The sequence below is a fragment of the Pinus tabuliformis genome, chromosome 9 (assembly GCF_031772625.1).
Source record: "Pinus tabuliformis cultivar Carrire ecotype Pingquan chromosome 9, CPIR1, whole genome shotgun sequence".
In the NCBI taxonomy this organism is placed as follows: Eukaryota; Viridiplantae; Streptophyta; class Pinopsida; order Pinales; family Pinaceae; genus Pinus; species Pinus tabuliformis.
The window spans coordinates 885,278,870-885,423,048 of record NC_142307.1 but is presented as its reverse complement, the minus strand read 5'-3'; positions in this window follow the sequence as shown (position 1 = coordinate 885,423,048).

Here is a 144,179-nt window from a genome sequence, read left to right as displayed (position 1 = left end):
AACATCATCACTATTGATAGCATTTAATGCAATGGCCTATAGTGATGATGTACATAAGAGATGATGTCGCCATCATACAAGGAAAATTCCCTCACGCAGGAGTGGCTCCACGAGATGTTCCGCTACAGGAACTCTCAGTCAAAAGGACTCTTATTAGTATGACACAAACTCATGCATGATGACATGAGCATCCCGCCAACATGGCATAAAATGGATCTCAATGCAAACATCCATGATGACAACATGAGTATCCCATCAACATACAACAAAGGGATCTCAAAACACAACATGACGAATCATGACAACAAGTACATCACACAGATGATTCTGCATCACATCAAGCAGGAATCATGAGAACGAGTAAGAAACAAGATCCCACATCAAGCATCAAACAGGGATCTGTGCAGCACGATGCGTAGAAAAAGAATTACATGAATAAACTGCATATACCTCACATCCAAGGGCCATCTGAAGAAGCGGATGTCAAACTGTTGAAGCTATTCGTGTCATCGGTCTCACGGCATCGAATCGCATGAAAATGGTTGCTCGCACATGAATGTTGACACCTCCTTGGGAAAATTTCAAGTATCATGGTTCTGCTCCCTGTTTCTACAGTAGTCATGGTTCCACCTGCATCGATTTTCATGTGCGCTCCTGGCCTCCTCCATTTGCCTCCCGCACTAAGAAAACTGGGTTCTTATAAAACCTTTTCGGCAGATTACCCAATGAAATGGTTGGGCGCAATGATTAAGTTAAGCGGTTTGTTGAGGAGGGGTAGGGTGGTCAAACCCTGCCCCTCCCATTTTAATGCATGGTTGATTTTTTTTAAAAACATGCAGTCGTTACTTATTACATATATTTATGGGGTCGCCCGCTTGGGGGCCGAGCAGGTTCGATCCCCGCTGGCACCCTTAACAAAATCCTTCCTCGATATTTTTTTTTGGGTTTCGATTTTGTTGTTTTTCGAGCGGTGGTTCCACCATGGCTAGCGGGTCCATCGAGGGTGGCCACACCCCTTAACATAGTGCATGGAGGTTGTGGGGGTGGGGGGCAGCAGGGTCATGGCCGCCAGCCTATTAATGTTATGAGGGTTGAGTATATAGATATGTATATATATATATGTATATATATATATGTATATATATATGTATCTATATATATATGTATCTATATATATATGTATATATATATATGTATATATATATATATATATATATATATATATATATATACATATATATGTATATATATATATATATATATATATATATAAAGATATTTTGTTTATAAGAAGCCTATGGGCCTTTTTTGAAAATTTGGAAAATGGACCAAAGGAGACAAATTAACCAGGCCGCAAATTCATTCGGAATCTGGCTCGGGTTTGCTGGAATCTGATGGCCGGATTTTGTCCAAATTGCGGCCTCCTTAAGCCTGGCCAATCACCAAAGTCAACCTAAACTTTGACTGTGCCTAAATTTCACATACATACTCGGTTTGACGAACTGTTCACACCACCGCGATCAAGACGACGAGATCTACGCTCTAGTCTTGGTTCGAAATCATTCTCATCACTTTGATTCTCAAACTTTCGTAACCCCTCTTTGTCCTATGTGTGTCCCTGGAGCCACCTAGATCAATACCCATATTTAGAGTTGTATCTATAGATAGAAAAATTCCCCATGAGAATGCCTTTGGTCGGTGGCCTTCCTTAAACCACTGCAAGTTGAGACCTGCATGGTATCCCTTTTAAGAACACTTCCTCTAACATAAGACTTTGGATTCTAGCCAGATTTGGAAGGTTCTAGGAATTGCATCAAGCGTTCGAGGTTGATACCTTAATGGTATCCCTTTTCCAATAATTTTGGAGCACTTCCTCTAGCAAAATACTTCATCTTCTATCCATATTTGGAACTATTCTAGGAATTGCACTAAGCGTACCAGTTTTGATGGTCATCCTTAAAACACCACATGTTGATACCTTGAGTTCTCCCACCTGTTAACGTTGATGGACCTGTCAACATTCATGGGATCTCCCTGATATGAAGTCCCAATTAGACCTCACACCTTTTGGTGTAGGAGTCTCATCTGGTATGACGGCTTCGTTGCCAAATACTTAAATATTTTCCTTGTCTCTAACTGTCAGCACAAGAGAGTGATGCAATGGTATCTTTGAAAAGCAAGAGGAGTGTGCCTGGTGAGTGGGCAATGCAACTATGTCAAGGTTATTCTACTGCAAAGGGAGAGAGAAAAAGTGAGCCTCTAGGTGAGAGGTAATAGTCCCACCCAAGAAGAGACACACATGAACCAGAAGGACCTTTCCAACATCCATCGGAATAGTTCAAAATGGATGCAACAATCATTACAATCAACAAACATGGGAAAATCCATCTATCATCCAGTAAAATAGTTCACAGGGGATGTGACAGCCATTATGCCCAAGAAACAAGGAAAGATATGTCTAGTATCCTGCGGAATAGTCCACAAGGATGAGACATGAATAACAACCATTACAGCACATTCTCAACAAGATAAGCACTAAAATAACCGAAATAGTTCAACTATCTTAGTACATGTGAAAGAAAACATGAAATATAAACTTCCACATAATAGTCTTACAAACATTCATATTTCATGCATGAAGAACATGCCCTGAAAAGGTTTTTGTTATTAAGAAAAAGTTCCAAGACGGATATTTACATTGTACATCACTAGCCCCAGTAGTGGCACATTAGAGCCACTCATTTATCCTCAAAGAACTAGTTGATCTCTCTAATGCCTTGTAGGAGAAGCCAAGGTGAAAATTCTTTTGCCCATACAATGAGGGGGTATATATAACCAAGGGGTGATGCTTACCCCTTGTGACTCTTTGACTACACTCATGATTATTATACTTCCTATGACTTTTCAACTTACCTGACTCTTCATATTCATGTGTGTCCATTGTACTTCCACTTTACAATACATTTTATTTACAATATACATGGCTAACAATAGTGATGTGGAATATGAAAAATCATGACATGACTTGACATGACACTAATGACATGGATTGGCTTGATGATGTGGCAATGTCAATTCGTTATTGTTGCTGAGTGCTAGATGTGTTCTTCGATATTATTTCTCTTCTCCTCCACATAGCTTGGTGATGTGGGGTCTTCAATTATTTTCAGTCTTGGAAGGTAGTTAAAAACTTGTGTCCCTTTGCTTTCTCTTGGTAGGTCCACTCATCCGTTCATCTACAAGTGAGTCTTTAGGCATGATTCCCTCCTTCTCCTTCTTAATCATCTTTCCATGACTTGATGGTGTACATGTTCTTGCAATTCACTCATGACAGGACGACATCAATCTGAAAACTCCATAGTCCAAGATGATGCACTATTATCCATGAACTAAGGCTGGGACAAGTGACAGCCTAAAAGAGAGGGCCCAGTAACTATGCATTGTGCAGTTCGAGGTGACAGCGAGATAGCTTGATCACTAAGACTACACAAATCGCAGCTTGGGCTTAATTAAGGAACTTTTCAACACAGTCCCCACTAAGGAGGAAAATTGTGTAGTAGTCACTGAGGATCAAGATTATGCAGTTCAAGCAAGTAGTGGCTGATGCGGGCTGAGGCCTTGAGAGGTCAGTTTTGTACAATTTTCATAGGAAATGGGGACTAGGCAGTGGAAAGGCCTTAAGGAAAAATATGTGTAATTATTAAGGGTAGTGAGCTCCGGCTAAAGTAAGGATACTAGAGGACACATTTTCACAATTCTAGAAGCCAAGGGAAGTTGGGCTCTTTACGCATTGTGGGGTTCCAGTAGGAAAGGAAAAATCTTGAGGACTAAAAGTCCACAGTTCAAGGCAGACTGGGAAGCACAACTACACAATTATAGGGGTCAAGGAAGGTTGTTGGGCTCTGGGATTGCACAGTACAATAGCCTTGGAGGATAGTGACTTCACACTGCATATTTCTAGGCAGTAAGGTCACATCATTGAGGGTTGAGACTGTGCAGTGCTCAGCTCAGTCGAGGCTCGGTGAAGCTGAGTTATCTGGTTGGGAATATTTTCTAAAAATTGTTAAGTGTGGGAGGAAGATAGACTCGTGATAGACTTGAACTATGATCACTCACATAGAATACTCCATTAACACGAAAACATAGACCACCAAAGCAATAAACAAAGCATTACCCTTTGTGTGATTGTATCATGACAAGAAGTGACAAGTGTGATACTTGAGATACACTTTAGGACAACCGTGAAGACACTTGTATGACAGCACTCAATACTTTTTGTATGAGTGCGATAGGTGTTTACATGGCTAAGAAAACTCATATACACAAATACCAATCTCTAAAACCACCAGAAAACATTCGCAAACATGACATAATAGTCAAATATGCAAAAAGAAGACAACTATTCCAACAATTGAAAGGGTTCAAAGAACTTGGGGAAATCTCGTCCAATGAGCTTAAGTGTTTGCAAAAATCAAGGGAAATACCAAGGAAGGCTCTAAAATTTGAGTGTAAGCCAAAAATTTAGAGGGTGTTGCAGTAGCTACAACACTTGGCAACACACTGGTTGAATTCTAGCTTCTCTGTCTTGGTTAGATTCCTTCAGGGAGTATTGATTCATCGTGCATATTATTTGGATTCCCCACTTACCCTATGGGCAGACATGGTTCCTTCTATACCTTCTCAATTGAACACAATAAAAGATTCATCATAATCACAATGTTTTGAGTTGGGAAGCGTAGTTTAACTTGCGAGCTTAAGATTTTATGAGTATAGTTTTTCATATCTAGTGTTTTTCCACTACCAGCAGGCCTGGACAGTACCCCGGCGAAGTCATGCAGGAACACAAACATTACTCTGCTGCCAACGAGCCTGGATAGTACCCCGGCATAGTTTCTTTTTTCACGTTTCTTGTCGGCATTATGATGCATGTGTTTTACTTGATGGCAACCCACTTGTAGCATAACAACTTACTTGTATATGGTAACTAGATGAATCTACAGAATAAATATCAGATGTGACAGAATGCATGACTGTATTATTTACAGATGTGATGAAATGCAGGGTAGTTTCAAGGAATCGGTTCAGAAGGCAACTCACTTAGATGAAAGATCACAGTACAACATGACAACAGCAAAGAATAACATTTCAGACTACAAAGAATGAATAAAAAGAGGTATACACAGGTTCACCTTGACCAAGCTGCGTATACACACAGGTTCACTGTATACAAGTCACGTATACATACACACACACTTTCATAGAAGAAAAAGCGCGTATACCTTGAAAAACTAAATTTTTGGTCCAAAGTATTTGGTCCATGGTATTGGTCCAAGGCATTTTATCTAAAGTATTGACCCTAAGTATTTGGTCCAGGGTATTGGTCCTAAGTGGTTTTGGTCCATGGTATTGAGAAAGGCCTAAAACTATATAGGGAGGAGAAGGTCATTATGCCAAGGTGTACAAGAATTTTGAATATCTGATGAAGTGTGAGATCCAGTATGCAGGTTATGGGTTTATGATGCTCTGCTTGATATGAACCAAGGAGGATCCTTAACAGTTAATGGAGGACAAGATCTAATAATGGATCGGGATCTTAGGGCTTGGGATCTGTATACTGATTCATGTGTTGTTTTGTAAATATTATGATCTGGTTATAACTGAAGTCTATAATAGCTAAAAAATTATGAATGAATATTTACAGATGTATATACTGGTTGACATTGGTAAAAACGCGTATACACGCAGGTTTGACACATCGAAGTAGCGTATACCTTGTGAGCTATGATTTTTGAAGTTGCAATTGGTTCTGGTTGTTGATGCAGAGATCTAGGTTTTGCTTTATGTTCTAGTGACTGCATTTTGGTAACAATGTTCAGATTGATTGATTGTGATTTGCTTCAGTAATGATGGATGAGATCTAATAATGGATCAGAATCATAATGACTTATCATTATGTGATCTGATGAGCTAGATCTGGTTGCTAACACATGTATTATCCTTTATATGTGATGATCTAGGTATGTCAGAATTTGGGAAGTGCAGCGAAGTTATAAGTAAGTATTTGCAAATCTATACACTGGTTCGCTTTGATGAAGTTGCGTATACACACTAGTTCGGCTCTTCCAAGTTGCGTATACACTCTGATGCATGGTTTTAAGATTACAACTGATTCTGAATGATAATGTAGATATCTAAACTCAGATCTGTGTACTGGTTACAGTGATCTATCTATTGCAGATGATTGGTTGAAGTTGATTAAAATAATGGATGATTCAGTTGGGTCAGTGATTGATTAATTTTGATTGATTCAGAAAGTGATGTTTGAGTTTCAGTGGTTGGTTGATGCAGATGTATTTGATAAGTATAGTGTAGTTGAGATTGATTTTGAGCTTCAATGTTGTTGATGGGTCCAGTATGAAAATTGGATGAAACGTGGCCTGCAAAGTGTGATGTTGCGTTCTAGGAGTATCCAGTATGAGAATTTATGAAACGAGGTCCTTGGAGGAAGTAAGAAGGTCGTAGCCTTCTATAGGTCGGCGCCTACGTACTAGTAAAAATATCGGCTAGTACAAGAGATAGGGGGTTGTAGCTCCCTTCCAGTCGAAGCTGGAGAATGAGAGAAGGTTGTAGCCTTCTGCAAGTAGAAACCTGAGTACTGGTATGAGTCTACACCAGTACAATGTTGTAAACAGATTTTCTTATTATTAAAAGAAGACAGAGACGACAGTAGCAGGTGGTTTTCACCCACATTAGGTTTCCACCTTAAATCTTGGTGTTCATGTGTGTTGTTTATGTGTGATGGTTTACTCTGTTATTAACTACATATGGTTACTGTTTAATGCCTAATAAAGTACTTATGCATAGATTAAAAGATCAACATATGATGAATTAACTAAATCATTAGTTTGTTGGATATATTCTTGTTTCCTTAAGCATAGTTGCATGTACACGCGGGTTACCCACATGGAAGTAGTGTATAAAAATTAGATTATGAAAAGAAAAAGATTATTGAATTGACTAATACTGATTCACCCCCGCCCCCTCTCAGTATTATTTCCAACAATTGGTATCAGAGGAGGTCCTTTGGTAGAAGCTTGATCGCTTGAAGGAGATCCGTAGAACAATGGGAAGAAGCTAAAGAAGAAAGCATCTCAGAAGAAGAAGACATCTCAAAGGAACTATGGCAGTGGGAGAATCGATTGGGGATTATGTGGAAGCAACTCTTCAGATTCAAAATCACCTCAGAATGAAGATGAAAAAGCAAAAGAACTATCAAGTATGAATTTTTTATCCTCTAGTGATACATTTCTCCATCCATTTGAAGATGATGAAAGTGATAGTGAAACAATTGAATTTGCTCTTATGGGTGAGAAAGAAAGATATCAAATAGAGGCAGAATTTAAGAGGCTTACAGACAAAATTAGAGATCAATAAGATCTATTGGACAAAAGGGAATGTGCCTTCAAAGAAGAAGCTACCAATCTAAAAGCTCAACTAGAGGAAGGAAACAAGGAAAAGGAAGATCAATGTCAAAAGTTGTAGGATGAAGTGACTTCATTAAGAAATGAAGTAAATAAAAGGAGCATAACAATCAAGAAACTCAAAGATAGGTCCAGTTACTATGAAAATCTTGAAGCAAAGATCCTCTCTCTAAAAGAAGATCTTGAAAAATCAAATAAGCATAATGAAGAACTACTCCAAGCTCTTGAAGAACAGGAAAACAAAGTTCTCGAATTAAGGAAAAAAGTGGAAGAAGGAAGAAAAGTTGAAGAAATCATGAAGCAGTATCTTGAAAAGGAAGAGCGATATCAGGTTGAGGTAAATATCCTAAAAGGTAAATTAGAAGAAAAGGATAAGCTTTTACAATTTCAAGATAGTACTAATATTTTGGTTGATATTCTTAGTATTTAAATGTCTCCTGCCATCAAATCTGGTCTTGGCTTCCATGAATCTGTTGAAGTTGAATCTAGCTCACAAGCTAAGGCAAGGAACTCTAATGTAAAACCTGAAATGATCAACAAGGAGATTAGAGGTCAACTCCATCAACAACCAAGGAAAGAAATTCTTCAAAGAAAATCTTTTACTCTTAACCATGGAAATGATAGTTGGTTATTTCCTCAAATGAAAAATGTTGAATGTTTTATATGTCATAATCAGGGACATGTTGCAACAAGATGCAGAAGTATAATGGTTCAATACCATCACACAGAAAGATCATCAACTTGTAGGTACTTTAAGGGATATTGTTTTTCTTGCAATGTGTTTGGTCACAAAGCCATTGACTGCTATAGAAGAAATATGAAACATGTAAGATGTTATGCATGTAACAAGCTTGGACATATAGCAAAGGAATGCAGGAGAAAATATCGGGCACCATACCAAAAGGAGAAAACATCATCACACTCGAAGATATGGAAGAAGAAGGAAGTACAGTCAGAAAAATGTGCCATGGCACAATGTACAGACATGACAGACTCTAGAGAAGACGAAAGTATGAAGCTTCAATGTTCTAAATCTCATACACAAGTTGCATGAAGACAAGTTGCTATATACGCGACTTCAAAGCTGCACAGTCGCATATATGTAGTGTGAGAAAAATGTTGTGGGACAATCTCAGAAAAACTGATGTGATATGATTCAGATAATTATCATATATCTTTTCTATCATAGATGACTGTAGCCTATGGATATTATTTATAAATGTCTTGATCCTAACAATTTGTTGATAACTTGATGTATATCTGATTGATGATAATGCCTTGATACTTATTATTGATATATGCAATGATTAGATCTGACAGTGAACAGGTTCAGGGGGAGAACATACTATGCTTCTAATAAAGCATTGTTGGCATTATGTTTAGAATTCTTTGGTATATAATCAATGATGATGAAGCTTATATGGCTAAATGATACATCTTGCTATATTACGGTTATGAGTTTCCCATGATAAAATCTTAGATGATATTTGGGGTCACATAGGTTGTATTCAGATCATATTTATGGATAATTGTGAATGACCTTTTGATGATGCATATAGTACATATATGTTGCTTACATGGTGATATTCATTAGGAAAAGGAGAAGTACAAAGCTTGAGTACACAACTTCATTATTTGATGATGAGCCACTCATTTCTTTTATGATGTTGTCATCGTGCCTTCAAAGATGCATAAAGTTCATATGGTGTAGTTATGATTTCTATAGTTCTTGGCTCTCACATGGTTGAGGATTGTTGTTGTTGATGATATCAAGAAATCTTGACAAATGACCATGAGCTCATGGTTTGCTAGATACATATTGATATCTCTTTGATGGATATACAGTATGATGGATACATGGATGATTACTTAAGTTGCATATTGTTGGTTGGCCAAGAGAATGTTGTTATTGCAGGTTGCATGAAGACATAGCTTTTTGAAGACATGGATATTCGAAGACATGGCTTACTTAATCACATAATGAGTTCTTATCTTATGATGATAGGTTGATACTCACATATGTCGACTATCACGGTTGATGCTTATCAGATGTGGGATATCCCCTAGTGATGATACATGGTTGATATATTGAAGGTTCTTGTGGAAATATCATGCAGTTCTTTATGATGATGTGAAAGATCATAATGTGATGACTATGGTGCTTTCACAAATGATAAGGTGTGAATAATTTTGTGTTACTGCTTGGAGATATGACATATGTTGAGTTGATTTATGGAAGGCTCTTTTGTTCTTGATGAGATCAAGATGATAAGTTGATATCTATATGCAGATATACTTTGACACAGGTTGATGATATTTACACTGTCATGGACATATACAGGTTGTTGGTCTAGATGTTGTTGTCAGATGCTTATGGAGCAAATCATACATGTGTATGTAGTTGTTGATGACTATCATGGTCTTGTTTAGATATTTGGTCTCTGTTATAAATGTCATGTATATCATTCGATGTAAAGGTCATATCAAGACCCATGATGTATTAATTTGTCACTGTTTGTTGTAATATTTTGATGAGTCTCTTTTGGTCATATGATGTAATTTGTACCCCCACTATGCATGGGAAGGATGATGTAATATTTCATTCATGTATAAACAATTGGTATATCCCCACTTGGTTGGGTGGATGAGTCAAGTTTGGTATATCTCCACTTGGTTGGGAGAATGAATGTATGTATGAGTCATTGTGATAGGAAGGTCAAACTCACATAGTTGAGTTAAGATTCATGTTATTTTTCTTGAAAATATTTGCAAACTCTGCATGTACTCAGGGGGAGCATGGATGATATAGTGCATCTCAGCATGTACAAAGGGTATTTTAATCAGAAAATTCAGCATGTGCTTAGGGGGAGCTTGATCAATGTTTATATTCAGTTGTTCAGATATGGAAGTCTTCTTTTTGGTCAGCCCTTTTCCCTTGATATCAAAGGGGGGAGAATATCCTGGTCTGCCCTTTGCCCTTGATGTCAAAGGGGGAGAGTATTTTGGTGTTTCTTGTTATCTCTAACAGTTTCTACAGCTTGCGATAATCAACACCAACATAGTTGCCATCAAGTCGAAAGGGGGAGATTGTTGGCATTATGATGCATGTGTTGTACTTGATGGAAACCCACTTGTAGCAGAACAACTTACTTGTATATGGTAACTAGATGAATCTACAGAAGAAATATCAGATGTGACAGAATGCATGACAGTAGTGTTTACAGATGTGATGAAATGCAGGGTAGTTTCAAGGAATCAGTTCAGAAGGAAACTCACTCAAATGAAAGATCACAGTACAACATGACAACAGCAAAGAATAATATTTCAAACTACAAAGAATGAAGAAAAAGAGGTATATGCAGGTTCAACTTGACCAAGCTGCATATACACGCAGGTTCACTGTATACAAGTTGCGTATACATACACACACACCTTCACAAAAAGAAAAGCGCGTATACCTTGGAAAACTAAATTTTTGGTCCGAAGTATTTGGTCCATGGTATTTTGATCCATGGTATTGGTCCAAGGTATCTGATCTGAAGTATTGACCCTAAGTATTTGGTCCAAGGTCTTGGTCCTAAGTGGTTTTGGTCCATGGTATTGAGAAAGGCCTAAAACTATATAAGGAGGAGAAGGTCATTAGGCCAAGGTGTACAAGCATTTTGAATATATGATGAAGTGTGAGATCCAGTATGCAGGTTATGGGTTTATGATGCTTTGCTTGATCTGAACCAAGGAGGAGCCTTAACGGTTGATGGAGGACAAGATCTAATGATGGATCGGGATCTTAAGGCTTGGAATGAATAATCTTTATATGGTTTGATCATGTTTATTCTGGATTTGTATACTGATGCATGTTTTGTTCTATAAATATTATGATCTGGTTATAACTGAAGTCTGGAATAGCTGCAAAATTATGAATGAATAGTTACAGATGTATACGCTGGTTAACATTGGTAAAAACGTGTATACATGTAGGTTCGACACATCAAAGTAGCGTATACCTTGTGAACTATTATTTTTGAAGTTGCAATTGGTTCTGGTTGTTAATGCAGAGATCTAGGTTTTGCTTTATGTTCTAGTGACTGCATTCTGGTAACAATGTTCAGATTGATTGATTGTGATTTTCTTCAGTAATCATGGATGAGATCTAATAATGGATCAGAATCATAATGATTTATCATTATGTAATCTGATGGGCTAGATTTGGTTGCTAACACATTTATTATCCTTTATATGTGATGATCTGGGTATGTCTGAAGTCGGGAAGTGCAGCGATTGTTATAAGTAAGTATTTGCAGATCTATATGCTAGTTCGCTTTGATGAAGTTGCTTATACACATTAGTTCGGCTCTTCCAAGTTTCATATACACTCTGATGCATGGTTTTAAGATTAAAACTGATTCTAAATGATAATGTAGAGATCTGAACTCAAATCTATGTACTGGTTACAATTATTTATCTGTTGCAAATGATTGCTTGAAGTTGATTAAAATAATGGATTTCAGTTGGGTCAGTGATTGATTAAGTTTGATTAATTCAAAAAGTGATGTTTGAGTTTCAATGGTTGGTTGATGCAGATGTATTTGATAAGTATAGTGTAGTTGAGATTGATTTTGAGCTTCAATGTTGTTGATGGGTCCAGTATGAAAATTGGATGAAACGTGGCCCGCAAAGTGTGATGTTGTGTTCAAGGAGTATCTAGTATGAAAATTTATGAAACGAGGTCCGAGGAGGAAGTAAGAAGGTCGTAGCCTTCTGTAGGTCGACGCCTACGTACTAGTAAACATATCGGCTAGTACAAGAGCTAGGGGGTTGTAGCTCCCTTCCAGTAGAAGTTAGAGAACAAGAGAAGGTTGTAGCCTTCTCCAAGTAGAAGCCTGCGTATTGGTATGAGTCTGCACCAGTACAATGTTGTAAATAGATTTTCTTATTAAAAGAAGATAGAGACAACAGCAGCAGGTGGTTTTCACCCACATTGGGTTTCCACCTTAAATCTTGGTGTTCATGTGTGTTGCTTATGTGTGATGGTTTACTCTGTTATTAACTGCATATGGTTATTGTTTAATGTCTAATAAATTACTGATGCACAGATTAAAAGATCAACATATGATCAATTAACTGAATAATTAGTTTGTTGGATATACGCTTGTTTCCTTAAGCATAGTTGCGTGTACACGCGGGTTACCCACATGGAAGTAGCGTATACAAATTTGAGTATGAAAAGAAAAAGATTATTGACTTGACTAATACTGATTCACCCCCCCCCCCCCCCCCCCCCCCTCTCAGTATTATTTCCATCATTTCTACATAGGAAGCATTTCTCTTCTTTTTCCTTTATTTATTTATTTAAAGAGAATTGTGCATCGGAACTTATTTATTTTGGGGCGAAAGAGGAATCCCAACTTATTGAGAGCAGGAGAGGTTGTTCCTTCATAGAATCATATAAAGACCTTTGATTTAGGTCTAATCATTTAGATTTTTCCCTTTCTCCATTTATATTAGTTAGATAGGCTTGAAAACACCAAAGCATAAAATTGAGTATAAGCATGAAGTTTCCAGACTAGACACAGGTTCATGGTTTAGCCAAAACTCTCCTTACGTATGGATTGTATTTTCCATTAGAACTTCATCGGCCAAAAGATGCAACCAACACAAGGAAGACGGTCAGAAGGTTATCCAAGCACTGCAATGTCACAAGACTCTTTAGACTTCAGCCACACAGACACTTAGAAGTGCAACATAGTCAGGCACATCACTTATTCACTTGAGTAAATAACACAAAACTGAAACAAAGACATAAACATAAAACAACAAAGGAATATGTATATAGTGTGGGTTGTAGCCTCAAATATTCATTGAAAATATTGCTTTAAGCCTTGGCCATTAATAGGCAATTAATATTCCCATCAAGTGATTGAATAGGATATGTGTGTTGGCCAAGATTTCTATGGATTGTGTATGGACTAATCCACAAGGACTGAAACTTAGTGTGTTTTCCTTTGTCCTCGTGGGCTTTATCCACTTTAAGACTAAGTCACCCACACTAAAGCTATTTTTCCCTACAGACTTTTTATCAAACCACCTCTTGATATGACTTTGGTGAAGTGAAAATATTTATTTTTCTTTCAACCTTTCTTCGTGTAGCTTGTGCAAAGTGTCCATCCTATAATGAACTAGAAGACATGTTTTTCCTTGGGATTCTTGGGAAAATTGGAGAGAGGGCAAGTAGATGTTCGGTGAGAGGATGGCTTATTTTCCATATACTAGGAATTAAGGGGAGGAATTCATAGAAGGTTTACACGTGACTCAGTCAACCTATAAGTAATTCACCAAAGCAGATTGCCATTTTCATTGTTTAGAGAATATGGTATTTTTTATGATAAGGATGAGGTTCTTGTTCATGGATGTAGCAAGACCATTCCCCTGTAGATAATAATTAGTTGAATGTTTCAATATAATCCCATCTTCCATTGCAAAATCATAAAGTCTTAACAATGAGAAATATGTTGCAATGTCAAAAACAAGTGGCGTAGGAACATTGAACCGTGAGATGATGTCCTGTTGTAGAAAGCTAATGACTTCTTAATCATTCACCTATTTTAGTGGAACTGACTTTGTCCACCATGTGAAATAGTTTGTAGCAGTTAGAATATAGCGGTGTTTCTTTGATGAGTGTGGGAAAATTTCCCCAATGGTATCCAAGCCCCACTGTTGAAAGGGATATTCCACTGCAATGGGGCTTTTGACTTCTTATTTCTGTCGGCACACCTTTAACAGACGGACACTTGTAGGCGTAGGCATCAGCATCCTTGAATAATGTACGCCATTGTAATCTGGTCCACGTGACCTTCTGTGTTATAGTGTTTCCTGCATAGTGTCCCCCATCTGGTTCATCATGGAGATCACGTAACACCTTTTCTGAATCATGTGCCTCCAAACACCTTAGAAAACTCCATTGTAGTGCTTCCTGAACAGCACCCCATGCACTAAATGATATGAAAATGATTTAAGTCATATTGCCCTCTTCTGCCACATAGAGAAGTGAGAGGACCTTGTTCCATGCTCAAGGTATTGGCACACATCAAGGTACCATGATTTTATGTCTGGAGTGGGGGAGGCTTACTCAACATTGTAAATTTGAATCTCTTGCTCCCATCCTACGAGTTCTTCTTCTTCCTCTTTTGCGTTAACTGCTTCTGCTACTAATTTTCAAAGACCATGACCCTTGATTGTGTGAACTGGCTTGATTTCAAGATTGTATTCATGTAATCTAGTCATCCAATTCGCCCTCCTTTCACCCATCTCTTGTCGAAAAAGTAGTGATATGACTACTGGGTGTGGAACAAAGACAATACTATAATTTTTTAACAGATAAGGTCTAAAGTGATTTACCACCTTGTACATTGCATAAGCCTATTATTCCATGGTGGGATAATTAAGCTTTGGTCCTTACAGGCTCGCACTCATGAATCAGATAGGTCATTCATTGTTTAATTCATCCTTCTAAGTAAGCACAGTAGTAACGGAGGTGTCAGAAGCAAAAGTGTAGAGCAAGAAGTATTTACTAAAGTCTAGGTTGTACAATGTGGGTGCTTCTGTTATAGCTTGCTTGATATGGGAAAACACGTCCATTTCCCTCTTGTCCCATTTATAAAATGTGTCCTTCTTGATCATACCCTATATTGGTTTAAAAATTTGAGCATCATCAGAGATGAACTTTCAGAGGAAGTTGATCTTCCCCAAGAAATACTACATGGCTTTCTTGTTCACTGGTTGGGGAATCTACATGATGCTCCTCGCCCTAGCTGGGTCTACCTTGATCCCACTTTTAGAATTGATGTGTCCAAAGAGGTTACCTTCGGACACTGCAAAGATACTCTTCTTGGGATTCAAGGATATCCGTATTTATGGCATCACTCAAAAATATTCTTCAGATCATGCAGGTGATCTAACCGTTGTTTGGAAAATATTGTCACATCATCAAGGTAGACCACTATGCTTTGTCCAATAAGCCCATGAAAGGCGATGTCCATTGCATGTTGGAATGTCGCACCATCATTGATTACCCGAAACGACATTCGTCGAAATGCGAACGTGCCCCACTTCAACCTGAAAGTACTTTTTAATCTGTCAGGCTCTTCTACCAAAACCTGGTTGTAACTTGAGAATCAATCGAGCAAACAAAACATTTCAGCCCCTGATATTGTTTGTAGTATTTTCTCCATGGACGAAACAGGGTAATTATCCTTGTCTGAGGTGTGGTTGAGATTGTGGAAATCTACGCATAGGCGGATCTCCCCAGACTTCTTTCTTATGGGAACCAAGTTTGATACCCGCATTAAATATTACACTTTTGTAGATGATCCAAGCATCCAACGATTTTCTCAACTCATTTTGTATGAGTGGCTCAAGCATGGTGTTATAGACATTTTTGTGCCTTACAGCATTGAGCATGAAATGTCCATAATCTAAGGGATCCAAAGTCCCTAAACATGTTGTTCCTACCCCTAGAGGAACAAGGCTAACAAACCACAGCAATTCACAGAAGTTCTCCACCTGAAACTGCTCAAAAACAAGTCAATTCAGGATCATTTCAGTGGCTACACTAGCTGTTTGCACTGAATGTCAAAGCCAACACTGGCTACCTGCGTTGAATGTCAACTGAAACACTAGCTACCTACGCTGAACGAGAATGGACAAGTGGCAGGCTCATTTCTCAAGGTGTCAAAACCCAGGAAGCTTCCAAAATGACACTTGCCTCAGGGAATTCGACTGGTGATGAATAAGAGGTTCCAAATCTCCAAGTGGAAGCAAGAACCTCCAAGTGGACTCAAAAACTGACAGAGGGAGAGGACACTAGTCAGATCTCAAGCTGACTCATCCTCTCTCCAAACATCTATATATGGATCTCTCCTCCATGAGATCTGGAGGCTGGAATTTTGTTATTGCAAAGAATTGTTGTTGGTTTGAGACTGGAATCATTGGGTGCTTAATGCTTTGAAAGGGGTGAAGATAGGAATTCCATTTGCTGGGAAGGAGATGCTGGATTGGAGCCCTCTGGGTTGTATCTCTTCCTGAACCTTGTTATTCATCAATAAAGCTATCTTGGTTTCTCCTATATGCTGATGTATTTTGATGTATGAATGTATTAGTGTATTTGGTTTATTTCTAATCCTAAACTAGTTATGAATGTGAACATTTGTCTTTGTGTAGTGTTCTTCTCTTGTCTCAAGTAGCTGTTCTCTTGTCGCAAGTAGTTGTTCTCTTGTGATCTTGCAGGAACCCGTTGAAGCTGGACAAGCAAGAAGGCAAGTAGCTGTGAACACCCAAAGGGAAGAGAGACCGGATCGAGGGACAAACGGAAGACATCGGTAAGTCTATTGATCTCTCTTCTTTCACATTTCATAAAGGAAGAAACTGGAATAGCTGTGCTCGTTTGTTGCTAAGGCACTGTCACACCTTAGGTGGATAGGATCGTCCTGCATAGGCATTTTTCCCCACAAAAAATTGGCGACTCCGCTGGGGAGATCTGTTTAGTCATTTTATTTGTGTTTCTATCATTGTTTGCATTATAGACTTGACAGCAACAATCGAACTGCATCTTTCCCGGATGCAAAGTAGACAGTTGCTGCTTTGATCCAGGTACTGGACTTGTCTATGATCTGAACAATGGACTCACAAATGATTTGATGATCCTTGTGATAGATCTTAGTAGCCCTTCAAAGCATCCCTTTGATTACACCTTGCTTGTTGCTTTTATTTGGCCTAAAACAGTGAATTAAATAGCAATCTGTGACCCAGAACCTGAGGGAAACGAGAGTTTCTCCTTCAGCGCAGACCCAGTGAAGGGATTCTGCATTTCAACGCAGGTCCCGTGAAGGCTACCTGCCCTGAATGTCAAAACCCCTATGTTGAGGTTGCGCTGAACCAGTTTGTCCTTGTGTAGCTGGGGTTCTCTGCTCTGTTTTGCCTTGTTTTGATCTCTGATTTTTGCAGCCTGTAACCAGCATAGGTACCAGTCTGATAACTCCTTTTCTCTGCTTAGATTCCGCCTCCTTTTGTACAAAAATACTGTGAGTGTTTTTATGTGTTTGTGGCGCCATTTACAGTTTTCCTTTGCATGATTGAAATAGTCATCCTGTAGCCCTTGATTCAGATCTATTGATTGTGATCTTAGAAGAGAGTTCATTGGCTATTTGCAGATTGATTATACATTTGCTTTTTCTTATTGGTTTGAGTTTGTCTCTTTTAAGTGTCAAAACAAGTCTTCATTTCGAAAATCGTTAAGTGTTGTAATCTCTTCTATCTTCTCTGATTTCGAAAAAGTAAACTTGTTTGGATTGATCATTTAAAAGCAAATTCAAAGTTGTACAAAAATCTTTCTTTGTAAGCATCAATACTAAGAAAGCGGAAAACAAACACCTGCATTGTGCATTTGCATTTGATAGTTTGCATGTTGGATTTAGGAAAAGTGCATTAGAGTGTGCTGATTGCTCTTTGAGAAAAGATGGTGTCTTTCTTTTCCCTTAGTAGCTAGGATTTTCAAAGTTGAAAAGATATAAAGCTTGCTTATCATCTTTAGACTGCATTTAGGAATTTGTATCATACATCTCGTGGTGAACCTTGAAAGGCAAACTTTAAAAAGATCAACCTAAAATAAATTGAATGAACTTAACAACGCTTTGCAACATAACGCACAACATAGAGGTCTAGGCTAGAGACGTGTTCCGGCGTCGTTAAGCCTGGTGACTGTCAATCTCGTGGATGGTGGGTGATTCCTCCTGAGGGACGATAGCGCCAGTACGGATTGTGCTCCCACGTACCGTCGCGTATATATTGGGAGACCCCTATAGGCATAAAACCTTTATCCTTAGGAAGTCGTGTCGGCCGCCCTACTGATCGCAATGCACTGAACACAGCATTCAGGAAGATCGACAGCCCGTACCCTAAAAAGTATTCTGCGGTTTTGCGAAAAGTTTGGCACACCCTCTGCCTAGAACTCCAGAGCAGTTCCTTTTGGCCTTTTTAAGACTCTATAACGGAAAAATTCCATCCGAGCATTTGTCACTTCGGGCTCATTAAAACATCGAAGGAGACTAGAGTCATCTTTAGCTTTTTCTCAACTCTTTAAAAGTGAAAAAGAAAGTTGTGTCTAAAAGCGTCTAAAAAATTCATTTAATTTGGAAACACACTTTCCCCTTTTGTATTTTGGTTGATCGAGTAATCTGCAATCGTGGAAGAAAGTCAATTGAAACCCCGCCGTTCGCGGAGGCTTACGAGTCAACCGTCTTTGTCTCCGGAATCGAAAAAAGTACGGACAAAGCGAACTCGTTTAACCGGTTCGAAATCTCCTATCAAAGTTAGAACAAGTGTTCCAACAACATCTGAGATTCCGGTTACTCCAAACATTTCTGGAAACCCTGCCTCTATAGAAGAAGTTCAACAGCCACAGAGGGACAGTAACACTGATCCTAGTCTGGGAGCAAATACTTGCGTCACTGAACCAGTTCCATCTGTAACCGGTTTAGAGAGTCTTGCTCCTCAAACAACTGTCGCTGTCGATTCAACCCCTTCTTCGGCACCAGAAATATTTTACGGACCTGACGGTCTTCCTCTTCCACCGGGTTTGATTGCGATAGAGGAAATTGTAGAGGATCCGCAAGCAAGTACTCCAACCCATTTTGGAGTCGGGATCACTCTATTTCCTTCATCAGAAGTTAGTCCACCACAAGTGGAAGTTCCTGTAGAATCGCTAGGCAATCTATTGGATAGACTCAAAATGTCTGAACAACCGTCAACATCTAGGACTGTGTCGAATGACACAGCGACAGCAGAAGCCCCTGCCGTCACTCCGACAATGTTTGCCGGCATACCATCTGTCCCGAATAGCTCACAACCGCTAGAAGGAGTCCACCAAGGGACTCTTTCGACAGTGTGGTCCGTTCCAGTTTGTTCATCCGAAATAATATCCAGCAACTCTTATGTTGAGACTCGTCAGATTGATCCATTTGGAGGTCAATTTGGGCAATCCAGTCCCCAAGGACAAACAATCCCCTTGAGTTCCGGATTGCTACCGTATGGGGGGCAGTATGCCCTTTCATTACCCCCTCCGGGAGGGTATCCATACGGGAGTTCACAACAGTATTCAGGTTATACTGGAATTACATCAAGTGGTTGGGTACCTATGCTACCTCAACAACCAAGGGTTGTATATTCTATGCAACAGTGTGTACCTATGTCGAACATCCCGACCACACCGGCTATTGTGACAGTGTCTCAAGTTCAAACGTTGCCTGTTGTATGTCAACCTCAGATTTCTCAGGTTGTAATGCAATAGCCCCTTGACCCTGTGACACAACCACAATCGCCAACTGGTGGGGCGACACAGGTCCAAACGGGTACAATTACCCCACACCTTGGTCCAACGGTTAGTATAGCGCAACAGAACATGGCTTCATAACCGTGGCTGGTGCAATACCAACAACCACAATTCCAGCAAGTATACCAAGGTTCTGAGCAGCAGATCTTTGCGAACAGTGGACAACCGTATATTCAAAACGGTCAAAACCAACCACTTTACAGTGGTCAAGTCCACCAACCGTATCAGTCGTAGCAACATCAATTACATTATGCTGGTATGCAAAAGCCCACTGCTCAGGCGATCCCATCGTACCCTGGGTATGCTTCACCTAACCTGAATCAACAGTTACCATTCATGGCAACTTTAGAGTTACCCGATCTACACCGGTTAACCAATGATCCGATTGCTTACGCCCCTTGGTGGCCAGCGATTCCTCACAAACTTCCATCTGACATTCCTAAATTCAATGGAAATCCAGGTGAAGACCCATCGAATCACGTGATGACTTTTCATCTGTGGTGTTCATCAAACACCCTGAATGATGATTCGATAAGGCTTCGCCTTTTCCAGAGGACGTTAACGGGTCCAGCGGCAAAATGGTATATTGAATTACCTAGAGCCTCGTTCGACAATTTCAGCTCCCTAGCCACGACTTTCTTAACCCATTTTCAATTACCGATAAGGCATGAAACGGGAACCGAAATATTAACCAACTTCAAACAGACAACTGCCACTCATATATCCGATCATATACATGAATGGCGTCGTCGTCGTAGGATGGTGAAAACATACGTTCCCGATCAACTGTTAGCTGAATGGTTTATAAAGTCGTTACTTCCTGCTATAACAGAAGATGTGGCAAAGGGGGGGGGTCGTAACAGAGGAGCAAGTTATTGCTCGTGCACAATATCTAGACTTAGTTTATACTCAGTCTGGCACGCTCTACGACAAAATACCTGACGCCCCTAGACCGGAATTCTCAATTCCTCCTCCTCCTAAATCAAATAGTGACTCTCATGCCGGCGATGGTGTGATTGGCACGGCAAACACGAAATCGACAAAGGCTTCGTCTAAGAAATCCCGTAAGAATTCGGATCAAAATGAAAAAGATGAAATTCTTGCTTCGGAAGTAAATTCTGTATCAGCAGATAAAGGAAAAGAAACCAATCAACCAGGAAGCAAGAAGAAAGAAAACAAAGGGAAGAAGAAGAAACAGGGTGAGTCATCTCCCGGAAAAACTTCTTCAAACCCTCCTAGGAAAGGGAAACCAAAAAGTCCATGCATGATATGTGACGAGGATCATTGGACAGCCGATTGTCCATACAAAGCTGAGCTTAGAAGGTTCTTCAAAAGTTCGCAAACCTCAGCTGTGTTAACTGATCCGTTCCCAAACCCAGGTCAAAATCTGGTTGATAGTGGAAATGCTTCCCCGTCGCAAGTGCTCATGTTGTCGGTTTCAAAACAGCAGAATGATGCTTTGATTTCGACAAGGAACAAAGATTACGGGAATCTGCAGCTGTCGAACGACAAAGGTAAAGATCAACCAAGTAGTTCGACAACAACTTCGACAGAAGTTGTACCACCCATCATTCCTGAATTAAAAATAAAACCGCCAAAGGGAGTAGTACACAAGTTGACATTTAATCCTCGCACCAGAGCTGCGCAGCATTATAACATAGTGGAAGATTTGGCCCAATCGCCATCCGCTATGTCGACTCTTGAAGTACTACAAAATTGCCCATCCCAAAGGCAGGCTTTGTTATCGGCTATTGGTGGGGTTGATCCTAAGGATTCCAATCTTGTATCCTTTGACCACAAAGGATACGATCCTCAGTTACCAGCTCAACTAGCTTTCCTTATTCAAGTGAAAGCCCTCAACAAAACTGTTCACCGAACAATTATTGATGAGGGGGCATCTACATGTATTATGTCGATGAGTTGCTGGAAAACTTTAGGATCTCCAACCTTGTCGCGATCTTCGACGACATTAAAAGCATTCGACGGAAGGACATATACCCCGTGCGGTATCCTTAATAACTTGAAAGTTGAACTGGGAGGAAAAACAGTAGAAATAGATGTTGAAGTCATCGATGGGAATCTGGACTACAACATCCTACTGGGAAGACCGTGGATATACGCCATGGCAGCTGTAGTGTCGACTTATTTTAGGAAGATCGCATTCCCTTTTCAAGGAGGGATTACGATCGTCGACCAACAAGACTTCCTCCCTAATGGTTCACAAGTTACAGGAAGCATTCCCATGATCCATGGAAGCAACCACTCGCTTCAAGACATCGGAATAGGCCTACTGAAATACCCCACTTTAATGGGAACTTTCGCACTTCCACCTCCAGTCTATATAGGAGAAGTAGCATTGGTAAGAACCTGCAACATGATATCTTCCACGAAGATCTCAAAAGATGATGTCGACATGGATCATGCAATGGTTTTGCCCCCAAGCCCTATAGAAATATTGTAGCAATCAATGTTTCGAGCATGGGAGGCGAACCCAAATCAATGCTCATCAAGCGTTTGGGTAGATAGGTCTAGAGAATATGGTACCCCGTTAGATCCTTGGTCGAAAGTACATGGGACTGACGAAGGAATTCTACAATCAATGTTGATTGAGGGGGCACCATGGAATGATTGCCACCATCGTTCCCTTCTTCCAGAATATGAAGAAGATATTCAGCATGACCTTTACCACCCTTCAAATTTTGAATTCCTATCAAATACTGTAAATACGGTGGATTCTGAGCGAAACTTATCCAATATTGAAGAGACTATAGCCATAAATATCTCGACTAAAACAAATGTTGTAGAGAATATTTATGTCGGCAAAGGACGTTCTCCTTCAGAACTGGAAATATATAACGCTCTTTTTCGCAAATTCAGAGATGTCTTTGCTTGGTCATATGATGAAATGCCAGGCATTGACTCGAGTATCGTTGAACATGAAATTAAAATGTATCCTGATGTCAAACCAGTAAGACAACGGCTTCAGCAGGTGCACCCCAAGAAAGCCGCTGCCATTAAGGCAGAAGTTGAAAAACTTCTCCATGCTGGCTTCATCTACCCGGTTCCTCTAACCGATTGGGTATCGAATATTGTCCCTGTTATGAAGAAACAAGGGACAATTAGAGTGTGTGTCGATTATAGGGATGTAAACAAAGCTTGTCTGAAGGACAACTACCCTACACCCTTCATCGACCAGATAATTGATGAATGCGCCGGATGTGAAATCTTTTCATTTATGGATGGATTTTCGGGGTATAATCAAATAAATATCCGCCCACAGGACCAGTCAAAGACTGTATTCATCTGTCCATGGGGCACATTCGCTTATCGAAAATTACCCTTTGGTTTAAAGAATGCAAGGGCGACGTTTCAGAGGGCAATGAATTATGCCTTCCATGACATCAAGAACATCGTTCAACCATATCTCGACGACCTTCCGGCTCATTCGCGAAAGCAGACTGATCATCCGCAGCATTTAAGAGCGATATTTCTACGTTGCCGACACTATAAGATAAGACTCAATCCGCACAAATGTGTGTTTTGCGTCAGTTCTGGTCGTTTACTTGGCTTTGTAGTCTCTAAGGATGGGATTCGGCTCGACCCTTGCAAGGTTCAGGCACTCATTAATTTGCCTCCACCTTCAAATTTTCTTCAGATTCAGAAACTCCAAGGGAAAGCAAACTTTCTGAGGAGGTTCATTCCAAATTACGTAGAACTTGCTAAAGGTTATACTCCTCTTTTGAAAAAGGATGTACCTTTTGTCTGGGATCAGGTGGCGCAAGCTTCCTTTGATGCTCTGAAAGATTCTCTAGTAAAAGCATCATTAATGTATGCCCCGGACTATCAAAGAGATTTTAACCTGTATCTGGCTGCAGCGGATACGACCATTGCGATGGTTTTAGTTCAAGAAGTCGATGGAATTGAACATCCTATATATTATTTAAGTAAAAACTTGAATGATACAGAAAGCAAATATTCTTATGTTGAAAAGCTAGCACTCGCTGCTGTTCAAGCGATACAAAGATTTCGACATTATGTCCTCTTTCGGAAAACTACCATTCTATCAGATTGCAACCCCATGACTTATATATTGTCGCGACAGTTGCAAGGGGGCAAGTATTCAAAATGGATAGCCATCCTTCAAGAGTTTGATCTGGAATTTGTAAAATCCAAATCAAAGAAAGCTTTAGTTTTCGCAGAATTATTGTGCGATCTCCCATCGTCGTCCAACGATTAAACATCAGAAGAGTCAATCGTGGACGAAAGTTTGTTTCTAATATCTGCAAGCGATGAGTGGTATGGAGATATAATAATATATCTCCAAACCCAAAAATTCAGGCCTGACACCTCTCACTCAGAACAGAAACGTATACGATACCAAGCGAAAGACTACATGATCGTCGGTGATACGCTTTATCGTCGTGGTATCGATACAGTTCTGAGGAGGTGCCTCACCCATGAAGAGGCCGAAAAAGCCCTGAATGAGTGTCATTCAGGAGCGTGTGGGGGGCATCAATCTGGATATGCTACAGCACAGAAAATCTTACGAGCAGGATACTTCTGGCTAACCATGTTCAAAGATTGCATAACCGCAGTCAGAAGTTGCCATGCTTGTCAAATTTTTGATAGCAAAACCAGAAGACCGCCCGCACCTTTACAGCCAATAGTTGCTGTTGGGCCTTTCGCCAAATGGGGCATCGATTTCATGACATGTAACCCGGGGCATGGGTATATTATAGTCGATGTTGACTATTTTACCAAATGGGCCGAGGCGATGCCTACATTAGATAACACTGGTGAAACAGCTGCCCTTTTCTTTTTCAATCATGTAGTCGCCAGGTTCGGCGTACCACAGGCCATAGTTACAGATCATGGGTCGCATTTTCACAATCACATGATGGTTGAATTAGCTGCCAAGCTAGGGCTATCTCACGACAGCTCTACCCTGTATTATCCGCAAGCCAACGGACAAGTTGAAGCAATCAACAAGGTCCTGAAGCGTATGTTGCAAAGGATGATCGGGGTTCACAAAAGAAGGTGGCACCTAATCCTGTACTCAGCCTTGTGGGCTTACCGAACATCGGTAAAGAACGCGACCGGGTTCACACCTTTCCAATTGGTGTATGGCCTGGAAGCAGTCTTGCCAATCCAGTGTGAAATCTCGTCTCTTAAACTCGCAATTAATCTCCTCCCCGGAACTTCGGAAGAAGAGGCTCGTTTCTTGGAATTAATCCAATTGGATGAAACCCTTCGTGACGCCGCTTTGGCTAACGAAGCCCATAAGAAACGAGTCAAGGCGCAGTTCGACAAAAATGTCAAACCCCGTGTCTTCTCAGAAGGTGACTTGGTCCTGCTTTATGACCAAGAATCCGATAAATTGGGAGCATGTAAATTTAATTCTTTATGGATGTGCCCCTATATTGTTAAACGAGTGTTAGCAAAAGGAGCCTACGAGTTAATGGATTATGACGGAATTCCACTGGCGCAACCCCGTAATGGGTTGTACCTCAAGTGTTACTATGCTTAAATAGTAACCTGTATGCTTTTGTTGTATTTTGTTTTCGCTAAAGTATTTGTTTTGGTCGAGTAATCCACCTTTTTACACTTATTGCAGATGTCAAACCTTCTGGAGACATGTGTTGGATATGCCGACGGAGCGAGTCGTAGTTCGCGGAACCTATCCTCCGCAGCCTGGGCCATTTTTTATCCAAGCGGCGAGTTAGTAAGTTTCAGAGGTGTATGTATTGGGCAATCAACGAATAACATTGCTGAGTATAGCACGTTGATAGAACTACTCTCTGATGCCATCACCCATGGTATACGCCGACTAATTGTCAGGCTAGACTCACAACTCGTAATACTACAACTCAATGGTATATATTCCGTTCGCAATCCAGCTATTTATCGCATGTTCCTAAGGGTTAAGATTTTGGAAAGACAATTTGATTCAATTCAATACCAGCATATTTCCAGAAACTTAAACACATTAACCGACTCATTAGCAAACTATGTGTTAGATAGACATTTGCGACATTTATAAAAAGAGACACATCATCAATGTTGTACATATGGATCATATAACTCAACCAGAATAAAACTCGAAAATCAAAATATATATATAAGCTGTTTATCGTTTATACATAATGTTCTGTAACCAAGACTAAATCGGTCATATGACCCAAAAACTCAAAAATGCTAGGGGGCACCCTAGTCTAGTGATGCTCATGATAGCACGTCACGGCCTGTGCAATCATGCGCAAGAGACGAGTCCATCGTCTAGGCACACCAGTAGTATGCCGCTGCAACTGTAAAGGTAACTCATCAATCCTCACATCGGGAATGCCAAGAGTAAGGCTCTCAACCTGCTCCTGCACAGCTGTAAGGGTCTCGGCTACGTCAAGGTCGCGGAGAATAACTCTCCCAGCAGTCTCCCCTGCTGGGGCAGCAACTGGCACTCTCGGGCGAACTGCTGGACGAACAGGACCAACATCTGCATGCACACATGAGTTTGATTAAAGTCTTGATAGAATAAAGCACAAGGACATTATAAATAAGAACAGTAAACAGTAATATGGTCGAAGATTTTACCAATAGCGCCCCACTGTTCTCCATCCGGCAGTACCAAGTCTGGATCACCTCGGAAATCCATACCAACATATGGATACTCGGAATAGACCATCTCCTGACGCTCGAACCACCTAAAGAAGGTATCAGTGAAAGAAATCTGAGATTGACCAGCATACCTAGACATGTGATCAACCCATCTCTGCATGCATGGCTCGGTAGGAGAAGGCAAGTCGAGTGCGATATACTGAGGCTGCATCAGTGGTATTTTCTCCAAGGTAAAGGCAGTCAGAATAGAACCAAATCCAAAGTTCTTCAGCTTCCCATCCTTTACCTTGTTCAACTGACTTTTCATCTGAAGAAGTACTGCATCACACCAGTTGAATACTTTCAGTTGGAGACATTCCAAGGCGTGCTGCACATAAGATCTGTTGGCAACATGAAGAGATGCGCTACCGGCCATCCTACCGATAGTATACAGAATGGACCTGAGAGACCTGTCAGTAATCTCACAGATAACAACCTTGTCGTCTCTGCTCGGCTGGGATCCCTCCCTGCAATACTGGCGGACATAATCTCTCACGGAGTCATTCCCTCGGGCCGAACCAGACAAAGAAATGGGGGCACCCCGCCTCGACAAACCAGTCAAGAAGTAAATGTTTACCACGGTCAAAGGGATAGATTTGCTCCTGATCTGAAATACTTGGTTGATAGGATCCCAAGCATCAAGCATATACTGCAGTAAAGAAATCTGTGCTCTCATGCTAGAGATACGGAAGAACTTCAGCAGGCCGCAGTTCTGCAGCGCGTTCACCGTGACAGGGTCATGGAGGGCAATCATGTCCTCTTCTTCATGTTCTCGTTCTCGCCATGTGAGGGTCATTTTGCTCAAAAGTCCCTGCAAAACAAACAAGAGAAAGAGTAAGATCCTGGATTTGATGAGAAACTGGCAAAATTTCATCAAAAAATGTGCAATAGAACTGTTTTTCTATGCTCAACGCAACTGGCTAGTGTCCTGCCTGCGTTGAAGGTCAAACTGCCTTCATGCAGCTTGACATTCAACGCAGGTTTCGAATGGACTACCTGCGCTGATGGCAGAGCGCCCTAGCAAAACCCCAGGGGCTCATGGGAACAAGAAAACAGGCACAGATTGGAAAAAGTAAACCATGAAAAGAAAGAGATAGAGTTTAGCTCCTACCTGGTCCATACGGCGCCGAAAATCGTCCGCAGAATCTCCCGGAATCAGCTGGTGAAAATCAAGGGGGAAGAGGCACCTCCAAAGCTCCAACAAACCAAGTTCAAATGAAATGGTAAAATGAGAGGTAAAAACACCTTTTAATTTCTTTTTACGTAGTTCAAAGCGAAATATTAGGGTTCTAATCTCATTTTCATGCAAATGTTATTCATTTCTAACTAGTTTGATGCAGCAATTGAGGATACAGTACTATCTTTGAAAAGGGAAAAGCTAGTTATGGTAAAAATCGAAAATTTGACCATATAATTTCGAGTAGTTTTAGCATAAAGTTCATGCTCGTTAAAAAATAAACGCAAGATTCGAGCAGTTTTAGCACAAAGTTCATGCTCGTTAAAAAATAAACGCAAGATCCAAGCAGTTTTAATGTGGACTTCATGCTCGTTAAAAAATAAACATAAGCAATGAGCAAGTGTTTCCACCAGCGTTTAAGCTCATTTTAAAATAAAAAATGAACCTACCCGGTAAATAACCACTGTGAATGTAATATCATCAGTCATTAAAGCCTTGGTCGTGTTTGCACCGTCACCTCCACTTTTCATTTGGCCGATCGTTCACCTCCATATATTTGTTTACCCATTTTGAGGAACAGCTGCGAAGAGTGATTTCACCTAGCCATCCTTGTGACACTGCCGTGATTGGAAAATTCCAACCTGTACCTGGAATCAGCTGCTAACCCTGTTTATCACTCGTTCCTCAAAAGACGAGTCTTCTTTAAGCTCTTTTCAACTGACTCGTAAAATATGAAAAGATTGCCGAGTCCTTGGCCTTCCAACTCGTTAAAGGGACAGGAAGAGCTATCCCTCCTCTAGATTTTAATCTTTTTGGACCTGAGGGATTATTGCACAAAAAGATCGAGCGCTTGTTTTATTCGGCTCGTTAAAACTATCGAAAACTCATCCCTTCTGTATTGTTTTATACTTTTTCGGACTTAAGGGATTAGATGACGAAAAATGACTTTTGGAGTTAACTTTATGTACCTTTTCAGACTCTCTAAAAATGAAAAGGACCGAGTTATCCTTGTTGTTAGACTCGTTAAAATCATTAAATAGCGACAAACTTGTCTTTAGACGAGAACGAGTTTCACTATCGCTAGGCTCGTTAAAACATAGCGATGGGCTTGCCCGAAGGGCAGGTTATAGAACAAGCATATGTTATCCTCCTCAAGCTTGACAAAAATAAAGAGGTACTGGTCAGCAATGACTGGGGAAAAATTGGGAGAAACTAAAGAAAACTTTGATGGTAGCAAGTCGCTCTTGAACATGACACTTTTCCTCCGTACCACAATCAGGTTGGGTTGTTTCATTCACCGGTCACATCCATGGTCTCGCCATACCATCCATATTTGGGGTAATGCTACCGATCCATCATATCAGTGTCACCATATGTTCAAGAGAAGTCGTTCAGAAAAGTCAACCATGTCCCATCCACTACCATACATTATCCTTCATCCTTTCATGACCGCCACCCTGAATCATATGTCACAGATTGTTTTCACCTCCATTAAAATCATTAGCTCCGTTCCGTGTCACTGATGTGGGATTCGTTAAGGACCTCCTTTGACGGATCGCTTCTTGTCGACATCAGCTCATTATCCAAGAAGTTGATCTAGGAACAACCCCTTCAGTACTTTGAAGCTTGCATGCCACAATGGCATGTTTCTCACTTCCGGCGACAGGTATACATCAATCACCTTCAACCGAAAGATTTTGCGTGGTGTTCGACGCCAAGTCCTTTATTCACACCACGTGAATTGTACTGCAGTACCTTGAGGGTCATTATCATTATCGGTGATTCCTCTCGCGCTTGTTAACGGTTTACATCATTGACCGGTAATCAAGCGATGTCTTTCCGTGTTCGAATTCAGAACATTTCTCACATGGATCAACTTGTACTTAGAGTGAAGATCGAACGAGTTTGAAGACCCCGGATCTAGTTTCATCCATCCGGCTGCGATATATATTCAGGAAAGATAAAGACATTGGCATGTACATCATTGCAGCAGATAATCATCCTACTCAAAGGATGATAATTTCATCAAAATTATCAGTCTACCATCAGACGATTGTCTGTTCTATGTACAGAAAAATGAATTTATAAAGTTGAGCATGGGAATGCCCGCCTCAGCTAGATCATGAAAGCAGTATGAAAAATAATGTATTGTATTGTATCTTATTACAGGTCTCCTCCCAGCATTGGATGAACTTCGGATCCCCCTGATAAATCATTTCGCCTGATAAACAGCCTCATACTTTAGGGGGCAACTGTTATAGACATTTTTGTGCCTTACAGCATTGAGCATGAAATGTCCATAATCTAAGGGATCCAAAGTCCCTAAACATGTTGTTCCTACCCCTAGAGGAACAAGGCTAACAAACCACAGCAATTCACAGAAGTTCTCCACCTGAAACTGCTCAAAAACAAGTCAATTCAGGATCATTTCAGTGGCCACACTAGCTGTTTGCGCTGAATGTCAAAGCCAACACTGGCTACCTGCGTTGAATGTCAACTGGAACACTAGCTACCTGCGCTGAACGAGAATGGACAAGTGGCAGGCTCATTTCTAAAGGTGTCAAAACCCAGGAAGCTTCCAAAATGACACTTGCCTCAGGGAATTCGACTGGTGATGAGTAAGAGGTTCCAAATCTCCAAGTGGAAGCAAGAACCTCCAAGTGGACTCAAGAACTGACAGAGGGAGAGGACACTAGTCAGATCTCAAGCTGACTCATCCTCTCTCCAAACATCTATATATGGATCTCTCCTCCATGAGATCTGGAGGCTGGAATTTTGTTATTGCAAAGAATTGTTGTTGGTTTGAGACTGGAATCATTGGGTGCTTAATGCTTTGAAAGGGGTGAAGATAGGAATTCCATTTGCTGGGAAGGAGATGCTGGATTGGAGCCCTCTGGGTTGTATCTCTTCCTGAACCTTGTTATTCATCAATAAAGCTATCTTGGTTTCTCCTATATGCTGATGTATTTTGATGTATGAATGTATTAGTGTATTTGGTTTATTTCTAATCCTAAACTAGTTATGAATGTGAACATCTGTCTTTGTGTAGTGTTCTTCTCTTGTCTCAAGTAGCTGTTCTCTTGTCGCAAGTAGCTGTTCTCTTGTGATCTTGCAGGAACCCGTTGAAGCTGGACAAGCAAGAAGGCAAGTAGTTGTGAACACCCAAAGGGAAGAGAGACCGGATCGAGGGACAAACGGAAGACACCGGTAAGTCTATTGATCTCTCTTCTTTCACATTTCATAAAGGAAGAAACCGGAATAGCTGTACTCGTTTGTTGCTAAGGCACTGTCACACCTTAGGTGGATAAGATCGTCCTGCATAGGCATTTTTCCCCATAACACATGGGGTGGTAGTTTCTATTGATATGGCTTGGCCTCTTCCTTTATTGGTATCAAATGCTGGATTATTCATGTGTCATATGTCTTGAGTTCATAATACATCCACGTGAATACATCATGGTACTGCTTGAATAAGCAGATGAAGGCTTTCCACTCTTATGGTGTCCAGCAAGTACCGAGATTAACATACTTTAGATATTTTTCAGTTCCCAAGTTGATTTTCTCATGCGACAGAGTGGAACTATGGGTCTTGGCATTAATGGGCCCCCGAAAGTGGTTCTACAGATCATACATATTCTCTAATGAGACCACACCGTTGGGGATGAGGTTGCCTTTAATTGTATTGGCTGCATCCTGCAATGTTTGTTCATGCTCATATTTGTCAAGCGGTGTGTCTTTGAATACATAATTTTTTTCCATAACATATAGTATCTGTTGGAGTCATCAAAAACGTGTAATTTAGTTATATTATCTGGGACAGATGGTTTATACAAAATTTCAATAGAAAAGGAGTCCCTTAAAGGTAACATCCTAGCAGATGCATTTTCCAAGGTATATACAACTACATTATGCATTCTTGGTACTGAAATAATATTGAAAACTTGGAAGTGAGAAATGAGTCGCAATACCTCTTGTTGATAACTCTTAAGATGAGGTGACACACAGCGTATAGTGTTACATACCTTATGCACCATGATTTCAGAGTCACCTACCACTTTTAGAATGGAAATGTTGATGTCAATGGCCTTCTATAAGCCCAAGATGAGTGCTTCATACTCTGCAATGTTATTCATGCACTCAAATTCCAAGAAACTAGAGGTCAAAAGTTTTCTCTGCACTAGGTCTATTAAAACACAACCAGCTCCAGATCACTCCTATGTCTTGGATCCATCAAAGTACATAGTCCACATATCATATGTACAGGGACTACTCACCGCAATAGTACTAATGTTACTGCTGCTACTACTACCAGCTATACAGAGTTCATTATCACCAGTTGGACATGGAAGGAGATCAAACTGTGTGTCTAGTGGAACTAGGGATGGCTCTGCAAGATAGCACCCCAAATGTGTTTCCAGAAAATAACTACCAAATAATAATTTTTCCAAAATCATTGGCTCATTATGCCCATTAAAGGGAGTCATTGTGTGCTTCATGTATCTCTCTTACTATACCCAGATATGATTGTTATTGCCCCTATATGGAATCCGTAAGTGTGACCAGTTTGTGGCAAATAATCCTTGAAGCTTGTTTGACTAGTCTCTACTCAATAACATTGTATGCTTCCGGAATGTCCACAATCACTATATTGATGCATTGCTAAACTCGCTTGTCATATGGTAAACAGATGATGACATCCCTGAGTTGACCAATTGGCTAGACATGAGTTCTATCTAGCTAAAAGATATGTGCATCTATCTTGTCCCATTTAGCATTGATCTTATTGGCCACAGATAGTGGCATGACATTCACTGATGCACCTGAGTTAACCAAGAAATTGCATACATTAAAGTTGAATATTTTGAATGTTATTAAGAATGGTGGGCAAAGTTTGTTTGCCTCCATCGTGAGTGCATCGAGTACATATGCGAGAGTGTCAGGAGAGTTACTAGATCCCTCATCTGAAGAGGCAGCATTACGAGTAGAGGTTTGTCCAAGTGCATGTAGAAGGATGTCCCGCTGGCTCATGATCTCTGTAAGTTCAAATAGGGAGTTGTTTGCACGAGCTTTCTCTCTATAATGTAATAATTCACAGTAGGAAGACTTACCAATATGTCCAGGGATGGAACTTGGTTTGCGGTTTCTGGTGGGATGGTTTTATCCTTACTGTTGTCAAAAATACTTTTTGTTGAAATTGATTTCCCGGACTTGCCCTAAGTGTTATGAATTGAGTTAGCCAAAGGATTGAGTTTTATCAACAATTTTTCTTTGAATTTCTGTTTCGGCACCTCAATCACAATGGTCAGTGCTTGGAAATTGTATTGGTTTCTCTACTTCTAAGTTGAACCATCACTTGGAGAACGCTTTTCAGCAGTTCTCTTTTGGGTTGCAAGAACACAATGATACATGTGGACTATACGCCTAGTGCTTGGAGCTTCATTATATGCAACAGCTTCTTCTTTCTCTTCATCGGACTCAGCTTATTCCTTAACCATGACTAAGTCAACAAAATTCACTTCCATTTTTCTCATGAGTTGGTTCCACTGTGGGCACGTCTTCTCCGAACGATGCTCATTATGAAATGTGCAATACAAATCCATGCCAATTTTTTCAATATTTAGAACCACATTGGAACTCTACGCAGATTTTTTCAGTTGCTTCGAGGAGGCTTGCTACTCATGGTAGTCTTGCTTGTCCTTTGTTTGATTGCAACCATTTCAGTGGTCAGGGAATTCACAAGAAAAGTTAGGCTTTCAAGATCATTCGGCTCCTTTTCCTTAGCCTTTCTCACAGAGGCCTGAGACCTCTTAGCCATGTCCTTGGAGTATTTTGATGGTTCATCATCTATGATGACTCCATTAGCACTCAATTCCTTCTCCATGGAAATAGCCTCTTCGTATTTTTCTATCAATGTATGTTTCGCAGTTCGCTTTACAAACTGCACAATACTTGTTGTAAAGGCATAAGGTAGTAGTCTATAGTTATGCAGTAATGAGGTTTTGTGTCATCCAAAAAAAAAAATTTCAAAATGAATTTGAACCTATGAATTAAATATTTAACTTTTTCCTTATGCTCCATCCTAAAACTACCCAGCTCCTTTCATAGCATGGCAGGGGTCTTGTCTTCAGAAAATTTTTAATGAAAGATCCTTTTGAATATCCTTCAATTCTGGATGGATTTTGGAGGAAGGTCGTGATACCATAAAGTTGATCCATGACCAAGGTACATGGAAAAACATTTGCACACAACATCGTCGTAACGTACCTCAAGTGTTTGTAGACGTAGGTAAAAGTTGTACAAGTGATCTTTAACTTTCACTGTCTTGTCAGGGTTATATTTCGTTAAGAGATTCTCCACGTGCCTCTGAATCTTATGCAGGACACCCCGAAGTACCAGTCGGCCCTAGATTATCCACTCCAAATCTTTCTCTACCATGTCTTCTTCTTCGTTGTCCTCCTCTTCCTCTTCTGAATCTGATGGTTCCTCTTCCTCTTCTTCTTTCTCTTCCTCTCCACCTATCAGGCCAGAAGTCGAACCCGAGAGTGAGTTACCTCCTTCTCCTTCTTGAAAAGTGGAGGCACTTCTTCTCTTTCAATAGCATCTTATAGTTCTTCAAGAGTGGAGAGGATTGCTTCTTCAATAGATGTGACCACTACTCCTGTGTGTGGGGGGGGGGGGGGGGGGGGGGTGGGGGGGTCTTGTTCCTCTTTTGAGAATATGGAAGACTGATTACTCCTGGAATCAATCTAACATATTTTTCAAATTGACGGGTGATGGGCCAGACGGCCTAAAGCTGATGATACGAGATTTCACATTCAGGCCTAGGCGATGAAGAGTTACCAACTTCAGAATTACGTGTAGGGGAGTTGGAGTGGAAGTTATTGCCTTGACCAGAAGATGGATGTGTGGGGTCGGTGAGACAATCAAATATAAAATGCCGGTTTCCCTCCTTCTAGCGCCTGAAATCTTGATGGTTGTTATCAACAAAAATTGATCATCTAGCCATAATTTACTAGATGGATAGAAGTACACCATGTAGGGCCAATTTTACCATAGTAAAACTTCTTTCACCGTAATAAATTACTTAAAACCACATTTGTTAAGTCATTTATGATTAAACCCATGAAGAATAATTAAATAAATCACTATTTATTTAACTATCTTCTAGGAATAATTAATTAAACAATTTCTTAACTAATTATTCCTTGTCATATTTGACCCAATTATGAGAAATAAATAGATAAATCATTAATTATCCTATTTTTCTCTAGGAATAATTAATTAATCAGTAATTAGTTATTATTCTTTGTCAAGTTTGACTAAATACCATAGGAATACTTAAATAAATCATTATTTGTTTATTATTCCTTGACCATATTTCTTGAGATGATAAATAAATCATTTATTTATTTATTATTTCTAAATAAAATTATTTAACCAATTTATACACTTTTTCCCTCCAACCATATATAATAAAATATTCCAAAGGGTTAATTCTAGAATTTAGTTAATAATATTTTGTTATTTACCATTATTCAAGGATAACATAATATTTTACTATAAATTGGAGGGTTTTACGTTCATTCTTCACTTTTGATCATTTTCATTGTTGCACTCATTGTTGCGGCTCTGATTATTATCATTGTCGCACGCCATTTTCTTTTCCATTTGAGTTCTCATTGAGCTCAAATACTTTGTTTGTTGGGCTTTACACATCACAGAGGAGAGGGACTCTACAAAAGCTGAAGACATTGAGGATAGAAGAGAACCAATCCCATAGAGGGGGATGGTAACATTATTTGTTCCCTTCACAAGTGTCATTTAATAAAATATATTATTTATATATCTAGTTTCCATTGGATTATTGGAGTTACTTGTGTTTATTTTCTTATTCCCTTTTGTTGTTTAACTATTTTTGTTGCATAGATCAAGGCTTTGGCAGGTTTTGTTTCTATCATTTGTTGCAGATCCATATTGTTTAACAACCATTTTTACTGTTAGGGTTGTTTTTCATCCACGGTCTAAAGAGGTTTCTTTTCGTACACCTTCGAGAAGAAAACTACAAAATAAATGGCGACTCCACTAGGGAATTTCTGATTGTCACTAAAAAATGGCAACTCCACTGCATTTTTAATTCTAATTCAGAAACCTGTGTGACCTTCAGTTTTCATCTTAGGGTTTTTCTTTTTTCAATCTTGTTATAGACATTTTTGTGCCTTACAGCTATGAGCATGAAATGTCCATAATTCAAGGGATCCAAAGTCCCTAAAGATGTTGTTACAGCTCCTAAAGGAACAAGGTCAACCAATGACAGCTTCTCCCAGAAGTTCTCCACCAAAAACCACTCAGAACCAGTCAAATCAGGATCAATTCAGAAGCTCCACTAGCTGCCTGCGTTGCAAAGCACCCAAATACACTGGCTAGGTGCATTGCAATGCACTTGAATGCACTACCCAGGTGCGCTGAGCGGGAAATGACAAGTGGCAGAGTCATTCAACGAGGTGGAAAGACCATGGAAGCTTCCAGAATCTTCTCCAATGACACTTGCCTCACTGAATTCGACCAAGTGATGAGTAAGAGGCTCTCAGCCTCCAAGTGGAAGCAAGAACTGACAGAGAGAAGCCACAAGTCAAAACATAAGCTGACTCATCCTCTCTGCTAACATCTATATATGGATCCCTCATCCCAGAGATCCAAGGGCTGGAATTTTGTACTTTGCAGAGAATTGTTGTTGGTTTGAGATTGAGATTAGTACATTGGGTGATTTATGCTTTGTTGGAGGAGAGGAAGGGATTCCTTTGCTGGGAGGTAGATGCTGGATCGGGACTCACTTGGTTGTATCTCCTCTTGGACTTTAGTATCATATCAATAAACTATTTGAGTTTCTCCTACATGTTGTGTATCAATGATGTTTTTGTTATATTTGCATGTTTAGCTTAATCTGATCCTGAGCTTTTTATGAATGTATATCTATATCTTCGTGTAGTTTCTCTCTCTTGCGATCTTGCAGGAATTCGGTGAAGCTGGGCCAGTAATGGAGCTGGGAGCTGGGAGCTACTGAAGAGAGGAGCGATTTGGATTAACAAACTAGCGGAAGACACAGGTTAGTTACATCCTTTCTCCTCATTCACATTTCATAAAGAAGAATACTCAAGTAGTTTTCCTTGTTTGTTGCTAAGGCACTATCACACCTTAGAGTGGGATAGGGGCGTTCTGAATAGATACTTTTCCCAACAACAAATTGGCGACTCCACTGGGGATCGTATCTAGTTAGTTTATTTGTGTTTCTATTGTTGTTCTTCTCATAAACTTAAGAGTGTTGAATCGAACTGCATTTGCCATTTACAAATGCAAAGTAGAGATCTTCCACTCTAGTCCACTCACTGGGCATGTTTATGATCTGAACAAGCTGATCCACAAATGCTCTAACTGCCCTTTGTGATAGCTCTTAGTCCTCCTTTAAATCATCCTCCTAATTGTACCTCATTGATAGCTTTTATCCGGCCAGAAACCTCAGATTAAACTGCAAACCGTGACCCAGAACCCGGAGACAATTCTCGTTTCTGCTTCAGCGCAGGCTCTGTAAAGAGACTCTGCATTTCAACACAGGTCCCGAGAGGGCTACCTGCACTGCAATTCAATTTCTCTGTGCAACAGGTGCGCTGATCATCCTTTGCCTTGTGCAGCTGTGGTTCTTTACATCCTTGTGTTCAGTTTTATCTCTGTTTTTTGCAGCCTGTTATCAGTGTGTGTACCTATCTGAAAACCCCTTTTCTCTGCCTTAATTCCGCCTCAGTTGTATAAAGAAACTGTATTTGTTTTTGTGTATTTGTTACATCATTTGTAGTTTCCCATTACAAAAGTAAACTAGTCATATTGTCGCCCTTAGATCTAGACCTGTCGTAAGTGTCGTTTTGATCTTAGGAGTAAGTTTGTTTGCTATTGACAGTTGATTGTGCTTTTACTTTTGTCTTTTGGCTTGAATTTATGAATTTCTAGTGTCGAAACAAGTGTTTACTTCAAAATCATAAAGTGTCGTAATCATCTTTTTGATTTCAAAAAGAAACTTGTTTGTGTTTTCACTTGAAATCGAATTCAAATTTGTACAACAACTTTCTTTTTAGGCATCAATATTAAGAAACTGAAAACAAATACATGCATTTGTGCATTTGCATTTTGATAGTTTGTATGGTTTGATTTAGGAAAAGTGCATTTACAGTGTGCTCTATGCTCTTTGAGAAAAGTTTGTGTCTTTCTTTTCCCCTTGTAGCTAGGATTTTCATTGTTGAAAAGAGATAAAAGCTTGCTTATCATCTTTAGACTGCATTTAGGAATTGTATCTACATCTCATGGTGATCCAAAAAGGCAAACTTCTAAGAAAGATCAACCTAAAATAAATTGAATGAACTTAACAACGCTTTGTAACTTAACGCACAACATAGAGGTCTAGGCTAGAGACATGTTCCGGCGTCGTAAAACCTGGTGACTGTCGATCTCACTGATGGTTGGGTGATTCCTCCTGAGAGACGATAAGCGCCAGTATGGATTGTGCTCCCACGTACCATCGAGTGTATATTGGGAGACCCCTATAGGCATAAAACCTTTATCCATAGGAAACCGTGTCGGACGCCCTACTGATCGCAATGCACTGAACACAGCATTCGGGAAGATTGACCACCCGTACCTTAAAAAGTATTTTGCGGTTTTGCGAAAGGTTTGGCACACCCTCTACCTAGAACTCCGGAGCAGTCCCTTTCGTTCCTTTTCAGACTCCTTAACAGAAAAGGTCCATCTGAGCACTTGTCACTTCATGCTCATTAAAAATCGAAGGAGACTAGAGTCATCTTTTGCTTTTTCTCGACTCTTTAAAATTGAAAAAGCAAGTTGTGTCCAAGCATCGTTAAAATTTATTTTAAACGGAATATTCATACCCTTTTTCCTACGTTGATCTTTAGGTTGAGAAAATGGAGCCTACCAACCAAGGAATTCCCCTTGGTGGAAATCCTAGTCCCTTCTCCTCTTGGGGAGATGTTGGTGCGCCCCATATGGCCACATTGTCGCTTCCAGGACTGAAAATTGGCTTGCCGGTCTGGCTCTTCTCAACCAATGTCATTCAGAACACCACTATTCCTGAATAGTCGAATCAGTAGTTAGACCAGTCCAGAGTTACCCACTAGCCTTCTACTTCCTATAATTCTTCCTCTCCTCCTTCCTCTTCAATTGACGGGACTGGTAAAGCTAAAAACCAAGTTCCTAAGGAGAAGAAGGAAAAGAAGAAGAAAGAGAAGAAGAAGAAGAAGAAGCCAAAAGCGACTGGGGGCAAACGAGTGTCGTCTAACGAAAATCCACACACAGCACTGACTAGGCCTAAATCGCCATGTGCCATATGCAAGGGAGACCACTTTCACAGAGATTGTCCCTGTATCCCTCAGATACTAAGGGACTGGTCTCCCCGTTTGCACAATCCGGTGGCATCAACCTCTGCCCCTATCCCACTCTAAGGTGTGATAGTGCCTTAGCAACAAACAAGGAAAACTACTTGAATGTTCTTCTTTATGAAATGTAAATGAGGAGAAAGGATGTAACTAACCTGTGTCTTCCGCTAGTTTGTTGATCCAATCGCTCCTCTCTTCAATAGCTCCCAGCTCTCAGCTCCCTTATCGGCCCAGCTTCACCGAATTCCTGCAAGATCATAAGAGAGAGAAACTACACGAAGATATAGATATACATTCATAAAAATCTCAGGATCAGATTAAGCTAAACATGCAAATATAACAAAACATCATTGATACACAGCATGTAGGAGAAACTCAAATAGTTTATTGATAGAATAAGAAAGTCCAAGAGGAGATACAACCAAGTGAGTCCCGAATCCAGCATCTACCTCCCAGAAAAGGATCCCTTCCTCTCCTCCAACAAATCATAAATCACCCAATGTACTAATCTCAATCTCAAACCAACAGCAATTCTCTACAAAGTACAAAATTCCAGCCTTTACCTGGAATCAGCTGCTATCCATTTTGTCACTCGTTCCTCAAAAGACGAGTCTTCTTTAAGCTCTTTTCATTTGACTCGTAAAATATGAAAAGATTGCCGAGTTTTGGCCTTCCATCTCGTTAAAGCGACAGGAAGAGCTATCCCTCCTCTAGATTTTAATCTTTTTGGACCTGAGGGATTATTTCACAAAAAGATCGAGCGCTTGTTTTGTTCGGCTCGTTAAAACTATCGAAAATTCATCCCTTCTGTATTGTTTTATACTTTTTCGGACTTAAGGGATTAGATGACGAAAAAGGAACTCCGGAGTTAACTTTATGTACCTTTTCAGACTCTCTAAAAATGAAAAGGACCAAGTTATCTTTGTCGTTAGACTCGTTAAAAACATTAATAGCGACAAACTTGTCTTTAGACGAGAACGAGTTTCAGTATCGCTAGGCTCGTTAAAACATAGCGATGGGTTTGCCCGAAGGGCAAATTATAGAACAAGCATATGTTATCCTCCTCAAGCTTGACAAAAATAAAGAGGTATTGGTCAGCAATGACTGGGGAAAAATTGGGAAGAAACTCAAAGAACCTTTATTGGTAGCAAGTCGCTCTTGAACATGACACTTCCACTCCGTGCCTGAGTCGGGTTGGGTTGTTTCATTCACCGGTCACATCACCATGGTCTCGCCATACCATCCACCTTTGGGGTAAATGCTACCAATCCATCATATAAGTGTCGCCGATATGTTCAAGAGAAGTCATCCAGAGAAGTCAACCGTGTCCCATCCACTACCATACATTATACTTCATTCTTTCACGACCGCCACCCTGAACCATATATCATCATATCGTTTTCACCTCCATCAAAATCATTTGCTCCGTTCAGTGTCACTGATGTGGGATACATCAAGGCCCTCCTTTGACGGATCGCTTCTTGTCGACATCAGCTCATTATCCAAGAAGTTGATCTAGGAACACCCCCTTCAGTCCTTTGAAGCTTGCATGCCTCAATGGCAAGTTTCTCACTTCCGGCGACAGGTATACATCAATGACCTTCGACCGAAAGATTTTGCGTGGTGTTCGACGCCAAGTCCTTTATTCACACCACGTGAATTGTACTGCAGTACCTTAAGGGTTATCATCCTTATCGATGATACCTCTCGTGCTTGTTAACAGTTTACATCATTGACTAGTAATCAAGCGATGTCTTTCCATGTTCGACTTCAAAACATTTCTCACATGGATCGACTTGTATTTAGAGTGAAGATCGGTCGAGATTGAAGACCCCGAATCTAGTTTCATCCATCCGGGCTGTGATATATATTCAGGAAAAATAAAGATATTGACATGTACAACACTGCAGAACAGATAATCATCCTACCAAAAGGATGATGATTTCATCAGAATCATCAGTCTACCATCAGACGATTGTCTGTCCTATGTACATAAAATGCATTTATGAAGCTGAGCATGGGAATGCCCACCTCAGCTAGATCATGAAAACAGTATGAAAAATAATGTATTGTATTGTATCGTATTACAGGTCTCCTCCCAACATTGAAAGAACTTCGGATCCTCCTAATAAAGCATTTCACCTAATAAACGACCTCATACTTTAGGGGGCAACTGTTATAGACATTTTTGTGCCTTACAGCTATGAGCATGAAATGTCCATAATTCAAGGGATCCGAAGTCCCTAAAGATGTTGTTACAGCTCCTAAAGCAACAAGGTCAACCAATGACAGCTTCTCCCAGAAGTTCTCCACCAAAAACCACTCAGAACCAGTCAAATCAGGATCAATTCAGAAGCTCCACTAGCTGCCTGCGTTGCAAAGCACCCAAATACACTGGCTAGGTGCATTGAAACACTTGAATGCACTACCTAGGTGCGCTGAGCAGGAAATGACAAGTGGCAGAGTCATTCAACAAGGTGGAAAGACCATGGAAGCTTCCAGAATCTTCTCCAATGACACTTGCCTCACTGAATTCGACCAAGTGATGAGTAAGAGGCTCTCAGCCTCCAAGTGGAAGCAAGAACTGACAGAGAGAAGCCACAAGTCAAAACATAAGCTGACTCATCCTCTCTGCTTACATCTATATATGGATCCCTCATCCCAGAGATCCAAGGGCTGGAATTTTGTACTTTGCAGAGAATTGTTGTTGGTTTGAGATTGAGATTAGTACATTGGGTGATTTATGCTTTGTTGGAGGAGAGGAAGGGATTCCTTTGTTGGGAGGTAGATGCTGGATCGGATCTCACTTGGTTGTATCTCCTCTTGGACTTTATTATCATATCAATAAACTATTTGAGTTTCTCCTACATGTTGTGTATCAATGATGTTTTTGTTATATTTGCATGTTTAGCTTAATCTGATCCTGAGCTTTTTATGAATGTATATCTATATCTTCGTGTAGTTTCTCTCTCTTGTGATCTTGCAGGAATTCAGTGAAGCTGGGCCGGTAAGGGAGCTGGGAGCTGGGAGCTACTGAAGAGAGGAGCGATTTGGATTAACAAACTAGCGGAAGACACAGGTTAGTTACATCCTTTCTCCTCATTCACATTTCATAAAGAAGAATACTCAAGTAGTTTTCCTTGTTTGTTTCTAAGGCACTATCACACCTTAGAGTGGGATAGGGGAGTTCTGAATAGATACTTTTCCCAACAACAAATCTCTTAATTTTTTTTTTACTATCATTATATCCCTAGATCATTCAAATTTTTATCTTCCACAAGTTTTCTAGTTATTTTTGCAGGCCATAGGAACCAGCCGCGACAGAGACGGCAAATTTTTTCGAGACTTGCTGCTCGAGAACTGAGGAGAAGAAATCGCACTTTTCTGCCCCAAACCTGTGATTTGGAGGTCCAAGATGCAATTTCTGGCCCAAAAAGTGTGATATCCCTTGAATCCGGTAAGTACTTGCGATTTTAGGGTTTCTGGGAATTTTTTTGGTCTTTTTTTGGATTTTGCCGAGAGCATTTTGCTAGGTTGGTTGACCACTATCTTAGCCTTCTTAGGCATTGATCTACTCTGTTTCACTCATCGAAGTGGAAATTAGCCCCTTTAGGATTCTAGTATGCTTCCACCTTTATAGGAGGAGTTTAGCTGAGTAAGAAGTCTGAATTTTTGCAGAGATTTCAGCCATATTTTCAAGATTTGTACCTTCTTTTTTCAGATCCTCAAATATAGGTTGTTTCCATCCAAAGTTCCCTCTTAAGCCCAATTTGGCTATTTTCCTTAGGGTGTCATCGTTTTCCTTAAGTTTCACACCCATGTCCCTATCTTTTGCAGTGATTTTCCTCATTGGTTTTTTATTGTTGCTACACCACTTTCTAGCAACATAGTGTCATTTGATCCCAGTCATGCCGACGCTTAGATCTCTTGGCCTTTTTTGTGTGTTTTCAGTCGGTTTAGCCACCAACCAGCACACTCTTTGCAAACCTAGTTTGGGTGGGGTTTAGATAGTTGATTTACTTTCAATTCATTTACAATATTTCAGCAATATTTTTATTTTTCCAAACACGATATGGTATTAATTAATAAACACACTTGCATGCACAAGAACACCTTAAGCAAAGGGCATTTGGTTTACACCACCAAGCCAAGACTTAACTTAATTAATTTATCTCCCCAACCAGAGACAGAGACATTTTTTTATCTCCCTTCACCATTTCCGTGTCACTTGTGTTGTACAACCATAGCGCCACCAAGGTGTTTGTCGCAGAGACTCTTAGGCCTTCATCCTCAGTTTCAGCTTGAACGTATTACTCCTTCCCTCCGAGTTCAAGTTATTCATCCCCCGAATCCCCATACTGACTCTTCTTCTGGTTCATATGATTCCTCATCTAATTCTAAGTTTCCTTCACTACATGTCGTCATCATGTCAGGACCTACTGCAGGTGCAGGAAACCAACCTGGTGGTGGCTCTGGTTCTATCCTGGTACTCACATCTAGCGAAACCATTGCATGAACCATTCCGACAGACCCTTTGCTACCTTTCATGGCTGGGTTAAGTCTCCCAGATTTTAACCAGTTGATTAACGACCCTATACACCACGATCTTGGTTGGCCATCTATGCCGACTAATCTTCCCTCGGACATTCCCAAGTTTGAGTGTAATTCTGGAGAGGACCCCACCAATCATGACTGCTCCTTCCATATGTGGTGTTCGTTCAATTCCATCACTGACGACTCCATTCGTCTTCAGTTTTTCCAACGCATGATCACTGGAGATGCTACAAAGTGGTATTTTGACCAGCCCATCACTTCTCATTCACTTTCGCAACACTTTCTAAAGCATTCCTTTCATATTTTTAGTTACCTCTCCGATACGAAACTGGTACAGAGCTCTTGACCACATTTGGTTAGTCCTCTGCCACCCGTCTTTCTGATCATGTCCAGGAATGGCATAGAAGGAGGAGCATGTGTCGTGCTCCTTCCTTCGAAGATTGTTTCTACCTCGATTGGTTTCTTAGGACTCTTTTAGTACCCATTGCCAAATATGTCGTGTCTCACTTTCCTCAAACAAAGGAAGAAGATCTCCATACCACTCTAAGATATGACTTGATTTATGCTCAATCTAGTTATGTCTATACTGTTATATTAGACCTCCCTCATCCTAGTCGTGCCAATGTACCGAGGGCATCTCATGCCACTAATGATATCAATGGAGCTATTTCACATCCATTTCCATATACTCAACAGAGTTATGGATATCCGCATGGGAGCACCAATTCCTCCAATACTTATTCCCCTTCTGCTAGTAATGTGTATTTAGTACAAAGCACATCTTATGCATTCACCCAACCACATCAGCAAATGTCAGGGTTGGCTAGTGCTCAACCTATATATAGAGTGTTTCCCCTTCACCATCTTACACCAATGCACCGCCAAGCGCTCCATCCCCCCAGGCATTAGCGCAACAGCCTTCCTTGCATCCTCAGCACCAACATCCACCGCCCCCTCAGGGCAGAGTGTATGAATAGTAGAGTGCGACCAATCCCCAAAATTTGAAGAAAAATAATAAGGGGAAGGGAAACAAGGGTAACCAGGGTAATCAACCCAATCAACCCTAAGGGAACCAGCCTAACACTGACAACCGGAAACAAGAAAACTAGCCCAAGAAGAACAAAGCTATTCATAATAACAATCCTTATTCATGTTGTGGTTTACATGACCATTGTACTCATGAGTGTCCCCAATTAACTTAGATGCGCCAAATGTGGGAATCCTAAGCAGCTTCTAGAGGTCAACCACCCATGCAACAACAGCCTTAGAATCCTACGCCATATCAAATGACCGTGCTTACAAATGCTTTCCCCTAGCAATAATTTGTTGTTGCTCAACCTCAGCAAGGTCAAGCATCCCACCCTCCCCAACCTTCTAGTCCTTGTGACTACCAGATCCTCATGATGAATTATGACGAGGTCAATACCTCTGATGTCAACTTGAAAACTCAATCGCGTCAATACGACAAGCCATCAACTTCATCCGCAATTGAGACTAAAACCAAAGAATCTACTGAGCCTCTTATGACACGAAATGGTCTGTTATAGTTCCCTAAGCCTAAATTTTAGTTAATTCCCAATATCCCCAAGGGGAAATTATGCCATAATGCGGCTTCTAACCGAGATGCCCACACATACAGTATAGTAGACAACTTGGTGTAAACACCTGCTACCATGTTGATGGTGGAGGTTCTCTAGTCGTGCCCATATCAAAATAAATCGCTACTAACTACTTTGGGCGTAGTAGATCCTTCAGAAAATCATTTGATTGTCTTTCCTATTGATGCATCAGAACATCCTCCATTACCTCCATTTGATTCTTTCCAAATACCAGTCTGAGTCTATAATGCCATCATCTCCCGATGGATCATTGATTAAGGTGCATCCACGTGCGTGATGTCTTTTGTCATTTGGAAGCAACTGAAGTCACTTGAACTATCCCCATCCACCATCACTTTGTGTGCTTGGGACAGTCACCCCTCCTAACCTCTTAGCATGTATCGCAATTGTCTAATGACTCTTGTGGGCAAAACTGTCAATGTATACATTGAGGTTATTGATGAGGTTATTGATGCCCCTCTAGATTATAACATTTTCTTGGGTCGTAGTTACACATACACCATGTCAGCCGTTGCGTCTTTAGTTTTCTGCAAGATGTTCTTCCCCCATGAAGGGAAGATCATCCCTATCGATAAGTTGCCATATTATGAGTCATCATCCTTAACCTCCCACGAGTCCATTATCTCATTGATTTCTGAAAAGAAGTATGCCACCCCTCTCACCGTGTTTCACCTGGAGTCTACAAATATTCCACCTTGTTGAGTGTTTTCCCTAGTCCTCCCCCTCCCATCTCTTAGCCCAACTCATTAAGTGTCTACATGTTACAAGTTTCATAGGCTACTCAAATGAAATTTGGTACCTCTGGTCAAAAATTAGCTCCTCGGCACCCTGTTCTTACTATCTCAGTCGATCCATCCAGATCCACCCCTCTAGGACCTTCTCCTTTTGTGGGTGCCTCTCCTTTGTTCTCACCAAGAACTATTCCTCCAAGTCTTAGCCATCTAGGAGTTGTTCCACCAGGACATTACCATGTAGGATAGATACCTTTCTTGTTTCGTCCTCCTAGAATATTTATTGTCCCTATCATGGCTTCATTGGGTGTCCCTAATATGACTTTGGGGATACCAATCTGGTACATTGATCCCCCAGCGATCTCTCTACCTGGTCAGCTCAGACCATATCATGCTTTGACCTCAGTTCAACTGATTCCTAAAACCCATGTCGTAGCTCCAGTTCCACCACAACCTCAATAGGAAAACTCATATTGCGAAAGCATCCAAACAGGGGGCAAATCAAAGAAGAAGGAACCTAAGGACAAGGCTCCCCAAGCACCTCCAATTCCTAAGCCTCCAAAGTCAACACCTTAATGCGCTTTGCGTGATGTTGTTGGGAATGCCACCAATAACTATCCTGAACTTCCTCGCCTCAAACCTTTGGTTCATGAAACATTTCCTGAGTCTAATATCCTCGAGGTCCAAGTTACATTACCAAATTCAGCCAAGAGACTTAAAATGTTGCACACAAATCACCCTTATGCCTTGTGTGATCATTATGGTCATTATTCTAATTATTTCCCTCATCTCAATGAATTTCATGATTGCCTCCATGTGCTTCATGAATTTGAGGCCAATCATAGTGGATCATCTACTCCTCTACTTGTGGATTCTTGTACCACTAGTACACCAGAATAGGGGGACTCTGGTCCCACCATCGTGATCCCTCCCCCTAATGTCAAGATGATGGAATCCTCAGTCCATATCCTTTATCTATCATCATCCTTGATATCTTCCCAGGAAAACCTCTCTGAGGTTCCCTCGCATGCTTCTTTCGAACCTCCCTCATCAAAAACACAGGTCTCAACATCGATAAACCTTCCATCTACTAGCATGTCATCTGCCATTTCATATGATGATTATGTGAACCTTCTTTCTTAGAGTGATGCACCAGGCACTGTTGCTGCATCATGTAGTCTCTTTTGCTCCAGTCTTCCCATTTTCCATTCTGACGAGAATGTCATGGAAACCATGACTACCCCTAATTATCCTTGGGATGATATGCACCATCATGCATACTTCCTGCCATATTTACGAACCCAGAAGTTTCCCCCCCATATTACTCGTGATGGTTGACAACATATCTGTTACTAGGCCCCTTGCTATCTTCTCATCGGCGATGGCCTTTATCATCGTGGTGTTGATTTTAAACAATGTAAACTTTGAAACGGGAACTATAAACTCAAAACGGGAACTCTAGCCAAAAAACCCCAAAAAAACATCAAAAACAATGCTAAAAACAAAAAGTGTGTATACTGGAACGATGTTTTTATTTTTTAGGCGTCAATTTTGAACATGTTTTAAAAATGGCAGTGACTACGAAATTTACTATGAAATTTTCGTGCAAAACATAGCTTCAAAATGAAAGTGATGATACTGGAACAATGATTTATTTTTTTAGGGTCAATTTTCAAAATTTAAAAAAAATGCTAATAAAACCAAATTTTTATGTCTCAAACAAAGTTGTTTATGAGGAAAAAACACATTAATGTTTTTGGTAGAATATCATTTTTCTTTCCTAAGTATAAATTTAATATGTTTTCAACCGTAACATGCTAGATACAAAAGAAATTGAAATTTTTTCAACTATAAAATTAAAAAACCATGACATTATGAACAAATTACATCACTAAATGAATTCAAAAGTCATTATTTGTATATTGAATAAAACATACATTATATCTCTAATTTAATATTGCATTGTAAATATTTTAAACAATAAAATTTATCATAATTAAGACATATAATCCAACAACATAAAAATGCCTCATAACTTCTCATTTAACACCATATGGAAAACATTGATTTTATTTGAAGATATGATGCATACATCAGTTATATAAACTATCTTAAACAATTATTCAAAATCACTCATATTTTCTTGCACACCATCAGGATTCACATCTTCAGATGAGTGACTGGATGCTGACGAAGATGTTCCATATTCTTCTCTTTCATCAACTAGTGCCCCATCTAAGTCCACATGCATGCCCAACATTCCAGGTTTCAAAATTATTCTAGATCTATGACTGGTTTCAGCAGACTCCCATGTCAACATTGTTCCTTCTGGTAAAAACCTTTTCAGAATCTCTATCGTCTTGAAGCGAAGAGTTCCTTTCTTTGTTAAATTGAAGTCATAAACAAGTATGTCAACATCCTCCAATTGTAATATGTCTGTTCGGCAGTGATTTATATTTGTACCCTTTCTTTTTCTTTTTCCGCCATTTTTTTTGTCAACTACCATCTCTGGCTTATACACACCATTGAATGGGTGTGTATTTGTGGCATACCAATGTACTTCAACACCTGTAACATCCTCATTTTCTGTAAAGACCTTTATAACTTTAGCAACCCAAAATGGATAACCATTGGGATCTCCATCTGCTAGCACTGCAATCATGCAACCCTCCTTAATATCCTGTACTGAACTCCTATAAAGGTCTTCCATGGCTTCACGTTGTGAACGAGATCTTCTGGAACCAATATACATCTCTCTTTCTGTTGCCTGTGAAGAATTAATAATACCTTGACTTTTTTGCTGTTCAACAATGTTTACTTCCTCATGTTCATTCGACACATTTTGTGGCAAAATAAATGGATTTTTCAAAGGTATATCTTCATTTGTTGTTGTTGAAATGATATCACTTTGATTATTGAAAAATGACTCCCACCAAACTGAATCAGCAATGTCAAAGTACTCATATGTATATCTAATACATTTTTTAATTTCTTCCAGGCAATCAAAATAATTTATATCTCTATTCTGTCTGCGTGCATTCTGAACTTCACCAACTGATTGTAATAACAATATTTTTTATGCAAATATTGGATGATCTGGAATGAACTTCAAAAATTGCAAACCTGATGACGGTGCCCATTCTGTAGTAGTTGAAAACTTCTTGCCCCGTATTAGTGTTTTCCCATCAATTTTTTTGATACGAAATTGATGTTGGAAGCTAATGTCATTAAGTTGTTCAATGCATTTCCCCTCACCATATGATCCCAGAATAAACCTTCGCATGTCAACAGTTTCTTCCAACACATCAAAAGTAGGCTCTAGCATGTATGATTTCTTAATACATTCAATTAGTGATGGAAAGCTCCCAACTTCTTCCTCCTCAATGTGACTAAAAAACGACTGAACATCTGATCAATATGGTCATGAGTGTGCCCAACAAGAAGGAAACCAACCTTTACCTTTTGAAAAATTCTCAATTCAACAAGCATGTTTATATATCCAAAAACAACCTGATTTTTGTTTTCATGGCAAGTGTTGTCCAATTGTAGATACAAAACTTCAGGAAGATTACCAGACCAATGATAAATCACATCATGAATTATGGTTATGGTCAGATTTGCATCATTATGAATATTTGGAGCTGTGAAGTACACCCTTGGCAACATTTTCCCATTGAATACCATACAACCGACCAACTGAAACTGAATAAAATTTTCCTCTTGTAAATTTTTGGGTGTGCGAACAAAATGTGGTAAAAGTGTTTTCTTCTAGTCCATACCATCAATTATCAAAGCCAAACATTTATTCGGATTATCATAAAACTTCTTTCGATGCTTGTACAACTTCTTCCTTTCATTTGTTTTTTGTTTGTGATGCTCCTGAAGTTATTTGACAATTAAATCTACACAACATAAAAGAAATTCATTAAGAAATATGTTTTCATAGTTGATGACTATACAATTTTAAAAGTTAAAGTTATGAACGCTTACCTCTTTCTGAGCCTTCACATTTGTCCCTTTTTTATTTAAGAGAAGCACATGTACTGCAAATCCCCATCCTTGTCTTCTTAGGAATACGGACATTATTGAATTCTTTCTTCCATATCTTCACAAAATATTGATATGTAATAAATTGGCCATGTCCCTCAGCACCTTCTGCATATTCTTTGTATAAGTTGTAGATTTCTCGTCTTGAAAAATTATCTGGAATATGTATTGTCTCTCTATTTGGCATACACTCTCCATGCTTTGAAAAGAAATCTTTCATCCATGACATTGCAGTATTTGATAATGGCCCAAACTGTCTTTTATGACGTACTTCTGAATAAAATGTGGGATCCTTTTCCAAATTTTCTTGAAATGTCGAGAGACGAAAATTCCCAATCGAATGAAACATTTTGAAAGCTTTTCTACACAATAATAAATTCCTAATATGATAATCATAACCTGACAATGTAGATTGCATGCAACCAACTAATATGAATTTTGCATGCTTTTATTCATTGACAAATATCTCTTCCTGCTTTCTAATGCAAATGTGAAATCCATATGTTTCAAGCAATTTTTTTGGCAACATTCACTTGAAATGAGAGTGCTGATAGAACTTCTTCTCGTCAGATATTCTCCTCTACCCCTTGTATAACTAGAACAACTTGCATTGATACGAAAAGGTCTGCTTCTACTCCTCGATACAATATTTCTTGGCAACATCTCCATCATTGGATCATCATTTTTATAAGGATTTTCATCATCATTAAGAGGAATGTTATCCACACTATGATCAGCTCTTCTTTTCAAATATTGACTTAGAGGATACTCTTCATCTTCCCCTTCTTCAGTGCTACTGTCATAGTCCTTAGAATTCGGACTGAATGGAAAATTTTACTCGATGTTTAATGGATATTCTTCCTCATGTGCATTGTCAGTGCTACTCTCATAGTCCATAGAATTAGGACTACATTGAAAATGTGATTGTTTACTTATTGAAGATGCTACATCCTGTCCTTTGTCACTGCTACCTTTATACTCATTAGAATTAGGACTAACTGCATCATCCTGTCCTTCATCACTGCTACTCTCATAGTCCTTAGAATTAGGACTAAGAGGACACTGTGACACTCCATTCTTTTGAAATTTGTCATCACGCTCTTCATAATTGTTGCTCTCATAGTCCTTAGAATTAGGACTAACTGGACACCGTGACACTCCAATCTTTTGAAATTCATCATCCCCGCTTCATCACTCTGCTCTCATAGTCCTTAGAATTAGGACTAACTGGACACCATGACACTCCATACTTTTGAAATTCATTATCATGTTCTTCATCACTGCTGCTCTCATAGTCCTTAGAATTAGGACTAAGTGGACACTTTGACACTCCATTCTTTTTAAATTCATTATCGCACTCTTCATCATTGCTGCTCTCATAGTCCTTAGAATTAGGACTAAGTGGACACTTTGACACTCCATTCTTTTGAAATTCATTATCACACTCTTCATCACTGCTACTCTCATAGTCCTTAGAATTACGACTAAGTGGACACCGTGACACTCCATTCTTTTGAAATTCGCCATCATGCACTTCAAAACTGCTGCTCTCATAGTCCTCAGAATTAGGACTAAGTGGCACTGTGACACTCCATTCTTTTGAACTTCACCATCATGCTCTTCAAAACTGCTACTCTCATAGTCCTCAGAATTAGGACTAAGTGGACATCGTGACACTCCATTCTTTTGAACTTCACCATCATGCTCTTCATCATCGTTGCTTTCATAGTCCTTAGAATTAGGACTAAATGGAATCTGTGACTCTTTATTAATTTGAAATTCTCCATCCCCTCTTTCATCAATGCTGCCTCATAGTCTTTAGAATGAGGACTAAGTGGAAGAATTGACTTTCTATTCATAGTGGAAGAATTCCCGCTATATTAATCAATATGAATAGAGTTGTTACGCGATGAAGATGTTGATGGTGTATAAATCAAAACTTCACTATCCGAACAATCCATTCCTTTCAAATAGAAGATGTTGAATGATACAAATGGAGTCTCCTAAGGATATTATATAGCTTAAAGAATTAAATATTCCCTCCAAAATTATTCCCTCCAAAAAGTTTCGCGAAAATATTTCCCTCCAAAAATTTTTGCGAAAATATTTCCCTCCAAAAAGTTTGTTAGATTTATTTACCTTCATTATTTTATTCTACAATTTATCGAAAAACGTAAACTAAATTTTTTTATGAAATAAATCACTAAAATTAAAATTGTAAACTACAACTTGTACATTAATTATTCTAATAGTTAAAGTATATAATATTTACTAAACAACTGATTTTTTTTTTATTTTTATAATATATTCTAAAAAAAATTAATCCCACATTCAATCTGTTGTAAAACAATTCTACAATATTCGCTCTATAATATTTTAAAACAAATTATGCCACATTAATCATACGGAAAAACATCTCCGTAATTTCACTTATATATTAAATTTCATTACCACTATTACTCACATCACATCCAGGTTTTCTGAAGTTCATTGAAAGACTCGTGAATTTGTGGAGCAGTTATATTGCTATCAACAACATATTCAACGAATAATTCTCGCAATTGAAAGGTAAGTTCAATTTTTTTCCTTCAAAATTTTCATATTAAATTAATTTAATGAAGAAGATTTTTTTTTTAAATTAATAATTTTTCTCAGCCAAAATAACAATTATGTCCATCGTGAGCATGGTGGGCCCGATAAAACTCAATCGCCCAATAGCCGTGGGTGGGCCATCGTGGTATCACGCAGTGGGCAGGGAGGTTGGGTGAGGTAGGTGGACGGGGGGTAGAGGGAGGACACCGCAACTCGACTCGCCCCCTATCACCAACCCACCACTCTCGACACTCTGACCTCCTTCAACCACACCCCGTGCCCCTGCCTCCTTACCCCCTCTCCACATCCCCACATGACTCGTCAACACTCCCATCCCTACCCGCACCAGCCCCCTCACCTGCACGCCCTCCCCGTTATCCACCATGTCCCCTCACGCACCCTCCCCACGCAGCGACCCTCTGCACCCCCTCACACTCCTCCCTCTACCCCCCGTCCGCCCGCCCCTCAAACTCCCCCCTCTTGTTCTACCCCAACCCCCCCTCAAAAACCCATTCCCCCTCTACCCCCCTCACTTCACTTCCCCATGCATCATACGCCCCCCTTTCCCCATGCTCCATCCACCCCTCACCTCTCACCCACCTCCCCCAAACCTCTCTGACACTCCGCCCAACCTCCCTCACCTCTCGGCCCTTCCACTATGTCACACCCCCCTCACCTCTCGTGCCCCCCATGTCCCTTCCCACCCCCCAATGCTTCAACCCTCCCCCAACCCATGCGCCCCCCCCCCTCACCTCTCAGCCTCCCCCAACCCATTACCAACCTCTTCCCCTTCCCCCTCCTACCCACGCCCCTACCCCCTACCCATGCACCCTACCCCCCCTCTAACTCCCCTACCCACGCCCCCCGCCCAACCCTCCTACCCCCCCACCCATGCACCCCCCCTACCCATGCCCCACCCCTCTACACCCCCCTACCCACGCGCACCACACCCCCCCTGTAACGACCTATGGTTCTGCCCGAAGTGCGACCGCATTCAAACGATGAGCGACCGGTTGGAAGTGCGACTGCGGTTGGTGTGCGAGCTCTAACTTGTGTGAAGACATTGTGGAGATATGTTATGCATAGAGGTTGGGCGAGCTAGTTATACACGTGGGAGCATGGTGTTAACACATATGGAGGCCAACCAACAAGTGTTGTGAAGCCGACATGATACTTGCGATGAGGCAAGGGTGCGTAAGGCGTGGAGGACGAGTCAGCCGGGTGAGCCAACTCGCCCTACCACCCATATATACAAGTGAGGCATTGAAGCTCATTGGACATCAATCATTCGCTCAACATCTTCGCTCTATGAGGTAGAGGCGGAGGTCTAGTGCGTAGATCTAAGGAGGAGGCGCAGGTTTAGTAATGCGCCAATTCTTGGGCAGGGCTGCACGGTGATACCGCGGTTGTGGGTGAAGGTACGGGCAGGAGTGCTCGGTGGTTGGGTGAGGATGTGCACGGGTGTGTGGCACCCGATTTGTGCGAAGGTGCCCGACGGTGAAACAGAGGAGCGCCCGGTTTGTGCAACGACTTGGCACGGGTTCTTGGGTGACTCGAGTGAGCGCCCACCCGTCGTGCAAGTGTGCACAATAACTTGGTGAAGTGTTGAGATTGTGGACAAAGGTGTGTCTCGGGTAGAGGCACCCATGTGTGGTGACTTGGAGGCGTGCCCAAGTTGGGCAAACAACATGATCGTGTGACAAGGTGAACGAAGGGTTGGTGAGTCGTGCGGCGACCATGCGGAGGCGCCAACGAGTTAGGCAACTGAGTTTTGCCTTGGATTGTAAATTTGGCTAAGTATGAAACTTGGGGTTTCCAAGTATACTTGTAAAGCGTTGTAACTTTGTAAAGTTGTATAATATATTATAAGGCAGACTCATTGTTCAGGGAGTTGCCCCTCCCTTTATACTGTGCAATTGTGTTATCGTTTATAATTGTTGATGTTAATGAATGTGTATGGGTGTTCATTGGTATAAAGGATAACATAATAATACTTGGTTGCGAAAAACAAACTAAGTAGGAGTAAGTGGTTATGCGTAGTCCACGAACATAAGTATTGGTGAAAAGAAAGTGTTCGGTGGTGCCGCACCTCGCTAAGAGCAGTTGAAAGACTACGTCCGGCTTGGGGGCGTGACAGTTGGTATCAGAGCTCAGTTGGAGCTGGTGATTGAAGCTGATTCAGGGTTGAAGAAGCTTGACAGTTGGTGATTGAGCAGGGTTGCTCGTGACAAGTACTTGCAGGTGAAGGAAGTTGATTTCACATACAAGTGGAACAAGAGCTGGTTCATGCTTTGCAGGGAACTTGGAGAAGGCTGAAAGGAAAAGATGGTGGATGAACCTACGATAGGTGAATCTAGCCATGATGTAGGTGAAGTCTTCCGATACAAAGTGTTGGAACAGATGGGTTGATGGAGTTCTAACTAGGTTTCGATGAAGGTTGAGAACATGAGGATTCGGGAAAGCTGTTCTGAACTAAGGAGGGAACTTGAAGAACTCAGAAGCCAATGTGGAAGTACGACAGGTGTTGAACTCAGGGAACTTTATGAGGAGATTCGACGAAGTGGTCTTGGTCTTCAAGAGCTCTTGGATGAGAGAGCCTGGTTAAGGAAGAAAAGTGCCATGGTGGAAGCCGAAATCAAGCAAGTTGAGGAGGAAATAAAGAAGAAGCTTCTTGGTAATAAGATCATTGTAATTGAGCAGGAAGAGCTCGACTACATTGATAGGCTGAGAACTCACTACCGAGACAATCCAAAGGATGTTCAGAAGCTTAGTTCTATGGAAGTAGTCAATGGACACTTGGTTGGTGCACTTGAGTAGAATGCGATGGAGGACAAGCTTGAAGGGAATCAAGCTAGACCAGGATCAAGTTGCTTAGAAGAGCCAAGCAAGGAGGTGAAGTACCTTAGGAGGAATGTCAAGTTGCAACACAAGCCAATTGACACTTCTGAGGCTGATTTTTTGAAGAAGGTTGCTGATGTGAGATGGAAGATAAAGCCGACAGAAGGTGGTGATGCCTTGAAGCTGAGTTTTGTGCAAGTGACCGTGAAGGGCAAGAGATTTGCAGCTTTGGTGGATACGGGAGCTACTCATAGCTTCTTAAGCAGGAAAGCAACAAAGTCTTTTGGGAAGAAAGCTAAAATGGAGAGGGAATGGAGTGCTTTCAAAGCAGTCAACTCTACCATGAAGACTGTTATCAGTGTGATGGAGAACACTCAGGTGAGAGTGAGATCGTGGTTTGGAAAGTTGGACTTGAGGATCGTGGACATGGATGATCATTCTATGGTGTTGGAGCAAGATTTCATGAGGCTTGCACAAGCCATACCAATGGTGGACTGGGACATTCTCTTGATCACCACTGAAGGAAGAACCATGATGGTTCCGATGAATAGAAGGAGTTTCTTGGGGTATAGACCAAGGATGAATTATATGACCTTGTATCCCAAAGATCCAAATGTGAAGCATGAGGATGTGGAGCAAAGAGGACTTGGGAGTATGACTCAAACAACGAAGGAAGGGAAGCTGATTGACTTCGTTACAAGAGCGAGGAAGAATGAAGTAGGTGAGAGGGCAATCTCACGAACCTTGAAGCACTTGACAGAAACATCTTCTACTGATAATCTTCACAATGGAGTTACGGAAGAAGGGAGTTTGGGTACTACTTTAAAGGTAGTGGTTGGAGAAGATTATGAATATAGAAATCCGGCTGGTATAGTGGACTTGTGCAGGTATGCGATGGGCATATATGACTTTCAGTTGACGAAGGACAAGCTAGGTGAGCTTGGATGTACATGTGAGGAGATTGAGGCTGTGCACAGATATTTGAGGACACAACATCAATCTTATACATGGGTGGATGAGAGTCAGGGAGGAAACTTCCTGGCCCTCCTTTCTCTATATACAACCTTGGAGAAGGGTTGGTGTAGGGACCTTGTTCAGAAGGGGCTACACCAACTTAACAAGGGGCCTTGGAGGAGGCTTCTTTATGATAGATTGCAGACTTGGATGCAGATGACCAGATTGGGATGGAGTCTACATGGGTTGGACATCAGGGACAACTAGAGTCATGGACATCAGGTTGGAGGCATGGAGCATGACAGTTATGCAGGGACATTATGCGGGAGAATGTGTAGAGGTGTCATTCATAGACATTCTATGGGGAATGCCAAAGCAAAAAGATGTTGTGCAGATGTTGTTGTGACATGGAGATATATGAGCTGGTGGAGAGGTTTTACACTCTTGTGCAACAAGGCCATGGCTTGGACATGTTGCAGATGGGATGGAGTTTCCATGGACCTGAGCATGGGAATTGGACAAATTCTTGATGAGTCCGAGATGTAGCAAAAGTCAAGGAAAGACTTATGGTGGCATAAGGATGTGCATTCTTGTGGTTTGGGCGTATGGTTGGATTAGCTACCCAATCAGTTCGAGTCATGAGGGGTACCAATGTGTAGAGGTGTGTCGGCATGAGTTGGATCCACATGAGTTGACATTTGTGCAGACAGATGTCTGTATCAGGTGGAGTATCTTGGCAGGAAGACTACATGGAGGGACGACACATGATGAAGATGTGGATCTACATATGTTGCAGGGAAGTTTGCAGTATGTGGAGGAGTTGGCATCATGGATAAGACTGTTCGGATATAATGATCTTGATCTTGGTGGATGGCTACCAAGATGGTATGTTGTCAAGGACGACAACGACTTCAGGTGGAGGAGGATGTAACGAACTGCGGTTCCACCCAAAGTGCGACCGCATTCAAACGATGAGCGATCGGTTGGAAGTGCGACTGCGGTTGGTGTGCGAGCTCTAACTTGTGCGAAGACATTGTGGAGATATGTTATATAGGTTGAGCGAGCTAGTTATACATGTGGGAGCATAGTGTTAACACATATGGAGGCCGACCAACAAGCGTTTTGAAGCCGACATGATACTTGCGATGAGGCAAGGGTGCGTAAGGCGTGGAGGATGAGTCGGCTGGGTGAGCCAACTCGCCCTGCCACCCGTATATACAAGTGAGGCGTTGAAGCTCATTGGACATCACTCATTCACTCAACATCTTAACTCTATGAGGTAGAGGCGCATATCTAAGGAGGAGGCACAGGTTTAGTAATGTGCCCATTCTTGGGCAGGGCAACACGGTGACAGCGCGGTTGTGGGTGAAGGTGCGGGCAGGAGAGCCTAGTGGTTGGGTGAGGGCGTTCATGAGTGTGTGGCGCCCGATTTGTGTGAAGGTGCCTCACGATGAAACGGAGGAGCACCCGGTTTGTGCAACGACTTGGCACGGGTTCTTGGGTGACTCGGGTGAGCACCCGCCCGTCGTGCAAGTGTGCACGGTAACTTGGTGAAGTGTTGAGATTGTGGACAAAGGTGTGTCTCAGGTAGAGGTGCCCATGTGTGGCGACTTGGAGGCACGCCCAAGTTGGGCAATTAACACGATCGTGCGACAAGGTGAGCGAAGGGTTGGTGAGTTGTACGGCAACCTTGCCGAGGCGCCGACGAGTTAGGCAACCAAGTTTTGCCTTGGATTGTAAATTTGGCTAAGTATGAAACGTGGGGTTTCCAAGTATACTTGTAAAGTGTTGTAACTTTCTAAAGTTATATAATATATTATCGAGCAGACTCATTGTTCAGGGAGTTGCCCCTCCCTTTACACTATGCAATTGTGTTCTCGTTTATAATTGATGATGTTAATGAATGTGTATGGGTGTTCATTGGTATAAATGATAACATAATAATACTTGGTTGCGAAACACAAACTAAGTAGGAGTAAGTGGTTAGGCGTAGTCCACGAACATAAGTATTGGTGAAAAGAAAGTGTTCGGTGGTGCCGCACCTCGCTAAGAGCGGTTGAAAGACTACGACCGACTTGGGGGTGTGACACCCCCCCTCCAACCCCCCACCCCACCCCTACCCACGCCCTGTTATAGACATTTTTGTGCCTTAAAGCTATGAGCATGAAATTTCCATAATTCAAGGGATCCAAAGTCCCTAAAGATGTTGTTACAGCTCCTAAAGGAACAAGGTCAACCAATGACAGCTTCTCCTAGAAGTTCTCCACCAAAAACCACTCAGAACTAGTCAAATCAGGATCAATTCAGAAGCTCCACTAGCTGCCTGCGTTGCAAAGCACCCAAATACACTGGCTAGGTGCGTTGCAACGCACTTGAATGCACTACCCAGGTGTGCTGAGTGGGAAATGACAAGTGGCAGAGTCATTCAACGAGGTGGAAAGACCATGGAAGCTTCCAGAATCTTCTCCAATGACACTTTCCTCACTAAATTCGACCAAGTGATGAGTAAGAGGCTCTCAGCCTCCAAGTGGAAGCAAGAACTGACAGAGAGAAGACACAAGTCAAAACATAAGCTGACTCATCCTCTCTGCTTACATCTATATATGGATCCCTCATCCCAAAGATCCAGAGGCGGGAATTTTGTACTTTGCAGAGAATTGCTGTTGGTTTGAGATTGAGATTAGTACATTGGGTGATTTATGCTTTGTTGGAGGAGAGGAAGCGATTCCTTTGCTGGGAGGTAGATGCTGGATCGGAACTCACTTGGCTGTATCTCCTCTTGGACTTTTATCATATCAATAAAATTATTTGAGTTTCTCCTACATGCTGTGTATCAATGATGTTTTGTTATATTTGCATGTTTAGCTTAATCTATTCCTGAGCTTTTTATGAATGTATATCTATATCTTCGTGTAGTTTCTCTCTCTTGTGATCTTGCAGGAATTCGGTGAAGCTGGGCCGGTAAGGGAGTAGGGAGCTGGGAGCTATTGAAGAGAGGAGCGATTGGATCAATAAAATAGCGAAAGACACAGGTTAGTTACATCCTTCCTCCTCATTTACATTTCATAAAGAAGAATACTCAATTAGTTTTCCTTGTTTGTTGCTAAGGCACTATCACACCTTAGAGTGGGATAGGGGCATTCTGAATAGATACTTTTCCCAACAACAAATTGGCGACTCCGCTGGGGAACGTATCTAGTTAGTTTATTTGTGTTTCTATTGTTGTTCTTCTCATAAACTTAGGAGTGACGAATCGAACTGCATTTGCCATTTACAAATGCAAAGTAGAGATCTGCCACTCTAGTCCACTCACTGGGCCTGTTTATGATCTGAACAAGCTGATCCACAAATGCTCTAACTGCCCTTTGTGATAGCTCTTAGTCCTCCTTTAAATCATCCTTCTAATTGTACCTTATTGATAGCTTTTATCCGGCCAAAATCCATAGATTAAACTGCAAATCGTGACCCAGAACCCGGAGACAATTCTCGTTTTTGCTTCAGCGCAGGCTCTGTGAAGAGACTCTGCATTTCAACGCAGGTCCTGATAGGGCTACCTGCACTGCAATTCAGTTTCTCTGTGCAACAGGTGCGCTGATCAGCCTTTGCCTTGTGCAGCTGTGGTTCTTTGCATCCTTGTGTTCAGTTTTATCTCTGTTTTTTGCAGCCTGTTATCAGTGTGTGTACCTATTGAAAACCCCTTTTCTCTGCCTTAATTCCACCTCAGTTGTATAAAGAAATTGTATTTGTTTTTGTGTATTTGTTACATCATTTGCAGTTTCCCATTACAAAAGTAAACTAGTCATATTGTCGCCCTTAGATCTAGACCTGTCGTAAGTGTCGTTTTGATCTTAGGAGTAAGTTTGTTTGTTGTTGACAGTTGATTGCGCTTTTAATTTTGTCTTTTGGTTTGAATTTATGAATTTCTAGTGTCGAAACAAGTGTTTACTTCAAAATCATAAAGTTTTGTAATCGTCTTTTTGATTTCAAAAAGAAACTTGTTTGTGTTTTCACTTGAAATCGAATTCAAATTTGTACAACAGCTTTCTTTTTAGGCATCAATATTAAGAAACTGAAAACAAATACATGCATTTGTGCATTTGCATATTGATAGTTTGTATGGTTTGATTTAGGAAAATTGCATTTACAGTGTGCTCTATGCTCTTTGAGAAAATATTGTGTCTTTCTTTTCCCCTTGTAGCTAGGATTTTCATTGTTGAAAAGAGATAAAAGCTTGCTTATCATCTTTAGACTGCATTTAGGAATTGTATCTACATCTCGTGGTGATCCAAAAAGGCAAACTTCTAAGAAAGATCAACCTAAAATAAATTGAATGAACTTAACAACGCTTTGTAACTTAACGCACAACATAGAGGTCTAGGCTAGAGACGTGTTCTGATGTCGTAAAACCTGGTGACTGTCAATCTCACTGATGGTTGGGTGATTCCTCCTGAGAGACGATAAGCGCCAGTACGGATTGTGCTCCCACGTACCGTCGAGTATATATTGGGAGACCCCTATAGGCATAAAACCTTTATCCATAGGAATCCGTGTCAGCCGCCCTACTGATCGCAATGCACTGAACACAGCATTCGAGAAGATTGACCACCCGTACCTTAAAAAGTATTCTGCGGTTTTGCGAAAGGTTTGGCACACCCTCTACCTAGAACTCCATAGCAGTCCCTTTCGTTCCTTTTCAAACTCCTTAACGGAAAAGGTCCATCTGAGCACTTGTCACTTTAGGCTCATTAAAAATCGAAGGAGACTAGAGTCATCTTTTGCTTTTTCTCGACTCTTTAAAATTGAAAAAGCAAGTTGTGTCTAAAGCGTCTAAAATTCATTTAATTCAGAAACACATTTCCCTTTTGTATTTTAGTTGATCGAGTAATCCGCAATCGTGCAAGAAAGTCAATTGAAACCCCGTCATTCGCGGAGGCTTATGAGTCAACCGTCTTTGTCTCCGGAATCGAAAACAGTACGGACAAAGCGAACTCGTTTAACCGGTTCGAAATCTCCTATTAAAGTTAGAACAAGTGTTCCAACAACATCCAAGATTCCGGTTACTCCAAAAAATTTTGGAAACCCTGCCTCTACAGAAGAAGTTCAACAGCCACAGAGGGACAGTGATACTGATCCTAGTCTGAGAGCAAACACTTGTGTTACTGAACCAGTTCCATCTGCAACCGGTTCGGAGAGTCTTGCTCCTCAAACATCTGTCGTTGTCGATTCAACCCCTTATTCAGCACCAGAAATATTTTACAGACCTGACGGTCTTCCCCTTCCACCTGGTTTGATTGCGATAGAGGAAATTGTAGAAGATCCGCAAGCAAGCACTCCAACACATTTTGGAGTCGGGGTCACTCTATTTCCTTCGACATCAGAAGTTAGTCTACCACCAGTGGAAGTTCCTGTAGAATCGCTAGGTAATCTTTTGGATAGACTCAAAATGTCTTAACAACCGTCAACATCTAGGACTGTGTCGACTGACACAGCGACAGCAGAACTCCCTGCCGTCACTCCGACAATGTTTGTCGGCGTACCATCTGTCCCGACTAGCTCACAACTGCTAGAAGGAGTCCATCCAGGGGCTATTTCGACAGTATGGTCTGTTCCTGTTTGTTCCTCCGGAATAATATCCGGCAACTCTTATGTTGAGACTCGCCAAATTGATCCATTTGGAGGTCAATTTGGGCAATCCAATCCCCAAGGGCAGACAATTCCCTTGAGTTACGGATTGCCACCGTATGGGGGGCAGTATGCCCTTTCATTACCCCCTTCGGGAGGATATCCATACGGGAGTTCACAACAGTATTCAGGTTATACTGGAGTTACATCAAGTGGTTGGGTACCTGTACTACCCCAACAACCAAGGGTTGTGTATTCTATGCAACAATGTGTACCTATGTCGAACATCCCGACTACACCAGCTATTGTGACAGTGTCACAAGTTCAAACGCTGCCTGTTGTATGTCAACCTCAGATTTCTCAGGTTGTAATGCAATAGCCCCTTGACCCTGTGACTCAACCACAATCGCCGACTGGTGGGGCGACACAGGTCCAAACGGGTACAATTACCCCACACCTTGGTCCAACGGTTAGTATAGCGCAACAGAACATGGCTTCACAACCGTGGCTGGTGCAATACCAACAACCACAATTCCAACAAGTATACCAAGGTTCTGAGCAGCAGATCTTTGCGAACAGTGGACAGCCGTACATTCAAAACGGTCAAAATCAACCACCTTACAATGGTCATGTCCACCAACCGTATCAGTCTTACCAGCATCAATTACATTATGCTGGTATGCAAAGGCAAACTACTCAGGCAATTCCATCATATCCTGGGTATGCTTCACCCAACCTGAATCAACAGTTACCCTTCGTGGCAACTTTAGAGTTACCTGATTTACACCAGTTAACAAACGATCCAATTGCTTACGCCCCTTGGTGGCCAGCGATACCTCATAAACTTCCATCAGATATTCCTAAATTTAATGGAAATCCAGGTGAAGATCCATCGAATCACGTGATGACATTTCATCAATGGTGTTCATCAAACACCCTAAACGATGATTCGATAAGGCTTCACCTTTTTCAGAGGACGTTAACGGGTCCAGCGGCAAAATGGTATATTGAATTGCCTAGAGCCTCGTTCGACAACTTCAGTACCTTAGCCACGACTTTCTTAACCCATTTTCAATTACCGATAAGGTATGAAACGGGAACAGAAATCTTAACCAACTTCAAACAGACAACGGCCACTCACATATCTGATCATATACATGAGTGGCGACATCGTCGTAGGATGGTAAAAACGTACATTCCCGATCATCTATTGGCTGAATGGTTTATCAAGTTGTTACTTCCTGCCATAACGGAAGATGTGGCAAAGGGGGGAGTCGTAACGGAAGAGCAAGTCATCTCTCGTGCGCAATATCTAGACTTGGTCTATACTCAGTCTGGCACGCTCTACGACAAAATACCTGACGCCCCTAGACCGGAATTCTCAATTCCTCCTCCTCCTAAATCAAACAATGACTCTCACGCTGGCGATGGCGTGATTGGCACGACAAACGTGAAATCGACAAAGGTTACGTCCAAGAAAGCCCGTAAGATTTCAGATCAAAATGCAAAAGACGAACTTCTTGCCTCGGAAGTAAATGCCGTGTCGACTGACAAGGGTAAACAACTGAAACAACCAGGGGGCAAGAAGAGAGAGAAAGGGAGAAAAAAGAAGCACAATAAAGCTTCTACAAACCCTTCTGGGAAAAGGAAACCCCCTGCGGGGTGTCATATATGCGATGAGGATCATCGGACGAGAGATTGTCCACATAACGCTGAAGTTAAGAAACTCTTTAAGAGTTCAAAAACCTCAGCAGTATTAACTGATCCGTTTCCAAACCCGGGAACCAAACTGGTTGCTAATCAAAATGCTTCTCGATCCCAAGTTCTTATGTTGTCTATCTCAGAGCAGCAAAATGATGCTTTGACAAGGAATAAAGATTACGGGAATCCACAGTTGTCGAATAACAAGGCTAATGAACAACCTGGTAGTTCGACAACAACTTTGACTGAAGTTGTGCCACCCATCATTCCTAAACCAATGATAAAGTCGCCAAAGGGAGTAGTACACAAATCGACATTTAATCCTAGTGCAAAAGTAGCACAGAATTATAATATAGTAGAGGACTTGGCCCAATCGCCATCCGCTATGTCGACACTTGAGGTACCGCAAAATTGCCCCTCCCAAAAGCAAGCTTTATTATCAGCAATAGGTGGGATTGGCCCAATGGATTCCAATCTTGTGGCCTTTGATCATAAAGGATATGACCCTCAATTACCAGCTCAACTAGCTTTCCTTATTCAAGTGCAAGCCCTCAACAAAACTGTTCATCGAACAATTATTGATGAGGGGGCATCCACATGTATTATGTCGATGAGTTTCTGGAAAAATTTAGGCTCACCACCCTTGTCGCGATCTTCAACAATGATAAAAGCATTTGATGGACGATCATACACTCCATACGGGATTTTAAGTAACTTGAAAGTTGAACTAGGGGGAAAAACAGTAGAAGTTGATGTTGAAGTAATCGACGGAAACCTTGATTACAACATCCTACTGGGAAGGCCCTGGATATATGCCATGGCCGCAATTGTGTCGACCTACTTCAGGAAGATTTCATTTCCCTTTCAAGGAATAATTACAATCATCGACCAACAAACATTTCTCCCCAACAGTTCACAAGTTACGGGAATCATTCCAATGATCCATGGAAGCGATCATCCGCTTCAAAATATTGGAATAGGCCTCCTAAAAGACCCTGCCTTAATGGGTACTTTTGCCCTACCGCCTCCAAGTAATCTGGCGAAAGTGGCCACAGTGGAAACCTACAATATGAAATCTTCTATATCTAATGGATTCGGAAGATTCCTAAACATTTTGTCAGCATGGATCATCGCCCTAATAGAAATATTGTAGCAATCAATTTTCTTGGCCTGGGGGGCAAACCAAAATCAACACTCATCGAGTGTTTGGATAGATAGGTCTAAGGAAAATGGAACCTCTTCAAATCCTTCGTCACTTGTACATTCTACAAACGGAGGAATCATTGAATCAATGGTAATTGACGGGGCGTCATGGAATGATTCCCACCATCGTTCCCTTCTCCCGGATTGTGGAGAAGATACTAAAGATGACCTTTATCATCCTTCAGTTTTCGATTTTCTATCAAATACTGTAAATACAGTGGGCTCCGAGGATGGTTCTTATCTCGTGTCAACCTCGTTAAAAAATGAAACAAGGAGTCTGAGGATAGTTCTTTTACTGTGTCAACCTCATTAAAAAATGAAACAAATCCCCTTTTCAAATCTCAAAGGTAAACCTTCATTCCAACCACCGAGTTGAATGCAATGAAGCTTGGGGGGGCATGCACCTCGATTTGCGTTATTATGCTGGGGGCATGCAAACTTATAATCGAGCAGTTTTAGCACATAGTTCATGCTCGTTAAAAAATAAACATAAGATCGAGCAATTGTTTCAACCCGCGTTTAAGCTCGTTAAAAAATGAACTATCCTCCGGTAAATAATCACTGTGAATGTAACATTATCAGCCATTAAAGCCTTGGTCGTGTTTGCACCGTCACCTCCACTTTTCCATTGGCCGATCATTCACCTCCATATGATTGTTTACCCATTTTGAGGAACAGCTGCGAAGAGTGATTTCACTAGCCATCCTTGTGAAATTGTCGTGCTTGGAAAATTCCAACCCTTACCTGGAATCAGCTGCTACCCTTTTTATCACTCGTTCCTCAAAAGACAAGTCTTCTTTAAGCTCTTTTCATCTGACTCGTAAAATATGAAAAGATTGCTGAGTTTTGGCCTTCCAGCTCGTTAAAGCGACCGAAAGTGCTATCCCTCCTCTAGATTTTAATCTTTTTGGACCTAAGGGATTATTGCACAAAAAGATCGAGCGCTTGTGTTGTTCGGCTCGTTAAAACTATCGAAAATTCATCCCTTCTGTATTGTTTTATACTTTTTCAGACTTAAGGGATTAGATGACGAAAAAGGAATTCCAGAGTTAACTTTACGTACCTTTTCAGACTCTCTAAAAATGAAAAGGACCGAGTTATCTTTGTCGTTAGACTCGTTAAAAACATTAATAGCGACAAACTTGTCTTTAGACGAGAACGAGTTTCACTATCGCTAGGCTCGTTAAAACATAGCAATGGGTTTGCCCGAAGGGAAAATTATAGAACAAGCATATGTTATCCTCCTCAAGCTTGACAAAAATAAAGAGGTACTGGTCAGCAATGACTGGGGAAAAATTGGGAAGAAACTCAAAGAACCTTTATTGGTAGCAAGTCGCTCTTGAACATGACACTTCCACTCCGTGCCTGAGTCGGGTTGGGTTGTTTCATTCACCGGTCACATCACCATGGTCTCGCCATACCATCCACCTTTGGGGTAAATGCTACCAATCCATCATATAAGTGTCACCGATATGTTCAAGAGAAGTCATCCAGAGAAGTCAACCGTGTCCCATCCACTACCATACATTATACTTCATTCTTTCATGACCGCCACCCTGAACCATATATCATCAATCGTTTTCACCTCCATCAAAATCATTTGCTCCGTTCCGTGTCACTGATGTGGGATACATCAAGGCCCTCCTTTGACGGATCGCTTCTTGTCGACATCAGCTCATTATCCAAGAAGTCGATCTAGGAACACCCCCTTCAGTACTTTGAAGCTTGCATGGCTCAACGGCAAGTTTCTCACTTCCGGCGACAGGTATACATCAATGACCTTCGACCGAAAGATTTTGTGTGGTGTTCGACGCCAAGTCCTTTATTCACACCATGTGAATTGTACTGCAGTACCTTGAGGGTCATTATCATTATCGGTGATTCCTCTCGCGCTTGTTAACAGTTTACATCAATGACTGGTAATCAAGCGATGTCTTTCCATGTTCGACTTCAAAACATTTCTCACATGGATCGACTTGTACTTAGAGTGAAGATCGGACGAGATTGAAGACCTTGGATCTAGTTTCATCCATCCGGGCTGCGATATATATTCAGGAAAAATAAATACATTGACATGTACAGCACTGCAGCACAGATAATCATCCTACCAAAAGGATGATGATTTCATCAGAATCATCAGTCTACCATCAGACGATTGTCTGTCCTATGTACATAAAATGAATTTATGAAGCTGAGCATGGGAATGCCCGCCTCAGCTAGATCATGAAAACAGTATGAAAAATAATGTATTGTATTGTATCTTATTACAGGTCTCCTCCCAGCATTGAAAGAAATTTGGATCCTCCTAATAAATCATTTCACCCGATAAACGGCCTCATACTTTAGGGGGCAACTGTTATAGACATTTTTGTGCCTTACAGCTATGAGCATGAAATGTCCATAATTCAAGGGGTCCAAAGTCCCTAAAGATTTTGTTACAGCTCCTAAAGGAACAAGGTCAACCAATGACAGCTTCTCCCAGAAGTTCTCCACCAAAAACCACTCAGAACTAGTCAAATCAGGATCAATTCAGAAGCTCCACTAGCTGCCTGCGTTGCAAAGCACCCAAATACACTGGCTAGGTGCGTTGCAACGCACTTGAATGCACTACCCAGGTGCGCTGAGCGGGAAATGACAAGTGGCAGAGTCATTCAACGAGGTGGAAAGACCATGGAAGCTTCCAGAATCTTCTCCAATGACACTTGCCTCACTGAATTCGACCAAGTGATGAGTAAGAGGCTCTCAGCCTCCAAGTGGAAGCAAGAACTGACAGAGAGAAGCCACAAGTCAAAACATAAGCTGACTCATCCTCTCTGCTTACATCTATATATGGATCCCTCATCCCAGAGATCCAGAGGCGGGAATTTTGTACTTTGTAGAGAATTGTTGTTGGTTTGAGATTGAGATTAGTACATTGGGTGATTTATGCTTTGTTGGAGGAGAGGAAGGGATTCCTTTGTTGGGAGGTAGATGCTGGATCAGAACTCACTTGGTTGTATCTCTCTTGGACTTTTATCATATCAATAAAATTATTTGAGTTTCTCCTACATGTTGTGTATCAATGATGTTTTTTTATATTTGCATGTTTAGCTTAATCTGATCTTGAGCTTTTTATGAATGTATATCTATATCTTCGTGTAGTTTCTCTCTCTTGTGATCTTGCAGGAATTCGGTGAAGCTAGGCCAGTAAGGGAGCAGGGAGCTGGGAGCTATTGAAGAGAGGAGCGATTGGATCAACAAACTAGCGAAAGACATAGGTTAGTTACATCCTTCCTCCTCATTTACATTTCATAAAGAAGAATACTCAATTAGTTTTCCTTGTTTGTTGCTAAGGCACTATCACACCTTAGAGTGGGATAGGGGCGTTCTGAATAGATACTTTTCCCAACAACACGCCCCCCCCCAACCCCCCTACCCCACCCCCACCCATGCGCCACCCCCCCCCCCCCCCCCCGCTCCCCTCTCCCCCCCCTCTCCTCCCCTCCCCCTCTCCCCCGGCCAACGGTGTCACGCCCCCAAGCCAGTGGTAGTCTTTCAACCACTCTTAGCAAGGTGCGAAACCACCAAACACTTTCTTTTCACCAATACTTATGTTCGTGGACTACGCCTAACCACTTACTCCTACTTAGTTTGCGTTTCGAAACCAAGTATTATTAATGTTTCCTTTATACCAATGAACACCCATACACATTCATTAACATCAGCAATTATAAACAAGAACACAGTTGCATAGTATAAATGGAGGGGCAACTCCCTGAACAATGAGTCTACCCGATAATATATTATACAACTTTACATAGTTACAATGCTTTACAAGTATACTTGGAAACCCCAAGTTTCATACTTAGCCAAATTTACAATCCACGGCAAACTCGGTTGCCTAGCTTGCCAGCGCCTCTGCACGATCGCCGCACAACTCACCAGCGCTTCGTTCACCTTGTCACACGATCGTGTTGTTTGCCCAACTTGGGCATGCCTCCAAGTCGCCACACACGGGTGCCTCTCCCCGAGACACACCTTTTTCCACAATCTCAACACTTCACCAAGTCACCGTGCACACTTGCACGCTGGGCAAGCGCTCACCCAAGTCACCAATACACCCGTGCCAAGTCATCACACAAACCAGGTGCTCACCAAAGTTTCACCGTTGGGCGCTCTACACATCAACCCGGGCGCCACACACCCGTGCACGCCCTCAACCAACCGTCGGGCGCTCCTGCCCGCACCCTTCACCCACAACCGAGTTAAGCGTTCCTTCACCGTGAAACCAAGCCCAATAATGGGGGCATCGAAATCTGTGCCTTCCTATCCTTAGTTCTGCGCACTAGAACTGCGCCTTAACTCCTTGAACGAAGATGTTGGGCGAGTGATCGATTGATTAAATTCCATCCACACACTTGCAATATATACCGAAGTCAGGGCGAAGTTTGGCTGCCCATCTGACTTGCCCAACGCCCTCACGCCATCGCAAAAGCCACCTAAATATCAAATCAACCCCTCATCAAATGTTGGCCAGCCTCCATATGTTTACAGCACATCTCCATGCGTATAAACTCCAACTCGCCCTCCTTACGCCTTTGCATTATTACCCAATTCCTTCGCACAAGTCTAAGCTCGCAAATATGATATTCGAACAACCTTCCACCCGCAGTCGCACTCTGCCCAGTCTCAGTCGTTCATCGGTGGAATTGCAGGTCGTTACATCCTCCTCCACCTGAAATCGTTGTCATCCTCGACAACATACCATCTTGGTAGCCATCCACCAAGATCATCATCAATATCTATCTCATCCTCGGTCCATGATGTCAACTCCTCCACATACTACAACCATCCCTGCAACATATGTAGAACTCCATCTCCACCATGTTTATTCCTCATCTTGTGAACTGTCCTCCTCGTCTGCCTGATGCCAGAATCTCTCCGCGCACTTCCGGACCCCATGTTTGAACTAGTTGGGTAGCTAATCCAACTATCACGCTCAAGCCATGAGAGTGAACATCCTTATGCCTTCACCAGTCTATCTCGGATTCTGCCACATCCCGAACTCACCAAGAATCTCACCATGCTCAGGTCCATGGAAACTCTATCCCATCTGCAACATGTCATGATGCTTGATGCCAAGCCATCCCTGCACCATCTGCCATACCTGCTCAACCTGTTTTAAGGAATCACTACCATGAGCATCTAACAATGAGCCCCATCTTCTTTTCATCTAAGAAGATGTGAAGGGGGTAGAGCCTGAAGGCTCACCCTCACTAATCATCTCAATCCATCTGTCAGGATCTTCTATCTCCATCCTTTGTAGATAAGTGACCTGATCCTCCTCCCAGACATTCGGCCTCACATATGCCTCATCATCATCATCATCATCCTCTACCACTTCTAGTCTTCTTAACAAATCCAAGATACTATCTGAAAGAGTCTTGATGACCAATGACTGCTCGGTAAGCTTTGTCTCAACCATAGACAACTGCTTACTCATGCCTTCCATCCGCTTCTCATCCTCCATTTGCATCACTTCCAACTTACAATCGGGTCTCGTCACTCCAATGGTTGGTACACCAATGGGTACATCTTCCCTTCCATCGTAAATGTACAGCTTTCTCAAATGTGGAACAATCATAGCATCAAATTGTTTCATGAATTCCATTCCTAGCACAGCCTCATAGTCATCAATCCGCACTATAGTGAAGTCGACCTTCCCTGTCCATTCACCAAGTGTCGTGTCCACTTTTTCAATTATACTAAGAACATTATCAGGAGGATAATTGACTATCTTCATCTGTGCCTTCACCGGTAAAAATTTCAACCCAATCCTTCTCGCAGTATCTTCGCCCATGAAGTTTTGAGAGGCCCCACTATCCACCATAGTGAGTATATCAGCATCTCCAATCTTCATCTGAACATACTCCAAACTGTTCCTCTCAAGATCCCTCTGAGAGACCACCTTTGTAGTAGCAGCAGCTCCAAGTATCTGCATCATCCCCATAGAAGCTTCTTCATTCTTCGTATTAGATTGTGCAGTCGCAGCCACTTTCGGTCTAGAAGGACAGTTCTTCACCGTATGTGGTCCAGCACATATCCAACACTTCAAGGCTTCTTTGTCTTTGAATTATCATCCAATTTTGAAGCATCATCCTTCTTCTTGTCTTTCAGCTTATCAGACTTCTTCTTCCTATCATCAGAAGTCTCATCATAATGCTCCACCAACCTGTCAACAGCAGCAAAAGCTTCCTCAAGTGTTCTAATCCTCTGCCTCTTCACTTCATTGTGTGCCCAAGGCTTCAACCCAATAATGAAATTGAACACCTTGTCCCTCTCCTCCATGTCAAGAAGTTCCAAAACTGCACTTGCAAACTCCCGCTGATATGTCTGAAGGTTCCCAATCTGCTTTATTAACATAATTTTCATCCTTGCTTCCTGAGTTTCATCCTAAGGATTGAAATGGGTCTGCAAAGCTTTCTTCATCTCATCCCATGAAGTAATGTCACCAGCACTGCCACTGGCAATCTGATCCATCCTCCTTCACCACCACATCTTAGCATCCTTTGTCAAGAACTGGGCAGCTACCTTGACCTTTGTCTCATCATCAGATAGACCCAATCATTCCAAGTACTGCTCCATGTCCCATAGAAAGTTGCCAAGAGTCTTTGCACTCCTTGTACCATCGTAAGATTCTCGTTCCTTGACTTTCACATGAGGCACTCCTCCACCTGAGTTATGCCTCATGGCCTTCTTCAACACCGTGATCTCATCTCTGGCTTCGTTAAGAGATTTTCGCAAGCCCACGATCTTTGCAAGACCTTGGTCTCTTGCCTCTTCAACCTCCTTGACCCTTACTTCAAGTTGTGTACACATAAGATCAGTGTACTCGTGTTGAGTCTGGAGTTCATTGAGCTCTTCCCTCATCTTTGAATTGGCCTCTTGATCCCTATCGATCAAGTCCATCTTCTTATTCCAGGAAGCTTCCAAGTCCTCCATTTTCTCCAACACTTTTTCCATAAGTGCTATAGTAGCATCTGGCACACCGTGACTAGACCCAACCTGAGATTCAGTTGCCATTTCTAACAGCTTCCTTCTTCTTTGCGATCTAGTTTCGACCATCCAACAGCTTCACCAAGATGCTTGCAACCTGAACCAGCTCTTGTTCCACTTGTATGTGAAGTAGCTTCCTTCACCTGCAAGTACCTGCTTCACTGTCTTCAACTGTCAAGTGTATATACACCTACTTTACCCAGCTTCCTGCAAGACTCCTCCAAGTCTTCAGACTAGCTCTGATACCACCTGTCACGCCCCCAAGTCGACGGTAGTCTTTCAACCGCTCTTAGCGAGGTGCGGCACCACCGGACACTTTCTTTTCACCAATACTTATGTTCATGGACTACGCCTAACCACTTACTCCTACTTAGTTTGTGTTTCACAACCAAGTATTATTAATGTTTCCTTTATACCAATGAACACCCATACACATTCATTAACATCAGCAATTATAAACGAGAACACAATTGCACAGTATAAAGGGAGGGGCAACTCCCTGAACAATGAGTCTTCCCGATAATATATTATACAACTTTACAAAGTTACAATGCTTTACAAGTATACTTGGAAACCCCAAGTTTCATACTTAGCCAAATTTACAATCCAAGGAAAAACTCGGTTGCCTAGCTCGCCGGCACCTCTGCACAGTCACCGCACGACTCACCAACGCTACGTTCACCTTGTCGCACGATTATGTTGTTTTCTCAACTTGGGCGCGCCTCCAAGTTGCCACACACGGGCACCTCTCCCCGAGACACACCTTTGTCCACGATCTCAACACTTCACCAAGTCACCGTGCACACTTGCACGCTGGGCGAGTGCTCACCCGAGTCACCAAGACACCTGCACCAAGTCGTCGCACAAACTGGGCGCTCACTAACGTTTCACCATTGGGCACTCTACACATCAACCCAGGCACCACACATCCGTGCATGCCCTCAACCAACCGTCGGGCGCTCCTGCCCGCACCCTTCACCCACAACCGAGTTAAGCGTTCCTTCACCGTGCAACCAAGCCCAAGAATGGGTGCATCCAAATCTGCGCCTTCCTCTCCTTAGTTCTGTGCACTAGAACTGCTCCTTAACTCCTTGAGCGAAGATGTTTGTGAGTGATCAATTGTTGAAATGCCATCCACGCACTTGCAATGTATACCAAAGTCAGGGCGAAGTCTGGCTAGCCAGGCGACTTGCCCAACACCCTCACGCCATCGCAAAAGCCACCTAAATATCAAGTCGGCCCCTCATCAAATGTTTGTCAGCCTCCATATGTTTACACCATGTCTCCATGCATATAAACTCCAGCTCACCCTCCTTACGCCTTTTTATTATTCCCCAATGCCTTCGCACAAGTCTGAGCTTGCATGTATATTATTCGAAACGACCTTCCACCCGCAGTCGCACTCTTCCCAGTCATGGTTGTTCATCGGCGGAATCGCAGGTCATTATAGACGGCCTCCTCTGCCCGCCCGACCGCCAGTCCCGCGGCCCTCCGCCCTGCCCGACCGATGGCCAGTCGATAGGCCAGTTCCACCCCCGCGGCCCTCTGCCCCACCAGTCGAGCAGGGCGGAGGGCCGCGGTGGTGGCACAGCTACTGGCCACCCTCGCGGCCCTTCGCCCCGCCCGACCGGTGACCAGTCGATTCTGGGAATCGATCGGCCGCTGGTCGGGCAGGGCGGAGGGTCGCGGGTGTGGTACGGCTGAGGCCGGCGCCACCCCTGCGGCCCTCTGCCCCGCCCGACCGACGACCAGACGGGCAGAGGAGGTCATCGGCCAGGCGGGCGGAGGAGGCCGAGGGAGAGGGGGAGGGGAGCGAGGGAGAGGGGGAGGGGAGGAGAGGGGAGGGAGAGGGGAGCAGCAGGGCGGGGGGGGTGGTGGGGTAGTGGTGGGCGAGGGGGCGGGTTGGAGTGGAGGGCCGAGAGGTGAGGGGGTGGTGGGGGCACGTGGGGGGGGGAGGGCGGGGGAGGGGGTCGGGGGCGTTGGTAGTGGGGTGGGGGGGTGCGTGGGTGGGGGCGAGGGTGGCGTGGGATGGGGGGGCGCATGGGTGGGTGTTGTGGGGTTGGGGCGGGGGTTGGGGGGGGGGGGGTGCGAGCGTGGGGTAGTGGGGGGGGGCATGGGTACGGTTGTGGGCATGGGTAGGGGGTTTTTGGAGGGGGGAAGGGGGTTAGGAGGGGTGCATGGGTAGGGGGGTACATGGGTGTGGAGTGTAGAGCGGGGTGGGGCATGGGTAAGGGCTGTTAGAGTGTTTGGTCATGGGTAGCGGGGGTAGGGGGTTAGGGGGGGTAGGAGGGGTAGCATGGGTAGGGGGGGGCATGGGTAAGGGGGTTGGAGGAGCGGCATGGGTAAGGGGCTTGAGGGATCGGTTGGGTGGAGGGAGGGGGCATGGGTAGGGAAGTTATGAGGGGTAGAGGGGGGGGCATGGGTAGGAGGGGGGAGTCGGTTGGGTGGGGGGTTGTGGGGGGCGCGTGGGTAGGGGGGTAGGGGGCTCACCCTCACTTGCCCAAAGTGGGGGGCGCGTGGGTAGGGGGGTAGGGGGCTCGTAAAAGACCAAAAGTAACAATGCCCAAGAATAAATCTGTTGAGAATGCTATGACGAAGAAAAGTAAAGTTGAAGATCTTGAAGTAGTCATTACCAGCAGTCAAGAACCTAGTGAAACTTCAAAAGAAAGCAGAGAAATCATTACACCAGGAGTTGATTTAGATGATGGCATTATCAAAACAAAACAAAATGCCATTCGAAAGAATTTGACAAAGAGAAACTTAATTGATGGTGGTCATAAAATTCAGGTAAATGTCAGACAAACCTATAAGGCAAGTGAAGGACAATGCCAATATCAAGTCAGAAAGCCACATCATCTGCATGTTCACAACTTGAAGACATTGATGAGGTACAATCCATATGCTCATGTGGTTAGTTATGTGCTTCTTGCTGATCCACTTCAAGTTCCCAACAAAGAAGCATTTGATAAGTCAAAATGTTTTGAATACAATTATTATGTGCTTGGGGGAAACCATTCTATAGATGCTCAAAGACAATTGATGGAGGAATATCTTAATAACCCATGTTTTGAAACAATGAAATGTATCATTTATGCTGGTTTAAATGAAACAGAAGAAAATTTAGTGGCATGGGATCATAATTCAGATAATGAATATAGGATGTCTATGACTTTCATCCAAAGGGTTAGATTTATTCATATTGAATTTCAAGAAAAATGTGGTGGGGATAGGATAAATGTTACTGCAGATTTCCGAAAGGAATGTTGTATGGAAATAGGCTATCAAATTGAAGAGAAAACCAATTCAAAAGGTGGAAAAGACAACATAAATAGTGATTTATTCAGCGGTGTTGATAACATTTTCCAATTGGCATTTAGAACTGGAGATGTTTGGAAGTTGATTGATGAGATTTTTAGCATGTGGGAAGACATTGGCATTAAAAACCAGAGGGTCAAAAAGTCTAAGCCATTGATATGTAGCAACAGTAAATCAGCTCCTGAACTGAAGCAACTTCCAGACGATATGACCATCACGCCTTGGAGGGTGATGCAAGGAGTGAAAGATGAAAAAATTGTCAAAACAATATTATCTTGTGTGAGGTCAGGGGAATTATCATTGGAAGAAATGTCTGAAGAATTTCAAAAGTAAGTTTGCTGAATTATTTTTATTTATTTCTAAATTATAGTTATCTTTTAAATAAAACATGTTGTTCTTGGTAGTATTTGTTATACATATCATTATATTAACTTTTTCTTACTTTATCTATGCAGTCACAAAGTTTACATGAAAATTCAGGAACAAATGGTTAGATTGTTGAATGAAGATAGTTGGGATGATGTTGTACGCAACTATCCAGATTCAAGTTCTACATCAACATTAAAAGCTTTTTATCTTGCATTTAAAAAGGTATCTTGATTTATACATTCAATTTTATTCATCTGTGTACTATTTTTAATTTAAAACTTACACATATATTTGTTTATTTGATAAAAGATGAGGAAGGAAGATAACGGAGCAACGGACAGTTTCAAGACTTTTATTGAAAAAATAAAGATCGAAAGACTGAGGAAGCAACGTATTAAGAATGTTGAACTTGATCCAACTCTTAATCACTTCATTTGGAATGGGCTAGACACTATTCAATATCAAGTAATACAAGGCGACTGTGAAGACATTGCTAAACTCATACCAAAAAGGGATTATGCCCTAGTTATTGCAGATATTCCCCATGGTTTCAATATTCCAAACATTTACTATGATAGTGACCCTTATACTTATCAAGCTTTTAATAAAGTGGTTGTGGGATTTATAGAAATTACATCATCACCATTATGGAGATTTGTGACATTTCATTCAGACACACAATTGGCAATGATATTGTCAAACTTCAAGGGGAAAATAAATTCAAGGATGCAGCTTACATGGTAAGACGTTTAAAAGGTATATTTGATTAATGTTGAAAAATTCATTTATGTACAAGTTAACTGAACTTTTACTATTTCATGTTACAGGAAAAAGTCAAATCTTCTTAACAATGAAGATCAACAATTTATAAATGACTGTGAGTTCATTCATATTGATAGTTGGGCAAAAGATGATAGCCATATGTCTATGATTTTTAATCGGGTGGACGGAAAGAGTCATAGCCAAATACTGACTTATGATGCTGTTGTGAGAAAACTAACATATGAAGACAAAGAAACAAAAGGAGAGATAGTTAACATTTATCAAAAACCACAATTATTGATTAACTATCTTATAGACATATGTTCAAATGAAGGAGATTGGGTTCTGGATTTATTTTCTGGCTCAAGTAGGTTTTGTTATATGGAATTGAATTTCAATATGTTCTTTTTTTAATCAATATTTCATTGTACTAATTTACTTCATTATTTTTTTGTGCTTGATAATTAGGTACAACACTAGCATGTTGCCTTCAAAAAGGAAGAAATTGCATTGCAATTGAGAAAGATCCATTACAATGCAATTTCATTCAGCAAAGAATTAATGCTCTTCAATTTCTTCCAGATGCAATGCAAGAAATTGGGTTGAAGAAAGGGGACTTTAGTGAATCACGTGTGGAAAAAAAGGAAAAGGAACCCCAACCACCATTACATGGAATATTTGGAAAGACATACATTGGGAGATTCGCAGACATCAAAGACCCATTAGAAGAGGAAAATGAGCAAAAGGAAACAGAAAATATTGTGGAAGAAGACAATGATGAAACTCTAGAGGACAAAGAGTTTGGATTACATGACATTGTTGATTAAATTTAAGTTATACTTGGAAATCAAGCTTTGCAATGTTTTGACTCTGACATTTTATGAAAACAATAATCAATCAATTAAAGTTGTTATGTGTTCAATATTTGTAATTTGTGATTTTCGCATTGATTTTTAAGTTAATTATTTTTTTTTGAAGAAAAAAAATGATTATTATTATTTTTTTGACATGAAGTTCATTAAAAAAAAAAAAAACTATTATTTAACCATTTTTAGTTAAAATTTTTGCATAAAAATTGTGATTTTGACATGTCAATTCTAGCAAAAAATTATCAAAACGTGTAGTTTTTTTGTTATATTTATGTTAAAAATGGTTATTTTTATGTCCATTGTTAAAAAATATTGTTTTTTAGAAACAATTATTTCATGTGGATTGAAAATTTAATTAATGATGTATAAATATGTAGATTATCTAAAATTCAAACTATCGACTTTCTAATTTAAAAATGCAAAACAATAAAAACCCCACTACAAAAAAAATTAAAATTAAAATAGAAAACAAGAAAATATGAAGAAAACGACCACTTCAAAAACTATCAAATTTAGAAAATAATTATTTACATTTCATACACTAGAAAATTTAAAGTCAAAAAATAGGTCTTTTAAAAAAAGGGTGTGATGCAGAATACTCACTTTTTTAAATCAGCATGAAAATCACTACCATTCTAAAACGTAATGTACATGAAAAAAATTAAAGTTCCAAAAACTATGCTCTAAAAAAACATGTGTGTTCTGCATCACCCCTTTTCAAAATTAGGTCATTTTTTTTCTATCTCTACGAAACGGGTAACAGTGTCAGTTCCCGTTTCAAAGTTCACATTGTTTGTATCCTTCGTCGTTGTCTCACTCATCATTATGTCTAAGACCTTACATCATTCTTAAGGACTTGGGTAAGGGGGCATATCTCTTAGAGGATTTTGAAGGCAACTTCTTCCTAATCCTTTCAATGCACTCTACCTCAAGAAATTTTACCCGTAGCATATCCCATTGATTTGCGTGTATTTATTTCTGTCATGCATTTAGGTAGCTTGCATCATCTCATTTCTTTTCATTTTCACCTTTCATATGGATCCATCATCCACACTATATATTGGTTATGCCGACGGTGTGAGTCACTTCTCCAGGTATCTAGCCTTGACAGCATGGGCCATTTTCACCCCCTTGCATATGTTAGTCCATTCTAATGACGTGTGCATTGGATCTACCACCAATAACTAGGTTGAATATGATGTAGTGATAGGTTTGTTAGTCGATTCCCTTTCTCATCACATCCTTCATATTCATGTTCATTTATATTACTTATTGCTTGTCATGCAATTGAATGGTGTGTATCATGTGCATAACCAACTCCTATTTAGAAAATATATACGATTTAAGTTGTTGGTATGTGAATGTGAAACCATTACTTTCAGTCATGTTCCTTGAGCCCAAAATAACTATGTAGATACCGTTGCAAACAATATTATAGATTGGCATTTATCACATGTATATCATAGAAGAAAACCATAACAAAAAAAAATGGAAAACTACAATCGTCATATAAAAGATTCATAACCATATTATGTATTGACATATAAAAATAAATGTGTTTTGAGTCTACCACTGTAAATACATCTGATACGCCCATAACATACTAGGTGACACATAGGCCCCTACATCTCACTATCATCCTTTGGAGGATCTCATGCCAAGTTGGGCCAAGATGCTTGAATCCCTTTTTCGAGCACTCGGAACAAAACGGCGCTCCACAAACTCCTCCTGCTAGGGGGCATCATTTCCACCTTTACATACCAAATTAGTCCCCTCCATCACATATGCTTGCGGACCGTATCCCATGCTTGGGAGAATGATGGTTTTCCCCTAGCCATCTTCTCAATTTAATAACATAAGTCTCATCCTAGTCCCCACCAGATCTACGTATGGTCGATTATCCTCCCACTCCTTGGATAGTTTGACCTACCAGCCTCTCCGGCGAGCCATATTCACATCGCATATCGTAGACGTTTGATACAATGTCTTCAAATATTATAATCTATGTCATACCACCTTTACCACATAGTCCCCATGTTTGACTTAGTGGGTGAGGATGATTCTAGACCTACTCTAGTAGTTCATTCTCATTTTCCTCTTCCCTTAATTCTTCACAAGGAACCATCCTTCCAAGAAGCATTAAGGCCATATTTAGACAAGTAAGGCCACTTGCTTATAAATCATAGATCTTGATTCTGACAGTCAGTTTGTCCACTATGATCTCCACAATATTTAGGGCCTTTTCCTCGTCCCCAAATTCACTAAAGCTCAATTAGCAAATGAATTCAAATTTGGAGGGAAAATGTCCTTTTATAATAATAATAATAAAACCCACAGTTTTTTGGTTGCCCATTATGGCCAAACCATATCTCGGTTTGATGAACCGTTAACACTGTTGGAAATCTCTCATTGAGTACTATAATGGGTCTTTCTTATTTTTTGATGATTTGACACTTCACCTAGAAGCCATTTTTCCAAGAAGTGTCACTTCATCGCCTCTTAAAATCAAATTTTTTCATATGCGACTCTTGTACTTTAGGGACCACCTTCCCTTGGCACTTGTCTTCTCATGTGTCAATTTTCTTCATGAGCAACCATCATTTTCTCATTTTTTCATGGTCCCCACTGGGCCTATTATGTGTGGCAGCATCATCGAGCCACCCTTGTTCATAGCATTCGTGATGACTCACCTTTGCATCCATGGAGCCTGTTTCATGTCCCATTGTATCATGTCACAGTACTCCATCCATATTTTCATACCATTCATCCTGTGTTTCCCATTTTGGCCTTCAGTCATATTGTCCACCATCCCCTCCGGAATCGAGTCTCTGGCTGCCAGGTCAACCATGCACTTTATGCTCTGACAAGGGAAGTCGTCTATTTGTCCCTCAATCTCGTTTTCCCTAGTGTCAGTCCATCAGCCACATTACTATTTTCCCTCATGCCTTAGTTGAGGATCCTCATTGCCTCACTTATGGCAGGCCCTATTCTGTTGACATCAGAACATCTATTCCAGAAGAACAACATAGAGGGCAATGTATCTTGGTTCCATCTTCCACTCTTGTTCGGTGCCTCAGATCAAACAAAGGAAATCGTTATTTCCCTTTGATTTTATTGTTTCATGCTCATGATTCATACACTTGATGGTCCAGTGGTGCAAAACATTGTACCAGTGATTTCTGGGTGTGTGTGAGATGTTTCATACCTCATGAGGGGGTGGTCCTTCAGGTAGACCCCCACATGCCTGAATGACTTCCTATTATGCTACAGCCTCATACGTAGTTCTACAGATTTGATGGGTTCGGTTCCTGCCACTTGCAATGCTCATAGCATCCATGTCTCCTTCATATGGTCCATTCAATTTTGTAGAGCCCTTTTCCTATTCAGTAGGGCTTCTTTGGTTGTTATAACCTCCCTCCCACCCATTTTTGAAGTGAAGGGCCATTATATCTCATGTACTAAGATGTTATTGTATTCAGTCCTGACTCATTTTTTTCCAGACGCATTATGTATATGGGACACATTGTATTATTTTCTGGCTCATTCATGTCAACATGTCATGTACCATTCAGCATGTACTTTTTTTCTTAGCTTCATTTTTTTGGGTGCATCATTATTTTTTATACTGAGTTATCTCGGTGGGTAAGGTATGCCTCCCCTGCCTCACTGAGATCAGGTACCACAACATAAAAGGAGACTTACGTCAGTTAGTTGGTCTCGCCCCCTCTGTCACTATCCTCTTTCGATTCAACTACATTGATCTCTCTCTCTCTCTCTGACTCCCCTTCGGTGTCTAGTGATTGTGTCCTTACAATGTACTTCGGCCATAAGTTTTGCTCCTAACACTCGTATGTTGGGGGGCAATCTGTTATCACCAAAAAATTGACAATCTAGCCATAATTTACTAAATGGATTCAAGTGCACCATGTAGGTCCAATTTTACAATAGCAAAATTGCTTTCACTGTAAGAAATTTCTTAATAAACCACATTTGTTAAGTCATTTCTAATTAAACCCATGAATAAAAATTAAATAAATCACTATTTTAATTATCGTCTAGGAATAAAGGATGTCGAATGTTTGCTGAAAAGAGAAAGGGGTTTTTACAGAAAATGGCCACCATAACTGCAGCTTGCCCATTTGCCGCTGGAATCGACCGGACAAAGGCTTTCATCGTGCAGCTGAAGCTGATCAATCAAAATGGGAAGGAAGGCTACCTACGATTGGGGAATTGTTACCCTCCTAAGCAAGATGAGAGATCCATTGAAGATCTGGAACAGGGTGCGGCGGATCAAGCTTCTGAAATACAAAGAAGAGCGGCTGCCGCTCTACAGTTGACTTTCACCTCTCAATTCGTCGTAAATCTGACAGATCCGGCCCTCTGGAATCGCGAAACATGCCCGGAAGCAATAAGTAGGGCATATGAAATCATCGATTTGGCATCTCTACAAGCATTTAGTTATACGTTGGCACAAATCCATGGCAATGAGGCCCACGGTGACCAACTGACAACGGCAGATAGGATATGTGACAACAGACCAGAGGATGAATTTAGCGGGAAGGAGAAACCGTTTCTGAACAAGAACCCTAGCTCTTCCGTCGATGCTGCCTCGGCACTGGCCGCCGTCCGGCCTCTGGTCTGCTTTTTCGGAGCTGAAGAGGTGCGTATCAGACCAGGCTTACGGGACTATACTACCAAGAAACGCCCAAACACATCAAGAGCATCGAAGGCATCCAAGACTGGAGCTCTGGAAAATGTGGATGTGTTGATGGAGATTCCAGCGGGGGTGTCGTCAGGGCGGCCGTAGCACAGAGGTTTAGGAGACGCGCTTTCGTGCCTGCCATTATCAGAAAACAGCAGGGGATGATAGCGCACGTAGGGGCTATATTTCACGCCGATCTTCCGCCTCTGCATCCAACTGCACAAACCAACCCAGATCTGATTGATCCCCCTGTTTGCCATGACCTGACAAGTATGGGTTACACCCAGCAGTCGATGATTGTCGATTACCTTTGGATCGGCACAAGCGTTTTGAGCGAGAGAGCGTTCTTCAGTAAAAATGGAGCCTTCAGGATGGAAAGACGCAGACTGTATTTAAGGTATGAAGGAAACACCCATTTTATAGAATATCAAAATGTTGTTCTGTTAATATATGATGCAGATATGAGTACCTACATACCATGGGGCTCTGCCTGGGAGCCATTGCCAAGGGACAGCCAGATCTGGAAACCCTATGGGATGGGCAAAATAATAAAAACAGGGGACTGCCAGGATAAAGATTGGATCCAGATCTTCATCAAACAAACAGGGGGCAGCCACTGTTGCATGCGCCTCTGCACGAATTCAAACATACAAGAGCTAAAAAACAAAATACAAAACCAACTTGGAATACCCACAAGACACCAGAACCTGATATGTGCAGGGCGTAGCCTACAGGACCATCTTACTCTACAGGAATATGGGATCTGTCAGGATACAACCATATACCTTAACCTAAGACTGCGTGGAGGCTGCAACGGATCTGGCTCAAAGACCACAGGCTCCTTTCGTGATGCAGTAAAGGGGAAAGGAAAAATGCAGGACAAACCAATGTTACCACCAGAACAACCTGGGCCATATATAGTAGAACAAAAACTGGAACATGCTATGCTCCAAGTTACTATACCAGAGGTAACTGCAATACACTCTGACTTCACAAAACATGCTGTAATATGTAGATTTAATGGTTTCTGGCCAAAATCAGATGCTTTACATCAATGGATACATTCCCGCTGGACACCAGAATGTAATATATACCTATGCTCAAAAGGTTTTTTCATTGTTCACTTCCACACAGAGGAAGAAAGGGACAGCATCATCAATGAGGGGCCTTGGTTTTGGGGTAGTGCAGGTCTCTTTGTTACCCCTTGGTTTGCTGAATTCGACCCAAATACTATGAAAATCTCAACAACGCCTGTTTGGGTGAGGCTACACAACCTCCCATTACACTTCTGGCACCCCATAGTATTATATGCCATTGGGAATTCCTTGGGGAAACTCCTAAAAGTTGATGAAGACAGATATAGCAGAGGGATTTACACATTTGCCAGAATTTGCGTTGAAGTGGACTTGAGTCAGGGGCTGCCTGATAAAATATCATTAAACTATAATAACACTGAGTGGATACAGCCCCTAGACTATGAAAACACAGCATTCAGATGCCGCAGCTGCCGGCAAACAGGACACCTTCAAAATTCTTGCCCACTGGCCAGAAAGAACACAAAAGGAACCAAAAAACAGCCAAAAAAGCCAAATGGGTGGCAGAATACAGAACCGCTGGAAGAAGAGGACACTCAGCCAGAGCATAAAGGGAATCAAGAGGAACCGGATATAAATATGGAACAGAATGGTACACATGAAGAAAAAGCACCAGACCCACAAAGGGAGGACCATGATCGGCAGCAGGAAACGCCACGACTGGAAGCCAGTGGCAACAAAAGAATCCATGGATCAGAAGGATCAGAATCCAACAAAGAACCTCCAGTGAACACGCAGGAATACTCACAGGCCATCATTGTTCCCCCTTCCGACTCGCAGGGTTGGCGTAGGGTGGAGAAGAAGAAGGGCAGAAAAGTATAGGCTTTGATGTAATTGTAAACTTTTTTTATTCTTTTTACGAGTGTACTTGTCATATTTATGGACAGCTATCTGCATATGCTCTAAGCATCTACAAAATGTAATTTATTTCAATATGAATATAAATTACGACTTTTTCTACGGGAAAATTATCGTCTAGGAATAATTAATTAAACCATTGTTTAACTAATATTCCTTGTCATATTTGACCAAGTTATGAGAAATAAATAGATAAATAATTAATTATCTTATTTTTCTCTAGGAATAATTAATTAATCACTAATTAGTTATTATTCCTTGTCAAGTTTGATTAAATCCCCCTAGGAATACTTAATTAAATCATTATTTTTTATTATTCCTTAACCATATTTCTTGAGATGATAAATAAATTATTTCTTTCTTTCTTATTTCTAAATAAAAGTATTTAACCAATTTAAATACTTTTTCCCTCCAACCAAATATAATAAAATATTCCAAAGGGTTAATTCTAGGATTTGGTTAATAATATTTTATTATTTCCCATCATTCGAGGATAACCTAATATTTTTCTATAAATTGGAGGGTTTTACATTCATTCTTCACTTTCGATCATTTTCATTGTTGCACTCACTGTTGCAGCTCTGATTATTATCATTGTTGCACACAATTTTCTTTTCCATTTGAGTTCTCATTGAGCTCAAACACTTTGTTTGTTGGGCTTTACACATCATATATGAGAGAGACTCTACAAAAGCTAAAGACATTGAGGATAGCCAAGATCCCATCCCATAGAGGGGGGTTGGTAACATTATTTTTTCCCTTCACAAGTGTCATATAATAAAATATGTTCTTTATATATTTGGTTTCCATTGGATTATTAGAGTTACTTGTGCTTATTTTATTATTCCATTTTGTTGTTTAACTATTTATGTTGCATAGATCAGGGCTTTGGCAGGTTTTGTTTCTATCAGTTGTTGTAAATCCATATTGTTTAACAACTATTTTTACTATTAGAGTTGTTTGTCATCCACAGTCTAAAGTGGTTTATTTTTGTACACCTTTGAGAACAACACTACAAAACAATGGTGCTGGACCCGCCAACATTCAGGGGATCTCCCCAATATGAATTCCCAATCACACCTCACACCATTTAGTGTAGGAGTCCCATCCAGTATAAAGGCATGGTTTCCAAATCCTAAAAGATTTGCCTTGACTCTAATAATCATCACAAGAGAGTGATGCAATGGTATCTTCAAAAATAAAGGGGAGTGTGCCTGGTGAGTGTGCAGTGCAACTATGTTGAGGTTCTTCTACTACAAAGGGAGAGAGAAAAAGTGAGCCTCTAGGTGAGAGGTAATAGTACCACCCAAGAAGAGACACACATGAACCAGAAGGACCTATCCAACATCCATCGGAATAGTCCATAGCAAATGTGATAGACGTTACAACCAACAAACAAGGGAAGATCCATATAACATCCGACGAAATAGTCCATAGGGGATGTGGCAATCATTATGACCAACAAAAAAGGAAAGATATTTCTAGTATCCTGCGGAATAGACCACAAGGATGAGACCACAATAACAACCATTACAACACATTCTCAACAAGATAAGCACTAAAATAACCAAAATAGTTCAACTATCTTAGTACATGTGAAAGAAAACATGAAATACAAACATCCACAGAATAGTCTTACAAACATTCATAGTTCATGCATGAAGAACATGTTGGCCTTAAAAGGCTTATGTTATTAAGAAAAAGTTCCAAGACACATGTTTACATTATACATCACTAGCCCCAGTAGTGGGACATTGGAGCCACTCCTTGCTCCTCAAGAAACTAGTTGATCTCTCTAATGCCTTGTGGGAGGAGCCAAGGTGAAAAGTCTTTCACTCATACAATGAAGGGGTATATATAACCAAGGGATTATGCTTACCCCTAGTGACTATTTAACTACCTCATGACTATTCAACTTCCTATGACTTTTCAACTTACATGAATATTCATATTCATGTGTGTCTAATGGACTTCCACTTTACAATACATTTGATTTAAAATATACATTGCCCACAATAGCGATGTGGCATACGGAAACTCATGACATGACTTGACATGACACTATTGACATGGATTGGCTTGATGATGTGGCAATGTCAAGTCAATGTTGTTGTTGAGTGCTAAATGTGTTCTTAGATATTCTTTCTCTTCTCCTCTGTATAGCTTAGTGATGTGGGATATTAAATGATCTTCAATCTTGAAAGGTGGTTGCAAACTTGTGTCCCTTTTCTTGCTCTTGGTAGGTCCACTTATTTGTTCATATACAAGTGAGTCTTAATCAATGCTTCCCTCCTTATTCCCCTTCTTTGTCATCTCACCATGACTTGATAGTGTACCTATTCCTGCAATTCACTCATGACGGGACAACATCAATCTGAAAACTCCCTAGTATAAGATGATGCATTATTATCCATGAACTGAGCCTGGGACAAGTCACAGGCTGGGAAAGAGGGCCCAGTAACTACATATTGCACAATTTAAGGTGACAAGGAGAGATCTTAATCACTGAGACTGTGCAAAGCACAGCTCAAGCTTCACTGAGGAACTTTTCAGCACAATCCCCATTAGGGAGGAAAATTGCGTAGTGTCCATTGAGAGTCAGGATTGTGAATTTAGTTCTACATTGATGTTGGATGAGGCCCTGAGAGGTTAGTTCTACGTAGTTTTAAGAGACAAGGGGGATTGGGCAGTAGAGAGGCTTGGAGGAAAAATCTGTACAGTTCTTTAGTGTAGTGAGATCAGGCTGAGGGAAGGGAAGTGGAGGACACATATGCGTAGTTCTAGAGGCCAAGAGATTTTGGTCTCTCTATGCATTTCTGGATTCCAACAGTAAAGGGAAAATCTTGAGGACTGAAAGTGTGAAGTGTGTAGTTCAAGGCAGACTGAGAGGCACAATTGCACAATTTTGGGGGTCAAGGAAGGTTTTTGGTCTCTGGGATTGCACAGTACAACAGCCCTGAAGGACAGTGACTACAAACTACGCAGTTCCAACTAGCAAGGTCACATCAATGATGGTTGAGACCGTGCAGTGCGCAACTTAGTTGGGGCCCAGTGAAGTTGAGTTGCCCTGTCAGGAAGATTTTCCGAAAATGGCTAAGTGCAGGAGGAAGATAGACTCATGATAGACTTGAACTGTGATCACTGACTTAGAATAATTCAATGACACGAAAACCTAGACCATCAGAGCAACACACAAAGCATTACCCTTTGTGTGACTATCTTATGACAAGAAGCGACAAGTGTGATACTTGAGATACACTTTAGGATGACCATGATGAGACTTGTGTGACAATGTTCAAGACTTTTGTATGAGTGTGATAGGTGTTTACATGGCTAGGAAAACTGGTATACACAAAGACCAATCTTAGAAACCACCAAAAAGAGTTCACAAACATGACATAACAATCAAACATGCCAAAAGATGACAATTAATCCAACAAGAGAAAGGGTTCAAAGATCTTGGGTAATTCTCATGAAATGAGCTTAAGTGTTTGCCACAATCAAGGGAAAGACCAAGGAAGGCTCCAAAATTTGAGTGCAAGCCAAAATTTTGGATGGTGTTGCAGCAGTTACAACACCACCATATACTATAATTTCAAAGAGCACATTTAGCCAATTGATGCCACGCATTTTTTTCACCTTTTTGTCTTTCAACTCTCTTCTTGGACTAGTATATACCCATTCAGATTAAGGAGGGGAATATTGGACACCTAATCCACTAAGGGTTATGGTGTGGAATATGAAGAGTCAATGGAGTCCTAGAGACCACTTCAAATATGAAAACCAAGGATCATAAGCCATTGTATAAAATGTATGTCTTTGTGAATAATATGCATTCAACAATGGTCCTAATACTTCTTACCATTTTTTGTGTAGTTTTGATAGTTGACACTATATGTACCAATAGTACATGTAGTATTCATGGGTTTTTTCTACCTTAAAATTTCATTTATAGCCTCAAAAATTCTCTACAAGTTGGTAACTCAAAAAATCAACAAAAAATCTGAAATTTATTTATTTTTATGTTATTTTTGTACTATGCACCAATCATAACCACTTGCAATTATGCTCTAGGATTTTCATGCTATTATACAAATAATTGTTGCACAATCTCCCATTTTTGGTAAGACCTGCGCACGTGCATGCACGTGCACACACACGTCATATCCCTTAGTTTTGATTGGACATGAATTAAGTTTGCATGACTTCCCTTAGACATTTGGCACAGATGAAACTACTTTTTCTACCTCTCAGTCCGCACCTAGGTACCATGGTTCAAGTGGAACTTTTACTAAAATTCACAAAAAAGGGAGTGTCCCACTTCATTTACAACCTTTCCACATGGCATTATTTTATTTTCCAAGATTACATGTGGAATCCATTCACCACGTTCTTCCACAGTGAATGACTTTTATTTTCATATATTTGACAGTTAATTATGAAGTAGATCAATGGCCCATACTTCACATTAGGTTATAACATGCACAAGGGTTTAAAATAAGTTGTGACCCAAATGGATCCAAAGACCAAGATCTCATATTGAATCACAAATTATGTTTAAGTTAAATGGGAGTTGCACCCCCGATGGATCCAATAGCCATGATCTTCTTAATCCAATGTTCCAAATCTCACATCGAATTCAAACATGTGTGGCAGTTAAATGAGAATTGTAAGTCTAATGGGTCTAATGACTATGATTCACTAGATCTGATGGATAAAATCTCACATTGGATCCAAGCATGCACAATGGCTTAATGGGAATTTCCCCTTTGATGGATCTAATGACAACAATCTAGTTAGTCCAATAGCACATATTTTCATTGGATCCCCAACATGCACGTGATTTAACATATAGTTGCATTATAACAGATCTAATGGTTGACATCCAAGCAGATCAACGACTTAAATTGAGATTGGATTAGAAGGTTCAAGGGGATTTAATAGCCCATCAACTTACAATGTTGCCAATCCATGCCACTAGTCTACCACCTATCATCCCCTACACATTGTTATCACCACAAAATGATCACCTAGCCATTTCTAACTAGGTGGATAGAAATAGACCACGTAGGATTAATTTTACCATAGTAAAATCACTTTCACTATGGAAAATAATTTAGTAAACCACTTTATTTAAATAGTGGTTTACTAAATTATTTTCTGATTTAAATAATAAAAAAACCCATAAGAATAATTAGATAAATCATTATTTATTTAATTTTCTCTAAGAATAATTATTAAATCATTGTTTAAATAATTATTCCTTGTCACACTTGACTAAGTCCCCTAGGAATAATAAAATAAATCACTATTTATTTATTATTCCTTATTTCCATCATTGGAATAATTGTTAAATCGCTATTTAATAATTATTTTAATTTCACATAATTCGTAATCCTCATGAAATAATTAATCAATCAGTTTATTTGTTAATTATTTCTAAATAAAGATATTTCACCATTTTAATTATATTTTCCCTCTCCAATAAATATAATAAATCATTCCTAACGTTTAGATCTTGATTTGGTCAATATTATTTTATTATTCTCCATTTTTGAGATTAACACAATACTTTGTTATAAATAGGAGAGTTTTTCATTCATTCTTCACCATGGTCATTATCATCGCCTCTTTTCTTTTGAGCTCCCAATTGGATTATTCACATTGTTTGGGTTTCTCACATATTGAGAGATAATATAGAATACTGAAGCATCAAGGACATCAAAGGACCCATCCCACTAAGGGGGATTGACATACCCTTTTTGTAGATCTCCTTCACTAGGTGTTATCAATAAAGAATTTATTCAATTAAAGTCTTTCAATTTAGGTTATTGCATTGGATATGTTTACTATTACTTTCTATTCTGGATCATATATGTTTTTATCGCAGGTTTTTTCATTTTATTACATATCTGAATCGTAAGCAACTATAAAATTGTTGTTAGGGTCACTTCTCACCTAGTGACTTAAGTGAAGTGTTTTTGGTACACCTTCCAAGAAATTTCACACTAACAAATGGAAAATCAACTGGTGTAATAAAAATTTTGTTGGGTGACTGAAGTTTCAATAAATTTCAGGGTTTTCTATAGCTATTTTTAGCCTCTCAATTTCTATTTATAGTATGATTTCCTTTTTTGTCAATTTTTTGGATTATGGTGGTTTTTTGGTTCTTTCCGCAAGTCATAGGTACCAGCCGAGTAGCAGACGGAAAAATTTGTGCGAGATTTATCAACTGAGAGTCCCGATAGAAAACGGAACTTTTCAGCCCCTGATCTACACTCCAGAACGTACTATTTGGCCCAAAAAATGTGTTTTCCACTGTTCCAGGTCAATATCTGCGTTTTGGTATTTTTCCAGGATTTTTTCATATTTTCCAAAATTGTTGTCTGTAGACTAGGAAGGTTACTTACCTTTGTTTTTAGTCTACCCTAGGCCTAGATACATTTAATTTCTCTCTTTGAGGAAGGAAAAAAAACCCTAGGGTTTAGAGTACACCTCCACATTGTTAGAAAGAGATTGGCTGAGTGTGGAGTCTAAGGTTTTAGCATTTTCAGCCATTGGTTTTCAATGTCTGATCCATTACTTTTCAACACTTTTTGATAGGTTTATTTTACCTTTTATCCCTTTATATTTTTGGTTTTATTTTCCCCCCTTAGGATCCCCTTGAGAATCCTAGGTTTTAGAGATTCACTCCTATCCTTTGCAGCATATTTCACCTTTGATTTTTGTTGTTTTTATGCACCATTTACAGCATATTAGTGCCTCTAGATCTCATTCCCTTTACATTAGATATTTTAGGCCTTTTATGTGTCTTTGAATGCTTGTTTTCCCTCTCTTTCTTAGCTTCTTGGTAACCCTTGTGGGTGGGGTTTTGTATCTTTAATTGTCTATTTATTTTCTATTATTTTCATATTTATTTACAGTATTTTAGTACTTTATTTGTAGTAGCACATGACATAAAACATGCTCAATTAACTCATCCACTTGACACATTACTTTCACACACTCACAACCTAACCGAACGTAAGCTTGGTTAACACCGCCAAGCCAAGACTTGAAACACTACACCTTAATAACTCAACACACATAAATTAAGCCCACTTGGGCACCACAGCCAAACAATCCTTGTAGTGTAGGTGTAGGATCAGTGGGATAGGCTTCTAATAACACCCATCGATTGTTTGCATTGAGACATATAAGTTGACATCTTAGGGAGCTTAAAATCCTTCACCATCCCACAGTCCAAAGCTGGAGTGCATCGAAAAACCGATTCAGAGAGGGTTAGGTTAGGTCATCGTGCGAGCGGTTCTCCTCGGGGCTACCCAACCTGTGGTGGGGAATCCGATGTGGTTGTTGACTACTAAGAAGCTCAAGACTTGACCACACCCATGGGGCAAAAGTAACTGTCATGACCAATCTTAGGAAAACACCCTATAGTACTGGCAATGGGAAGCAGTTGGTTCTCTACCCTATCTTTCTCTGGACATCTCTGCTTGTGGGGATGAGATTCCATCAAGTAACAAGTTCTTTGGAAGGCCATCTAAAATAGTATATATAGTATTTTTTGAGGATTTAGATCACGTATAGGCTAGAGTTATTTTTCTTTGATAGGACATGTTTGCTTATATTAGAGTAACATCATTAATATAGCTAGTTTACACTTGGCACCACTGCACTAAGTGTTTGCTTGTTGTTTGTTGCTATTTTATTCCTATCATCACCCTTTATTTCTTAGATAATTATTGTCTTGACATCATCATTTTTTGCAGAGACTTCGAGATCTTCACCCTTAGTTCCCATTAGGACATATTACTCCTCCCCATCGAGTTTGAGTACATCCTCCCAATCCTTCATCGAGTCACCATTTTGATTCTGATTCTGCTAATTCATCTAGTTTCTCCTTTCATTCTGTGTCTTCTCAATCCCGTATCAGAACCATGCCAGGCACCAACATGGGTGCGGGAAACTATGGTGGTAACCCAGGTACCAAACATGGTACCCCACCGGTGTGGTCACTCCTACTCCATTGCTCTCTTTTATGATCGATTTGAGTCTCCCAGATTTCAGCCATCTCATCAATGATCCTCTTCTCCAAGATCCCACTTGGCTAGATATTCCTACTAAACTCCCTTCACACATCCCAAACTTTGAGGGTAATCCTAGAGAAGATCCCACTAATCATGTTCACTCATTCCACATGTTGTGTTCATCAAATTCCATTACTAACGACTCCATTCGTCTTTGTTTTTCCAACGCACGCTTATTGGAGCTACTACTAAGTGGTATGTCGATCAACCCAGAGCCATTCATTCCACTTTTGTGACTCTTCCCAAATATTTTCTTACATATTTCTAGTTACCCCTCTGTTATGACATTAGTACCAAATGATTGACTTCTTTCTGTCAAACTTATGCTACTTTCCTATCCGACCATGTTCAAGAATGGCGTAGAAGGAGGAACATCTGTAGAGCTCCTGACTACGAAGATTGCATCTATAGGGATTGGTTCCTTAGATCTATTTTTTCCCTAATTAATAAATATGTCACGTCACACTTCCTCCAGTCTGAGGAATATGCACTCCAATTAGACTTAAAATTTTATCTGATCTACACCTAGTCAAGTTATGTCTACACTATCATCCCTGATTTGCCTCAACCTGGTTCTGCTAATACACTAGGGGCATATCATGTCATGGATGGAATAGTTGGAACCATTTCACACCCTCAACCATATGCTCCACCTCTAATGAGTTATGTTCCACATTAGGTAGGGATCATTTCCTCTTACGATTCTCCCTCCCCCAATCCTCCACATGGAAACTCTCATTCATATCTTAACACGCCATATGCATATCCCCGTCTGCATCAATAGGTTTTAGGTTCAGTTGTTGCACTACCTATTTATTCCAATTTTTCCCCTTCTCCATATTATCTGTATGCATTGCCTAGCACTCCATCCCCTCCAGAACTAGCCCCCAATGCCTGCTCCCCCTCTGCCACAGCAGCCACCTCCTCAACAAGGTCAAGTGTATTCTTAGCAGAGCGTAACCAATTGCCCCAACCCTAACAAAAGTAACAACGGGAATGGTAACTGAAACTAGCAATCTCAAGATAATCAAGGCAACCAAGGTCTTTCACCCAACTCCCCTCAGGGTCCTCAGCCTAAAACAACAACCCAGAAATAGGGTCATCATCCCAAGAAAAACAAGGGTCTTCGTACGAAAAAACCTTGTGCCTTTTGTGGCATATATGGTAATTATACTCATGAGTTTCCCCTTTTACCTCAGATAAGTCAAGTATGGGAAGATCAAGCAGTTTCTTCTCGAGGACCGCAGCCCATCGATCCTCCTCCCCCTCCTACTTCATCTCAACCGGAAGTGCTTACCAATCCTTTTCCTCGATAAGGATATATTACTGCCTAACATACATCAAGTCAGGCAACCCAGCCAGCTCCACCATCTATTCACCATGATTATAAGATTCTTATGATGAATTCTAATGAGGTGAATATCGAGCAACTCAATGTTCAGACTTGATCGCGCCAATACGACAAGCCATCCGCTAAGTCTACAGCTGAGTCCCAACCCCAAGTTTCCACTAAGCCTCTATCATCATCCAATGGTACCTTATATATCCCTCATCCTAAGGTCGAGGTTATTCTGAAGATCCCAAAAGGTCCATTATGTCAAAATGTTGCTTCTCCTAAAGCCGCCCATACCTATAGTATAGTAGATGACATGGCACGGTCTCCTACTTCATGTTAATGTTGGAAGTCTTCTAGATGTGTCCATCCCAATAGAAATCTCTACTCCCTTCTTTAGGTTTCATGGATCCCAAGACAATCATATGATTTTTTTTTCACATTGACAATTCAGAAAATCCTCCCCTGCCTTCATCAATTACATTTAAAATACCAGTTTCCATTAGAAACTCCATTGTCCAACGGTGTATCATAGACGAAGGTTCCTCCACCTGTGTGATGGTTGCTAGTGTTTGGAAGCAACTTGTTTCCCCTGAACTATCCCCGTCCACCATCACTATTCGTGCCAGGGATGGTCATCCTTCATAGCCCCTTGGCTTATATCGCAACTTCCCAATAACAGTTGTCAGTAAGACTATCTCTATTAACATTGAAGTCATAAATGCTCCCTTTGACTATAACATCCATTTGGCTTGTAGTTGTACATATGTTATGTCAGTTGTCACATCTGCGGTTCACCGTAAGATGTTCTTTCCCCACAATGGAAAGATAGTCATTGTTGATCATTTGATGTACTATGATCCCAAAGCCTAGACTTCACCTCAGTCAACATCTCTTCCATTATCCTTCTAGTCAAATATTGTTCTTATTTCCACCCCCTGGAGTTTATTTTACACCTTTCATGGCCTCGTTGAGTTTTCTTAACATTACCTTGGGATCCTAGTCTAGTACATTGAGCCTCCCACAAACACTCCCCCCCATCAACTCAAATCTTACACTTCTTTGACCTTGTTCCAACCTGTTGTTCTTACCCCAAGCCTTTTCTTTAGTTCCACAGCAACCTCAATAGGAACCCACTCATGTTGTGAAATAATCTAGCGAGGGGGTAAATCCCATAAAAATGGAACCAAAGTCAAGCCCCCCCATCAACTCCAGCTTCTCCTAAGCCACTAAATCCTATTCCACCATGTTATTTGTGTGATGTTGCTGGTTATGCCACCAATAATTTTCCTGAGCTCCCTCATGTTAAGGATGTGGTCTCTGATATCTTCCCTGATTCTAACATTCTTAAGGTCCATATCACCTTACCTAAGTTAGCTAAGAAGAATAGATTTTTATGCATGAATAACCCTTGTGCTTTGTGTGATAATATTGGCCATTATTCTCATCGTTTTTCCCATCTCGAATATTTTCATGATACACTTCAAGTGTTTCGTGAATTAGAGCCTGCTCGTAGTGAGTCCACATCTCCTCTAGTTATGGATTTTGGTCCCACTCCTACACCGAAACAGGAGGTCCCTCAAACACCCATTGTGATCCCTCCCCCTGATGTTGAGATGACAGATAGTACCACTAGAATTCTCTACCTGTTGTCATCCATGATATCGATGCATTGGAACTCCCTTAATGTCTCCTATTGTGATTATGTTGAACCTTCTTCAACGAACACCCCAGTCTCAACATCGATAGATATTCCATCTACTTGTCATATGTCTCCCACCCTTTACGATGCATTTTTGAACCTTGTCTCTCATTAATATCCCTTAGGTAGCTCTTCTCCATCATGTGGTCCTTCTTACTCCAGTCGAACCATCTTCCATTCTGATGAAGACATCATGGAAGCCATAAGCACTCTTGATTATACTTAGGATGATATGCACCATCATGCATACCTCCTTCCACAGCCAACCCATGATCAATATGTTGTGGATTCCAACATTATACTTACCTACCTGTGAACCCATAAATTGTTCCCCCACCTCACTCATGATGATCAACGACGTATTCAACATCAAGCCCCTTGCTACTTCCTCATCAGTGACGGTATTTATCGTTATGCTTTCGACATTGTCCTTCATCATTGTCTCACTCATTCATTGTCTTCTTGCATCTTTCATATGGATCCATCATCCACACCTTATATCAGTTATGTCGGGGGTGTGAGTCACTTCATCAGCAATCTAACCTCAAAACTTGGGCCATTTTCACCCCTTTTCATTTGTTAGTCCATTCCAACGGCATTTGCATCACATCTGCCACCAATAACCATGTTGAATATGATGCAGTGATAGGTTTTTAGCTAATAACCTTGACTGTCGCATCCTTCACCTTCATGTGTGTCTTGATTCCTTGCTACTTGTCATGCAATTGAATGGCATTTATCATGCGCATAATCTTGTCCTATTTTGAAAATATCTACGAGTTAAGTTTTTGGTGCGTGAATTTAAATCCATTTCATTCATTCATGTTCCTAGAGCCCAAATAACTATGTAGATACCATTGCAAATAACATTCTAAATTGTAACTTATCACATGTAAGAAGACATCCATAAACAAATGGTGAATCATAATCGTCACACAAAAAATATTCATAATCAAAATTATGTATCCTAATAAAATGTTTCGAACCCACTACTCTGACATGCTCATTTGCATGTTATCATAAAAGAAAAATGGGGACCCACATGTCCATATGCCTAATCACTATCATCTGGAGGCTCCCGAGCCAACATCTCCATCCCCCCAACTCGTAGATATCGTACTACATGACTAGCCATAGAAATGTGTCGTGTGATTCCTCACCACTCTGAGGGAAGACTCATACACTCATTGGTATATCGATATTCTAGTTCATGCCACCTACGCTTTGTCACCCTGATCAGTAATATGTTGAATCTACGTCTGAGATCCTCTAGTAGAACATCACTCCCCAATCTCTGTTGTGATGTGGCTCCACCCTAATCTGCAACCCCAAGCGCTGAAGCTCATCCCGTGTATCCTGACGACCTCACCGGTGCTATATATGCATCTCAACAAATTTAGAAATCAATACCATATACATATATTTCTTAAACTATAAATGCATCAAATGTATAGCAACTTTCACATACCATCTGGACTTCATGCTCGTCCCAACAGAAGTGGTAAGTAAGGCCCCCTTGATAATTCACCTATGTGCAGTGGCATCTGGTCCCAATGAGAAAAAAACTCAGGTCAGAACACTTGTTTGAATCCCCCTCCTACACCTCGTCTTAGTAGCTTCCACCAGTGGCGCATCCTGGGCTCCTATGGGCCTCCATCACAGATATGTACATGAGGTCGAACAGTGGGGATGTTCTCAAAGAAGAGTGAGCATAATATTGTCCCAAATGAACGGTTATCATTGGTCCTCCATCTACATAATGTAAACTTCCATTTCAGTGATGAGAGCATCATCTGGTCCCTCCCATCACACTCTCCACCAACATCATTTTCGCTCTAGTGATATGGTGAAAGGCATGACTATCCAAGATCTGCAACACTATTGCGGTTGTAGCTTATGTCTCAAACCTCTCCAGGCCACTGTTTTGTATGGTCGTGCCCTTTGTATGACTCCCTGATACATAGTGGTGATCAAAAAACTCACTTATGTGCCTCCCATGAGGCAACACTGGATATATCTCCCATACCACCCCAAAGGGGGGAAATCATGTTAGAAAATCTATGTCTTGGATCATGATCTCAATCCTGTGCCCTTTTACTACAAAGGCCTCCTAATCTGGGTCCCAATAACTCACAATCCTTGACAGAAAGGGCTCACCTGCCTTCATCATAGGGTTCTCTAAGAACTTCAGCATGCCATATCGTGTCAACACCCCTCTCACTGTTGGATTCCCCTGAATCTCAACATGGAGGGACTCCAAATATCATTCTCGCCATCATACCTTTATATATGCCATACCAAAAAATACCATTATGTTTTTTCAGTCAAAATTCAAAGGTATGCATGTCTAGTTTAGATTCAGCTCATAACACACCACCAGTCCTATCAATCCTCTCATCCCATACCATAGTTTTTTCCCTTAAAATTGTGCTAGACGCACTTGTCGGCCCAGTTTCTATGCTCCAGAGCACAAAACAAACCCCCAAAAGTGTGTTGTGACTATGAGGATGAGCAAGGGCTCCCCCACAGTGAACTCAATCCCTAATCTGAAAGTTTGATACATGAAAAATGATGAGTAAGGTTAGGCCACCTACCTCCAACTTGAAAATCCTGATTCTCACAGTCGGTTTTTCCACTATGATCTCCACAAGATTTAGGACCTTCTCCTCCTCTCCAAATTCTCCACAGTTCAATGAAATGAATTAGATTTGGGGGAAAAAAGCCCTGTTATAGGAGAAACCCTAGTTTTTTCCATCACACATCGCTACCAAACCAGAGTTCTGTTTGACAAACCATCAGCACCATTGGAAAGCTCTCATCGAGTTTTATAATGGGTCTCTCTTTTTTTTTGGTAATTTAACACTTCACTCGGAAGCCATTTTTCCCATGAGGTCTCACTTTGCCGCCTATTAAAACCAAATTTCTTCATTTGAGCCACCTGTACTCTGGTACCACTTTACCTTTTCACTGGTTAACTCACGTGTCAATTTTCATCATGAGTAACCATCATTTACTCATGTTTTCATGGTCCCCTCTAGGCCTCCCCTATGTGGAAGCAGCATCGATTCAACCTTGTTCAAAGCATCCAAGATGAGTCACCCTTGTACCTATGGAGTCTGTTCTGAGTCCCCTTGAGTCTAGTTACAGTGTTCCATACATCATTTTGTCGTATCCATCCTATTATCTTCATATTGGACTCCAAATCTTTTGCTCTGTCTTTTCTAAACTCTCGTTTGAGTCATTGACCATCCCCTCTGGAATCGAGTCAAGCACTTCCAATTCAACCATATTTACTATGCTATGACCAGGGAATTCGTCATTCAACCACCCATATTATTTCCTTCCATCATCATACCTGGTGTCAGTCCATCAGTCACTCTACTATGATTCCTCGTTCCTTTGTTAAGGATTCCTTATTGCCTTAACCCTGGCAGGCCCTCTTCTATCGACCTCAACACATTTATTCCAGACGAGTGGTCTAGAGGGAGGTGTACCTTGGTTCTAGCTTCCAATTTCGTTCGGTGCCTCAAATCAAGCAAAGGGAATCACAATTGCCCTTTGACTTGGTTGTTTCTCACATGCTCGATGCCAGCTCCTTATCGCACGGTTGAGAATCGTACACTTGATGGTTTGATGATCTAGATGATTGTCCCAGTGACTCTTGTGTGAGATGTTCCAAACCTCATGAGGGGGTGGCCCTTCAAGTAGCCCCCCACATGCTCAGATGACCACAGATGTTGATCCAGCCTCATATGTAGTTCCGCAAATGTGATGGGTTCGGTTTTCGCCGCTTGTAGTGCCCAAAACATGCATGTCTCCTTCAAATGATCCATTCACATCTTCACAGCCATTTCCTGTTTAGCAAGGCTTCTTTAGTTTTGATTCCCCCCTCACGAAGTTAGCTTGAGGGGAATTATGTCTCATATACTCAGATGTTATGGTATTTAGTCTTGGCCTATGTTTTTCTAGGCACATTATGTATATAGGATCCATTGTATTAATTTTAGGCCCATTGATGTAAGTGTATCATGTATCATGTACTTTATAGCTAAGTCCCACATTGTTGGGCTCATCGTTATTCTTTGTAAACATTTATCTCGGTAGATATGGGTATGCCTCCCATTTATCTCAGCAGGTATGGGTATGCCTCCCCCGCCTCATTTGAGATCATGTGCTCCCACATAAAAGGAGACTTCTCTCATTTTAGCAGGTCTCACCCTCTCCATTATTTGTTTGTCCTTGCATTGCTTCAGTTCTCTCTCTCTCTCTTTGACTCCCCTTTGGTATCTCGTGGAAGTGTGACCTACAACGTATTTCGGTCATACGATTCTCTCCTAACACTCATATGTTGGGGGCAATCTGTTATCACCAAAAAATGATCACCTAGCCATTTCTAACTAGGCAGATTGAAATACACCACACAGGATTAATTTTACCATAGTAAAATCACTTTCACTATGGAAAATAATTTAGTAAACCACTTTTATTAAATTATTTTCTGATTTAAATAAAAAAAACCCATGAGAATAATTAGATAAATCATTATTTATTTAATTTTCTCTAGGAATAATTATTAAATCATTGTTTAAATAATTATTCCTTGTCACATTTGACTAAATCCCATAGGAATAATTAAATAAATCACTATTTGTTTATTATTCCTTATTTCCATTATTGGAATAATTGTTAAATCACTATTTAATAATTATTTTAATTTCACACCATTCTTAATCCTTGTGAAATAATTAATAAATCATTTTATTTGTTAATTATTTCTAAACAAAGATATTTCACCATTTTAAATATATTTTCCCTCTCCAAAAGATATAATAAAGTATTCCTCACGGTTAGATCTTGATTTGGTCAATATTATTTTATTACTCTGCATTTTTTAGATTAGCCCAATAGTTTGTTATAAATAGGAGGGATTTCCATTCAAACTTCACCATGATCGTTATCATCGTCACCATTATCGTTTATTTACTTTTGAGCTCCCATTTGAGTTCTTCACATTGTTTGGGTTTTTCACATATTGAGAGAGAAGATTGATTATTGAAGCATCAAGGACATCAAAGGACCCATCCCACGGAAGTGGATTTATAGACCCTTTTTGTAGATCTCCTTCACCAGGTGTTATCAATAAAGAACTTATTCAATTAAAGTCTTTCCATTTGGGTTATTGAATTGGATATCTTTACGGTTTCTTTCTATTCTGGATAATATATGTTTTTATCACAGGTTTTTCAATTTTTATTGCAGATATGAATCGTAAGCAGCCATCAAATTGTTGTTAGGGTCACTTGTCACTTAGTGACTTAAGTGAAGTGTTTTTGGTACTCCTTCCAAGAAATTTCACACTAACAGACATTAACTCGTCCACAACCTGGCATTTACAGCTCACTATTGACTTCACAATATGGGATTTTTTTTCTAATTTTAAAATTTTTTTAAACTTTTGTAATTCTTCTTAAATGTTTTTGTCTATAAGGCTTATCTTTCAAAATTTTCATCTACAATAAATTAGTAGATATGTTGTTATAAATAACTTGATTCACTAATCATGAACTCGTATTTATCAACTCAAAATTTATATGTATCATCCTTACTAAATATCATCTCAAATTATGTCAAACAATTGTTTTGTGTCGTATACTATTTACTTTGCAAGTGAAGTTGAACCCATATGGCCCAGTGTTCCAACTTGGGCTCTGATACCACTTTGTAACAACTCTAACCACCTATTGGGGCATATTAATACCCTTATTACCCTTGTAGCCTAATTTTTCCTACAATTTTACCTATTAATACGTTTGATGCAACAGCGGTTAAACATGGATAATGCATCCTATTGTGTAATCCACTCATTTACCGAAATTTACTTTGCATAATAACAACATTCAAATTAAAAATAATGTACAACACATGAAATTCATAAATTGTTATAGTGGAAATGTATAAACATTAAAAATAAATACTTCTCTTTTCAAGAAGCACCAACTAGTTGTAGACCTCAGATGTTCCACCCAACCATAAACCACACTGCTCATAATATCTCAACAAAAGGTCACCCCCAAAATGGGGCTTCGACTCCACAAGAAATGACTTACTCAAATATAGGTACATATTAGTACCATACAAAACCAGGTCAAGCTACCAAACTCAACAACCTCCTACCAACATTATCACATCCCCCATCAACCTCACAACCCAAGTAGTTCCCCCCTTATCTACACCCATAATCCATCAGTTCTACCTCTACCCTTCTAGGGTGCCCAACTCAATTGACCATGGATGTTCCAGAGCCTTTTGTTCTCCAAAATTTCCTATTACTTCATGGGTCTCTAGGTACTCATGTGACCTCATACTAAGAAACCTATCCCCTTTTCCCCAAATCCCCCATGAATTCTACCTGAGTTCCATCATGTCACAGGATTGTCCTTGTTTTCCCTCCAAGGATTACAATCCTACCAATCAGAATGTTGTAATAATGTGTATCACATAACACTAACACCCTCACTGTTATGAGCATGTCACTCTCTTAACACATGGCACCCTCTAAAATAATTTTATGAACCTTGGATAAAAACATGTGCACTTTTGACTTAGGATTATTTTAATAATGTCTTAGCCACCTAGGCTTAATCCCTTTACTGCTTACCCTTTATCCCCTCATTCACATTTATGGAGTCGTATCCCCCCATACTCTCTTATTTGACTTAGTTTGTAGTAATGGTGTATTGTATTAATATGCATGTAATTTCATATTTACAAAACTAGGATCCATGGCTCCAAAACATATAAACATAACCACACTTAGCCTAAAACATCTATGTACATGGGCACATTGGCCTCAAAGTAGTCCTCAACTCACTAGCATAAACATGATATGTACTTCAAACACAAGCGTCATCCTATGGGTGTTACAAGGATTCTATTATATCTTGGTCAATTTTCATGGACGAATTGATGGCACATTATGTGGATATTATGATAAATACATTCTTTATTAAATTGGTAAATATTCTGCAAGTAGGTCCAATTACAAATCACATACAATTCCAAAAGTTTGGTCTTAAGGTAAAGAACGTTTCCTAGGATAACTTGTTAGAACTATTTGTGTGAACTTTAAAGGATATCGTCCAACATGGGGTACATCTATTTGAACCTAAATCCCTAGAGAATGCTTTCAATCTGACAAGGAAAGTTGAAATTAAAAATATGTCTAATTGAATATTGATCACTAACAACTATAGAGAACATAATGGTCCCTCTCCTAACCTCACTTAACCAACAAGTTTGATACCTTGAGAAATATGAAAGAAGAGCAAAGGGATTATGTTTCAATTGTGATAGAAAGTATAGTAAGGGGCATAAATGATGTAATAATAAAGTATCCTACATAAATTGTGAAGAGGAAGAAGATCAATATTTGGAACCATCACAATATCATGAGCTAGAAGAGACTACTCCAACAATATATGGTCATGCATTGAATATCATATGTACTCCACAAACCCTCAAGATAGGTGGATATATAAAAAATAAAAAATTAATAGTGTTGATTGATTCTTGTAGTACCCATAACTTCATCAATTACAACTTGTCAAAACTTCTTGATTTATTTTTATTACCAACACTATAATTTCAAATAGTGATTGTTTATGGAGGAACCATTTATTGTTCAAAGAAATTCCCTAGTATTAAGTTGAACATGTGGGAATATTTATTTGATATTCTGATGATTGAAATCCAAATGGATGGTGTTGATGATGTATTATGGGTCCAATGGTTACAATCATTGGGAATAATTTCCCTTAATTTTTAATATATTTTCATAAGATTCTCCTTAGGTGGAAATGAAATTGAGCTTAGAGGAATCCAAGGGAAATCCTATAAAGTGATAACCTCTAATAGCATGACAAAAGTACTCAAAAAATGACACCATGGTGTAATTGTACAATTGTGCTCATTAGATGTTCAAACATCTATATGCTTTGCTCTAGTGGATCTTTGAAAAGTTATTAACATTGATTCCAATATTTGGATAAATGCCTAAGGGTTTTCCACCTACTCAACGTCATTACCATGCTATTCATTTGAAACCTAGAAGTGTACAACCTAATATTGGGCCTTATAAGTATCCATATGCATTGAAGAGAGAGAATAAGCATTTGATTCAAGAAACTTTAGAGGATGACATCATTCAACATAGAAAAAACTCTTTCTCTTCACTAGGAAAAATCCTTGAAACAAGTATTAAGAAGTTTAGAAATCAAGTAATTACTAAGTACCTCATCAAATGGAAGAACCTACCAATAGAAGAGAAAATATGGGAAGATGAGTTATTCATGTTGAACCACCCGTAATTACTCAAGTGTTGAGGATAACACTTGTTTGAACGGGAGGGGAATATTAATCCCTAGACAAGCCCCATGTTAACCTTAAAACCCTTTATTAATCCCTAGATATTAAGTTATTGCATTTCTATTATTATATTTTTATGTAGGAAAGAACCTTTCATTTTACCCTTTTATTATAATTTTACCCTGTGTGTGTGTGTGTGTGTCATGGAGACCTAGTTATAGGATCACCATATCTTGTCTTAGATTGTATTCATTGTAAAAGGAGGTTCCACCCTCAAAGCGCATTGCATTCATTGACTTCTTATTAATTCTAAGGCACATAGTTCATAACAAGATGAATATGCACAGTGTCAAGTAGGTGCATATCTCCTTGAGAAATGAAGTAATAAAACCCCAATTAGCAAGTGGACCATTTCCACAAGACAAATCAAAGGAGATAAGGGCATATTAGGGCTTTGACCATGCCAAAACTCCATGAAATAATAAAACATATATCTCCAAGAATAGAAAGAAGTGTCTCCACATGTGTTCCCTCTAAGGATATGCTAAAATATAGTAATAGGACCAAAAATCCACACATGTGGCCCTATAAGTATGCCACACACATCCCAATAAAACCCTCCATAACAACCTCTAATGAAATAATATATGTAAAATGTCAAAGAGATTAGGGTTTTCTTCAATGAGATCAAAAAAGGACAAATGTAGATGAAATATCCATGCATTAAATATGAGAGAGCACCTAGGACAGGTATGCCCTAGCAAAAAGTGTCATCTAACTAAATCAACCACCCAAAAATAAGAAATGTTCTCCAATGAAGTGTGCCTAAGAATAATATGTCAAGGTAGTCAAAATTTATCAATAAAATACTCCTCCATATCTCATTACATAAATATGTTCAATCATCCCCAAAGAGTCTGCTTTGGATAAGTGTACCAATGTCTCTAAAAAAGAAATAAAATGTTAAATGCCTTGGAAATTATGCCCAAGAAGGGGGGAACACCATTAGAAAGCCTTAAATAACTCCAACTAACCCATTCGAGTGTGAAAAGGAAGCCAATGAAGTAGATCACCCAAGCTATTAACTTTTATGTAGATAAATTAGATTAATTTAAACATTGAACAATTAAATCAACCTCAAGATGTGTGCACAAAGTTTATGTAACAGCCTCGGGTTAAAAGTTCAAGAAATAAAGTTAGTAAAGGCAAAATAAGACCAAGGTCATGGGACACGTATTCCAAGCTAAATGTTGTGTAAAACATCCTAGTGGGCGTTCATTTGGTTTATTATGGCTAAGGGGAAATTGGCAAAGGCTTTTAAAAGGCATCGTTTTTCGTAGGTGTGAAAGTGGTTTCAGATTTTCCTTTCCATTTCCGAAGAGCCATGGTGTGATGGGGTTCTTTCATTTGGTTGGGCTTTGGATTTGTGGATGGTTTTGGAACAGAGTGAGGTGGTCTAAGGAAAGTTTATGAGGGCCTAGTAATCCCTTGACTAGTAATGGCGAGATTACAGTAAATCCTAAGGGTGGAAACGGGAAAATTCCTCAAGTTATTGGTGAAGAAATCTAGAGACATCCAAGCCTATTTATGGCCCATTGATCCCTTGACCAATTTTGGCAGGATTGCAGTAAATCCTAGTAGTGTATGTTTTTTTTGTTTAGGCCTAGGAATCCCTTGACCGGTAATGGCGGGATTACGGTAAATCTTGGTTGTGTAGGTGGTTGTTTCAGGCCTAGGATTCCCTTGACTAGTTTTCGCAGGATTTTGGCAAAGCCTGAGGAAGCCCTGATTATTTTGTTGTGATTCTCACATTCATGCTTGGAATATGGCACGGGGGTGATTGGATGACAGAAATATTCGGTTTAGCCTAATCTATGGTCACATGGTTCATGGAAGTCCCTAACTTGGCTAGTATTTGCATATGTTAACAAGATCTCTTTTCCTCTTGTATTTCATGAGTATTTATGTTTGTTATTATGTGGATTTTATGGTTTTTCTATCATTGTTATTATTCTAGTTATATGCGGGCTACAAGCATGGTTTCATGACATATTCTAGTTATGGCTCTTAACATGTTTTGATTGGTAAATGAATGGTTATTGAATTCATGACCTAATATATTTTATTACAACTATTGTGAGAGGGATTTAGACCTTCTTAATGATTTTCAGATAAGTATGAGACCCCTATGTTCAGATATGCATTTATGACCTGTAGATTACATGTTCACAATGTGTTTGATGAAATATCTGTCATGTTTAGGGATGGTTAGGTCAAGTTCTTGACTAAGTTTTGCATTAATGGATTTGTCTTTGTGTCATTCATCATTCAGGAAGGTTTTATCAAGTTTTGGGTAGATTTCTAGATCCTATCCCTGAAAAAATGCCTCTGATTCTAGGGTCGCATACACAGAACTGGGAATTCTAGAATGCAATCACAGGCAGTCAGGGTTATCCATGTGACTGGAGGGTTACATTTGTTGGTTTGCCTTGTTATGTAAGCAACTGGGATTCCATATCACTAAAAAGTCAAGTTAACTAAGGGCTATGGCACCTGGAGTGGTTGTTTGGCTCCTGGGAGCCCTATGGCTCCTCAGGAAGGTCAGTGAAGTGTTAGTTTGTTGATTCCACTTCCTTAATTGTACTTAAGAGGTTGAGTCATGTCATAGTATACCTCGGCACATGTTTACCCCGTCAGGTCGATGAAAGTGGGTAAATATGAGAGGGGTGATTACATATTGGTATCAAAGCATGGTTCAAACACTTTGATTGGATATGGTTATGGTTAGCCCATTCAGCCCATCTAGCTAGATGCATGTTTCTATGCATGCATTTTCATGGTTAAGGTTGTCATGCATGGGGTCATTACATGTAGTTTATATCATCATGATGATGTTGGTATGTTATGATGCTAATATGTTGGATGAGATAGAGCAAGAGATGCAGATCATCATAGCAAGGTTTCAACATTGGACATCGGCGTAAGAGATGTTTGTCATATAGGTTTGTATGTTGGGAATGAAGGTATGATATTTAATGGTTGTTGTATACATTATGGTTATGTATATGCCTATCATTTTATTTTTGTTATGGTTACATGCATGATAGATGTTAGTTGATCAGTGCATTCACATGCACATGTGTCGGATAGTCATTAATGATAGTAACTTGTTGTTATATGCATTACCGTCATAAACATGATGACTATGTTCATCGAAGCTAGTATCTTGATGTTATTATGCATTATGCTAATATGGATTGGCCTATGCAGATGGTTATGGTTATGATATTCAGGTATGAGTTGATATGTTTATGATATTGTGTTGTGATAATCGGGACTGACTTATGCATATGTGATACCCTCCCCTGAGATACATTGAGGTATGAGTTTGATTATATTGTCTATTTGGTTTATCCAACATGGTATGTGCACATATTGTTTGAATGTTTGATTAATTACATGATATGAGTATGTGTCTATTAGATCGCATGAAGGAATGATCTTGTTTTAACATGGTTGTACTAACTTAGTATGTGTTGAGACAGTTGATATGCACTTGAGTGTAATTAGGTGCTAGTTGTAGCATTATTATTAATGATGGTGAGTTAACTCTTGATTATGACATGGTGTTAGTCTTGGTAAAGGTTAATTTCAAATTAATAGGCATGATGTCTTGATTTTGGAGCATGTGACTGACATGTGTGAACAGTTGCAAGGAAATATGCTTGGTATTAGTATGAAAAGGTAGCATTTGATTTGTTTATATAACTAACAACTAGGTGATGTGATAGCATCTAATAAGACTTAATTGCAGCAAGGTAAAAGTTAAAAGAAAGGAATTGGGTGAAAATTCCTTTGCCTATGTTTTGAAACTGAAATTCCAAACGAATGACTGCTTTGCATAAATAAATGAAGTCTTCTTAACCTTGATTTTGTCTAACATTATGTGGATATGTGCTAGATTCATGAACATGTATTTTATAAGTATAACAATTGGTTTCCAGTTATGGCTTGATTCGTCAAGGAATTGGAATCCCTTGTGAGATGATATATGTACGTGATCAGTTACAAGGTAGCATACTTGGAAAAATAAGGTAAGGTAACCAGTATATTGTTATATTTATTTATGCACTGATAATTGAGTGTGTATGGCAGTATGATGCAGGGATTGTGTGGCAAGAGAGATTGCCATGAAATCTTGAAGAAGACTCTTTTGGAAGTAATGCTTCCATGTCATGTGTGAGTTTTCATTGTGAGTCCCTAAGTGTCAATCTAGAAGTAGTCAGTTTCCTATGAGTGAGTTGTAATAGTTATCTAGATGTGTCATTGTCAGTGATCTAGATACTATAAATATGTAACCCTTGAGATCTTCATATTTGTAACATGGTATCAGAGCTTGTTCTGGCTTGATTCTCTTATGGAACGGCCAGAAAAGATGTGAGAGTTATGAGAGATAATCCTCTGTATATAGATTAGCTAGTGTTTGATTTCCATGTTTGTGCATAGATTTATTTCTAGTGTGTAGATTTATTTGTGTGTAGATCTCGAATCCAAGCAAGATTGTTGGGCGTGACTGTGGATCCGAAGTGTGAAATCATTGTCCTTGCTTGTTGGGCATGACTATGGAACCGAAGTGTGAAATCATTTTCAAATGAATACAGTAATCGAAGCAGTGTGCTGTGATTTTCTTCATTGCTATTAAAATACGCCGACAAGTTGATTTCTGGGCATGAAAACGTCTGCGTAAGGAGTTCCACATTGGAAGCAAGGTAGTGGAGCCATGTGAATTCCACTCTATGTTCTAAGATCTGTATTTTTTCCGGAGTCCATGTGCATTGCTGGTGAAAATTTTCCCACGGCCTCGACCAAATTGAGAGGGATTAGAATCTTTATGTACTTCATCTTAATCGCAGTTTGGATTATTTGTGGTCACAATGGAATTCAAAGTCTCTCACTATCTCTGCAATGAAGGCATCTGAGATGAGGGAGCATGATAAAATAGTATCATTAATCTCTAGCTCATCATCGACAGCATTAGACTCCGGGATTTCAGCGGCGATCGCTTCTTACTCGGAGGAGAACAATACGAACCCTCCAGAATTGTTTGGAGTCCCTCTTTATTAGAAAAAGAGGATTCCTTCTAACACGCAATATCATATATTAGAGGAATTCCATGATTTTTAATGACATATGTCAGAGCTGCAGAAGCCACAGTGAAGAATGTTCATATGTGCTCAAGTTTGTTCTCGGTCAGTGCATCACGGGGTTTAGAGAAGAGATCCTACTGTCGTTCTACAAAATATTTAGTAAAATCAACTTTCCAGAGTAGCTCCAGCTATTGCATTTGTTTATTATGGTGCACGCCGTCAGGAAAGATAGGCACAAAGGGAAACATTAAAAGAACTCCAAGTGTTGGTCACGAACTTGCTTATGGATTTCTTGGTTATGGATTTGCTTTTCCAGTCAGGTTGTGTCAATGTTGGGACAATGGAAAAATAATTGGTTTCAATAGTAATTTGAAAGAAAAAGAAAAAAATAGTTTATTGTTTCTAGTGGTTATATATGTAAAATTTATATTGTGAAAAAAAAATCATATACATAACCACAAAGAATAGGCCAATTATTGAATAGGCTAATGTGACTTGTCGTGCTCTAGGAGCATTAGTCACATTTAGTTCTTAATAATGTCAAGCTGGTGTGACCCTTCATGCTCTGGGAGCATCAGTACAGTTATTTTATGAGGTCAAGTTGTAGAATAGTATGTTGAAGACATTCTGTATCCATAATGTTATCCTAGATAACTGATGAAGGTTGCGGATGGTTGTGGATTCACACATGGTGGCAGTTCCATAGGATAGTTCAGCATCAAGACTGACCTGTTGTGCTCCAGGAGGTTGAGAAGCGTCAATTCTACAAAGTTCATCAACAATGGTCATAGGCAGTTACGTTTAAATGGAGGTCAAGTGATAGCTCGAAGATGTAGTGGGGAAACAGCAGTGTTTGTGAGATTCCAGAGTGGATGTGGATGCTGATGATGACCATATGAGACAAACCTGACAAAAAAAAAAATATTGTTGTAATGTGTGTTTTTTATATTTTCTACTTGTAAGCATTAAGGGAGGGTGTTGCAAGTAATGCTTCCATGTCATGTGTGAGTTTTCATTGTGAGTCCCTAGGTGTCAATCTAGAAGTAGTTAGTTTCCTATGTGTGATTTGTAGTATATATCTAGATGTGTCATTGCCAGTGATCTAGATACTATAAATATGTAACCCTTGAGATCAATAAAAGTAGCGTGATTTGTGTTGTGTACAATCTCTCTTGCCCTCTTTCAAATTTCTAACAGACTCGGGTTGAGTTTTCCCTTGGAAGCATTGGGAACCATGGGGTTGAGTCATGGTGTTTGTTGCTATTTTTTTGCTTTCAGTGCTTCGTGACTTGTGTTTGCTTGATTTGCAGTTTATCTTATGTCTGGTGCATGGCCATGCCACTTTGTTGTAGTGTCATATTGCTATTGGTTTTTCACAGTTTTCCCCTTGTTTGATTCTTGTCTTGCTTTTTATGTTTTGAGGGTCTTGAGGATTGGTTGGGAAAGAAGAAAGTTAATAGAGGTCATGGAGAACTAAATTAAACCCAACAGGTAATGTAATACCCATATGAAGGCAATTGCATGAGTAAAGGGAATTTGAGGGAAATAAAATGACATCCAGTTGTATTAGTTGGGACCATTGGTATAAATGGTTTGTGGCAGGATAGTCATGAAAAGGGTAAGAGGAAAGGTAAAGTAAATTGATTTGAGGAGTCATATGCCTTGGCTATGTTGGGAAATGTTGTTCTCAATGTTGTGCATGGTTAAAGGGAGTTCTCTTAACCTTGACCTTATGATATCTGGTAATTATCTTGTGATCGTGATAATGTTGATGTGTATATATGTATATATATGTATGTATGTATGTTGTTATCTGACAGGGTCATCATGGATCATGCTTCTGGAGGAATGATTGCTTCTGTAGGTGAATGTCATGAAGAGGTTCTTGGTTTCAAGAGGAATCAACTGGGAAGAATAGCCCTGACATATCTACGACGTTAGTATCATATGGATGTGATTTGATATTATGTTTTTATACTATGTATATGTTTATGCTATGGATAGGTAACGTTGAAGGATATATAAATGGAATGAAAGCAATGTGATATGTGGCGTGTTGGGACAAGCATGGATAGTGGAAGACATAAAAGGCAAGGTTTCCTAGTTGAGACAGTGTGGTCTTTGGATGCACAGTACTATTTTTGTGTATATGTTGTACATGTTATACCTATAGTGTTATGCGCGTGTTTCATATGCGGTACTGTGTACATATAATGTTGATTGCATGTTGTATGTGTGGTATTGTGTACATATGGTGTTGTGTGCATGTTTCATATTCGATACTATGTACATATAGTGTTGTGTGCATGTTGCATATGTGGTATTGTGTACATATAGTGTTGTGTGCATGTTGTATGTGTGGTACTATGTACATATAGTGTTATGTGCATGTTGTATGTGTGGTGTTATGTACATATGGTGTTGTGTGCATGTTGTATATGTGGTGTTATGTACATATGGTGCAGTGTGCATGTTGTACATGTGGTGTTGTGTGCATGTGGTGCTATGTACATGTGGTACATGCAGTATTGCATGCATGTGGCATTGTGTACACGTTGTGCAGGTGGTGTTGTGTACATGTGGTGTTGTGTACATGTGGTGTTGTGCACATGTCGTGCAGGTGATGTTGTATACACGTTGTGTAGGTGGTGTTGTGTACATGCGGTGATGTGTACATGGTGTGCACATGGTGTTGTTGTGTACATGTCATACATGTTGTGTTGTGTATATGTGTTATTGTGTTACGTATATTGTATAGTTGTTGTATGGTGACATGTGTATTCATTGCGTTGTACTTTGTGTATGTATATGTATTTTGTTGTACACCAGGTGTAAGTGTATGTGCTGTGTTGTACATCAGGTGTACATGTATGCTTTTTGTTGTATGTCGAGTGTAGGTGCATGTATTGTGTGGTGTTGTACGTCGTGTGTGGGTGTAGCGTGTGATGTACACTATGTATGTGTATGTGATTGAAGAGGAGAAAAGGCATTGGGTGCTTTTCATGTGTGGCAACCAATCTAGTGTGTGCACAGAAAAGACAAAGGACAAAGGTAGAAGCAAAGGAACGATTGAAATATAAGTATCTATATTTTATTATGCATGTGATCTACGAATCTGATTTCTAATGATTGCATGAGATTCATGATTTTGATTTATGACGGTTGAGTTTTGAGCTAACCAGATGTGATATGTTTATACATGATGATTTGATCAAAGAGCTAGTTTGACTTTTTGTGACAGAAATTAAATAGGATTATAGGAGTATCTTATTGATGGGTTACCAATGAGGTATGATTTGAATTTATTTCAATTTTTTTTAGTCTAACGAAAATTATATGCTTGGTATAGGAACACATGAAAATTCCCATTTAAGTGGTTTGTATTGGCTGCCAGAGAGTGTTATCAGTAGTAGCAAAAGGAATTGGAACCGGCAGCAGTATGTTGGTAGAGCATTCAGGAGCAGGGCCATCGAGCGACAATGGTACCCAATAGTTTCCATTGATTTCCATGAACATTTTATAACCAGTATGATGGTTTTTATGTAGGGATATTTCTTGGTTTTTGGACCTTCCAATGCAAGGAAACCTTGTTATGGGATGGATTGCCCAAGAAAGAGGATGTCGAGTAACTTGGAAGGTGAGTGACTGCACGGAAGGGGGTGACCATATTACATGAGGAACTATGTAGCAAAGAAGGAAAGGGCAGGGTATGGATTTTTTTGGTCATTAGCTTTTCCAGATTGAATCAGATGCATATTGGGAGTGTGCCTTGGAACAATGAGTCGGTAACCGTTCACTGAGGGAACAAGTAGTGAAAGGATCGTAGCATTGGACATTGGATGCAGTTTGACTTTGGCAATGGATTCTAGACTTCCTGGGAAAGAGGTAAATCCTGGTATTACTTGGAGGGAAGAGGTGTAAGCCTCTGGATTTCCTATTTGCTGATGCAGGCATCATATCCTTTTATTTGTTGGTTAGATCAAATGTGCATATCTATATATGTTCATATTATTGTAAATATTGTATCGAGTTGGATTTATAAAGCTCCCTAGACAGTATGATTATTTGTTTTTTGAAGCAACTGTACATGAGTATGTATGTGGTTGCTATTGTAAATATTGTAATGATTTGTGTTATAAAGCTCCAGTAAATGGTATGATTGTTAGGTTTCAGCAGTGGTTATTGTAAATATTGCAATGAGTTGGGTTATAAAGCTCCATAGGTAGTATCTTTTGTTTATAGAAGTTTGTTGGTTATAAGTGTCATAGAACACCAAGGACGATGTTCCCCTAAGGGGGAGGGGTATGTAATAGTCCTGGGTTAAAATTTCATGTAATAAAGTTAATAAAAGAAAAATAATACCAAGGTCATGGGACACATCTTCCAAGATGAATGTTGGGAAAAACATCCTAGTGGGTGTTCATTAGGTTTATTATGTTTAAGGGGAAGACAATGACATTGGAAAAGGATTTAAACACAAAGAGGAATTAATTCACATTTATTTATGAAAATAATGGAAAATAGGAGAAAAGGGAGATGAAATATCACAAGACTCCATGTGAAGGATATTGAAGGAAAAATACAGGAAATTGAAGAAAACAGAAGCTTTAATGTGTTGTAGCGGCTACAACCACCCTCCAAAATTTTGGCCTCCACCCAATTTCAGAGCCTCCCTTGAGAGTTTCACTTGATGACTACACACGCTCGGGTTCACTCAGTGAGCTCACGTGAGTCGTCGTATTCACCTTGCTTGTTCATTTCACCAAGTCTTGCATGTTGATGTCAAAGTCATGCTTGCGACCATGTTTTGGTTATGCTCAAAGTCTTCGCTTCGTGTGTACCTGTTGTATTTGCTATGAAAACATCTATTGCACTCACACACGGAGTCACATTCACTGTGATACAAGCGTCGTCACAGTCGACCAACGATCAATCACAAGTGTCACACGTTTCGCCTACACCGTCGATCAGTCATGTTGTAGATATGTATCTGGAAGGTTTGAGTCATCTCGTCGTCGAGTCATGAAAGTGTGTGTTGCAAGATCACATATGCATCTTCCACTCGTTCACACACTTATCCATTTTGTTGAAGTTCCGATTACTAAACTCCCCTCTGGCAGTCGGACCATCACCCCGCCATCAACTCAATCGACTGTCACCCAAAATAGTGCAAGAGAACCAAGCAAGTCATTTCAAGTTGCGCTGCCTATAAGAAAATCAATCAGTATCCATGCTGGTCAACCAGAGAGTTTGACTGAATAGCCACCCCGAGACTGACTCCCTGAAAAATTACGCAGAGGCTACAAGTATTTCCTGCTCTGATGATTAAGAAAATTGCACAGACTGGCTAGAAAGACACCGAGTGCCCGTCCCTATCTCTCTCATGAAATTGTACAATTTTGTCATCCAGCCCTCCCGACAATCTATCGTCTTCTCATACAGGAAAATGCGTAGTTTTAATGAGCTGGCCCTCTGCTCCTCAGCAGTCTGCTTAGCTCAAAAATTGCGCAAAGATGATCAGCAGGTCGGCCTCCTAGCATCAGTGCAATTTCTCTCGCCAGCAGCTCCCAGCAGCAGACTGCCAGTTCCCTCCAGGAATTATGTAGTTTTTGCTGCCAAGCTCTTGGAAGCTAACTGCCATTTCCCCTCAAGAATTGTGCATTTTTTGCTGCCATTGACCCAGCAGCCAACTGCCAGTTCCCTCCAGGAATTACGAAATTTTGGCTGCCAATCTTCCGACCAGTTCCTCAAAACAATTGCGCAATTTTTGTCTTCCAAGGCTCCTTGCAGCCCGACATGTTCCTCCAAAAAATTATACAGTTTTTCTGCCAAGCCCAGTTGCCTGCTCATTTCGGAAACTGCGCAGATTTTTCCTGCCTAGCCTTCCTACAGCCAGAATTGTTCCCCTCAAAAACTACACAGTTTTTTCCTCCAGTTGGGCCAGACCTCGTGGACAATCATTGTCGATCCGGATTGCCCATCTCCATCACCCAGTGACTCTTGCATAGTTTTCATCAGCAGTGCCCAGACCCTCCATCCCACCTTGCAACCTTGTTGCCTCTCCCAGTCACCTACATCCGAAATGATCATGTATCATGGTAGACTAGGAGTTTTTTGGATTTGATGTTGTCTCATCATGAGTGCAAGAACAAGTACACAAACAAACATGGCACGACGACGAATGGGATGAACGAAGGGGAGCACATGCAAAAGGATAGGTTCACCAACAAATGAACAAACGATGCATGCAAAGAGATGTGCTTGCGAACAGATGATCATGAAAATATGTGTTCGTTGATGACGATGAACAGATGAGAAAACATGCAAGATGTGCTCATGGGTGGATGAACGAACGAACATGCACCTTTTGCGAACAGACGAACCTCTCAAGCCTTCCAACATACAAGCAAGGAACATGATGAGCCCCAATTTTTGGTACAATTTGGGCTCATATTGGCCTACTTACCTTGTTCAAACATTCATCTTTTATCACTTATGCATTCATTTCTTAGTATATTCGTGTTGTTTGTAGGAAGAAGGGCAGACATTATATCTATGTGGCTAATGCATGATGATTTCAGGTTATTGGCATTAAAGAGAGCAAAAGACCACGCAAAAGGAGACAAGGAGACAGCAAAGGTGACATTGCGGGTTCATAGGGAGGTTGTCCACAGTCTTGATGACCCTCCTCGTGATTTTCACCTTAACTCTGAGCTCTAACAGCTCTCCCCACTGAGCTTAAAGGAAGCCAACACGTTCTACAGGATCAGCAGTTTTACAGCAGTTTGACTTTCAGTTGGACAGCCAAGCTCCACGAATGGAGGAAGCCATCTTGATCTTCATTTTGTATAAATATGAAGGTCGTAGCCTTTGTTAGGTGCTTTTTGAACTTTTGGACTGATATTGTAATTTCTGAGCACAGCTCGGTGTTTGTTTTTGTAAGCCAGTTTTGGCATGACATTAGACTTTTTATTATGAATAAAGGCAAGCAGATTTGGATCTAATTCTGAGCTTTTAAGGGAGCTATAGCTCTCAGGTTAGGGCCCAACCTGAGAGCAATAGATCTCCTCTTCTTGTAGTGTTATTTACCTTTCTTTCCAGCACTTTGTTTCTTTGTTTTGATATGCATTTCAAGAACACAGTCTGCTGATTTGATTTATTTAATAAGATTGAGTAGGATTAGCTTAGGGTTAATTTACTTTCAGTTGCTTAGATTAGGATAGGAGGTTTGTAATTCACTGGAGCTCCAAGAAAAGGTTGTTAGTGCCTCCACTGCCATCTCTGTTTAGGGATTGGGGTGCAGTCTATACCAACCACCAAAAAACGCAGTATTTTCTACTTTTATGCAAGCTGCAACACAGTCGTTTTAATCGTGGATCCTTCCATGCATTTTTCTCTTGAGCCATACTTCGTCATTACAATTCCATGCACGACTTTTCTTCATGATTTACATCGTTGTTCATTGGTTTAATAGCACAGGTAGCACTGGTTAATGAATTCTCGTTTTGGTGCAAGACAAAAGTAATTTGTTTTATTTACACAGCTCCATATCATTCTACTTCCTTCTTCTTCTTCTTAACTACGCCTAAATCCACCTACTCGACCTCTGTTCAGCTCGTTCACCTTCCAACTCTTCCATTGCCCACGTAGCTTCATTTTTTTGACCTTTCGTTGCTGCCATCCTTCTATCCACCAACCAACTTCGTGCACTCTCTCTCCATCTTATTTCTCTGCCCCTGAGTCATCACAAGCTCCATCTCCACCTTACCTATCCACCCATACCGCTCCATCACTTCACCATCACACAAAACTTCCACTTACAGCACATCCTGTAGAAGGTAGCAGACTTCCTGTAGAATTCCTTAGTTTCCTGTAGGATCCCTTGCAGACATCCTGTAGAAGCCTGCAAACTTGGTTGCTGAGAATCCGAACATTGTAGACCTTTGTGGACTAATGCTAGGGACCCTCTGGGACCTCTCCTAGCCCTCCTGACCTTTCCCAAGCTTTCTTTCCCTTCGCACCACCTCTGCACAGCCAAACCCTAATAAGAAACAAAACCATAATCACTCCAACCACTTAAGCAAAAATACAAAAACAATGTTCTTTTCAATGGAAGTAGTTTAAGTTCATGCATTTCATATCACTAGCAGTAATGGCATCATTCTTAGACATTTGCACTCTCACTATTGCACCATAGAGGTTGAACTAGTCAGATTAGGGTTTACTAGGGTTTCCATGCTTTGGTTGGCTTTCAGTTCATTTTTGCAAAGTAGATCAATTTCCCTTGAGATAGCCTTCGTCCATCATTTAGAAAGCTTCTTCTGAGAGCATATAGAAGTTGGCTTGAGCCCTAGCGGACTTGTGCCAGCTGACCAAGTGACAGTTGCGACAAGAGCTAGTACTTGTGCATACAGCACCGTCGCTTCCAAGTTTGTACGAACTATCGGGTTGATAAAATTAGAGATAGGAAGCCCCAGGAGTTGTAGCATTATTGCTACAATACTGGAGCCCACCATCTTTTTGGCGCCGTTGCCGGGGATGCGTCAGAGTATTAGTAATTGTTGCTTTTCTTCTATTTTCTTACTCTTGCCTTCTGCTAAGTAGTTTATTTCATTTCCATTCTGCAAAAGTAGCATAGACATTTCCTGCTTTCATAGATTAGCATTTCCTGCTTTCATAGATTAGCATTTCCTGCTTTCATAGATTAGCCTTTCATTTCTGCAAGCGTAGACTAGTGTTTCCATTCCTGCAATTTCATTTGAGCAAAGTAGATTAGTTCTTTCCTACTTTCAGTTTAATTCTGCATCTTTATAGTTAGTTGTAGATCAATCTGTTTCAGTTTTGCAGGTACCAAGAAAAAAGAGCAAAAACAATCAAAAAAAAGAAAGTCCTTTCCATTTCATGCCTCGTAGGAACCGAGATAAATCAGGCAAATTCCTACCCAACACCCCCACCACATCACTGAGTCACCCTTCTCTCTTCTTTGGTGACAGTGATCGAGAAGAACCTATAGGTGAACCTCCCGAGATATACGAAGATCCTATAGTAGAAGAAGAGTTAGAGACCACTCCATCTGAAGCTATGGCTGACAATAGAAGAGAAGATGAGAGAATAGAAGGTGCCTTCCCCATCCGAGAGACCAATGGAGAAATGAAAATGAAGAACATTAGCCCCTCCGCCTTACCTCACTTCCATGGACTGACTACTGAAGATCCTGATACCTTCCTGTTTGAGTTTGCTGTCCTTTGTAGAACCTATGACTATACTGAAGATGAGCAAAAGCTTAAACTCTTCCCTTCAACTCTTAAGGATGCAGCATTACGCTGGTTCATGGGCTTACCTGGGAATAGTATCACCACTTGGGCTCAGATGCAGCAAGCTTTCAATACCAAGTACAGGGATTATTGTAGGTCTAAGGAAACCAAGGGAGAAATCTTTCGGATGACCATGGGAAATGATGAGTCCTTAGAGGATTATGAGGAGAGGTTCCAACTTAGCTATAAGCGGGCCAGGTGCACACCTGTCCCTGAATCCCTCAAGTTGGTCCTGCTCCGAGGAGTCCCTGAAGACCTCTTAGATACCCTTCACATGTTAGCTGGGGGGGACATTTACCAACTGCCTTATGAGGACATCAAGACTGTGTTTAGAAACCACTCCAGGGCAGCTCGGAAACGAGGTAGAGGAAACCTCCTCTCAACTAGTGTCCCTTTCTCTGAACATGAGCTTGCAAATCAATTAGAAGATCTCAAGAGTGAGGTGAGACAGACCATTTCCATGCAGCTGGACACATTCAGGATCCAGCAAAAGAAAGAAGAAGCTGAGAGAGCCTTGGCTGTCTTCTGCCCTAGGTGCACAAGGAGACACCCTAAGAACGAATGCCCATTGCATTCGGTTGAAGTATGTTTCGTTTGTGAGGAGGACCATCCCACAAATCAGTGTCCAACCTTACCTGGGTTTAAAGCCATGTACCAAGGGACAGAAGCTCCCACTGAACATCTCTATTACCTCAACCAAAGGAGGCCACAAGGATCTAGACCTTATCAGCAGGGGATGCAAGGGGCACCTCAAGCTTATTACAGCCCCAACCAATCGACTCCTATGCCTTCCTGGGGTCCCCCTGCTCATCCTTCCTGGTCCATGCCTCCTCCATGGTCTTATCCACCTCAGTACCCTACTCAACCTACTTCTCATTCATATCATTCACATGCCCAGCCACAGCCTCAGTGGAATGCACCTCAGTCGGGGTGGAGGCCCCAGTACAATACTCCTCCCGCCATTTTGCCTCCACCACTGTTCAACCTCAGCCATTACCTCCTGCTCCTTCAATGCAACCTCAAATGCCTGCTCAACCGAACCCCAACCCCAACAATAGACAGGCCCAGCAGGTGTACACTGGGGAAACCTCATGCCCTACCTATGCAGTGGAGATCCAGGAGATCAATCTTCGATCTGGAAAGACTCTACCAGATCGCCAACCTCCTCCCCCAGAGGATGAGGAAGATAAACAAGAAAGTGAACCAAAGGCTATTCCACCCTTTCCTGAGAGACTAACAGCCACCACACAACCCAACCCAGAAGAGGATGAGCTTCTGGGTGAGCTCAAGCAGTTGTGTGTAAAAATACCACTTCTCCAAGCCATCAAGGATGTGCCAATATACAATAAACTGGTTAAGGAAAAGTGTTTCAAACACCCAGGCAGGCGGAAGAAAGATGCTTCAACCATCAATTTCATAGGACAACTGTCTGACCTTATGTTAGGACAAGTCATCTGCCCAAAGTACCTAGATCTTGGAAGTCCTGTAGTAGATGTCCACATCAATGGCACCATCATACCTCACACCTTGATTGATCTGGGGGCTGCCATTAATGTGATGACCAGGGATACCATGCTCAAACTCAATCTTCAGGGTTCCTTGAGGAAGACCTCGACAGTACTGCAATTAGCAGATCGCTCCACTGTGACTCCCGAAGGGATTGTGGAGGATGTCTTGGTCTCTATCGACTCTTGGGAATACCCTACAGATTTCTTGGTTCTGCAACCCAAGGCAAAGCTTACTGGATATCCTCTCATTTTGGGAAGGCCTTGGTTAGCCACTGCAGATGCTTACATAAGTTGTCGTGCAGGAAATATGACCATCAAAAATGGTCCTATGTCCAAACAGCTAGTCCTATACCCTCCTGCCCAACCCTCCTTAGAGCATGACTTACCACTCTGGTTAGAAGAAGGAGAGGAAGACGAGGTGTACTCAGCACCTCTGTGCACCTTAGATACCACTAGAGGAGACCCCCCAACCGAGGATTACTTGATCGAGACCTTGATCCAGAATCCACCTTCCAGTGCACTGTCCTTAGAGAAATTGGTGGAGGATGCCCAAGCTAGCACCTTAGTGGATCTTTGTACAACCAACCCTGTCACTCCCAGAGTCAAGAATGTGGAGTTCGGCCCTGAGAGAACGTTGAAGATCAGCTCCTCCCTATCTCCTTCCCAGGAAAAGGAGCTGTGTAGCCTGTTGGCCAGTCACCTAGATGTTTTTGCTTGGAGCTATAAGGAGATGAAAGGAGTCCATCCTTCGGTTTGTACCCATCACATATACATCAAAGAGGATTGTAAGCCGGTTAGGCAACCCCAGAGGAGAATGAATCCAGCTCTTAAGGACATTGTCAAGGAAGAATTGCAAAAACTGTTGGATGCCGGATTCATCTACCCCATCTCAGATAGTGAATGGGTGTCCCCTCTGGTGTTGGTTCCCAAGAAAAATGGGAAATGGAGAATTTGTGTGGACTACCGAGAACTGAACAAAGCTACCAAGAAAGACCATTTCCCTCTACCTTTCATAGATCAAGTGTTGGATGGACTGGCAGGAAAGAAGTTCTTCTCTTTCCTGGATGGGTTTAGCGGTTACAACAAATCCAAATCAGCCCGAAAGACCAAGATAAGACCACCTTCACTTGTCCTTGGGGCACCTTTGCCTACCGAATCCTTCCCTTTGGGCTATGCAATGCTCCTGCTACTTTCCAGAGAGCTGTCTTAAGCATCTTCTCGGAGCTGGTCCATGATGCAGTGGAAATCTATATGGATGACTTCACTCCTTATGGGGCCAACTTTCAGGAAGCATTGTCCAATCTGGGAAAAGTCCTAACTAAATGCATTGAGATGAACTTGTCCCTTAGTCCTGAAAAATGTGAATTCCTAATGACTGAAGGGACCGTGCTAGGCCATACCATTTCTTGCCAAGGGTTGCAGGTGGATCCTAACAAAATTACTCTCATCAAGAAGGTTCCACCTCCTCAAAAGGTAAGGGATGTTCGGAGTTTCTTGGGATTAGCAGGATACTACCGGAGATTCATTAAAGATTTCAGCGAGCTAGCCTCGCCATTGTTTGGCATGTTGGCAAAAGATGTGGAGTTTAAATGGACTGACGATTGTCAGAGGGCTTTAAATGAATTGAAGGACAAGTTGGTGTCAGCCCCAATCCTGAGAGGTCCAAACTGGGCCCTACCTTTCCACATCCATCACTGATGCCTCGAACAAAGCCATAGGTGCAGCTTTAGGACAAGTTGAGCAAAAACTTCCATATGCCATTTACTTTGTTAGCAAAAACTTGTTCAAAGCTGAGCTGAATTACACTGTAACCGAGAAAGAATTCTTGGTTGTGGTCCATGCACTGAACAAGTTCTGACATTATATTACTGGCTATCAAACCTTTGTACATACAGACCATGCTGAAATTAGATACTTAATGAATAAACCAGATGTGAATGCTTGTATTATTAGATGGTTACTTTTATTGCAGCAGTTTGATCTGACCATTGTTGACAAACCAGGTAGAGAGAATGTTGTTGCTAACTTTTTATCTAGATTGGATTTGTCTGCAGGTGAGGATGGAACAGTGGATGACCAGATGCCCGATGAACATCTGTTTTCTATTTCAGTACTCTCTCCATGGTTTGCTGATATAGCAAACTACCTTGTTTCAGCACAGTTCCCTCCGCACCTATCTTCAAAAGAGAAGAGCAGAATCATCAGAAAAAGTGCCTCATTTACTTGGATCGGGGCCAATCTGTTCAAGCTTGGCCCTGATCAGATCTTAAGGCGTTGTGTAAGGGAGGAGGAAGTCTTTGATATCCTCCTCACTTGTCATGATGGGCCTTGTGGAGGACATTTTGCAGGAAAGAGAACTGCCTTCAAGATCCTGCAGGCAGGCTACTATTGGCCCACACTTCATCAAGATGTCAGAAGATATGTCAGCCAGTGTGACCAATGCCAAAGAATGGGGAAACCGACCCAAAGGGATGAGATGCCTCTCCAACCTCAGGTGACTCTTGAGCCATTTGAGAAGTGGGGTATGGACTTTGTGGGCCCAATCAACCCCCCTTCGAGGCAAAGGTCTTACATCATTGTGTGCACTGACTACCTAACAAAGTGGGCAGAGACCAAAGCAATCAAAGCAGCAACAGAAGAAAAGGTGGCCGAGTTCCTAAGAGAAAACATCTTCTATAAGTTTGGCTATCCAAGAGAGCTGGTCACTGATCAAGGGAGCCAGTTCACCTCTAACCTGGTTGAAGATCTACTAGCTCATCACAAGATCAAGCATAGGACTTCCACCCCATATCACCCTCAAGCAAATGGGCAGGTGGAAGTCACCAATAGAGCATTAGAAGGGATCTTGACTAAGGTGGTGAGCAGCAGCAGAAAGGACTGGGCAGATCGCCTGGTTGAAGCCACATGGGCTTACAACACCACTTGGAAGACCACCACCGGCTTCACACCTTATGAGCTGGTCTATGGGAAGAAAGCTTTGTTGTCCATTGAGTTTGAATACAACACTTTGAGGATGGCAGCTCAGCTGGACCTAGATCTCAGCCATGCACAACAAGAAAGGCTATTACAGCTGAATGGACTGGATGAGCACCGAATGCAGGCCCTCCTTCACTCAGAAGTGGTTCAACTTCAGAGAAAGGTGTGGCATGACCAACATCTCCATGACAAGCAATTTCAGCCGGGAGATTGGGCTTTGTTGTATGACTCCAGATACAAAGATTTAAAGGGAAAGCTGAGAACCAGATGGCTAGGGCCATATTCAGTGGAAAAATGTCATGACAATGGATCTGTTCTTATTCGGACCATTGATGAGGAAGCCATCCCCATGCTTGTCAATGGGCATCGATTGAAGATCTACAGGAAGCCTCCCTCAAGATAAGAGTTCATCAAAACTATGGAGAAGGCAGTGTTGGTCATAGAGAAGGGTTCTGCCTCTGCTTTGGGCATACCCTGAAGAATCAAAAAAAAAAAAAAAAATAATAAAGAAATAATAAATATCCTTGGGTGAAAACCTTTCTGAGGCGCCCAAGGCAGGTGGTAGGGGTGAAAACCTCATTGAGGCACCCCTATTATCTTTTCAAAAAAAAAAAAGAGATTGGAAAAAGATCCTTGAGTGAAAACCTCTTTGAGGCGCTTAAGGCAGATGGCAAGGGTGAAAACCTCAATGAGGCGCCCCTGTTATCTTTCAAAAAAAAAAGAAAAAAGAAAAAGAAGAAAAAACACAAGGAAAAAAACAAGGTCAGCAGATTCATTATGTAAAATTGCATGCAGGTGTTCTATGGAGGAGAGGAAGCCTCTCAACTCAAAGCCAAGGGTCCTCATCATGCAAGCAGGACACCTCACCAGCACCTCCTCCAAGAATACTCATTTTCTCCAAGGTATGTGCAATTTTATTACAGCTTGAGTCTTCTACAGGAAGACGCAGATTTTCTACAGGAAGACGCAGATTTTCTACAGGAAGATGCAGAGTTTCTACAGGAAGATGCAGATTTTCTACAGGAAGGTGCAGACTCTCTACAGGAACGCAACCTTTCTACAGGAAGCTCTGTATTTCTACAGGAAACTTCCTGTAGAAGCTCAGAATGGGCCAGAATTCATTTCATGAGGAGATCTAACGGCTAAGGATCGGTTTGGACGCATGCAAGCTACTGTTGTCAACCTTGCACATTGCTGTTATCTTGTTCCACCATCCTTGTCGACATGCAACAAAGCTACCTGCACCAGCAAAGCAGATCGATGAGTCTCGAGAAAAAGCAAATTGTAAATGGAAAAAGCGCTAGAGATCTCGCACCATGACCATCCCAGTCATCCAGAAGCTCCAGGAGCATGATCGTGAGGCCATCCATCGTCATGCAGCATGCACCCAAGGAGGAAGAAATGTTCCAAGACATCCCGCGGGAGTCCTGTAACAGTTAAGCCTGCTAGAGTGGATACCATTCACAGCGCAGGCCATATGTAATGAAACATGGGCGCATGCAACTAAAGCATCCCATCCATCGTCGGCAGCTCGTGAACATGGACCTCCGGGCCTGTGTAAGTTCGCCAGCAGCAGGTAAATCGACTCACCAGCATCCAAAAGACCGAAACATCGTGTGCAGTCACACAGGTAAGTGTCTCGACCCTTCCTTCCATCAGATTGCATGAATGTTACTTTGATTGATTGCTAAGTGTAAAGGTGAATGGGTTGAGCGGCCGTATGGCCATGTGGCCGGCCACGTTGGCCAGTTAATGGTCTAGTGGATGTGTGGGTGGCGGCCATGACAAAAAGAATAGCAGCACGCACGTGAGAGAAATCCGATCAAAAAAACGAGTTTAACCGAAGAGGCGGCGGCAGATCTGCGGGAATTGATGCGGCAGCAAGTGAACGCACAGTTGAATGATGGGGTGACGTCACCCAACGGTCCGGCGGGGACAGCTCACCCCCGCGTCACGGATTCCGCCGAATTCAAAATCTATTCGGCTAGATTGCACTCACGCATGTATCAACCACCGTTTTGAACTCGAGCGGCTATCTTGATCCTTCTGCAGTGTGATACGCTGAGCCTTTGGTTATCAGAACGATCGAGAAGCACACCCAAGGCGCAGACCGACTGCAGTCTCTCCCGAAAATCGCGCGCTGCATTCTACAGGAATGCTGTCATTCTACAGGAACGTTTTCATCCTACAGGAACGCAGTTTTCTACAGGAAAGCGGGTGCCTCACGTAAAAAGGTGGCCAATTAAAGAGGTAACCCTGAACTCTTCATGAAACTGGTTATTAAAGGTGGCAGAATTGTCGTCCACAGTCTAGTCATAGAAAAACGGTGAAATTGTTGTCTGTTGTGCCTATACTGTCATTCTACAGGATGTCGAGTAATTAAACTGTGTTAAGTTCCTCAGGGATAAGTTTTGTGGGTTATGTGCATGACATTCTACGCTCTGTCTCAGTAAACCAAAAATTTCTTCCACAATCACCACCTCTGGTTAAGGAAACTGTTTTATCATGCCGGGTGGGTTTATAAGACGAGAACCCACTGATTCAACCAAGTTAAGGGAAAACCAGGAAGTGGTAGAACTCTTCACACGGGTTCAATTAATATCTTTTTGTGACAAATTGCAGGGGTACGATGATGAAGTGGCAGAAGAATTTTTGCAGGCTCTGAAGCCGAAATCCAAGACACTGGCCATAGTGAACTTCAGGGGTCTAAGCCTCAAGCTCACCCCGCAATATATCAGTCGAATTACTGAACTTCCAATGGGTTTGCCATGGGATAAGGAGGAAAGGAAGTTGAGCCAGCATGCCAAGAAAGAATTCTTCCCACCTGAAGAGGAATTCTCGGAGGAAAAAAATGGGGTGCGAAGAACCAGCTTGCTGCCACCATGGAATGAAGTCAGCCTGCAAATCATGAAGTATATAACCTGTGAAGGCCGTTTTAGCATCGTGTACGCATATCACTTTCGGTTGCTCACTGAATTGAGGCACCGGATTGATCTTCCTATAGAACAAAAACTGAGCATTCCTTATTTCCTGCTACAGTCCCTAATTGAGTGTGCCACAAAGTTAAAAGAAGGCATACCAGATCAGGTAGACCACCATGGGTTGATCAAACTTCTTGTGGAGGATGCGCTTCATTCATATAAGGTTCCCCTCTCATGGGAATCATTCAGGAATTTGACAAGAGATGGAAACATAAAAATGTTGATTGAAGAAACGGGTTCCTCCAGCAGTGAGGAAAAAGAAGCAGTGGCCGAGGGAAAGAAAGAGAAAGGCCAGAAGACCCTGACCACAGTGCAGAAGAAAGAACAAAAGAAGAAGCATGAGGAAAAGGATGACGAAGAAAAAGGTGACACACCCATCTTGTCAGCAAGAGAAAAGAGGTTGAAGAGCAGAACGGACAAAGCTGAGGTGGTCCACATCAGCCCAAGTACCTCGTCAGCACCTGCAACCAAACCAAAAAGCAAAACCCATGCGGCTAAGCAAGCAAAGGTGGTGACACCCATGTCTACAGGAAAGCAGAAACAGGCTTCTACAGGAAGCCCGAAATTGGCAAAAGGGGCTTCTACAAGAAGCCCGAAATTGGTAAAAGGGGCTTCTACAGGAAGCCCGAAAATCATTGAAAAAGAGGCTTCTACAGGAAGCCCGAAAATTACCAAAACAGGGGCTTCTACAGGAAGCCCGAGAGTGGCTAAAACAGAGTCTTCTACAGGAAGCCCAAAATTGGTAAAGAAAGGGACTTCTACAGAAGGCCCGGAAGTGGGTAAAGCAGGGTCTTCTACAGGAAGCTCGAAATCAGAAAAGAAGGGGCCCTCTACAAGGAGCCCTGAGAAAGCAAAATGCAAGAAAGAGAAGGCTGGCATTCTCGAAAAGGAGGCAGCAGTTGCGCTGGCCGCCCTCAGTACACCTCCAAAGCCGAAGGAGAAGAGAGAGAGGGAGATCCCTCTACCTTTTGAAGCCATGATAAGTAAGAGAATAAACACGGGCAAGCCGCAGCCTCCACCTAGCAGCCAAACCATTTTAGGGGGTGTCCCTACTTCACCCAGTGAAAGATCCCCCTCTAAAATAGCGGCCACCCCCGAGAGAGGAAGCCCAAAAATAACTTCCTGGACACGAAGGATAGGCCAATCGGCTTCCGAAGCCCGGCTCAAGGAAACAGGAAAGGGGGAGGAAGTGCCACCCTCGTCACCGCCAGGGGCAGAAGAGGCAGGGCCACCAAGAACAGGAAAGGAAGAGCATGCTCCAGGCCCTAGTTCTCGGCCAAGGACAAGGAGCTGGAGCAAAGTTGCTCAAGGATGAGCAAATATTTTAGCTGGGGGGTGATGATGAGCCCCAATTTTTGGTACAATTTGGGCTCATATTGGCCTACTTACCTTGTTCAACCATTCATCTTTTATCACTTATGCATTCATTTCTTAGTATATTCGTGTTGTTTGTAGGAAGAAGGGTAGACATTATATCTATGTGGCTAATGCATGATGATTTCAGGTTCTTGGCATTAAAGAGAGCAAAAGACCACGCAAAAGGAGACAAGGAGACAGCAAAGGTGACATTGCGGGTTCATAGGGAGGTTGTCCATAGTCTTGATGACCCTCCTCATGATTTTCACCTTAACTTCGAGCTCTAACAGCTCTCCCCACCGAGCTTAAAGGCAGCCAACACGTTCTACAGGATCAGCAGTTTTACAGCAGTTTGACTTTCAGTTGGACAGCCAAGCTCCACGAATGGAGGAAGCCAGCTTGATCTTCATTTTGTATAAATATGAAGGCCGTAGCCTTTGTTAGGAGCTTTTTGAACTTTTGGACTGATATTGTAATTTCTGAGCACAGCTCGGTGTTTGTTTTTGTAAGCCAGTTTTGGCATGACATTAGACTTTTGATTATGAATAAAGGCAAGCAGATTTGGATCTAATTCTAAGCTTTTAAGGGAGCTATAGCTCTCAGGTTAGGGCCCAACCTGAGAGCAATAGATCTCCTCTTCTTGTAGTGTTATTTACCTTTCTTTCCAGCACTTTGTTTCTTTGTTTTGATATGCATTTCAAGAACACAGTCTGCTGATTTGATTTATTTAATAAGATTGAGTAGGATTAGCTTAGGGTTAATTTACTTTCAGTTGCTTAGATTAGGATAGGAGGTTTGTAATTCACTGGATCTCCAAGAAAAGGTTGTTAGTGCCTCCATTGCCATCTCTGTTTAGGGATTGGGGTGCAGTCTATACCAACCACCAAAAAACGCAGTCTTTTCTACTTTTATGCAAGCTGCAACACAGTCGTTTTAATCGTGGATCCTTCCATGCATTTTGCTCTTGAGCCATGCTTCGTCATTACAATTCCATGCACGACTTTTCTTCATGATTTACATCGTTGTTCATTGGTTTAATAGCACAGGTAGCACTGGTTAATGAATTCTCGTTTTGGTGCAAGACAGAAGTAATTTGTTTTATTTACACTGCTCCATATCATTCTACTTCCTTCTTCTTCTTCTTAACTACGCCTAAATCCACCTACTCGACCTCTGTTCAGCTTGTTCACCTTCCAACTCTTCCATTGCCCACGTAGCTTCATTTTTTTGACCTTTCGTTGCTGCCATCCTTCTATCCACCAACCAACTCCGTGCACTCTCTCTCCATCTTATTTCTCTACCCCTGAGTCATCACAAGCTCCATCTCCACCTTACCTATCCATCCATACCACTCCATCACTTCACCATCACACAAAACTTCCACTTACAGCACATCCTGTAGAAGGTAGCAGACTTCCTGTAGAATTCCTTAGTTTCCTGTAGGATCCCCTGCAGACATCTTGTAGAAGCCTGCAAACTTGGTTGTCGAGCATCCGAACGTTGTAGACCTCTGTGGACTAATGCTAGGGACCCTCTGGAACCTCTCCTAGCCCTCTTGACCTTTCCCAAGCTTTCTTTCCCTTCGCACCACCTCTGCACAGCCAAAACCTAATAAGAAACAAAACCATAATCACTCCAACCACTTAAGAAGAAATACAAAAACAATGTTCTTTTCAATGGAAGTAGTTTAAGTTCATGCATTTCATATCACTAGCAGTAATGGCATCATTCCTAGACATTTGCACTCTCACTATTGCACCATAGAGGTTGAACTAGTCAGATTAGGGTTTACTAGGGTTTCCATGCTTTGGTTGGCTTTCAGTTCATTTTTGCAAAGTAGATCAATTTCCCTTGACATAGCCTTCGTCCATCATTTAGAAAGCTTCTTCTGAGAGCATATAGAAGTTGGCTTGAGCCCTAGCGGACTTGTACCAGCTGACCAAGTGACAGCTGCGACAAGAGCTAGTACTTGTGCATACAGCACCGTCGCTTCCAAGTTTGTACGAACTACCAGGTTGATAAAATTAGAGATAGGAAGCCCCAGGAGTTGTAGCATTATTGCTACAATACTGGAGCCCACCAGAACAACGTGCAAAAGAAACATCAAGTGAACCAATGACCATTGAAGACTCCATGCACTTTGCCATGCGGAGGTGAAGTTGTGACACAACATGAGGACATCCATTACCCAGCAGCACGAATGTACCAACACCGTCATGTCAAGTCATTTCCTGAGTCATATCGTCCACATATTTATTGTGGGCCATACTTTCTATCAATGTAATGTAATGTGGAACTCCAAGAGACCCACTGGTTGAACAAAGAGTCATTTAAAGTCAAAAATTGATGGAAGTCAAACAATCATGAGGGTATTCGAACAGCCACAAGGGTTAGTTTCACACTTGGCTATAAATAACCCCTCATTTGTACATGCAAAGGTCTTTTCACCTCAGCTCCTCCCACATAGCTAAGAGAGCCTGTAATCTTTTCTTTGAGGAGTAAGTAGTGGCTCCAACGCCCCTCACATGGGGTTAGTGATGTATGGTGTAACGATATGTCTTGGAACTTTCGCTTAATTCAGAAGCCTGCTAACAAGCCAGCATGTTTTCACACATGTATTGTAACTGTTGTAAGACTAATCATTAACACTTGTGATGCATGTTTCTTTAACCTGTGTTTCACATTTGAACTATTTAACTTGTTGTAATACATAATCTATTAATGAAAATGTGTCGTATATGTTGTTAATGTTGCCTCGCCCATGGTGGCTACCTTCCTAGACATCAGACAGACCTTTCACATAAAACTTGCAGTAACAACCGTTTCACTTATGTGGACTAATCCACTAATTGTTATACGCGTTATCTTCCCTTGTGTGTTGTTACTGCCGCATCGGTGTGGAGAGCTTCGCCAAAAGTTGTGCATGTCCTATTGTGTTGTGTGTTCCTAGCATAGTTGGGACTTCTCCCAATCGACTTGGGACTCACTCTCACCCTCTCCCTCTGCAGTGAAAGAGACATTAACACAAGTGACACTTACACTCACCAGGCACACAAACCTCACTTCTCGAATACAAAGCAGACCACTCTCCTGTGCTGACAAGCAAGAGTTGAGGCAAATCCTTAAGATAATGGCAATCAGGCCATCATACCGAATGGGACCCACACCAAACAGTGTGAGGTATAGTTGGGATTTCATACCAGGGTGATCCCATGAATGTTGGTGGGTCCAGCACCGTCAACATTTCTGGCTATAGAAGGAGGGTAGCCAGTTGTATATGGTTGAACATCCTATCACACTCATTCATCAACCATCTGTTCAAGGCAGTAACTCACACTCCCTCTCACCTACATGAGACTTTATAGTTGGTTACTCCTCACCTCCCAGGATTGAACATGAGATTTTGTTTCATCAACTTCACTCCATCTGTCCCATCACTCTCCAGTTCACGAAAGCAGTCAGACTAATCCCAGGCATACAGCATCTTCCATACACATCAAGAAATCCAAAAGCCACTCCTACAAGAGTTGTGGTATCATCGGTGGAATAAGTAGTCCTTGCCACGCTTGAAGGTCTGGCAGAAGCTATTAAGGACAGAGAGGAACCTTTGGTCTTCCGGCAAGGTGAACAAGTCACTCCTCTGATCTTGAGATCAGATTTCGATACAGGAGGCAGAGGGGAAGGCAACGAAGGAGGCAGAGATGAACCAACAGACTCAAAGTCAAAACCATTAGATTCTGAAAGAGAGGAGAAGGATTAAGAAGAAGGAGAAATGGTTGACCCAAATCGTGAATGGATGTGTTACACTAAAATTTGTCACCATGACTATTTGCAGTTAGTATGGCTCCATCAACTGTCATACTATCCTCCTTGGCAAGTCTCATACCTCTGCTCTCCATGTCAAACTCCAAGAAAGAGAGAAAGTCTTTAAAAATCTATATATCTCTGGGTACGCAGTTTCTCTTAGCCTTACCTGCGTGTACACACCCCAAGTTCACAATACCTACGTACTTGTACGCTCTGTCTGTAAAGGGGAGGGTGCGTACTCCTATAAAGGTCAAAAGGCGCAAGTTTCACTCCAAAAAAGTTACTTGTGGTCATTTCTAGAGCATTCTAGAAGCTTGTTTGACGTGTATGGAGCGCCTCCAGATGGTTCATGTATCCCTATGAAAGAGGAACTTATCCCATCAAGAGGGGAGCTATCCCATCCAAAGAGGGGCTTATCCCATTGATGGTGGACCTGATTAAATTCCTCTAGAACACTATAAATACAGGCATTGGGCCAGAGGGAGGGGAGGTTGAAAGCTGAACATTCCTAAGGGTAGATGCTACTAGAATTAGGACTCCCTTGTAAAGCTTGAGAGGAGAGATTCCCATCCTTTCCTAGCCTTATTTGGAAGTGGGTGAGTTGATCAAAGTAAAGGAAAACTCTTGTTGGACCCTAGGAGGGACCTGCACAACACCAAGGCTCAGGTTGTAATGGTTTCTTTTGTTTCCACTTAATACAAATGAACTCATTTTTCTCAACAGATTGTTATTCATGATTTGTTTCATATACTCCCTGGTCTGTATGATGGATATGTGTTATTTTATAAGTTTATCAGGTGCTATTTAATCTTTTGGCTTGTTAGTGAATGCAGGTTTTGAAGAGAAGGAGGAGCTCATCCGGATCGGCGAGGCTGGACTACTACAAAGCGTTGGACTAAAGGTATGTTATAATCACCTGATTACTTGTATTCTAAATGCATGTTTAGAGAAAGGTAGCGTTTATTTGTCTTGTTTGTCACTAGAAAGCCTTTGCTTCTAGGGAGGTCGGTTTTGTCCGCAAAATCGACTCTTTCCGCATGACAAAATGGCGACTCCACTGGGGAATCCATTGATGTGAATGATTTTTCCTTTGTGTGAAACTTTGATCTGAGAAAAGTCGTTTGTTTTCTGGTTTTTGGCTGTCTGACTGTGTATTTGGGCGAGCTAGCTTAGGGTTAAATTAGATTTTAGTTTTTCTTTGTTTTGCTAGAAGTACGCAGCCTCTGCGTTGAGCACAGTGCGTACCTGTACGCACTGCAGCTTTGTGCACAGAGCGTACACGCACCTGTGCAAACAGGTTGCCTGCGTACCCTGTCAAAATTGAGAAAATTTCAATTTTCTTCTTTTTTTCCTTTTAGATTTTGTTTTTAATTTGTTTTTGCTGCCCAGATCCACTGGTTATCTTCCATAAATCTTCACCTAAGCTTGTTTCGTCAGTGTCAAGAGTTTTAGTGAAATTCATAGAGATTTTGCCCTAGGGTTTGATTTTTGCACTGGTCCTGTAGTGACTTTGGCTTTAGAAGTTGTAAAACCTTGGATCTCCCTAGTTTTGTTCAGTCTTCTTACGAGTCGGACCTGTCATAGAATCCACCCTTGTGAGAAACCTACCTTTGTGTTGTCTCTTTGCCGAATCTCGAAAAAGTTTGTTGATTGAACTTTGAATTTTATTCTTAAGAAAAAGAACAAAAGATTTTGATTTTTGTTTTTGACTGGTTTTTGATTCTGCATTAACTAGTCCTTAGTTAAATTTTGACTGAGTAAAACATCCTAGAATCATACTTGGTAGGCTTTTGCCTCGTTAGATTTACTTTTAGGTGTATCTCTCTTAGATTTGCTTTTGAGTGAAATTGAGTTGATTTGATTGCCATAGATTTTTTAACTTTGATTTCTGTTAAAGTAAGTTTTACATGCTTTGTTAATTAGGGAAAAATACAAAAAAAAACCCTTTTGAAGAAAAATTTGCTTTGGTAGCATTTGAGTCTTTGAAAGGAAAAGGAATTTTCGTGAAGTAATTAGTGGTCATGTGTTGTATGTTTTGGAAAAGATAAAGAGTTTGTTTCTTTGATTTTCATTGCCAAGAAAGTTGTCTTTATATTAATTTTGCATTCTCCAACTCTCTTAGCTAGGGAATTCATCGAAAAACAAAATTAGTATAAATCATCCTAAGTTCATCTTTTTAGTGGATTTGAGTCGAGTCTACACACCATCAGTTTCATCTCCACTACCTTTTGTCTTAAAGAAAAGCCATAAAATTAACGCTTAAAGTAAAATCAACTTAGTAACTTTTTATTTACTAGGGCTCTGAAACACCAATATAGATCAGGCTAGTGTCTTGGAGTAGGAGAGTAATTAACTCTCCAAGACAGTAAAACCAAACAAGTAGCTCATCTTGTGGTAGGATAAATCCAACTGTTTCACTTGTACTCTGGGAAAGCTCCTCTTAAAGGAGAAGCACGAGACCGTGTCCGAACCAGTGAGGGGATCAATCCTCCTTCATTGGGAAAGACGCCAGATACGTACGTACTACAAACGGTAAACCTCAGATTATTGTCGAGGAGCCTAGGGTCACTTGTTCGTAAACCTTGGATTATTGTCAAGGAACCGGCAAGGGGATTGAGCTTGTTACTCTGCCCTTGCGTGCTATCGGGTCTTAGACTATTCCCCCAGGTATATTTGTTGTTGTTGGTAACCTTAGTGACCATTATCTTTAGGATCCTACCGAGGTGACGGTGGAGGGAAGATCCCACTGTACCTGGAGCAGACGTCGGCTAGACTCACTTGGATTTTCCGGGGGGTTCACTTCACTCGAGACGGTTAAAGTGGAGGAACTTGTGCCGTTCTATTCATTAAGCAGGTTGTCGGGGTAACTGTTCCACCCACCACTTCTGTACTGAATTTGGCGATGTTGGGTTTCATCTCCAACTAGTGTTTTCGGTCCGGAAGGCTACTGTTTGTGTATGGTTTGATGCCCTAGATTCTTTAGGCGTGTGATTCGAATTTGTTTGGTTCTTTAGAGACTTTAGGCAGTTTGCTTTGAGATTTTACTTTGTTTGCGTGTGCAGTAGTTAAAAGTTTTTAACTGTGGCTGAATTACCGAGACAGTCCCGTAGACTTCGGGGCAAGTCTCCTGAGATTGTTACCGTGGCCGATTTGTTGAGGAAGTCCCGTAGACTTCGGGGCGAACCTCCTGAAGACGTCCCGGGTCATTACGAAGGTTTGAAAGTCCTTGTAACTCCTAGTGGCAGTAAAGTAGGTTCACCTGAAGAAGGAGAGTCGTCATTGGTAGTCCATCCAGATTACCAAGGTCTAGAAACAGGTTATAATCCCGAAGCTGTTGCAGTTTCCGATCTTCCTGGTAGTTTTTCATCTACTAGTGATATAGGCGAAGAACCTGAAATATCTGAACCTGTTACTCCAACTTCTAGTGCTCCTGATTCACCTAGGGTAGAAAGAGTCATCACCGAAAATCTTCTTGCTGGTTTGATAGCTATTGAAGAACTTGCTCCAGAGGAAGAATTTTGCGTTTCTATCCTTGAAGATCAACCTACTATTGATCTAAGGGAGCGTGAATCCATCTTTTACAGTCCGCCTAGAAGTACCACTTGGTATCTTTCGTTAACTAATTATTTAGACAACTCAGGGTCAAGTTTTTCTCCACCTCGTACTCCTTATCCGCCTGGAGGTATATATACTCCTATAAATATGTCTGGTCAGTCGTCTATGTTTACTCAATCCCCTGAATCTTTCTTATACGGCGGTCCTTCTGTTCCCTCTGGGTATTAATCACTTTCTGGTACTTTTGCGGGAGCATCTCCTCAACCCATTGAACATGGGTTATTAGCTGGAAACAATGGTAATAAACCGTTGGGTGTAGGAGACATTTACATGATGTCAGGTTCAGTTCCCTGTTCTCAACCTCAAGGTGGCCAGTTACCGCCTGGGGAGCAGCCTCAATTAACGCCTGGGGGGCAACCTCCAGGTACACAAATTGCGTCTGGGGGGCAACCTCAAGGACAGTATGTACCCATAGTACAATACATTCCTCAAGGTCAACCCCAGCCTCAATATGTACCCCAAGGTCAACCTCAGTATCAATTTATAGCTCAAGGTCAACCCCAGTATCAGTACTTACCTCAAGGGTATCTACCTCAAGGTCAGTATTCGAGTCAAGGTTATCAACCACCCCAAGGTCAATCTTATGTTCAAGGTATGGGCAATGTACCTTTCAATTATCAATCCTACCCTCAATCCGGTTATGGATCTCAATATCCTCAACCTGTCATGGGTCAATACCCCGAAATGAACATAGTGTGGGATCCATCGCAAGTTCAACAGGTATTGCAGCCAAGTGTACAGTTGTCATCTCAAGCTGGACAACCCTTAGTTTCTGGTTCACCCCAGCAACCAGTCCAGTCTAATGTTCAAACTTTTGTACCTTCGGTAGTTACTCAGTCGCCCATTGCACCTAGTACTCCATCTCAAATGACTGCTGCAACTACCGCAACATATGTTCCTTCCACCACGCTTACTTCTGGAGTATCGACAGCTCCGGTTTCTACTGTCTCTGCAACTACTCCTTAGACATCTTTACCCTTGTCTGGATCCACGATTCAAACTACGGTTCAGATGCCTGTAGGACAGCCTAGTTTAAGTATGGTTGTCACTAGTCAACCATAATTCGTTTATCAACCGTACCAGGGACAGTACCAATATGGGGTCCAACAGCCAGTTTACCAGTATCAACCGTATCCTGGGTACACTTATCAACAACCTCAGCAACCCCAGTACGGTCCGGTTAATCCTGGTTTTCCGGGAGGATACAATATCCCGAATGCGATTCCTATTCCAAGTTATCCTGGATATCCTCCTCCTGGGACTGGTCTTGTGACCCAGAGTTTTAGGGATCCTAATCGGCAATTACCGTTTATCGCAACTTTGGATTTACCGGACTTGTCGCGCCTAACGAACGATCCAATAAATTATCTTCCGTTCTGGCCGCCAATGCCAAATAAGTTGCCCAGTGATATACCCAAGTTTGAGGGTAAGTCTGGAGAGGATCCGTCAAATCATGTGATGACTTACCACCTCTGGTGTGCTTCCAATTCCATCTCGGATCATTCGATTCGCTTACGTCTTTTCCAGCGTACGCTCATTGGTCTCGCGGCCAAGTGGTACATTGAGTTACCACGGGCCTCTTTTTACAATTTTAGTCAGCTAGCTACCTCGTTCCTAACTCATTTTCAGTTGTCGGTCAGATATGATAATGGCACGGAGTTACTGACTTCATTAAAACAATCAACGTCCACCTATATTTCTGATCATATTCATGAGTGGAGACGTCGAAGGCGATTAGTGAAAGTTTTTATCCCGGACCAAATCTTAGCTGAATGGTTTGTTAAATCATTATTACCGAAGATTACTGAAGATGTAGCTAAGGCCGGAGTAGTTACTGAGGAGCAAGTGAATGCTCAAGCGCAGTACCTTGACTTAGTTTACACTCAGTCAGGTACGTTACACGAAAAGATCCCAGATCTTCCAAAGTCAAATCAAATCGCTGCTGCTCCTTCGGGATCTCATGCTGCTGATGGCATGATTGGTACGGTGAATACTAAAAGCAAGAAGAAGTCTTCAAAGAATTCTTCGCCCATTATAACCTTACCAGATTCCCCGATAGGAGAATCTTCTCCTGAAGTTTCCGTTGATATTCACGTTGTAGAGTCATCTACGGCTAAATCAAAAAACGGTGGGAAGAAGAAAGGTAAGAAGAAGAGTAAAGCAGACAAGACTCCAAAGGAGAAAACAGAAAAGTCGGAAACCAGTGACGAAAAGTGCAAACCTCGATATCCTTGTCTTATTTGTGAAGAGGATCATTTTACAAGAGATTGCCCTCATCGGGTCGAGGTTGTGAAAATCGTCAAGGGTTCCCCAACTCCTGTTGTTTTGAAAGATCCATTTCCAAAGCAGGAGAGTAAGATGATAGGTTCTTCCTCGAGTGCCAGTGAAGAACCCATATTGATGATGTCTCATGTAAGGATTGCGACTCGATCGCAAGATTATGGTAGTAAAAGTCCTGTTGATGTATCTAAAGAAGCGGAATCTTCTCATTCAAATCCATCAACCTTAGCTCCCGGTTCCGATCCACTACAGATCGAGAAACCTAACCCTGACTTAGTAATCAAACTGCCCACCAAGGGTGTACTTCAAAGGTCTGCTTTCAATCCACATGGGAGAGCGGCCCAGAATTACAACATTGTTGAGGATTTAGTTGTTTCACCCTCAGCAATGTCGGCTTTAGAAGTGCTGCAATCATGCCCAGCACAGAGAAAATTACTTTTGTCGGCTATAGGAGCTGTTGATGTTCAGGACCCGAACCTAATAATATTTGATCTAGAAAATAGTACACCGCGTTTGCCTCATCAGATGGCTTTCCAGATCCCAGTGATAGTAAAAAAAAGGCCTATTCATCGGACTGTAATTGATGAGGGAGCTTCCACGTGTATTATGTCGATACAGTGTTGGAGATCGCTTGGTTCTCCTTCACTAAATCAATCCCCGACAATTCTTAAGGCCTTTGATGGCCGTGGGTTCCATCCGTTTGGCATTCTATAGGATTTGCCTATAGGGGTCGAAGGAAAAACCATTAGTCTAGATGTGGAGGTGGTTGATGCCCCTCTAGACTACAACCTTCTTTTGGGTCGAAGTTGGTCTTACGCTATGACAGCGGTCATTTCATCAGTCTTCAGAGTAATAAAGTTTCCACATAATGGCAAGATCGTAACCATAGACCAGCTGGCTTACTTTTCATCCGACCCAGCCTCTTCAGAGAGTATCCAGCATGTCGGTAAAACGACTATCCCTTACAAGGATGTTGGCGTAGGATTAGTTAAAGATGTGGTTTACTGGGAACTTTTCCTTTTCCTCCAATCAACGTCGTGTCTTCGTTTGCATCTATTCATATGATTACTTCAGACACCATTGTTTATGACGATCCTTGGATCGTTCCTTCTGAATCTGAGATAGACTCATTTGGTGATGCAATGCCTTTGAGTCCATATGAAATTGCCTACGAAGTCGTGCAGTCTTTTTCAGACCCGAGTTCAACCAAAAGCAACCAAATGAATGTGGTCCGTAAGGAATCCCTTTTCGTGTCAACCTCAGAGTTAATAACGTTTCCCGAAGTTGTGTCATCTGATGAACAGCTTTGTGAAGTCCTGTGCGTAGACGATTTACCATGGGAAGATCTCCATCATAGATCTTCGTTTTTACCTGAGGATGATCGTTTTGAAAATGATTTCTCATCAATCTTTACAACTGAATATGTCAAAGAAGCTCAGAGTCCAATGAAACATCCTGATTCAGAGCTGAATTTGGGAAACATTTCTCGCACTATTCCCATTGACATTTCAGTCAAGCCCGGAATTGTTGAACACATTCATATAGGTGTCTCGTGTTCAGATAACGAAATTCAGACATACAAGACCCTATTTCAAGAATTCCGCGACGTGTTTGCCTGGTCTTACGAGGAAATACCAGGAATTGATCCCGCCATTGTTTTCCATGAGATCAAGACTTACCCGGACGCTAAACCCGTCCGGCAACGTTTGCGTCAGATTCACCCACGAAAAGCGGCTGCGATTAAAGCAGAAGTTGAGAATTTGTTGAAAGCAGGTTTCATTTATCCGATCCCGTTAACGGATTGGGTATCGAATATTGTTCCGGTTAACAAAAAACAGGGAACAATAAGAATATGTATTGACTATAGGGATATCAATCGTATTATCCAACACCCTATATCGATCAAATAATTAATGATTGTGCCGGCAGTGAAATATTTTCCTTTATGGACGGTTTTTCCGGTTACAACCAAATCAATATTCTACCTGCCGATCAACCAAAAACGGCTTTCATTTGTCCATGGGGGACATTTGCTTATTGCAAATTACCTTTTGGGCTTAAGAATGTCGGAGCCACTTTTCAACGGGCGATGTCTTATGCATTTCATGACATCAAGCACATTGTGCAACCGTATCTCGATGATTTGCCTGCTCACTCCTTACATCGAGCTGATCACCTTGTCCACTTACGAGCAATTTTTATGAGGTGTCGGCATAATCGTATACGGTTGAACCCACATAAATGTGTCTTCTGTATAGAAGTGGGACGATTGCTGGGATTTGTAGTTTCAAAAGCCGGCATTCGCGTCGATCCCTAGAAGGTAGAAGCTATCATCAAATTGCCTCCTCCTTCGATTCTTCGCCAACTCCAAAGTTTGCAGGGGAAAGAAAACTTTTTACGCCGATTCATTCCTAACTACGCCGAGATTACCAAGGGTTTTACCCGGTTGTTGAAACAGAACGCTCAATTCTCTTGGGATGAGATAGCTCAGAAACCTTTTGATGCACTCAAGCACGCGTTGACCCATGCACCGTTGCTGCATCCTCCCAACTACAACCAGGATTACTTTTTGTACCTCGCCGCCGCTCATTCCACCATTGGAATGGTCTTAGTACAGGAAGACGAATTCGAAACGGAACATGTGATATATTATCTTAGTCGGACGTTAAATCCCACTGAGCTCAAATATTCACATGTGGAGAAATTGGCCTTGGCAGCCGTTCAAGTTGTCCAACGTTTTCGTCACTACATTCTACTCCGTAAAACTACAGTCATTTCGGATTGCAACCCTATGATCTACATTTTGACTAAACAATTGCTAGGGGGCAAGTACTCTAAATGGATCGTTATCCTGCAAGAGTTCGACTTGGAGTTTGAAAAGTCTAAGTCTAAGAAATCTTTAGTTTTTGCAGAGTTGATGTGTGATTTCCCGCGTGCTGACACGGAAACTGTGGAAGAGGAACCCATTGCGGACGAATCTTTGTTTCTCATCAGCACTTTAGATCCGTGGTATGGGGATATAATTGTCTATCTCCAAACCCAATCCTTTCGGCCCGAAATTTCAAAGTCGAAACGTCGGAAAATTCGATTCCAGTCCCAACAATACAAAATTATTGGAGATACTCTTTATCGTCGTGGGGCGGACTTGATTTTTCGTCGTTGCTTAACTCATGAGGAAGTTGAAAGGGTTTTGAATGACTGTCACTCTGGAGCGTGTGGCGGTCATATGTCTGGGTATGCCACAGCCCAAAAGATATTGCGCGCTGGCTATTTCTGGCCATCCTTGTTTAAAGACTGTATTATTGCGGTCCGGAAATGCCACAACTGTCAAGTGTTTGATCGCAAGATGCGCGCACCACCTGCTCCTCTCCACCCTATAATTGTCGTTGGTCCTTTTGCCAAATGGGGTATCGATTTTATTACATGTAACCCTCACTCGGCCGGGGGGCATGCGTATATCATCCTTGCGGTTGATTATTTTACTAAGTGGGCCGAGGCAATGCCTACATTCGAGGCAGACGGCAAGACAGCTGCATTTTTCGTATTCAATCACATTATTGCTAGTTTTGGTGTCCCACAAGCGATAATCACTGACCATGGGCGCCATTTTAGAAACGTTATGATGACAGAACTTACAGGCCAGCTTGGTTTGCGTCACGATAGCTCAACTCCTTATTATCCACAAGCCAATGGCCTGGTTGAGTCCATCAACAAAGTTTTAGTTATCATGATCCGACGAATCATTGGTATTCATCGGTCGAATTGGCACAACATGTTATTTTCCGCGCTTTGGGCGTACCGAACCTCAATGAAAACATCAACAGGGTTCACTCCTTTCCAACTAGTTTATGGTTTGGAAGCTGTGCTGACCATTGAATGCGAAATCCCGTCACTTCAAATGGCTGTCGAATTACTTCCAGCTACTTCCGAAGAGGAGAAGCATTTATTATACTTAGCTCAATTAGATGAGACTCGACGTGACGCTGCATTGGCAATCGAGACTCACGGAAAACGGATGAAAGCTCAGTATGATCGCAACGTGACCCCTCGAAATTTTTCGGAAGGAGACCTAGTGCTATTATATGATCAAGCTAACGATAAATTAGGTGCTGGAAAATTCGTTCCTATGTGGCATGGGCCCTACATTGTCAAGTGAAAGCTCGCAAAAGGGGCCTATGAGCTGGTAGATTTTGATGGGGACTCTTTGGGTAAACCCAGAAATGGACTTTACCTAAAGAGGTATTATGCTTAAATGATGGGTATGGAGATTTAGTTAGGTTAGTTTTTTCTTTCGAGCTGGTGTGTTTTTTGTATAGACAGTGTGCTTAGCTTAGAGAGTGTGTTTTCGTCGTTATTCTGGCTTATCTTGGTTTTACTCTTGATATTGCAGATGTCGACGCCTCTCCAAACGTACATTGGATTCGCTGATGGTGCTTGTCGTAGTACACGGAATATCTCTTCCGCAGCTTGGGTTATCTATTCGCCCTCTGACGAGTTAGTTTCTATGCATGGGGTGAGCCTCGGTCAAACAACAAACAACATTGCCGAATACAGTGCAGTGATTGAGTTATTGTCTGAATCTATTTCGTTTGGGATTCGGAGTTTGATAGTGAGGTTAGATTCTGAACTCGTTGTATTACAGCTTAATAGAGTATATGCCATTAGAAATCCAGTGTTATTAAGGTTATTTTTGAGAGTGCGCCTCTTGGAACGTGAATTTGATTACATTGAATATCAGCATATTCCAAGGTCTTTAAATACATTAGCAGATGCAATTGCTTCTCGAATGTTAGACAGACATTTGCGATAATCATACATGTAAATTTAAAAACATTTCATCACACATGTTTAACAAGATAGGCTGGTAATAATGATATATATAGATAGGAATGTGTCAAAAAATACATCGTCTTCGATCATAGGTTGAAAAACACCTTATGATCGGCAAAAATGATAAGTACAAAAAACCAAAATGTCACATGTGTCTACAAAAGTGACCAGCCAGTCACTGGTGGTGCTCTCTATAAGACACCACTGCACGCGCTACCCTACACAAGAACCTCCTAAAAGGTCCTGGGACTGCGACCACATAGCGTTGAAGTCTGATAGGAATATTGTCTATAGTCGTCTCTGGTATGTCTGTCGTAAGATGCTCTAGGTCTTGTTCCAACTCAGCTAAGGTCTCTGCGGCCGCATCCTGTGGGGCCGGTGCTGGTGCAACTGGTACTCTCCTCTCGAAAGGCCGGAGATTGGCCGAACGCTGTGGGCCTACATCTGCATTTTGAAAATTGTCACTGTCAGTTTTGAGACGATATAAAAACAAAAACAAACGTAAATAATTTAAAAAACTTGTGGAAAATGAAGTACCTGTGTCGTCCCACTGTTCTTCCGGTGGAAGAATCATGTCCGGATCTCCGCGAAAATCAACTCTGGCATACGGAAAATCTTGTATCGAGAAGACCTGGTTCTCTAACCAGTGAAAATACTCCGGTCTAAATCGGACAACCTCCGTGCCCTCATCAGGATGACGGGCCATCACCGCAACCCATCGCATCAACTTAGGCTCTCGGGGAGGCCTAATCTCAACAGTAAGCTGCTGTGGGATCAGCATCGGAACCCTCTCTAGGGCAAAACTCACAACTAAAGGCCCATAACCAAAAGTCTTCATCTGTCCGTTTTTGGTCCTAGTTAGTTGGCCCTTTAAGTTGTCAACACAGCATCGCACCAGTTGAAAATGGTGCCCGGATAGCAATCAATCGCCATCTGCATCTGGGATCCAGTGGCAATGTGCAAGGCAGCAGCCCCGCAAAGTCTGGTAACTGTAAAGGCAATTACCATAAGTTCAGGTCGGGATATCTTTTTTATTTCTATCCCCTTATCCTGGTTTTGGTTATTACACCACTCTAGCCAGAGGCTAGCAATGGACTGGCCACCCGGCCTAGTCCCGGACAGAGTCAATTGTTCGCCCCTCTTGGGAAAACCAGTGAGAAAGTAAATATCAGAGGGTTCATCTCAAGCTGGTGCCCTCCAATGTAAAAGCACTGATCCTAAACGTTCCACCTTTCAACCAGCCACTCTAGAAAGCGCACCGAGGCCCTCATGCCAGGTATGGCCCAGTATTTGTAAAGACCGCATGCCTTCAAAGCATCAATGGAAGGTTGGTGATTAATCGTGGCCAAATCAACATCTTCATGTTCTCTCTCGCGCCAATCAAGCATGGTGGGCAATCTACACACCATAAAACATCTGTTAGAGTCCATAAAATTGAAAGTTTTTGGTTCATTTTGGAGAAATTGGAGTTTAAAAATCCACTTCGCGGTGTACGCAGCCCGCCTTTAGAGACAGGGCGTATGTACGCAGGTTCTCTTAAGGCAAGCTGCGTATGCCCAGCATTTTCCCAACTGAGAAAATGTCGGGGTATGCAGGTCACCCATAGGGCACCTGCGTACCCCGAAAAGCGGACCTTGAAACCCCCAAGGCCTCCAAAAAATAAAACTAAAGCTTAAAAACAAATTCTAAACGGATGGAAATGTAAGGGAGGATGTTGTAGAATACCTTATGAGACGGCGTTCGATTTCGACGGTCGGATTCTCCGCAATGTCCACGGGAAGTTTCTTGCCAAAAGCACTTTTTCTCTCCTCAACAATAAAATGGTAAAAATGAAATGGTAAAAGCCCTTTTTATAGGTTTTTTGAGTAAATGAATGTCAAATTTGTTTATTTTCCACCATGAAAAGGTATTTTTCAAGTATTTTTATCTATCTTTAAACAGGTATGAGTAATGTGTTGGTTTTTGCGCAGGATAAAAGGATTTTTAGGGAAAATGTCATTTTTCACAAACAAAAATATGAGAGTCATCTTTTAAGCCCTTTTCTGACTCCTAAAACATGAAAATATTGCCGAGCGTTTCTTTTACACTCGTTAAAACGGAATTAAAATATGGTCCCCTTATAGCCCTTTTCTGATCGTAAAAACAGGAAAAGATTGCCGGATTTTTGTCATTTCAAATTCGATACTGGAAATAAAACGACGTGTCCTTGATCGCTTTTTACTTTTCAGGTCAAAGACACTAATCATGAAAGTTCTCCTTGGTCGTAAGATCAAGCAGTTCTCTCAAGTATTATTTTATACTTTTTCGGGCTTGGGAGACACAACTTTACGAAAAAGTTCAACCTGGAGTCTTCTTAAGTTTTTTCAAACTCTCTAAAATTGAAAAACGCCGAGTTTCTCCTATACTGGACTCGATAAAATTTCACAGTAAAGGACCTGTTCGATTACAAGCAGGAACGGACCACTCCTTCTTAGGGTTCGAATCAAAACTAAGTTGGACTCATCCGAAGGATGAGCTTATAATCAAGCATATGTTATCCTCCTCAAGCTTGTAAAAAATAAAGAGGTACTTGCCAGAAATGGTGGGGGAAAAGAGAGAAAAATGAGCCTATTTGTTATCCTTTGTCTCTAGAAGAAGCCTTATCACCACTCTTGAACAAGACACTTTTCATTCACCTGGGTTGGGAAATCCTTTGCCTCACAGTTGATCAAACCACATTGAAAGTCTTCAGTCGGGTATTAACTTTGGGTCAAATGTCACCAAGCCATCTGTTGTGTCGTTATGTGTTCAAGAGGTCACTGCATATAAACCATTCATCTGCAAAATACCCGTCATCCATCTTGACCATCCCTGAGTCAGTCCTTACAGCTATATTTCTTCAACTTGAT